Here is a 144179-nt window from a genome sequence, read left to right as displayed (position 1 = left end):
ACTAACATGATGCATATATATGCAAATATATGTATTTGTTTTTTTTTTTGTTTTTTTTTTTTTTTTTTGAGACGGAGTCTTGCTCTGTCACCCAGGCTGGAGTGCAGTGGTGCAATCTCAGCTCACTGCAAGCACCACCTCCCGGGTTCACGCCATTCTCCTGCCTCAGCCTCCCGAGTAGCTGGCACCACAGGCGCCCACTACCACGCCTGGCTAATTGTATTTTTAGTAGAGACGGGGTTTCACCGTGTTAGCCAGGATGGTCTCGATCTCCTGACCTTGTGATGCACCCACCTCGCCCTCCCAAAGTGCTGGGATTACAGGCGTGAGCCACCACGCCTGGCCTGTTCTTGTTTTTGAGACAGAGTCTCACTTCATTGCTCATCCTGGAGTGCAGTGGCACAATCACAACTCACTGCAGCTTCAAACTCCTAGGATCAACCGATCCTCCTGCTTCAGTCTCTTGATTAGCTGGGACCATAGGTGTGTACAACCACACCCAGCTAATTTTTTTTTTCTTCTTCTTCTTTTTTTTTTTTTTACGAGTCCCAGATACTGTTTAATAACCAAGATACAAACTAATTTTGTTGTAACAAGCCTAGGCCAATTTTATCAAACATGTCCTTGGTTAGATATCCAGTTTCATTTAATGTTTTGAAAGCTCATTTGACAGCCAGTCAAGTCCTTCATACAGACCAGTTCCTTGTGTTGCACAAGTGGCTTGAACATACCATGTTCTGTTACGAAGAGACTGAAGCCCTAGTTTATCTGTCATTTCACTGATGGCCATAGCATTTGGCAAATCTTGTTTGTTTGCAAAAAGCAGTAGCACTGCATCTCTCAACTCATCTACCAGAAGCATTTTCTGCAGCTCATCTGCTACTTCCTGAATTCTTTCACGATCATTGCTGTCCACCACAAAAATAAGACCCTGGGTATTCTGGAAGTAATGCTTCCAGAGAGGCCTAATTCTATCTTGACCACCAACATCCCATACTGTGAAACAAATGTTCTTATATTCTACTGTTTCCACGTTAAAACCAATAGTAGGAATGGTGGTGACTATCTCCCCTAACTTCAGTTTATACAGAATGGTTGTCTTGCCAGCAGCAATCAATCCAACCATCAAAATGCACATCTGCTTCTTGCCAAATAGTCGGGAGAAGAGGGAGGAGATGGTGAGGCCCATGGCGGTAGTGGCACTTGTGATGGGCAGAAGCAGAAGGGGTTTGGGGCGACCCCGTGCTTTCTCCTTTCAAGCTCCCAGGCAAACTAAAAGAGAGGGAAGAGAAAGAGCGGAGGAAGAAAGGGGGAGGCAGGCCCGTCTCGCTGGCCGCTGTGCTGATGAAGCTCCGGCACAGGAATAAGCCGGTAGAGGACCTGCTAGGCGACTGGCGCGGCAGCTCCGGCTCTAGCCTTTAGAATCTGGCTGTGCCACGTCACGCGGCGGCCGCGGCGACTCCAGCAGCGGCCCGGCACCCAGCTAATTTTTACATTTTTTGTAGAGATGAGGTCTTGCTTTGTTGCCCAGGCTGGTCTTGAACTCCTTGGATCAAGTGATCCTCCCACATCAGTCTCCTAAATTGCTGGGATTACATGTATGAACCACTGTGCCTGGCCCATATATTAATAATATAATAAAATATATTATGAAAAATGAGATCTAAACCTATCACCTGGAGGTAACCATTAGCAATATGTTGGTTTATCTTCTTCTTGGCCTTTTTGTACTATGTGTGTGTATCCACAGACATACACACCAAAACCTCCTTCCTTATTCAGTTGGCCTCGGCCATAATGACACTCTTCTATACAGAACTCTCATCCTTTACCTTGAATGCCAGGGAAGTATTTCCTTAGCAGTTTCTTCTCTGATTCCATCCACAGAGGCATAATGAAGAGGAATATAGAGACCAAATCCACCTCAGGAGTACAGGAATACTGAAAGCAACGGAGAGAAGATGGAAATTCTGGTCAGCTGATAACTAGGCCAACATCAAATCAAGGTCACCACCACACAAAATACAAGAAAACTAGTAGTGAGAAGCCATTTTCTTTTCCTTTTAAAACTAAAACAACAGAATCATTATAACACGCAATTATGAGCCTTTTGCAGGGTCTTCTCCTTTATTTTTTTATTTTTTATTTTTTATTTTTGACACAGAGTCTTGCTCTGTCACCCAGGCTGGAGTACAGTGGCATGATCTGGGCTCACTGCAATCTCTGCCTCCCGGGTTCAAGGGATTCTCCCTCCTCAGCCTCCCGAGTAGCTAGGACCACAGGCATGTACCACCACACCTGGCTGACTTTCGTATTTTCATTAGAGACAAGGTTTCATCATGTTGGCCAGGCTGCTCTTGAACTCCTGACCTCAAGGGATCCACCCGCCTCAGCCTCCCAAAGTGCTGGAATTATAGGCGTGAGCCACCATACCCAGCCTTCTTTATTTTTGTTTGGAAACTATTTAGTTTATATAAGAATTCTTAGAGGTTATAAGGCTTTCTGGACTAACTGAAGAGAACAAAATGCCCAAGAGACTCCTGAGGTGTACACCAGACACTATTTGATTCCTTGCTACTGTGGCATGTAGTTCCAGGCACTACTAACAGCCACTCATGCCATGGTGGCTCTGGAAAGTCCAGATATACATTGAAGGCCAGAGAGTTGGGTATTGTCCATCCAGGGTATTGTGAGCCTTCAAACCACTTCTGTCACATAGCTGAAAATATATGCCTTTAGGGTCTTCTCTTCTGCACCTCCTAGGCACTTTTCTCAAACCTATCCAAGGATTAGAATTTGACTTTTCTTTTATTTCTTTCTTTTTTTTCTTTTTTTTTGAGACAGAGTCTTCCTCTATCACCCAGGCTGGAGTGCGGTGGCGCGAACTCAGCTCACTGCAACCTCTGTCTCCCAGGTTCATGCGATTCTTGTGCCTCAGCTTCCCGAGTAGCTGGGATTACAGTTGTGCCACCATGCCCAGCTAATTTTTTTTTTTTTTAATTTTTAGTGTAGACAGAGTTTCGCCATGTTGGTCAGACTGGTCTGGTACTCCTGACCTCAGGTGATCCACCTGCCTCGGCCTCCCAAGGTGCTGGGATGACAGGCATGAGCCACCGTATCTGACCTGAATTTGGCTTTTCTATATGAGACCATGTCTTAGCTTAGGCTGCTATAATAACGTACCATGGACTGGGTGGCTTAAATAACAGAAATTTATTTCTTACAGTTCTGGAGGCTGGAAAAATTCAAGAACAAAGTGTTAGTCAGGCTGGGCATGGTGTCTCATGCCTGTAATCCCAAAACTTTGGGAGGTTGAGGCAGGAAGATCACTTGAGGCCGGGAGTTTGAGACTAGCCAGGACAACATCAAGAGACCCCATATCTACAACAACAAAAATGTATTAACCAATTTGGGTCCTAGTGAGGGCCCCCTCTTGGCTTTCAGAAGGTCATCTTCTTGCTGAATTCTCACATGGTAGATGTAGAAAGAGCAGAGAGGGAGAAAGAGAGAGACAGAGAGAGGGAGAGATCTCATATCTTATCCTTTTAAGGGCATTAATCCCAGGATGGGGGCTCCACCCTCATGTTCTCATCTAAACCTAATTACCTGCCAAGGTCCTACCTCCTAATACCATCACATGGCAGGGAAGTGTTTCAGGCTTTAACTTATAAATTTTGAGGGGACACAAATATTTAGTCCGTAACAGATCTCTAAGTAAAATTTCACTGGAAAATTGATTCTATGGCCGGGCGCGGTGGCTCATGCCTGTAATCCCAGCACTTTGGGAGGCCAAGGCAGATGGGTCGCGAGGTCAGGAGATCGAGACCATCCTGGTCAACATGGTGAAACCCCATCTCTACTAAAATGTAAATAATAATAATAATAATAATAATATAAATAAAAATTAGCCAGGTGTGGTGGCGTGAGCCTGTAATCCCAGCTACTCAGGAGGCTGAGACAGGGGAATCGCTTGAACCTGGGAGTCAGAGGTTGTGGTGAGCCAAGATTGCATCACTGCACTCCAGCCTGGTGACAGAGTGAGACGACATCTCAAAAAAAAAAAAATTGGTTCTATGGTTATAATTTAGCCAACAGAATCCACAGTTTCAGGCAATCGTAATATATCGTTTTTACCCAATCAATTTAAAAATGGCTTATATCATTTTGCTCTAGTACTCTGTTTCATTTTACATTGTTATTGGTTTCTTGCACTTTGGATGTGGTAATTCACTGAACTTCCCCTTTTCCAGGACATTATTGTTTCTGTTCAGCATTAGATGCCATCTTGCATTTCATAGTCTCTATCACCTGATGTAAAAATTACCATTGTCAGCTCCTAGTCCAATAACCTCTTTTACTAAGACCAGGCTCACCTTTCTAACCTTTCCTAAGGTATATTGGGGCATTTTAACTAGAATCAATAGTTTCCAGTATCTGTGTCTCACACCTGGGAGGCAATGGATATGGTCAGAGCCATCTCCCCTCTCTGTGCCAAAGAAATTTATGGGACTGATGGCTGGATCCACAGTCTAAATGATCAAAATGAAGAGCGTTTCCAACCCTTTGTTCACTGGATCCATTAGTAAGAGTGCAGTCTCTTCTGCTCTTGAAACCCATGAGAGGCCAGGCATAGTGGCTCAGGACTATAATTTTCTGTCTCATTGAGCTGTCTAATATAGACAGTGGGGTATTAAAGTCTCCCACTATTATTGTGTTGGAGTCTAAGTCTCTTTGTAGGTCTCTAAGAACTTTATGAATCTGGGTGCTCCTGTATTAGGTGCATATATATTTAGGATAGTTAGCTCTTCTCGTTGCATTGATCCCGTTACCATTATGTAATGCCCTTGTTTGTCTTTTTTGATTTTTGTTGGTTTAAAGTCTGTTTTATCAGAGACTAGGATTCCAACTCTTCCTTTTTTTTTCTTTTCATTTGCTTGATAAATATTCCTCCATCCCTTTATTTTGAGCCTATGTGTGTCTTTGCATGTGAGATGGGTCTCCTGAATACAGCACATGGATGGATCTTGACTCTTTATCCAATTTGTCAGTCTGTGTCTTTTAATTGGGGCATTTAGCCCATTTACATTTAAGGTTAATATTGTTATGTGTGAATTTGATCCTGTCATTATGATGCTAGCTGGTTATCTTGCCCATTAGTGGATGCAGTTTCTTCATAGTGTCGATGGTCTTTAAAATTTGGTATGTTTTTGCAGTGGCTGCTACCAGTTTTTCCTTTCCATGTTTAGTGCTTCCTTCAGAAGGTCTTGTAAGGCAGGCCTGTTGGTGACAAAATCTCTCAGCATTTGCTTGTCTGTAAAGTATTTTATTTCTTCTTCACTTAAGAAGCTTAGTTTGGCTGGATATGAAATGCTGGGTTGAAAATTCTTTTCCTTAAGAATGTTGAATATTAGCCAGGTGTGGTGGCTCATGCCTATAATCCCAGCACTTTAGGAGGCCAAGGCAGGTGGATCATCTAAGGTCAGGAGTTCGAGAGCAGCCTGGCCAACATAGAGAAATCCTGTCTCCAGTAAAAATACAAAATTAACTGAGTGTGGTGGTGCATGCCTGTAATCCCAGCTACTCGGGAGGCTGAGGCTGAAGAATCTCTCTTTTTTTTTTTTTTTTTTTGAGACGGAGTCTCGCTCTGTCGCCCAGGCTGGAGTGCAGTGGCGCGATTTCGGCTCACTGCAAGCTCCACCTCCCGGGTTCACGCCATTCTCCTGCCTCATCCTCCCGAGTAGCTGGGACTACAGGCGCCGCCACTAAGCCCGGCTAGTTTTTTGTATTTTTTAGTAGAGACGGGGTTTCACCGTGTTAGCCAGGATGGTCTTGATCTCCTGACCTCGTGATCCGCCCGTCTCGGCCTCCCAAAGTGCTGGGATTACAGGGTTGAGCCACCGCGCCCGGCCTTGAAGAATCTCTTGAACCTGGGAGGCGGAGGTTGCGGTGAGCCAAGATTGCACCATTTCTCTCCAGCCTGGGCATCAAGAGTGAAACTCCATCTCACAAAAAATAAAAAATAAAATAAAATAAAAAAGAATGTTGAATATTGGCCCCCACTCTCTTCTGGCTTACAGGTTTTCTGCTGTTAGTCTGATGGGTTTCCCTTTGTGGATAACCCAACCTTTCTCTCTGGCTGTCATTAACATTTTTTCCTTCATTTCAACGTTGGTGAATCTGATGATTATGTGTCTTGGGGTTGCTCTTCTTGAGGAGTATCTTTGTGGCTTTCTCTGTATTTCCTGAATTTGAATGTTGGCCTGTCTTGCTAGGTTGGGGAAGTTCTCCCGGAGAATACCCTGAAGAGTATTTTCCAACTTTGTTCCATTCCCCCAGTCACTTTCAGGTACACCAGTCAAACGTACGTTTGATCTTTTCACATAGTCCCATACTTCTTGGAGGCTTTGTTCGTTACTTTGCATTCCTTTTTCTCTAATCTTGTCTTCATGCTTTATTTCATTAAGTTGATCTTCAATCTCTGTTATCCCTTCTTCTGCTTGATGATTTGGCTATTGATACTTGTGTATGCTTCACCAAGTTCTCGTGCTGTGTTTTTCAGCTCCATCAGGTAATTTATGTTCTTCTCTAAACTGATTATTCTAGTTAACAATTCGTCTAACCTTTTTTCAGGGTTCTTAGCTTCCTTGCGTTGGGTTAGAACATGCTCCTTTAGCTTGGAGGAGTTTGTTATTACCCACCTTCTGAAGCCTACTTCTGTCAATTCATCAAACTCATTCTCCGTCCAGTTTTGTTCCCTTGCTGGCATGAAGTTGTGATCCTTTGGAGGAGAAGAGGCATTCTGGTTTTTGGTATTTTCAGCATTTTTGCGCTGGTTTTTTCTCATCTTCATGGATTTATCTACCTTTGGTCTTTGATATTGGTGACCTTCAGATGGGGTTTTTGTGTATATGTCCTTTTTGTTGATGTTGATGCTATTCCTATCTGTTTGTTAGTTTTCCTTCTAACAGTCAGGCCCCTCTGCTGCAGGTCTCCTGGAGTTTGCTGGAGGTCCACTCCAGACCCTGTTTGGCTGGATGTCACCAGCAGAGGCTGCAGAACAGCAAAGATTGCTGCCTGTTCCTTCCTCTGGAAGTTTCATCCCAGAGGGGCACCTGCAGGATTCCAGCCGGAGCTCTCCTGTATACGGTGTCAGTTGTCCCCTGCTGGGAGGTGTCTCCCAGTCAGGAGGCATGGGGGTCAAGGACCCACTTGAGGAGGCAGTCTGTCCATTAGCAGAACTCAAGCACTGTGCTGGGAGATCTGCTGCTCTCTTTTTTTCTGCTTTTATGATGTCAAAAGCAAAGACTTTTTTCCACTCTGATTGAACTGAGTTATCTTCCAAAGTTGTAACATGTATACAACTTCAAATCATTATTTAAAAAGTATCAAATATCATGCACCAATGAGTATTTTCAAGTCTGGAAAGATTGTTAGAAATGTAATTGAAGGCTTCCATAGCAGGCTGAACTTGAACATGAAGGACCACCTGGTATCCTAAATTTTCTCCTCCGCCTTACAATTGTGTTGAATACGTTGTCACCTCAGTAAGGTCAGCAACATCAAAGAACTCATCATCAGAGAAGCTTAGTCTCTAGATTTTCTTTTCTTTTCTGTTTTTTTTTCTTTTTTGAGACAGAGTCTCACTCTGTCACCCAAGCTGGAGTGCAGTGGTGTGATCTTGGCTCACTGGAACCTCTGCCTCCTAGGTTCAAGTGATTCTCCTGCCTCAGCCTCCTGAGCAGCTGGGATTACAGGTGCACACCACCACGCCTGGCTAATTTTTGTATTTTTAGTAGAGACGGAGTTTCACCATGTTAGCCAGGATGGTCTCGATCTCCTGACCTCGTGATCCACCCACCTCGGCCTCCCAAAGTGCTAGGATTACAGGCATGAGCCTCCGTGCCCGGCTGTAGTCTCTAGATTTTCATTTGAAAATTGAAACATTTTATAAGCAGTACCATGGTTTGAATGTGTTCCCCAAAATTCATGTGTTAGAAACTTAATCTCCAATGCAATAGTGCTGAGAGGTGGGACATTTAAGAGGGCAGAGCGGCCGGGCGCAGTGGCTCACGCCTATAATCCCAGCACTTTGGGAGGCCGAGACGGGCGGATCACGAGGTCAGGAGATCGAGACCATCCTGGCTAACACGGTGAAACCCCGTCTCTACTAAAAAATACAAAAAACTAGCCGGGCGAGGTGGCGGGCGCCTGTAGTCCCAGCTACTGGGGAGGCTGAGGCAGGAGAATGGCGTGAACCCAGGAGGCGGAGCTTGCAGTGAGCTGAGATCCGGCCACTGCACTCCAGCCTGGGTGACAGAGCGAGACTCCGTCTCAAAAAAAAAAAAAAAAAAAAAAAAGAGGGCAGAGCCCTCATGAACGGATCAATGCCATTATCATAGGATTGAGTTCCTCATGAAAGGATGAGTTTGGCATCCTTCCCTTTTGCTCTCTCATGCTCTCTTCCTTTTCAGCCTTCTTCCATGAAATGAAGCAACACAAAGGTCCTCACATGATGTCAGCACCTTGATATCGGACTTCCCATCCTCCAGAACTATGAGAAATTAATCTCTTGTTTTTTTTCTTTTTTTTTTTTTCCATCAATTGCCCCATCTCAGCAGCAGCAAATGGACAAAGACAAGCAGATAAAACTTTCTATTAAAGTAAAATTATAGGCTGGGCGTGGTAGCTCATGCCTGTAATCCCAGTGCTTTGGGAGGCCGAGGTGGGTGGATCACTTGAGGTCAGGATTTCGAGACCAACCTGATCAACATGGTGAACCCCTGTCTCTACTAAAAATAAAAAAATAAAAAAATAAAAAAAATTAGCCAGGCCTGGTGGTACACATCTGTAATCCTAGCTACTCTGGAGGCCGAGGCAGGAAAACTGCTTGAACCCAGGAGTCAGAAGTTGCAGTGAGCCAAGATCGCGCCACTGCACTCCAGCCTGGGTGACAGAGCAAGACTTCATCTCCAAAAAAAAAAAAAAAAAAAAAAGAAAAGTGAAAGTATAAGTGGCTTCTCATAGAATGATTAGACACTTTGCTTAGATGACTGTGGACCCTTTTTGAGTAAATGTAATCTGTCTGCCAGGTGATGCCCAACACCATGCCTAACCCTACTTCATCTTCAGCACCCAACTTATTTGACATATCACCTGGTAATAAAAATACGATTTTTTTTTTTTTAAAGTTGCCCGGTGCGGTGGCTCACACTTGTAATCCCAGCACTTTGGGAGGCCTAGGTGGGTGGATCACAAGGTCTGGAGTTTGAGACCAGCCTGGCCAACACAGTGAAACCCTGTCTCTACTAAAAATCCAAAAAATTAGCTGCACGTGGTGGCAGGCACCTGTAATCTCAGCTACTCGGGAGGCTGAGGCAGGAGAATTGCTTGAACCTGGGAGGTGGAGGTTGCAGTGAGTCAAAATTGTGCCACTGCACTCCAGCCTGGGCGACAGAACTAGATTCCGTCTTGGAAAGAAAACAAAAAAAAGTCGATATCTTCTGTGGAAGTGGGAATCCATAATGAGATGAGGAAACAGCAAGTGATCAAGTTACATCATAAGGCAGGTGTCAGATCACAAAGGTACATGCTTGGGCAGTTCCAGTAAGAAGCTAAGTTATGGTTGAAAGGCAAGAGACTCCTAGAACCTTAGTAATTTTCCAGGACTACCCCATGTGAACATTTTAAAGGAGTCTATATGCCTACAGAACATCATAAATTCATACCATGGACTTATTTATACCTAGGCCTATTAATTTATACCTAGGACCATTAACTTTATCTTGATAGACTTTTACAAATATTTGATACTTTTGATGTTATAAAAGTAATAAACATTCTTTTAAAATCTTCCCCATATTACAGAAATATGTGAGTTTGAAATGAAAGGTCCCTGTTATCTCCCCACCAGCTATAATCACTAACAAAAGGTTTTTGTATATTTTTCAATATACATACTTATTTTTCTTTCTTTCTTTTTTTTTTTTTTTAATTGAGACAGGGTTTTGCTCTGTCACCCAGGCATCAAGATAATACTTTACTGCAGCCTTGACCTCTTGGGTTCCATCAATCCTTTCACCCCAGCCTCCCATGTTGCTGAGACTACTAATATGGGTGCCACCATGCCTGGCTAATTTTTTATATTTTATTGTGACAGGGTCTTACTGTGTTGCCCAGTCTGGTCTCAAACTCCTAGGCTCAAGCAATCCTCCTGCCTTGGCCTCCCAAAATTCTGGGATTGCAAGCATGAGCCCTCACCCCTAGCTTATCTTTTTTTTTTTTTAAACTAATGTATCTTTTGTCATTTTATAGCTCCCCGCTGCAGCTGATCCCCCACCCTTCCCTTCGATGACCACGTTGGCAGGCTTCAGGGGGACCAGGGAACAAAGCTGGGGAGAATAAGTCACAATTACAAATTATCACAACAATTAGCGCCTGTACTTGGGGAATCTGTAAATTGAGGAGGCCCCAGCTCCTCATTGTGCAGGGGTCTATTTGGCAGTAACCTTGCTCTGGAGATGATGATATTCCTTCAGTCTGAGGGAACTGATGTTGATGAAACTGGTGGCATCGATTGGCTCATAATACCCTGCACGTTCATGCTCACCAGATCCTCGTTGCAGAGACACAGTGGGACTCCCGGCCTAGAATGTACACCTGGACCTTGAAGACGGACACCTGCACTTTCCCTTCCACTCGCTCCTGGGACTTGGCAATGCAGTGGTGGACAAATTTACAATCAAGTGCCAGAAACCGGTATACACCAGCTCAGCAAATTTCAAGCCCAAGCCTTATTTGATTTTGCATACTTCCTGGTCCATGGTGAAGGCCCCGATGTCTAAATGAGCGTGGTAAACGATGGTGCCTGCTGGGGTCTCGTAGATACCTGGGGACTTCATTCCAGTGAAATGGTTCTCCATGATGTCAATACAGCCCACGCCGTGCTTGTCCGCATCTTCACTCATGTACACGAAGAGCTCCAAGGAGGTCTGGTGGGTGCTGCCATCCTTGATGTTGGTCACTTTCACGGGGACTCCTTATTTGAACTCGATCTCGAGAATGTCAGAGGTTCTGGGGGCTTTGGCCGGGTCCTGGGTCTTCATGTAGAGACCTGGAGGCGCTTGGTTCTTGGGGTTCTCCAAGATTCCAGTCTCATTGCTGATGTGCATGAGGTTCTCGTCCGTGCTCCACGGGTTCTTGGGAGTGACTGGGATGGGAATCCCGTGTTGCTTTGCGTATTCCATCAGGTCATTGCGGACCTCGAACCAGTTGTAGAACTTGGGCATCCTCCAGGGAGCAATGACCTTTATCTGGGGGGCCAGCGAGTAGCAGATGAGCTCAAACCGGATCTGATCATTTCTTTCTTGTGACGCCTTGGGACACTTACTTGACCCTCTCCTACTGGGCGATTTCCACTTGTTTTCAGGCGATACAGGGCCTGGTGAGGTGAGAGAGGTGCCCTCACCTCTGAGGTGAGAGAGGACCCAGAGGTGAGAGAGGTACAGTGTGCTGGACTGGATGGCCGGCCAGATGAACTCCTTCACAAACTCCCTGCTGACATCCTCAATGAACACCTTTTTGCCCCCAAACTTCAGTGCCTTCTTCCTGGTTTCCTCGAAGTCTTCCTTCTGGCCAATGTTGGCCAGGTAGGCAAATGACATCATAGCCTTGTTCCTTCAGCAACACGTGGATGCAGGAGGTGTCCAGGCCACCACTGTAGGCCAGAACCCCAGAGCCTTTGCTGGACATAGCGTCTGGAATTGGAGGCACGAGTTCTCGGCATCTGGAATCTGTCTTAACAGTGCAGTGAACCACTCGGGCCTGGGCAGCAGTTGCAGGAGATGGAGCAGGGTTGTTTATCTTTTAAAAATGGGATTTTACAATACATGGGGGCACGTATAAATGTCACTAATATTGATAAAAATATAACTTTTAAGAGGCTTCATACTATTCTAGTTTATGGAAGAATCAACTGTAATTTATTTTAATTTTTATTACATAGCACATATACAAGACTATTTCAACCAAAATGTGCATGTTACTTATTTATTTATTTATTGAGATAGGAGGATCTCACTCTGTCACCCAGGCTGGAGTGCAGTGGCACGATCACACCTCACTGCAGCCTCAACCTCCCTGGGCTCAAGTGATCCTCCTGCCTCAGCCTCCTAAGTAGCTGGAGCTACCGGTGCACACCACCACACCTGGCTAATTTTTGTACTTTTTGTAGAGATGGGTTCTCACCACATTGTACAGGTTGATCTCGAACTCCTGAGCTCAAGTGATCCACCTGCCTCAGCCTCCGAAAGTGCTGGGATTGGCCAGGCGTGTGGTAGCTTACGCCTATAATCCCAGCACTTTGGGAGGCTGAGGCAGGTGGATCACCTGAGGTCAAGAGTTTGAGAGCAACCTGGCCAACATGGCAAAACCCGTCTCTACCAAAAATACAAAAAAAAAAAAAAAAAATTAACTGGGCATGGTGGCAGTCACCTGTAATCCCAGCTACTCGGGAGGCTGAGGCAGGAGAATCGCTGGAACCCAGGAGGCGGAGGTTGCAGTGAACCAAGATTGTGGCGTTGCACTCCAGCCTGGGCGACAGAGTGAGACTCTGTCTCAAAAAAAAAAAAAAAAAAAAAAAAAAAAAGTGCTAGGATTACAGGCATTAGCTACTGTGCCCAGCCCAAAGTGTATATTTTAATGTGTAATAATAAAAAAGTATAAACTGGGTGTGACGGTACATGCCTGTACTCTCAGTTACTTGGGCAGCTGAGATGGGAGGATAGCTTGAGCCCAGGAATTTGAGGCCAAAATAAGCAACATAGTGATACCCACTCTCTAAAAAAGATTTTTTTAAAAAACCCAACAAAACAACAAACACCCATGACCCCTGCTTAGGAAATAGAACACTACCCATACATTTATTTGGAGGCCCCTCCCCCACCAGATAATTATTATTCTAAATTTTATTATTCTCTAGCTTTTCATTATAGTTTGACTATGGCTATATCTCTACTGATATGTGATTCTTACTTTTGCATGGTTTTGAGCTTTATGCAAGGGGAATCATATAGTATGTGGATTCTGCTGTGACTTTTTTTTTTTTAAATGATACGGTGTCTTACTCTGTTGCTCAGGCTGGAAAGCAGTGGCATGATCTGGGGTCACTGCAACCTCTGCCTCCAGGCTCGTGCGATTCTCGTGCCTTAGTCTCCTGAGTAGCTGGGATTACAGGCGTGTGCAACCCTGCCTGGCTAATTTTTTTGGTATTTTTAGTAGAGATGGGGTTTCACCATGTTGGCCAGGCTGGTCTCAAACTCCTGACCTCAAATGATTCACCGGCCTCGGCCTCCCAAAATGCTGGGATTACAGGTGTGAGTCACCGCAACCAACTTTCTGTGACTTTTAAGCATTACTGAGATTTATCTATAGTAATGCATGTGACTGTAGTTTAGTTATTTTTCATTGCTGTATGGTATTTGAGTATTTCAGTAAATCACAATTTATCCATCCTCTTGCTGATAGAAACTTGAATTGTTGCCAGTTATTTTGCTAGTTTAAATTTTACCATAGTGTACATGTTTCTTGGTATACGTGTATAAGATTTCTCCAGGGTATATGCCTAGAAGTGAAACTGAGGGTCATAAGGTATGCTCATTTTCTATGGAGTCTCGCTCTCTCGTCCAGGCTGGGGTGCAATGGTGTGATCTCGGCTCACTGCAACCTCCGCCTCCTGGGTTCAAGTGATTCTCCTGCCTCAGCCTCCCAAGTAGCTGGGATTACAGGTGCCCACCACAACGCCCAGCTAATTTTCTTTTTTTTTTTGTATTTTTAGTAGAAACTGGGTTTCACCATGCTGGCCAGGATGGTCTCAATCTCCTGACCTCGTGATCACCCCACCTCAGCCTCCCAAAGTGCTGGCATTACAGATGTGAGCCACCGTGCCCAGCTGGTATGCTCACTTTCAAGTTTAGTAGATAATGTCAATGTATTTCCATAGTAGTTGTACAAATTTGCACTGCCATCAGAGAATATAAGTCTTCCTATTGTGCCACATCTTAGCCAATACTTTATATTATCAGAGTTTTCGTTTTCACTTTCTTTTCTTTCTTTTTTTTTTTTTGGACGGAATTTAGCTCTTGTTGCCCAGGCTGGAGTGCATTGGCGCGATCTTGGCTCACCACAACGTCCGCCTCCCAGGTTCAAGTGATTCTCCTTACTCAGCCTCCCGAGTAGCTGGGATTACAGGCATGTGCCACTACACCCGGCTAATTTTGTATTTTTAATAGAGACAGGGTTTCTCCATGTTGGTCAGGCTGGTCTCGAACTCCCTACCTCAAGTGATCTGCCCGCCTCAGCCTCCCAAAGTGCTGGGATTACAGGCGTGAGCCACCGTGCAGGGCCTCAGAGTTTTCATTTTCTTCTAATATGTTACTGAGCTTTGATTTATATTTCTCTGATTCCTAAGTTAAACAATTTTCTCATGAGCACAAAATGGACAAAGACAAGCAGATAAAACTTTCTTTTCTTTTCTTTCTTTTTTTTTCTGAGACAGTCTTGCACTGTTGCCCAGGCTGGAGTACAGTGGCGCTATCTAGGCTCACCACAAGCTCCGCCTCCCGGGTTCACACCATCACCACGCCCAGCTAAGTTTTTTGTATTTTTGGTAGAGACAGGGTTTCACCATGTTAGCCAGGATGGTCTCGATCTGACCTCGTGATCTGCCCAACTCGGCCTTCCAAAGTGCTGGGATTACAGGCGTGAGCCACCACGCCTGGTCAAAACTTTCTATTAAAGTAAATTATAACTGGCTTCTCAGAAAGTTTTTTTTTTTTTTTTTTTTTGCCATCTATGTTTCTTTTATTTTTTCTTTCTTTCTTCTTTTTTTTTTTTGAGATGGAGTGTCACTCTGTTGTCCAGGCTGAAGTGCAGTGGTGTGATCTCGGCTCACTGCAACCTCCACCTTCTGGGTTCAAGCTATTCTCCTGCCTCAGCCTCCCAAGTAGCTGGAACTATAGGCACGTGCCACCCCGGCTGGCTGATGTTTTTGTATGTTTAGTAGAGACAGGGTTTCACCATGTAGGCCAGGCTGGTCTCAAACTCCTGACCTCAGGTGATCCGCCTGCCTCAGCCTCCCATAGTGTTGGGATTGCAGGCATAAACCACCATGCCCGGCCTTCTCTTTCTTTTATAATGACCTTATTCAAATTTTTTACCCATTTCTTTTCTTTCTTTGCTTTTTATTTTTTGAGATGGATTCCCACTCCATTGCTCAGGCTGGAGTGCAATGGTGCAATCACAGCTCACTGCAGCCTCAACCTCCCTGGTTCAAGCAATTCTCTCACCTCAGCCTCCCAAGTAGCTGGGGTACAGGTGCGTGCCACTACGCCCAACTAAATATATAAATACACACACACACACACACACACACATACATATGAGATGGGGTTTTGCCATGTTGCCCAGGCTGGGTTTTTCCCGTTTTTTCTATCAGTTGGTCTTTTTTTTTGTTTGTTTGAGACCAAGTCTCACTCTGATGCCCAGGCTAGGGTGCAATGGTGTGATCTTGGCTCACTGCAACTTCTGCCTGCCGGGTTCAAGCAATTCTCGTGCCCCTCCTGAGTAGCTGGGACTACAGGCGTGAGCTGTCATGCCTGGCTCATTTTTTTTTTTTTTTTTTTTTTGTATTTTTAGTAGAGACAGATGTTTCACCATGTTCGCCAGGCTGGTCTCAAACTCCTGACCTCAGGTGATCTGCCCGCCTTGGCCTCCCAAAGTGCTGGGATTACAGGCGTGAGCCACCATGCCCGGCTCGTTTTATATTTTGAATACTAATCCTTTGGAGTTTATTTGAAAATATATCCTTTCAGTTTTTGCCTTGTCCTGTCACTATTTCCATAATGTCTTTTGAAGAAGAGAAAATGTAAATACAGACAAAAATGTAAATTTTAGTATTTACAGCTTGTGAATTTTGTGTATTGTTTAAGAAATCTTTCTCTACCTCCAATGTTAGCAAGATATTCTCCTGCATATTTATTGTTTTACCAGAAAGTAAACACCAATTTTATTAATATAATAGCAACAGAAGGACTTCCAATTTCTCAGAAGGAAAATAACATGAAACCAGCACCACCTGGTAAGTGTTACAAGATTAAATGTCCACATTTGTTGATCTGATAACTTCCTACCACACACCAAAGGTTTTTCAAGGACAACTTCCACCAGAGCTGCTGCAAGAACACATTTTTCACTGGGCATAGCTTCACAGTCAACTCCTCAAGCAGAAGACTGAAATACTGTCTCTTTTTAGAAGATATTGTTTTAGGGTGAACATATCAGTATGGAGAACAGAGCTTTGCTTCTCAAGTTCAAAAGAAACCATGAACGAATCTATCAATTTTTCTCTGACAATAATGTACCAGAGTGCTCTGTGGGGAATTCTTTTCCATCCCTATCACACATCTGGGTGAAGAGAGAGGAAGGAGTGGCAAGGTGTTGGTACACTAGCAGGCACTTCTGGTGATACTCTGGGCTCCGCTCCCTTTCTGCTGCTAGTAGTAGCCGTCTTTTTTGCCGGCTGTAGCAGCTTGATGTGGAGGAGGAAGGGGCCAACCAACAATCACCTCTTGCCACCCACCAATCACCTCTTCTTGAAGTCACATTTTTTGCATTCATAGAAGAGGTCTTAGTGATCCCCAAATTGGCAGTCTTTGGGCAGACATCTCTATCCTTCTCCTGGATGGTGAGCTCCTTACAATAATAGGCATCGGAGACCCCAGGGCCTCCACAGATCACGCAATGCCCCTGGTAAAATCTATACTTACATTCATCACCTATGCACATCAGGGTACAAGGATGCACCTATAGGAGTCACAAATCACACACTTGCCATCACATTTTTCACATAGCAGCCTGCTTGTAGCAAATGATCAAATCCAGATGATATTTATCCATAGCTCCCATGTCTCCCATATATTTAAGTAAATTTATAATTTTGCCTTTTAGATATTAACCTTTTTCTTTTTCCTTTTTTTTTTTTTTGAGATGGAGTCTTGCTCTGTCATCCATGCTGGAGTGGCACAATCTCGGCTAACTGCAACTTCCGCCTCCCGGATTCAAGCAATTCTCCCACCTCAGCCTCCCAAGTAGCTGGGATTACAGGTATGCACCACCATGCCCGGCTAATTTTTGTATTTTTAGTAGAGACAGGGTTTCAACACGTTGGCCAGGCTGGTCTCAAACTCCTGACCTTGTGATCCGCCCACCTCAGCCTCCCAAAGTGCAGGGATTACAGGCGTGAGCCACCACACCTGGCCTTTTTTTTTTTTTTGAGACAGGGTCTCATTCTGTCACCCAGGTTGGAGTGCAGTAGCATGATCTCAGCTCACTGCAACCTCCACCTCTTGGGCTCAGGTGACCCTCCTGCCTCAGCCTCCAGAGTAGGTAGAACTCTAGGCTGGCACCACCATGCCCAGCTAATTTTTGTATTTTTTAGTAGAGATGGAGTCTCGCCATGTTGCCCAGGCTGTTCTCGAACTCCTGGGCTCAATCGATCCTCCCACTTCAATCTCCCAAATTGTTGGGACTGCAGGCTTGAGCCACCACTCCCAGACTTTCCCATCATCATGTGTCAAGAAATCAAGCATTTCCTAAGCACCAGCTGATAACAGCTGCTAGGTAGGCTTATCACACTTCTACAGATTTGGCTAATAAAGAGACAATGAGCCCTAAAAGATTCAGACAATGTGTTACTTATACAGACTGCAAAAACAATCAGCATGGTCTTAGCTCTGTGCAACCCCAGTTCCACAGGAAAATATTGAACCAGAGGGCCAAGCAACAGACAACAGGAGTGGTAGGTCACTATGTTGCTGAAGAGCCAACTCTAGAATGCAACTAAGTGGTCTTATGGACTTCCACTGTACCTTAAAAGAGATTAAGGTGGAAAATCCCATGTTTCATTGGAACGAGAAAATTGAATGAAAAACTGCTCATAGCAGCCTCCCACAATATAGGGCGTCTCTCACAAGGTAAGGAGAGAGAACAGAAATATCCTTGTGACAGCTCTTTAGAAGACTCTATCTTTCCATGTTCTAGGCAAGTTTTGGGTCAGAATGTGGTTGCACGTTGCATATAAGGTCTATGAGGAGATGTGCAAGATGTCTAGGATTCCACAGCAGAGCGATTCCTCTAAACCATTAACTGCTGCATTTCGAACTTTAGCCAATACTTATTCTGACCACTCTGGTCATGATGTACTTCACATCACTTTTTATAATAAAAAGTGTTTCTGCAGTAGGTTTGCCAATATTGTTTAGAATTTTTACAAGTATAAGTCTGATTACCCTGTAATTCTTTTCTAATACTTTCCTTTTCTGGTTTTGTTAACAAGGTTACATGTTAGCCTGATGAAGTGAGGCGTGGACTTTCACCTGTCTTTCCAGACTTTGAAACTTTGAAAGATTTCGTTAAAGATGAGATTAATTAATTAATTAAGAGACGGAATTTTGCTCTTGTTGCCCAGGCTGGACTGCAATGGTGCAATCTTGGTTCACTGCAACCTCTGCCTCCCAGGTTCAAGTGACTGTCCTGCCTCAGCCTATTGAGTAGCTGGGATTACAGACATGCGCCACCAGGCCCAGCTCATTTTGTATTTTTAGTAGAGATGGAGTTTCACTATGTTGGTTAGGCTGGTCTCGAACTCCTGACCTCAGGTGATCCACCTGCCTTGGCCTCCCAAAGTGCTGGGATTAGAGGTGTGAACCACCACGCCCAGCGTGAGAATTATTATTATTTTTTGAATGGCAAAATTCAATAGTAGAATCATATGGTCGCCATGTTTTTCTTTGTTGGAAGATTTTTATTTTTATTTTTATTTTATTTATTTTTTTTGAGACGGAGTCTCGCTCTGTCACCCAGGCTGGAGTGCGGTGGCCGGATCTCAGCTCACTGCAAGCTCCGCCTCCCGGGTTCACGCCATTCTCCCGCCTCAGCCTCCCGAGTAGCTGGGACTACAGGCACCCGCCACCTCGCCCGGCTAGTTTGTTTTTGTATTTTTTTAGTAGAGACGGGGTTTCACCGTGTTAGCCAGGATGGTCTCGATCTCCTGACCTCGTGATCCACCCGTCTCGGCCTCCCAAAGTGCTGGGATTACAGGCTTGAGCCACCGCGCCCGGCCGGAAGATTTTTAATACAGATGAAAATTTTGACTTATGAAACTGTTCACATTTTTTATTACTTATTGAGTCTTTTACAGTATATTGCATTTCTAGTTATTTGCCCACTTCATTCAAGTTTGCAATTTTATCATGGTTTTTTTTTTTTTTTTTAGACAGAGTGTTGCTCTGTTATCCAGGCTGGAATGCAGTGGCATGATCTCGGCTCACTGCAACCTCCGCTTCCTGGGTTCAAGCGATTCTCCTGCCTCAGCCTCCCAAGTTGCTGGGATTACAGATGTGTGCCACCATACCTGGCTAATTTTTGTATTTTTTGTAGAGACTGGGTTTTGCCATGTTGATCAGGCTGGTCTCGAACTCCCGACTTGAAGCCATCTGCCTGCCTCCGCCTCCCAAAGTGCTCAGATTACAGGTGTGAGCCACCGTGCCCAGCCTATCATGAGTTTCTCATATCTTTTTATTACCAGTTATCTGCATATCTACTTAAAAAATTTTTTTAACTTCAATTAATTTTATTTTTGAGACAAAGTCTTCCTCTGTTGCCCAGGCTGCGGTGCAGTACAGTGATCTTGGCTTATAGTAACCTCTGCCTTCTATTCTCAAATGATCCTCCCACCTCCACCTCCTGAATAGCTGAACTACAGGCCTATGCCACCACACTAGGCTAATTTTTCCACATCTTTTGTAGAGATGAAGTATATTGCCCAGGCTGGTCTCAAACTCCTGGACTCAAGCAATCCTCCCACTTTGGCGTCCCCAAAGTAGTGAATTACAGGCGTGAGCCACCACGCCCGACCTTTTTTATTTTTAATGCTTTTCATTCTTTTTCTCTTCTTTCGTGATCAATTTTGCTAAAGTTTATACATTTCATTAAGGTTTTCAATGAGCCAAATTTTGGTTTATTCATCTGCTTTATCATGTGTTTCCTATTTTATTATTTTCTGCTTTATTATTTCCCTCCTTTGCAGTTATGATTTTTTAACCTAAAAATATGGATGCTAGGCTGGGTGCGGTGGCTCAGGCCTGTAATCCCAGCACTTTGGGAGGCCGAGATGGGCGGATCACGAGGTCAGGAGATCGGGACCATCCTGGCTAATACGGTGAAACTCCGTCTCTACTAAAAAATAGAAAAAATTAGCCGGGCGTGGTGGTGGGTGCCTGTAGTCCCAGCTACTCGGGAGGCTGAGGCAGGAGAATGGCGTGAACCTGGGAGGTGGGAGCTTGCAGTGAGCCGAGATCTCGCCACTGCTCTCCAGCCTGGGCGACAGAGCGAGACTCAGTCTCCAAAAACAAGCAAACAAAAACAAAAACAAAAACAAAAACAAACAAAAAAAGGATGCTTAGCTCATTAGTATTCAACCTTTCTTCTCTCATATGAACTTAATGGTCACTGGGCACCCACAATTTCTGATACATGCTATATGATTGTTCACATAGGGAAAAATACCTAATTATAGTGGATCCAAGAGAGATTGAGAGTAGAGGAAATGGAAATAGAAAGTAGAGACTAATTTCAGGCCAGGTGAGGTGGCTCACATCTGTAATCTCAGCACTTTACGAGGCCAAGGTGGGCGAATCACTAGAGGTCAGGAGTTCGAGACCAGCCTGGCCAACATGGTGAAACCCCGTGTCTACTAAAACAAATACCAAAATTAGCCCAATGTGCTGGTATGCACCTGTAATCTCAGCCACCCTGGGAGGCTGAGGCAGGAGGATCTCTTGAACCGGGGAGGCGGAGGTTGCAGTGAGCCGAGATCATGCCACATTGCACTCCAGCCTGGGTGACAGAGCAAGATTCTGTCTCAAAAATAAATAAATAAATAAATAAATAAATAAATAAAGACTAATTTTTGAAGTTTTTATGGAAGGGAGAGTAGAGAAAAGTGGCAGTAGCTGGAGAATAGTGTGTGATCAAGGGAGAATGATCAGCCAAATCCATTAAATATTAATGAGATGCAAACCATTCAAGTCACACATATATTCTTACAGAATTAGCAGACATTCTGCTTAAAATAAATGAGAGACCTTTGTGCGTATTTAAGTTATTGGCCATTTGGTTCCTCACACCATATCGTGATTGCATTTCATCCTCCAACTCCAGTTCAAGGTATAGGCAACAACAGTGTAAATGCAGAGTTAGTGTGAGCATGTGAGTTTTGTATATCTCTTGCTAAAAAAAGTAGCTCAAATTTACTGGCATCTTAGTTAGACAGTCAAAATTGTGTGTGTGTGTGTGTGTGTGTGTGTAAACAATGTGTGCAATGTGTGCTTGTATATTTATGGGTACACAATTTGGGAATGGCATTGAGTAGTAAGAAACCAGGATAGACAGGAATCAGATCACAAAGTCACTTACTAAGAAGGTTAAATTTTATCAAGTATGTGACATTTCTTAGTGTGAGAGATAAGATTCTAGTCTAGACTCTTGATAAGCTCACCAAGGTCTAGTAGCAAGTAAGACTCAACTCATGGTACCTTGTAAAAGGAGTCCCGGAAAGGGAAATAAAGGTTTTCTCAGATGAAGTAAACCTCAGAGAATTTTTTACCAGAAGACCTATTATTAAACAATGGCTAACAGGTGAAAGGGAGTTTTCCAAAGAGAAAGGAAACTATAACCTAAGGATGCTGAGACCCCAGGAAGAAAGAAAGAAAAATAGAATGGTTATGATAGAGGTCAATATAATAAACTAAGCTTCTCTTCGTGCTTTTTAAAGGTGCTATTTGAGAGTTGAAGCCAGATTTATATCATATAACACGGTGCTCAATGTATGTAGAGAAACTGCTTAAAACATTTATATTTATTTAACAGGTAGAGAAAGTCAAGTGATCTAAATGAAAGTGAGGTACTTCACTTGAGGTGCTAAAATGTTGCTTAGTAATAGACTGTGATATGGTACATATGTATACACTAACACCTGGAGCAAGTCCTTAAAAAATAAGACATATTTGGCCGGACGAGGTAGCTCACGCCTGTAATCCCAGCACTTTGCAAAGCTAAGGCAGGAGGATTACTTGAGCCCAGGAGTTAGAGACCAGCATGGGCAACATGTCAAAACCTGGTTTCTACCAAAACAAACAAACAACAACAACAAAACCAATTAGCTGGATGTGGTGGTAGTGCCTGTAGTCCTAGCTACTCAGGAGGCTGAGAGGGGAGGATCACTTGAGCTTGGGAGAAGGTTGAGGCTGCAGTGGTGCCATGATAGTGCCACTGCTCTCCAGCCTGAGTGACGGAGCAAGACTGTCTCAAAAAATAAAAATAAAAAGAGAACTATATTCAAGAACACTTACTGACATACCAAAATGGAATTTTAAAAAAAGTTCAAGTGACTCACCAAAAGGTAAGAGGCAGGGAACAGAAGGACAAAAAGTGGAACAAGCAAACATAAACTAAATAATAAAATGGTACACTTATGCCTTAACATATCAATAATTACTTTCAAAGTAAATAATGTCTAACTATTAACAATTAAGGCTGGGTGCAGTGGCTCACAGCCAGGCGTGGTGGCTCATACCTGTAATCTCAGCACTTTGGGAGGCTGAGGCGGGTGGATCTCCTGAGGTCAGGAGTTTGAGACCAGCCTGGCCAACATGGTGAAACCCCATTTCTACTAAAAATACAAAAATTACCTGGATGTGGTGGCAGGCACCTGTATTCCCAGCTACTTGGGAGGCTGAGGCAGGAGAATCGCTTGAAGCTGGGAGGCAGAGGTTGTGGTCAGCCGAGATTACACCACTTCACTCCAGCCTGGGTGACAAAGCGAGACTCCATCTCAAAAAAAAAAAAAAAAAAAAAAAAAAAAAAAAAAAAAAAGGAATGGCTGGGCACAGTGGCTCACACCTGTAATGCCAGCACTTTGGGAGGCTGAGGTCGGTGGATCACCTGAGGTCAGGAGTTCGAGACCAGCCTGGCCAACATAGTAAAAACCTCATCTCTAGTAAAAACACAAAATTAGCCAGGCATGGTGGTGCATGCCTATAATCTCAGTTACTCAGGAGACTGAGGCGGGAGAATCGCTTGAACCTGGGAGGTGGAGGTTGCAGTGAGCTGAGCTCACGCCACTGCTCTCCAGCCTGGGCGGCAAGAGTGAAACTCCGTCTCAAAACAAACAAACAAACAAAAAGCAAACAAACAAAAAATTAAAACACAGATAAAAACACATGACCCAACTATATGCAATCTACATGAAACTCACTTCAAGAATAATGAATGCAGGTCGAAAATAAAAGAATAGAAAGTGACAGTTATGTAAACATTAAAAAGCAGGAATGGCTAGGCTATATTAATATCACATAAAGTGGAATACAGAGCAAAGAAAATTACTAGGAACTAGGAGTGACATTATGTAATCAGAAAAAGATCAATTAGCCAAAAAGAAATGGTGACCCTGAATGTGTAAGCACCAAACAACACAGTCTCAAAATACATAAAAACTGAGCAGGGTGTGGCCAGGTACAGTGGCTCATGCCTATAATCCCAGCACTTTGGGAGTCCAAGGCTGGTGGATCACCTGAGGTCAGGAGTTCGAGACCAGCCTGGCCAACATGGTGAAACGCTGTATCTACTGAAAATAGAAAAAAAAAATTAGTTGGGAGTGGTGGTGGGCACCTGTAATCGCAGTTACTGAGAAGGCTGAGGCAGGAGAATTGCTTGAACCCAGAGACAGTGGTTGCCGTGAGCCAACGCCATTGCACTCCAGCCTGGGCAACACAGTGAGACTCTGTCTCAAAAACAAAACAAAACAAAACAAAACAAAAACCTGATCTGGCTGAAAGGAGAAATAGATAATTCTGTATGAGTAGTTTATTGAGGTTAGTGGCTTTTTATGGTTATCTTGGACAGATGCTACAAAAAAAAAGAGCAAAACACATTCAAAGCAGAAAGATGGAAATTATAAAGATAAAACCATACATCAATAAAATAGAAAACCAAAAACAACAAAGAAACAAAAAGCTAGTTCTTAAAAAAAAGTAATGAAATTGATAAACTTCTAGCAAGACTGACAAAAATTAAAAAGAGAGAAGACATAAATCACCACTATGAGGAATTAAACTGAAGATATCATTACATATGCTGCAGCTATTAAAAAGATAATTAAGGAAATACTACAAAAACTTTATGTTCACAAATTCAGCAACATGGAAGAAGTGAACAAATTCCTCAAAATTCAAAAGTCACCCAAAACGCAATCAAGATTAAATAGATAATCTGAATAGCCCCATAACAATTAAAGAAATATCTCCAGACTTGGACAGTTTTACTGGAGACTTGCACCAAACATTTAAATAAAAATTAACGTCATTCTGAGCTTAGATACAAAAATCCTCAATAAAATATTAGCAAATAAAATTCAACAATGTGTAAGAGTTATACACTGTGACCAAGTGGGATTTATTCAGGCATGCAAGGTTTGTTCAACTTTTGGAAACTAATCAATGTAATTCGCTGTATCAATAGGGTAAAGAAGAAAACCTTAAGATGATATAAATTGATGCAGAAAAAGCATTTGATAAAATGTACCCACCCACTCATGACAAAAATTAAAAAATCAATCTCTCAGCATATTAGGATAGAGGGGAATATCATCTTTATTTTCTTTAAGAGACAGAGTCTTGCAGCCAAGCTTAGGGTGCAGTGGTTCGATCACAGCTCACTGCAGCCTTGATCAACTGAGCTAAGTGATCCTCCTGCCTCAGTTTCCCAAGTAGCTGGAACCACAGGCATGCACCACCATGCTCAGCTAATTTTTTCCCCCCCCCGAAATGGAGTTTAGCTCTTTCACCCAGGCTGGAGTGCAGTGGCATGATCTCGGCTCACTTCAACTTCTATCCCCTGGGTTCAAGTGATTCTCCTGCCTAAGCCTCTCGGGTAGCTGGGATTATAGGTGTCCACCACCATGACTGGCTAATTTTTGTATTTTTAGTAGAGATGGGGTTTCACCATGTTGCCCAGGCTGGTCTCAAACTCCTGACCTCAGGTGATCCACCCACCTTGGTCTCCCAAAGTGTTGGGATTACAGGCTTGAGTCACCGCACCCAGCCCCATGCTTAGCTAACTTTAGAGACGGAGTCTCCCTGTGTTGCCCAGGCTGGTCTCTAACTCCTGACCTCAAGCAATCCTCCCACTTCAGCCTCCCAAAGTGCTGAGGTTACAGGTATGTGGGGAAGAGATGGGGGGTTCACCATGTTGGTAGAGATGGGGATTCACCATGTTGCCCAGGCTGATCTTGAGCTCCTGAGCTCAGGCAATCCACCTGCCTCAGCCTTCCAAATTGCTGGGATTACAGTTATGAGCCACCGCGCCCGGCAGAATTCTTAATGTATTGCTAATTTTGGTCCACATTCTTACTTGTTGCAATTAGTTTTTGGAGGAAAAAAAATCGTGTGTCAGGCCCACTGCTTTATATGAACACTTAACTACCCCATCATACACTCCTACAGGCTGTGGGCCCTGTACAGTGAACCACACAAAAAATCAGCTTCTTTTTTGAAGAAAGGGCCACATGGAATATATCTTTCCTATCTTGTTAAAGAGGCACTTCAAGGCGTTAGGGCTTATAGAGAAGAACCTTTGTACTTTGACGAAGACGAACGTGAATGAGTATGGCAGGTTCAAGGCATAAGACAGGTCTTAAGATATAATTGTCCTTACTTCATCAGTTACCCTAGTATGTTTGCAGATTTGTCTTTTTTTCACTCATAAATTCTACTTTTATATTAAAAGAATCTATAATCTGAGACTGAACTCACTTTTTAAGTTATCTATATTTTGATCTTTTTAATTATACATATATATTTGCAAAAGTAGAGTTGTCAAATGTATCCCTTTTTTATTTTATGTCTTTGGAATTCAGGTGATATTTAAAAAGGTCTTTCCATCTCTCAGATTTTAAATGCAAAATATTATATAGTATCACTACGTAACCAAATCCTCAGTAGACTACACCTTATATTACTCATTCACACAAAGGCTTAAAAGGGCACTGATTGTCAACAAGGGATGATTTTGCCACCCAGGAGACATTTGGTTATCTCTGGAGACAATTTTGATCAACACGACTGGGGATGTGCTGACATCTAGTGGGTAGAGGCCAGTAATACTGCTAAACCTCCTACAATGCACAGGGTAGCCCCTTCCCCCGACCCCAACGAAGAATTATCCAGCCAAAAATGTCATATATGGATGAGGTTGCGAAGATCTACCATGAACCATTTCTCCTCTGTGACTGTTCAGATCCCCACTGTTTCAGGATATGTTTATCACAGAACATTGAAAAGATTGAGGGAGGTGGAAAAGAAAAAAAAAAGCAGGAACTGGATAAAGAAATTTTGGTAAATTGGAGAAAACCCTTTTACTTCATTTGTAGTGTCCTTAATTCAGTACCTCTAATTCTGCTCCCAAAACTGAAATTTAACAAACACCATTTTATAGAATACATCAGAAAAACGAAAAGAAAAATTCCTGACAAACATTGTCATACTTCCTAAGAGACAAAAGCATGAAGAAACTGATTATTATGTAAATGCCTTTATTTGAATTACTACATTGCTACCAGATTACATCACTTTTCAGAGTTAGAGTAACATAATACCTTGGAAACTATAGCAAACAGCTTGACAAAGCAAGAGTACATTAATTCCTACATATATACGTTTATTTTTAGTGACCACAGTTCTTTGTTTTAGGTGTAAAATTAAAAAATATATTGTACACTTAGCATACTCGGCCTACTAAATCCCGTCTAAGTTCTGAGCACATTCTCTCCTCAAAAGTATCATATTCAACAGCATTTTAAATTTAGAGAGAGAGAGTTTGATGATACAGGCTTTAAAACAAATAAGCATGTATTGAACCAAGTGATTTAAGACAAAATATTTCAGTTGTTTACAGCTTGGGTATGAGAGGGAAGATGCAAATTTAAGGTACATTTTTCTTCTAGCTACGATGTATGTTTTACTTACTTGAAGACCCCTTAAAAAAAGTAGCAAAATCAGCAGTCTTGTTTAATGTAATCAAAATATTCTTAAATGTACAAAAAAGGATCCTGTAGAAAGAATACTGTAAAAAGATACTGATCTTAAGAATAAAAGAATAAGAAAAGCTTCTATTACATTCTGCACAGCCAGTTACTTCGGCAGATTTTCAGTACTACAAAGATAAGCAAAGGATACTCATATCCAAATACCCTCTGACCATAGTTCTTGAATAAGAACTAGCATACTGGATGGAAAGCAAAATTACTGTCTAATAATATTCATATCCCATCATCTAAGCGAGTCCCCAGAGAGGGACATTCTAAGAGGGCAAAAGATAACAGAGCGAGAAATAACATACAGCAATGGGAAATGTCAAGGGCAGCATTCTAGGAAGAGAGAGTAAAATGTTTTGGCTATGAGCACATTTCAGGCGTGCCTGACAAATCCAACTCTGACTATGGGAAAGAGGAGTTGTTTTTATTAAACCCTTTCCCCTGAGGGCTCTCATGATGAGCTAGTCCTGTTAATCAAAATGAAAAGTCCTTTGAACGGCCAAGAGTTCCTTAAGTCATAAGCACTTCACCTGGAAATAGCTGACCTGCGAATCATGCACCTGGGAGCAAGGCTGATTTATTCAGATTGGTTATTTTACACTCTCTTCATTCCCCTGCCCATCAAACATGCAAACACAGTCATGACCATCTTGGGCTTTACTTCCACAAGGTCTTCAGGGAGAGCATATACTCTGGCTCCAATTCTTCTAGCCATTGACACTGCATACCTATTTTAGGGGGAAAAAAGTTAGGATGAAATTCTTGTCAGTTAAGGACACCACGTAAGACATCTATTTCCTCATATATGATTATCATGCTGGGATGTAAAAATTCCATATTGATAGTTTCTTCTGATTTTGATTTTTTTTTTTTTTTTGAGACGGAGTCTCACTCTGTCGGCCAGGCTGGAGTGCAGTGGCCGGATCTCAGCTCACTGCAAGCTCCGCCTCCCGGGTTTACGCCATTCTCCTGCCTCAGCCTCCCCAGTAGCTGGGACTACAGGCGTCCACCACCTCGCCCAGCTAGTTTTTTGTATTTTTAGTAGAGACGGGGTTTCACCGTATTAGCCAGGATGGTCTCAATCTCCTGACCTTGTGATCCGCCCGTCTCGGCCTCCCAAAGTGCTGGGATTACAGGCTTGAGCCACCGCGCCCGGCTGATTTTGGTTTTGATTTAACTTTGAAGTTATAGTAGGTTTTTAAGCTCTATTATTTGGGGCCAATAATATTTATTCACTCTTTTTCTCCAATGTGAGGTGAGAATTAAGCTTGAAGCACCAACTTTATATATATGTATATAAAATTACCTAGGCTGTCTATACAATCCATGTTAATATTCTCATTGCACACTCATGTGATCTTAGAGATATGAGGTGGAAAATCATGCTAGATGCAAAACCCAAGTTGTTAGGCAGATGCAATGAATACTTCCAAATATTCATGAGAGGGGAGACAGTCTACATGGCACATGGACAGAGTGGCTGGACCAAAAACTAGAAAAGGTAGACAAAGGAAGGGACAGAAGAACTGAGATGTCCAGGTAGGGGAATTTTCAGGAACACATCTCAACTAATCCATGAAGCATTTCTAGGTGTGTTGGAACCAGAATCTTTAAAGATAATTAAATCATCGAGTTTCTAGAAAAAGAGATTTCAAGAGTTCTTGATATATTGTGGGTATTAGACCTTTATCATATCTGCTAGAAACATTTTTCAAGGAAAAAATAATGTGCCTAACTCCAAAGTATTGCAAGAATGCTTCTTAGCTGTTCCATAATGCAGGACTGTGGATGGATTTTCAATGTCTAACTAGCAAAGTTTTCATGGGTCACCCATGAAGCCAGATCACACTCTACGTCTTTGGTGAAGAAGGAAATAGGCTGGTGGAAAAGACCTTCTGAATATTGTTGAAATGCAAGAAACTATAGTCTTCTGTGGAGGGCTAGCAAGCATTCTGTTAATATGGGAACTGACGAAGATAAATTCAACAAATGTAGTAAGAATGATCTATGTATAGTAAAAGAGACATAAGTTGGATAATGTGTTTTTTAAAAAAGAATGAGACAGGTGAACACCTTAAGCTCATATTTTCCTTGTTGTAAAGTTTTACCTGATTTGCATTAAAATACATGCTACATTATTTCTGTAATCCACTGAAGCAACAACTGACTAAGCACCTAGTAGGCCAAGTACAAGGCTAGGCTCTTATAATTTTTAAAAATTTAATCTTTATAAAATCTCTAAGGTAAGAATTATTGCCCCCAGTTTACTGATGAGGAATCTGAGGCTCCAAGAGGTTTCTCCCAAGGTGACACCACTCTTACATGGCAGAACCTGAATTAGAATTCAGATCTGTCCAGCTGCAAAGCTGTGTTCTTTTCATGCTATTAGCAGTCTCCCTTACTTGGCATTATTGTGCTTGTCATCTTCTGTTAGATTGCCACTCTTCACAAGGTCATAGTTTATACAGCCTGGCTGGATGGCATCAATTAAATCCACAACTGCCAAACTGGAGCTGATCGTCTTGTCCTAGTGTGAAAGGAGAACAAATCTGAGAATTTTGATACATACAAATTAACATGTGCTTACTTATATCAAGTGTCCAAAACAAAGCCCAGTGAATTCATAAAGAATCGTGCCATTAGTCCAACAATAATTCTCACTCACAAAGAAGCCAAAGGTTGCCTTCCCAAATGATAGATGTTATCTCGCAAACATAATATTTAATAGTCAAATATGGATTCTGACCTTAAAACTCTGAATGGAAGTTGATTTTCCAGCTTCACTCAACGTTCTGTTTACCCAGTTCACAATGATGTCATCATTGGCTTTCTGACCATCTCCAAGATCTTCCAGGACATTGAGGGTGTATCTAAGAGAAGCAGCAGAAGAAAACGTCACAATCTACTTTATGAAGAAAAATGCAAACATCAGAAAGATGCTTTATCTTCCACTTTTAATATTCCTTAGATTTCAAGGACTAAAGATTTCATGGAAAGAGATTCACACTATGTGAAAAAAATATTTTAAGCTGTAGTGGCTTGCTACTGTTCTACCCTTTGTAGTGGTGAGAGAGGAGCAGATTGACAGTGCTTTAATGAGCAGGTCCAACGGCCTACTGCAGGCACATTTTGTACTATTCCAATAGTGGTAATGGCATAAAATAAGCTGTGCTTTGGCTGGTGCCCAGTCATAATGAATGCTTTTCAGCATTATGGTGATCTTCATCAGCATTACAGAGAGAGATCTTTATTTTCAAATGAGCACGAGGATGTTCATAATTTTGTTCTGACAATTTTTTAATTCACTGACACAAAATGAGGTTGAAATCTATGTGTCAGGCTTCCTATGTTTTAGAAAAGGGACTAGCCATAGTTCTGCTGCCTAACTTGCAAGGAAGCATCTCCCACTTAACATCCAACATATATTCATTAATTAAACTCATTTTGGAGTATAAATACAACATATTTCAAAAGTGTAGTCATTGACATGTTCACTTATTAAACACAGTAAGGACTAAATCACAGACCTCTGTGATAGTAAAGACTAAACAGCTAAAATTGTGTACTATACCTTCTCATCAGCTGCCAGACTAAAGCTAAAGTCAGGGTTTGGTTCCCATCATTCAGGTCTTGCCCTCCAATGCCAACCAGGGAGAATTTAGCAGGATGCTTCCCTAATTCAACAGCATAGTTGCAGTTTTCTAGCTGCAAAGGCACAAGAGTAAATGGTTAAAGACTTCCATTTGTTTAATCTGCATACGTGTGTGTGTGTCTTGTATAATGCTAGGTATCAGCACACAAAAACAAATAAGACACAGTTTTTGTACTCAAGAAGCTCAGCGTCAAGAGTTTTAGAAACAAAGGAATGAATCGAGAATAAAACTACTCTAACAAAGATACACAGCAACTTAATTATCTACCTTTTTCATGTTGGCTCCCAGTTTCGGGTATGGAGGTTTATTAACCTTACTCCAGTCAACAGGAACTTTAATTCGTTCATATAACTGTAAGATTACCAGGGCATCTTGCAGGTCACTAATGATTTAAAAATAATGTAATCAGTGTTTTCAGGAAGCTGGGACTTGACTTTCCTTAAAAACAATAACACTACATTGTCAAACAAGATATATAAAACCATAAATAATACCTAAGACTCATATTGTCTATCAATCTGTTCTGAAAATAGAGCTAAGACCATTCAATTCATTTATAAGTATTTATTGAGAGCTTACTGTGAGCAAGGCACTGTTCTAGAGGCTGGGCCCACAGGACGAAAATTCCTGTCCTTGCATTAGAGTCAGAGAGATAGACAATAAACAAGTACATGGATAAACAAACAATACGGGGTGTTGTTTGTTTTGTTGACAATAAACAATTTTACGGGTATATGTAAGTGCTATGAAGAAAAAAAGGAACTAGGGTTAGGGGTTACAGAGTAGCAGGTGGTAGTCAGGAAATCTTTGAATCAGTGACTGGAATACAGTAAGGGTATAAGCCATTATATGCGAGCAAAGAACGTTCTAGGCTGAGAGAAGAGTGAGCCAAAGTCCCCGAGTTGTTGTGGATGGTCTACTTAAAGGATTCCCTGGTCTCTGTTTCTTTCTTTTTTACCTTTCTTTTTTTTTTTTCCCCCTCTTAGAAATAGGATCTCACTTTGTTGCCCAGGCTGCAGTACAGTAGCACAACCATAGCTCACTGAAGCCTCAAACTCCTGGGCTCAAGTAATCAGCCTCAGCCTCCCGAACGGCTATCTGTCTCAAAATATAAAGTATTTGCTCCCTAGGGTACTATAAAGACATTTATATATTCTATCACTTACAGTTAATGATCATGTAAATAAATAATTAAAGCTTCTGTGTATTGGGAAAATGATGGAAATCACCACTCGACATTTTCCAATATAAATAATAGCTACAAATTAATATCTAGAAAATCTTTAGAGCTGTCATTATTTAACATCCATTCATGACATTCATAATTGTTTACAATAGCAGTAGGCAGGCTTACGCATAGAGATGGTTTACATGGGGATTGACACCAAGAGAGTTCATCCAGTTACGGAAGGTTCTTTCTTCACGAGTTTCTCCTGTTAAGAATATTCACAAAATTTACTGAACACTTTATGTATGTGCATACAGTGCCAATCCACATATTAGATTATTTTCTCTCTCTATTCAGATCTAGAAGTTTTCAATAACACGAGTTTCCAAGCATTCTCCTAAGTACATACATTCTCTCTAGATACAGGCTTATTTTTCAAATTTGAACTTATTTTAAAATTAAAGAATACAACCTTATTCTAACCAGTTAAGCAATTTAGAGGTTTATGAACTTTTTATAGTCTCCTCAAATCTTTCTCCAATATTTCCTCAAATCTGCATCCCTCAAAGTAACTGATGTTATCAGTTTAGTTACTGGTTTTATAGAAATATCGGTGGACACTCAATGAATTACTATTTGCTTTATTTATTTATTTATTTATTTATTTATTTATGAGATGGAGGTTTGCTCTTGTTGCCCAAGCTGGAGTGCAGTGGTGCGATCTCAGCTCACTACAACCTCTGCCTTCCAGGTTCAAGCGATTCCCCTGCTTCAGCCCCCCGAGTATCTGAGATTACAGGCGCGCACCACAACGCCCGGCTGATTTTTTGTATTTTTAGTGGAAACGCGGTTTCACCATGTTAGCCAGGCTGGTCTCAAACTCCTGACCTTAGGTGATCTGGCTGCCTCGGCCTCTCAAAGTGCTGGGATTACAGGCGTGAGCCACCATGCCCGGCCACATTTCTTAATTTTTATAGACTATACTTCATGCATATATAATCTGGAAAAGGTAAACTCTGCCTTTCCAAAACTTAAAATTTAGTATATATTATCATTTGGTTTTTGAGGAGGTAAGGGTGAAAGGAGTTGGGGTTAGTTCCAGTTACACTGACTGTGGATGAATGAAACATAAATATATACTAAATTTACAGGTCAAACTGAATGCATATGTGTACTTTTTCCTGATGAGAGGATTAAAAAGTGGTCTAACCCTAAAGATTAAAACTAAAGACTGATTTACTAAGTGGCTTTACATTAAGTGACTCGACTACTTTTTTTTTTCTTTTTTTTTGAGACAGAGTCTTACTTTGTTGCCCAGGCTGGAGTGCAATAGCATGATCTCGGCTCACTGTAACCTCCGTCTCCCAGGTTCGAGTGATTCTCCTGCCTCAGCCTCCCGAGTAGCTGGGATTACAGGCACGTGCCACCACGCCCAGCTAATTTTTTAATTTTTAGTAGAGGCGGGGTTTCACCACGTTGGCCAGGCTGGTCTCAAACTACTGACCTCAGGTGATCTGCCTGCCTCGGCCTCCCAAAGTGCTGGGATTACAGGTGTGAGCCACCGCACCTGGCCTTGACTACTTTACTTAAAAAGTTCACTTGTATCATCCTTTTCTGCCAGTTTTTACTCAGCACCGGCATCTGCTTCTTGCAGATATAAAAAAACTTATTAAGTCTAGATTGTAAAATCATTACGGCCTATGTATTTCTACTCTATAGTCCCACATATTCGAATTTGAGAAGTTTTTAGTTACCTTCTAATAGAGTCCAGTCAATATCCTGGTTCTCTGGCTTAGTTAGTGCTGGGTATTTATTAAACAGGTTAGCCACGAAAGCTAAGTTGAGTTTGGGGTTTCCACTGACAACATCAGCAGGGGTAACAAACTGTCTGCAACCTAATTTATCTGCTTGTTGAAGCATACTCTCGGCTCTCTTCAAATCATCTGTTTCCTGTTGAAACAAAATAGGAAGACTTTGTCAAAGGCCATACTAAAAATGTAGAAAATGTCCCCACAATCATAGTCTGGGTATACAGTTCTGCTTTCTTTTAGCCAACATATGGTACTTATTATAAAATTGTTTTGAATGCAAAAAAAAAAAAAAAAAAAAGTTAGCGCTGTTAGAGGTGCAGTACTTTTAATACACACTAGATGGCGCCAGATCACATGCCAAACTACAGAGTACATTTAAATTGCATTAAGAAAGAAGTTATGTAAAAGCTTGGGGGAAACTCCCAGATTTTGTTTGAAAATCTGTAGAGAAAACATATACATTCACCATCTTCACTTTCTCCAGTTCCACTTTTCCTTTTTTCCTTCTCAATAGGAAAACAGCTTCAATTCTCCTTTTAAGCCATCTCAAGTTAAATATTCAGATAGTTTCAGTAGAATTTTTTTCAAATGTACTTATCTACAATGAATCTCTACTAATTATTAAATGTGAAAGGGTATTAACTGTAGTCCTACTTAAGTCTCATTTAGAAAACAGTGTTCATTTTCTGTAAATTGTGGGTTCATTCTCCTCAACCTGGCTTATTTTGTTTTGCTGATTTACTACTTTCTGCTTTGGAGTTTCTCCTTTTCTCTACTGGCTCTCAGCTGAACTTCACTGAGGCTTCTGGGTACTGTGCATTAGGTCAATGAGCTTCATGACAGAGTCGACTCCTTGGAACTCAGGAACCTCTGGGGCTGTGTTATGCAGCAGAAGGAACTGGAAAGGAGGGCACTGTTGGAGAGCCAGCTAGAGAGAGAGGAAGTTGTGCTGAGCTGTGGAAGTCGGCTCCCCTGGCTGAGGGAGAAGATAGATACCTTCATTCAGTGCATGTTCAAATCCCAAGGGAAATGCTTGTGAACTGTTGCTTGAATTGAGGAGAAGCAGAGAATCTATTTTTACTGATTTCTTTTGAGCATAGGGAGAATGGTGGAAGGCAAGACCAAGGATTAATCTCAGGGAACTGAAGGATTAAAAAAGGACGAAGGGAAGGGATTTTTTCCATTACAAAGATCAAGAGAAAAAAGTTAAACTGAAATTGAAAAAAGGTGAAACTGTTCAGAGTTAAAATTAGGCCTTGGTTGGATGTGGTGGCTCACGCTTGTAATCCCAGTACTTAGGGAGGCCGAGGCAGGAGGATTGATTGAGCCCAAGAGTTTGAAACTAGCCTGGCCAACATGGCGAAACCTCGATTCTTGAAAAAAAAAAAAAAGGCCCTAAAGAAGGTGTAAAGCGGAAAAAGGTGAAGGACACTGAAAACCATGAGAATAGCATGAGCAAAGGCACCTGGGTGGTGCTGGGAAGGAAGGTTGGGGTGGGGAATACAGACTTTTGGGGAAATAACACTGGATAGATTTTAGAGCAAGATTTGTATGGTGAGTGCCAAGCAGAACATTTCAGACTGAATTCTAGAGTCAACAGAAGAATCCTTGTCGGATTCTGAAGAGGGAAGAGACAAAAGAGTGTTTTAAGATCAATTGGATTGACTAGAGAAGGGGTGTATCAGAATCAGTTAGTATACTGATGCCATTTACCCTGGTATCAGATCACATGGCTAGCCATCCCAGACAGCTCCCTTCTTGGACAAGATGGCCCCTCATTCCTACCAAGAGTGACCTGAGCTGAAGAGTTTTGCATTTAACATACAGACAGAAATATAAGCACACAAGTCAGTTACAAATTCAGTTCTGGTAAGGGCAGCATAAAAATGGTTTAGCCAATGTAATCCACTCCATCCTATGGCATAATAGGATAGATATATGGATTTTGTTAATTAGTAGCATGCATTCCATATCTAATAGGTACAAAAACCACAGATTCCTAGAAACTTGGGACTAAATAGTCCAGTCTAACTCCTTACTTTATGGATGAACAAAGTGAAATCCAATTTTGAGAAGGAACTTGCCCAAGGTCACTAAACAAATTAGTGACATAACCAGGGAACATGGTCTCTGAGAGTGATTCCTTAAATTAGATTTCATAGATTGGGAGTTTGTAAAACATAATCACATTACTCTCAACACAGGAATATGAATATATGTATATATGAATATACAGTCACTAAATCTATTACTGTGGTTGTAATCCAAATACTTGGAAAAGGTTAGCTTCTAGTTGCTTATTTCCCCATACTTGTTTTGAATATTTTATGCCATTCACATAAATCAATACCACAACAACGATGGAATTCACTAACAATCAAAATAAATAAAAGCTAGTTTTCTGGCCTCTGAATTACATGTACAGTAATACATTTTAAAATAATGCTTAAAATTGCCAACTACACTTCATACAATTATAAAAATTATTGTATTTATAAGAAATTGACAATAATTTTGGAAGATTGTAGAATTCAAAAGAGCACTTATACTTACATTGAAACCTGACATGTTAATATCTATCCGTGGTTCACCTTCCTTTTGTCCTTTTGGTGCGATTTGATTGAGAAGATGGAAATAGGCTTTGGAATCCTACAAAGAATTGAAAATGTCAGTGAGATCACAGTGACAAGGAATGAATGTATCCTATTGTCCCATGTTTGGAAGCCTATTTGCATTGGACTTTTTGAGAATATATGGCACAAATCTCTCTGCCTTCTAATTTAACAGGTGTCTTCCCCAGAAAAGTCCATCTATCTGGCCTTATATCTGTCTTGCATTTGGATGAACTGGATTTTGACATGACTTCACAATTATTAAAGTCATCGATACAATAATGCTAATAAACATATAACCAGTTCTGTACCTTCACTGAATTACTGAAGTCAATAAGCTTGATAGACAAAACAAGCATTTAAAAAAGTAGAAGAGCAGAAATCCAGGAAGCATAGAAGAAAGAGAAAATAAACAGGTTATACCATTACAAAGCATAATGAATATACCACACCTATGAAGAAGTGATTAGCTATGTTATAGATGTATTAAATTGTAAATTTAAATGACAAAAGCATTAAATGATAAACATTTTAGTTGCTAAAATAACACTGAACCCTCTATGATCTGAATGTACTTAAAAAAACAAACGTCTCTTTTCGTTTTAAACCCCTGGACTAAATCACTTGAATGTTGTTTTCTTAGAATCCCAACACTGAAAACAATGGGGTTTGCTCACAGTCAACATGAATTCAGGTTGTGTGGACAACTCCACAAAACACAGCTTGAAAACCATTGTACTCGCACAAACGCTTATTAAGAGCCTTCACACACGTGCCAAGTAAATTCCTGCATCTTTGGAATGCTAGAGGACAGGAATTTAAGTGAAGGTTCCTTAATCCTGCCATATGTGAAGACCACCTTCCAGGTATGATATTAATAGTTTCCTGTTACTGGGCTTTGAAGGTCCAGACAGGCTATGAAGAAGTGTTTCTCATAGTCTGTGTGCATACTAACACCTGAGGAAGTTGCTTAATATGTGAATTACTGAATCCAATTCCTGAGCTACCAAATATAAATGTCTGGGAGCTGCCCAGAAAGGTGCCTTTTAAATCAGCTACCCAAGTGAGTTTGAAACTTGGTGCCATAAATGATTCTAAGAATGGGGGAAAATCAGGTGATTGAAAGCTATTTCAGAGCAATTCTTAAATAGCCAACTCTGATCCTATCATTCGGGGGGGCATAGCATTTACCTCTTAAGGAATAGTGTACTACAGCTGTGAAAGTGCTTTCGCTTCCAATTACTTGCTAAAGCTACATAAACAATTTATAATCTAAACCTATGGTCTTGAGAAGAACAAGTAAAGAGCAGACCCAGCAAAATCTGTATTTAGTACCCTGAAAACGGCTTTACAGGTGAAAATTTGAACTTGAATACAGATAAACTGGAAGTTGGTTTCCGCATTACCAAACAATTATTTCCTTTTTAAAAATATTCACGGCCGGGCGCGGTGGCTCACGCCTGTAATCCCAGCACTTTGGGAGGTCGAGGCGAGCGGATCACGATGTCAGGAGATCCAGACCATCCTGGCTAACATGGTGAATCCCCGTCTCTACTAAAAATACAAAAAAAATTAGCCAGTCGTGGTCGTGGGTGCCTGTAGTGCCAGCTACTCAGGAGGCTGAGGCAGGAGAATGGCGTGAACCTGGGAGGCGGAGCTTGCAGTGAGCCAAGATGGCGCCACTGCACTCCAGCTTCGGCGATAGAGCGAGACTCCGTCTCAAAAACAAAAAAACAAAAAAACAAAAAAAAAATCAATCAGACTTGGTGGTGTGGACCTGTAGTCCCAGCTACTTGGGAGGCTGAGGTAGGAAGATCGCTTGAGCGTGGGAGGTCAAGGCTTCAGTGAGCCATGTTAGCACCACTGCACTACAGCCTGGGTGACGAAGTGAGACCCTGTAACAACAACAACAACAAAAAACCTGGCCAAACATATTGTATAATTAAAAGAGAGGGCAGGGTCAGTTGGTCTTATAATTTTGGGGCTATTCTTAATTTTCATGGATGAAATCAGTAGTACAGGCAACTCACTGCTTCCTCTCATCACTGAACAAAATCATATGATCGCCTATGCATAGTACTGTTTTCACAGCCTTGCTGGTCAGTAACGTCTGATGAAGATCCTTAAGTTTTTTCCCTGTGTACCAACATCTGGATGTCAGACAGAATTAAGGCAGTTAAGGAGAACTCCACACAATGTTTGCTATGGTAATATTGGCCCTCTCTGCATGAGAAGCCAAAGGCAACATGTAATAAATGTCTTCCTCCATTGTTAGTTTTCCCCCACTGCTCATGATAAACAGTGAGTAAAAAAAAAATTCAATTCAATGCAAGAAATATGAGGGTCTTGTATGTGCCACATACTATGTTATAGGTTGGCTTTAGTAGGAGGGCCCTGGAGCAGGGGCTGAGGTAGGATACACAGACATAAATAAGAGCTCATCACTATCCTCGAGGAACTCACAACTAAAGGTAGGATAAAATGAGAGGAGAAGCCAAATAAAAATGGTTAAGAGGAAATCGTGAGGCCCTTCCTCTCTCTTCTAGGTGTGTTTACTAACAGGTACACTGAGGCCTGGGAAAGGCAGTTAAGAATGGAATAGTCATGTCCTATTCTTTAATACTCCATGTTTAACAATCGGCAGAATATAACAAATTAGCATTATAATGATAAATTAGCATAATATTTTTACCTTTTTCCACAAAATAAAACATAGGTGCTAATGCTCCTTATCTGGCTCTACTTCTCTTCTAAAATCTACCTTCAGGGCCAAGAGGCAACAAGGCTTGGTGATACAGTGTTAGGATTTTCCCTCTGTTAAGCTGGGATGAAATCTTCCAGCTATTATATCCCCCCAAAATGTTGTGGCTCTTTGAACAGTTACCTTGATGTCAGCACTAAAGTTGTTAATTTTTTGCCAGCCCGAGTTTTCCAAATGAAAGTTTGCCCATCTAAGCAGAAGCTCTTCTGGAGACAATTTCATAAGTTCCTCCAAAGTCTCACCATCTCGGAGCAAAGCAGCCAAGGCTAGAAGAAAAAAAAAAATCCCACAGTCATTATATGACATAATAATGGTCATGCCAAGTTCATTCAGTCTTTTGACACTGTTAAGTAATAGAGGTGCAAAAACTACTATGACATAGCTCCTGGTTTCAAGATACTCAAAATCTACTCAAAAAGATAAATATATAATATATATAATAACATAATACTACAATTTATTCTTTTCTCTGTTATTCTTCACATTCCAAATACCAAATGAGGTTATGGCCTTTAAGCTTAATGGAAGCTTCACATTATGTCATATGTTTGTATAAATTGTTCTTATTTAACACTTCTAAAGTCAAGGATTTGGGGAAAAATGTTTAAAATTTGGGGATCTTTTACTTAGCCTTGTGATTAAAGTCAAAGATTCTGAGAAAGATATTTAACATTTGGGAATCTTTTACTTAACCTGTTGATTAAAGTAGTCTAGAAACACTGTGGTATTTGTATTTAAGTATAATTAATCAATTAATTCTTGAAGGCTCAAGCCTATTTTAACAGGAATATAATTCAACCTTATATTTTCTTTTTCTTTCCTTTCTTTTGAAAGAGTCTTGGACTACTGACCAGGCTGGAGTGCAGTGGCATGATTTTGGCTCACTGCAACCTCTGCCTCCCGGGTTCAAGCGATTCTACTGCCTCAGCTTCCCGACTAGCTGGGACTACAGGCGCACGCCACCATGCCCAGCTAATTTTTCTATTTTAAATAGAGACGGGATTCCATCATGTTGGCCAGTGTGGTCTCCAACTCCTGGCCTCAAGTGATCCACCCGTCTCAGCCTCCCAAGGTGCTGGGATTACAGGCGTGGTCCAACACACCCGGTTGCAACCTTACATTTTTTTTGTCGTTGTTTTTCGTTTCTCTCTCTCTCTTTCTTTCTTTCTTTCTTTCTTTCTTTCTTTCTTTTTCTTTCTTTCTTTCTTTCTTTCTTTCTTTCTTTCTTTCTTTCTTTCTTTCTTTCTTTCTTTCTTTCTTTCTTTTTCTTTCTCTCTCTCTCTCTCTCTCTTTCTTTCTTTCTTTCTTTCTTTCTTTCTTTCTTTCTTTCTTTCTTTCTTTCTTTCTTTTTTAGACAAAGAGTCTCACTCTTTCACCCAGGCTGGAGTACAATGGCACAATCTCAGCTCACTGCAACCTCCGCCTCCCGAGTTCAAGCAATTCTCCTGCCTCAGCTTCCCGAGTAGCTGGGACTACAGGTGCGTGCCACCACACCTGGCTAATTTTTTGTATTTTTAGTAGAAACGGGGTTTCACCATGTTAGCCAGGCTGTGATTGTGCCACTGCACTCCAGCCTGGGTGACAGAGTGAGACCCTGTCTCCAAAAAAGAAGATGGTGCAAAATGGTGGGGCTGAGGGTGGTAATGGGGTAGAAGTTGTGTAGGCAGAACAGAAAAAAATAATCAAGTTTGAGGACTTCAGGAAAGCTCCTTAATCTCTCTGTGCTTTTGTGTCATTATTGCAAAATGAACTGTAAAGTGCCAGACAAATGTGAATTACTAGTAAAGAAGAGAGTCATGTAATTAGACTATTTTCCTGAATAACTCTATAGCATTACCTTATGTTCATTCTAGTTATCACCATTTAATCACCTCCATTAAGTGAGAGCATGAAAGTCTGCATGACTAGAAAAAAATAACCAATAAACAACTTCCAGAATGACTGCGTTCCATTACCTTCATTCCTGCTTAATTCAATGTCAGCAAACAAACCGATCTTAATGATCTGCCAAAGCAGTCCCAAAACCAGATGAGGTTTCCCAGCCCTCAAATCTTCTGCACCAATGTTCACAACATGACACCCAATGGCAGAAGCAGAGTTCAGTGCCAAGTTCAAGTTTTCCTGCAAGACAGCCAAATTACACACTTGCTTCTTGACCTTTCCATTTTTTAGCAGTCTACTTTCTCCCTTCACTGAAAATAACATTCAATGAGGAAATTAATACCTGTATTAATTTCATCCATATAGGTGTCACAAAAAACAAATTCTAGATTTTTGTGTTAGAAAGCCTAGCTAAGACAGATTTCAGCCTTATTGCTATTGCCTTTTGCAGAACCTCAGGAGAAGTTAACTTTGTATTTTTATTTGGTACCTTTTGAAGTATGCTGGCACTAAAGGAAAAGGCTGAGTACCACAGTAAATATATCCATGTGAGTAAAGTGTTATCATCCCAAAAATGCCCAAATGGGTGAGAGACAATCAGTACTGCATATGCCCAAAAGAGTTTTAGAAGTTATCAATGTCCACATCCCAAGAGATGCTCTTCCCTGAGGGAATTTTGCTAATAATCTAATATTCACTTGATAGGAAAAAAAATGCTCCATTCCTTAATCACACCAAGTATATAAGAGCTTATATACTTCTGCTTATCTCTGTAGTGCTTGAACACATTATGAAATGAAAAGAACATGGGGCTTTGAAATTAGAATGGGATTTGAACCTCAGTTCCAACATTACTCTCAGGCAAGCTCAGAAACCTTTCTGAGTCCCAGTTCTGTCTGTATAATTTGGATAACAATCCCACACTCAACAGTTTTTACAAGGATTTATTGGGAGCCTACAGAGTGTGGAAGCTGAAGTCTGTAGAACAGGTCCTCAAACAGTAATTTCATGTTAAAGGGAGGGGAGAACAATGCATACCTGAATGATGAAGGGTGTAAGTTTCTTCTTGTTGATTGCTCTTTCATCAATGGTATCAGGAACTGAAAGGTTAATCATTTTACTGAAACAAAAATAAAAAGTTGATTTTAAAAAAGAAGAGTTGATTTACTTTTATAAAGTGGCTGTAAACATTTACAAGTATGTTAAAGCTTACTATAAAACCTTTCATGTACTCTAAAAAATGCAACTAGATGAGTTTTATCATGTTGATCATAATAAACTACACATATGGAAAATAAAAATTAAAAAAAAAAAAAAGACCAAGGCCTGATGTGGTGGCTCATCTCTATAATTCCAGCCCCAGCACTTTGGGAGGCTGAGGCAGGAGGACTGCTTGAGGCCAGGAGTTCCAGACCAGCTTGGGCAATATAGTGAGACTCTGTCTCTACAAAAAAGATAAAAAAATTAGCCGGGCATGGTGGCATGTGCCTGTAGTACTAGTTACTCAGGAGGCTGAGGAAAGAGGATAGCTTGAGCCCAGGAGTTCAAAGTTACAGTGAGCTACGATCACACCATTGCACTCCAGCCTGGGCAACAGAGCTAGACCCTGTCTTAAAAAAAAAAAAAAAAAAAAAAAAACCCTGGCCAGGCATGGTGGCTCATGCCTGTAATTCCAGCACTTTGGGAGGCCAAGGCAGGTGGATCACCTGAGGTCAGGAGTTGGAAACCAGCCTGGCCAACACGGGAAAACCCTGTCTCTACTAAAAATACAAAAATTAGCACAGCGTGGTGGCACACACCTGTAGTCCCAGCTAGTTGGGAGGCTGACACAGAAGAATCACTTGAACCTGGGAGGTGGAGGTTGAAGTGAGCAGAGATTATGCCACTGCACTTCACCCTGGGCAATACAGCAAGATGCTGTTTAAAAAAAAAAAAAAAAACCAAAAAGACCAAAATATGTGTATAGCAGATGGGTATCTCTGAGCAGAGGATTGTAACATGCTTTCTCTTTTATTTATTTTTAAATTTTTCTCATTCTTTTATGAAAATAACTTGGGATATTGAAAACAAAACTTGGGCCAGGTACAGTGTGGCTCACGCCTGTAACCCTAGCACTTTGGGAGGCCAAGGAGGGCAGATTGCTTGAGCTCAAGAGTTCAAGTCTAGCCTGAGCAAGATGGTGAAACCCCATCTCTACAAAAAATTTAAAAAAAAAAAAAATTAGCCAGGCATAGTGGTGTGTGCTTGTAGTCCTAGCTACTTTGGAGACTGAAGTGGGAGGACTGATTGAGCCAAAGAGGTCATGGCGGCAGCAGTGAGCCATGACTGAATCACTGCACTCCAGCCTGGGTGACAGAGCAAGACCCTGTCTCAAAAAAAAAAAAAAAAAAAAAAAAGTGGAGGGAGAACTTTATTGAATATATTTTAAATATATAAAATCCTGCATTGAAAATGAGTCCTTTCCACAAAACAGTACAATTAGTTGAGCATGAGATTCTTTCATTCACCAAATGTTTACTGAGTGCCTCAACAATAAGCCAGACACTATATTTGGTGCTGGTAGTACAGTGGAGAGAGAAAGATTAGGTAGGCTATAGTCTGTGACTCATTAGGAAAAAACTCATTTGGTAAAATCTAGATTTAGACTTTAACATTTTATTTTTTATTTTATTACTTTTTAGAGACAGGGTCTAACTCTGTCGCCTGGGCTGCAGTACAGAGGCCCAAATCATAGCTCAAATCACTGCAGCCTCGAACTCCTGGGCTCAAGGGATCCTCCAACCTCAGCCTCCAAGTACCTGGGATTACAAGTGTGAGCCACTATGCCTGGTTCTAACATATTAGATGTTCATAATACTGCCCTAATATACATAAAGAAAGCCATGCTTCTTTCCATGCAAAATTTAAATCTTAAATAGTTCAATATGATTATCTCTTATTATTTTTATATTATTTATTTTTTGAGTTCTGCAGGGTGAGTTCCCCAGAGAGAGAAACTGGCAGTCTTCTCTCTGTATTAAAACACAAGGGAGGCCGGACACAGTGGTTCATGCCTGTAATCCCAGCACTTTGGTAGGCTGAGGCGGGAGGATCACTTGAAGTCAGGAGTTCGAGACCAGTCTGGCCAACATGGTGAAACCCTGTCTCTACTAAAAATACAAAAATTAGCTGGGTGTGGTGGTGAGCACCTGTAGTCCTATCTACTCAGGAGGCTGAGGCACAAGAATCGCTTGAACCTGGGAGGTGGAGGCTGCAGTGAGCTGAGGTCACGCCACTGCACCCCAGCCTGGGCGACAGAGCAAGGCTCCATCTCAGAAACAAAAACAAAAACAAAACACACACATGGGAGATTATGTCTTCACTGCCTATAAATGGAACACAAAGGAAATGTATATATGTATTTTTATTTCTTAGACAGACAGGGTCACCCAGGCTGGAGTTCAGTGGTGCAAATCCTGACTCACTGCCGCCTTGTACTCCTGGGCTCAAGTGATCCTCCTGCCTCAGCCTCTCAAGTAGCTGGGACTAAGGGCATGCAACCCCATACTGGGTTAATTTTTAAATTTTTTGTAGAGACAGGGGTCTTGTTTTGTTGCCCAGACTGGACCTAACTCCTGGCCTTCAGCAATCTTGCTGCCTCAGCCTCCCAAAGGGCTGGGCATAAGCCACCATGCCCAACCTATCTTACATTTTTAAAATCAGCTTTTCAAACAAACAAAATGACCCTATTGCAAAAAGAAGAATTGTATATACTATAATATATACTGTCAGCCGGGCGCAGTGGCTCATGTCTGTAATCCCAGCACTTTGGAAGGTTGAGGCGGGCAGATCACCTGAGGTCTGGAGTTCGAGACCAGCCTGACCAACATGGAGAAACCCCATTTCTACTAAAAAAAAAAAAAAAAAAAAAAAGCCGGGCATGGTGGTGCATGCCTGTAGTCCCAGCCACTCAGGAGGATGAGGCAAGAGAATGGCTTGAACCTGGAGGCGGAGGTTGCAGTGAGGCGAAATCGCACCATTGCACTCCAGCCTAGGCAACGAGAGCGAAACTCCGTCTCTCTCTCACACACACACTATATATATATATATATATATAGTCATCTGAAATATGTCAACTGTACTACCCTAAGCACTTTGTATGTAGTAATTTACTTAATGCTCACAACAGCCCTGTGAGATAAGTATAATAATGGGGAGATGATAATAGACGGAAACTGAAATGCAAAGGGGTTGAGTATCATGAGTGGCAGTCGTACTCTGAAGTGTCATACTCTGAAGAGTGGCAGGACTGAATAGAAAGAACTGAGGCAGACTGATTATGGAGCATGCTATTAACTACTGTGTGACACTGCCTCTATAAACTGGAACATCGACTGACAGTGTTGATAATCTTGTGTTATGTCTGCCAAGATGCTGTTGGCTGTGGGGCAGCAGCAGTGGCAAAAGCATTTTTTAGAAATAGGTCATTGGAGAGTGAGAACTGAAGAGTAGCCTCTTTTTTTCTTTTGGAAGCTGTGGTACTTCAGAATAAACAGACACTGACATACTTAAGTTCAACAAAGTTGTAATGTTCTGCTGGCTTGGTGTTGAGAAGAAAATAGGTAGCTTCCCTATAAAGAGGTTGTCGATCTATGGCTGAATTTTAGATTCATGGACAGACCTAGAGATTAAATCAAAAAGGCAGAAACTGGGTAATTTTCCATTCTAATTATTTCTTGAGGTGAATCTGTCAAGCATGCAGAAACAAATATATCAATTATATGGATGGCTATTTTTGGATATCTGGATATAAAACAAGCTAACATCTTACCAAAGCACAATTCCATCACCAACAGCTTTGAACAGGTCATCGGTGTTAGGGTTCATTGGTATAACATGTCTACAATCAGGATCATTTTCCAAAGCTTTGTTTATCCAGTTAACAAAAGCATATTTTTCTTCCTCTAAAATTATGTTAAATAACAAGACATTAGTTCATACTCTAGGTTATTAACTATTTGACTCCAAAGCCTAAAATAGTTGTGCAGTAGCGCTGAAAGTTAATGTGTCAGAAACATGTGGTAATTCTGTGTGGAAACCCAGACACTTGGATGCAACACAGTGGTTATTAGGTATTACAAAATTAAGAAAAAAAATAGAACACATTAACCGGTACTCAGAAAAGTTACAAAATTCCTTAAAAATTACACTTATATTATTGTATAATGCACTGTAATAAAGCCTATCATTACATGGATTGTATCCTGTCTCTTGCAAGCTAACAAAGCCATACAATAAATACTTATAATGCCTTTATGACAAGTATTAGTCTCAAGCCTAAATACATGTCATAAAGGACTTCTACTTTATTCTTAATTAGAAGGTAATGTTTTCCTAGAGCCCTTTCTTGACATTACAGCAACCATCCCACTTAGCACATTGTGTTAACCTATTGCATATGAAATGATTACCTGAGTAAGAATGCTGTGTTCCTTCGCTGGACAACTCTGAAGTTCCGCCCAGAGCACAAATACCTTCTTTCCTGTTGATTGCTTTGCGGAAGGTCTTGGCAATATCACTACTTTTTACCTCTTGAAAAATCTATTAATTAAAGTAATTTTGTTGATTCACAATTAATTTCAAATTACATACAATAAGCATATTTATATTCTTTTATATCTTGATCACTTACGTTTTTCCCATAGCTGATGTTAAAAGATATAAAAAATTGGGCTTGAGTTTTTGAAATGCTAAACAAGTACTACGATACTGCTGCTGAAAATGAAGCACCAGAATGTCAATTGCACACACTTGTCAAAAACATTAAGTGCTACATGCATTGAATCCACTTTAACCAAAAACTAATGTGGTTCAAAGGCACAGGTAAATCTGCTAATTTTCCACAAACAAGGAAGGCTTTATTCTTTTCCTGGAGAGAAAACATTGAAGAATCCCCCTTCTTTAATAAAAATTATTTTTTTTCTGGCCGGGCGCGGTGGCTCAAGCCTGTAATCCCAGCACTTTGGGAGGCCGAGACGGGCGGATCACGAGGTCAGGAGATCGAGACCATCCTGGCGAACACAGTGAAACCCCGTCTCTACTAAAAAAATACAAAAAACTAGCCGGGCGAGGTGGTGGGCGCCTGTAGTCCCAGCTACTCGGGAGGCTGAGGCAGGAGAATGGCGTGAACCTGGGAGGCGGAGCTTGCAGTGAGCTGAGATCCAGCCACAGCACTCCAGCCTGGGCGACAGAGCGAGACTCCATCTCAACAACAACAACAACAAAAATTATTTTTAAAAAATTTTTTTGTTATACTTTAAGTTCTAGGGTACATGTGCACAACGTGCAGGTTTGTTACATATGTATACATGTGCCATATTGGTGTGCTGCACCCATTAACTCGTCATTTACATTAGATATATCTCCTAACACTATCCCTCCCCCTCCCCCCACCCAATAAAAATTGTTGATGCAAAGAAAGATAAAATTTTATGATCTAACCGAAAAACTATTTTACAGTATAATGGGGTAGCTTATTAAGAATTCATTAAATCAAAAGTTACAGAATAATATGGTTAAAAAAAGTGTTAAGCTGGTAGTAATAGATGACTATCAAGAATAAATACCAAAAAGAAGCTTTTCAGTGATTGTCTTATTGGGGCATTTAAGAAGTCCAGCTTCTCTTCACAGTAAGGAACATTCTAATTATACAAAAGCAAGTTATAACAAAGTAAGTTTCACATCCTAGTACTGTGTAACCATCTGATTGGACATTCTAAAGTTCTGTCTATATTTTTCTGAGGTATTGGAATTTACCTAATTCCAAATGTGTTCCTGATCCACCAATGCGCATGGCTAAATTAGTCAAAGCCAGTAAAACAGGAGCAAGATGTAGAAGCTGTATACAACTTTCTTTAAATGGTGTTTAGAACCCCATTTAAGTGGATTCATTGAAAGAAAACTTAAGACTTAATGGAAAAGTTGCTGAACAAATGCAATTCAAAGACCTTTAACATTCGTGACAAATATGTATTCACACACACATCTCAGGAGGATGCAGCCTATGTCTGCAGTTCACAGAACAGGGTTATAATATACATAACAGTTCAGGTTGTATGTGTCAGAGCAGGCACGAGCAGAAGCAGAAATCCAGCCCAAGCTATACTAACCAAGCCTTGTGTCTTGCACAGGACTGTGTCAGGCCGAAAGGAGTGCTTTGTTGTATTTCATCTTTCCAGGAAGGCACCTTTTTGTAATTAATCCATCTAGAGAAAGTGACTTTTAGTAACTGGTAGAAAAGTTGCTGTATGTGTTGTCAGTAGCCCTATTACTTAGTCATCTTTTCCTGTTGCCTTTCTTAAATCCTAACTTTCTTTGGACTTACAAATACAATTCTGTTTGAGAGAATAGTTAGTAAGCAGTTAAATTTTACAAAATCAAGCTTACTATTTCCATAGCTGCGATTCTGTGCTAGCTATACCGGTAATTTTGGAGGTAGAATTTTAGAATAAATGTCTGTGTGTGTCTATGTTTGTATATGTATGCAGACACACACATACGCACTACTCTAAATACTACACACAACCAATGAAATCACCCTTCCTGCTCTATGGCCATTATACTGACTTCTAAGTATCAACAGTGAGGAGCTGATGCACACACTTCAGGCAGTTTTCAAATTATTAAAATATTTTTATTTACAATGTGATGTTTTGGTTCAACTGTACGTTAACTGTGATGCATTTTGATCCCATAGCTCTCCTTTTGATAACAATGCACCTGCTCTGTGAAAAGACAATAGTCACTAGTCTACTTCTTTCTGTACTCTACTTCATTTAGTGAAACATTGTCTAATAAGTTAAAATCTGAAAGGTGTGCATTTCTTCATGCCTAACATACCAAAGTCCCTGCAATGACAAAAGTGTTACAGCTTCAGAATGAGATATGTAAAGTTATTTTTCCTATTACAAGTGCTTCTGCTTCGAGGATCTTTTACTTCTAAAACTTAGGTTGTTTCAATTATCGTGATTTCAGCTAAAAAATAAATCCAAATTTGTTTATGTCACAGAAAAAAGGATTAATTCGTATTTTAAAAAGAGAACGTCTGGGAATTCGAATTAATAACTAGAACTAGCAAAGTAGGCTGGGCACGGTGGCTCACATCTGTAATCCCAGCACTTTGGGAGGCCGAGGTGGGTGGATCACTTGAGGCCAGGAGGAGTTCAAGACCAGCCTGGCCAACTTGATGAAACCCCATCTCTACTAAAAATACAAAAATTAGGTGGGCATGGTGGTGCATGCCTGTAACCCCAGCTACTCAGGAGGCTGATGCATAGAATCACTTGAACCCAAGAGGCAGAGTTTGCAGTGAGCCAAGATGGTGCCACTGTACTTCAGCCTGGGCAAGAGAGCAAGACTCTGTCTCAAAAGAAAAAAAAAAAGGAAAATAAATTAAAAAAATATATACATATATAGAATGTCTCTGCTATATATCCTAATGCAATTACTTATGTAGCTCTAGTAAAACTCCTTATGCTTGGCAATGAAATGCAAAGTTGTAATTAAGTTTGCTAATTTTCAAAGGTCTTGCAAAAGTTACATGACCTTCATTTTCTAAATTGTTTCAAATAAATTATTCCAGCTAAGCTTAAACTTTTAGTTTCATAGTATTTTCTTCTATTCCTTGGATTTTAAAGAAGTAAAAATGGGCTGGGTGCAGTGGCTCATGCCTGTAATCCCAGCACTTTGGGAGGCTGAGGTGGGCGGATGACTTGAGGTCAGGAGTTTGAGACTAGCCTGACCAACATGGAGAAACCCCGTCTCTACTAAAAACACAAAATTAGCTGGTCGTGGTGGCGCATGCCTGTAATCCCAGCTACTCTGGAGGCTGATGCAGAAGAATCCCTTGAACCCAGGAGGCAGAGGTTGCAGTGAGCCGAGATCACGTCATTATACTCTAGCCTGGGCAACAAGAGTGAAACTCCATCTCAAAAAAAAAAAAAAAAAAAAAAAGTAGAAAAGATAAGAAAGAACTGAGATTTGTATGTCTGTGACATTGATTCACTACAAAAGAATTTGCATTTGACTTTCTACTTTCGTAAAGAAATCGCTTAAGTGGATGATAAAACTATTTGAGTACAAGCTTTGGCTTAACAAGAAATCTCTGAAATCAGAGATAGCACAAGGCTGACTACTGTGCTGGAGTCTTCTCAATGAATCTTTTCAAAGCTGCCCGTTGTGATACTAATGAGCTCACTGTTTTGTGCTGTTTTCTCTCCACAAGGAAAGACTTGCTTTATCATCTGTGAGCTAACTCCTGCTGTACTTTTCTCAAGAAGCAATATCCACTCTTGATCTATACATCCTTTTCAGTGTCCTTTATGGAATATACATGTTTTTTATTCCTTTTATTAAGTTTCACCGCCTTTCTCTCAAAGACGCTCAGCAACTGGCTAACTTCTTTTGACCCCAGAGTCAGCTCAACACAGGACAAGTGGCCAAACCAAAACAATCCAGAGGCATATGACTGAAGAAAGAAAGATTTCAGAAAGAATTGCAAAAAAAAAAAAAAATTGACTGGCTTCCAGTGTTTGGGGCTTATTTCCAAAATGTTTCCAAAGAGGCAGGTTTGAATTTTTCCATTATTTTGGAATGTCTTGTGGGCCTAAACTTAGTAATATTTGAAAAACATAACTTCTTTAAAAAAAAAAAAAAGGAGTAACTACCCCAACAACTAACACATACAGCATTTACTATATGTCCAAGACTGTTCTGGGCAGCTTACTTCTCTGCTGAAAGTGCCATACTAGTTTAACAATCAAAGAAAAAAGTCCTATTATCTTGTAAGCATAAAAATCCAGTATTTTTGGTTTTGAAGTGCTAAGAATTTTAAAAAGCAGGGTATTAAATTTAATTTTCACCTTTAAAGTTTACATACATATAATTTTGGGACTGTTTTTTGCCATACACACGCACACACGCGCGCGCGCGCACACACACACACACACACACACACTTCTCTGAAATTAACATAAACTGTTTTTGTTTGTAGTTTGGTTTGCAATTAACATCCCTTAAGCAACAATTCAAAGAAAAAGCAAAAACCTAACAAGCAAGAACATGTTTATTTCTATTTCCTTATGCTAATATCTGACAGGAATAACATGATTTCTATTTCTTGGATAACTAAGCTCTACCCATATTTTGTTTGACAATTTGTAAGATGTTTCACTGATGACAAAGCAGATGGGTGTGGACAGACATTTGGTTAATACAGTCATAGTAGTAGCATCTGAAACTTCAGGCAGATTACTTTACTGTCCTTGATATTTCAAATTTCTTGAATAGCGGGGAGGTAGTGGAAAAAGCCACTAGTCCTCTGTGTAATATTGGGCAAAAAGGAAAAATCACTTCCTTTTTCAGAAATCCAAGTTTGCTTGTTTCTTTTCATTTGAAAAGTGTAGGAATGTAAATATAATGATTCCTTCCAATTCTAAAATGTATATTCTAACCTAAAATGTCCTCACGAATGTTGTTTTCTTAAAGCCCTGGTGTTGCCAAAATTATTGTGCATGTTCTTTACTTTCAAAGAATATACCAAGGCAATCACACCTCCTCCCTTAAAAGCCACAAATAGCTGTGTAGAAACTACATTTCAAAATCTACAAATTAACAATTTGCCCAAGATCATTTTCAAAGACATTTTCACAATTTTGTCCTTAATAATAATGACACACTGCAAATCCTATTGATTTTGATCTGTTCTTTCTAATATATTAAAAAATTCTGAGCAATAAATTTTATCAAAAACAGCCAATCATAGTTAACTGCTGCTCTGAGCTACTTTAAATTCACAATTAACCATGCAGTTAAAAGGGTAGCAAGTGATACACCAGAAAACATGCAAGTGCTCAAATTGCAAATAAACTGCAACTTACTATTGAACACAGAATTCAAAACAAAAGGCTTTGGCCATAACTGGAGACAAAAAAATGGTGGGAGAAAATCAGTATTTCAAAAGAAAATGGCAGGAACTATATCATTATAATTATGACACAAGTCTGCTTCTTTTTGTTTTTTTCTTTTGAGACGGAGTCTCGCTCTGTTACCAGGCTGGAGTGCAGTGATCTCGGCTCACTGCAACCTCCAACTTCCTGGTTCAAGCGATTCTCCTGCCCCAGCCTCCCAAGTAGCTGGAATTACAGGCACGCACCACCACACCCAGCTAATTTTTGTATTTTTAGTAGAGACCGGGTTTCACCATGTTGGCCAGCATGGTCTCCATCTTCTGACCTCGTGAGCCGCCCGTCTTGGCCTCCCAAAGTGCTGGGATTACAGGCATGAGCCACCGTGCCCGGCCGACAAGTGTGCATTTTAAAAACAATCACAAAACGCTGTCAGCTGAGTAGGCATCATTACTTGGTCAATTTGCTTCTTGAACTACTACGGTGTCCTAAAGGTGTTAATTCTAATTGAAAAAACATTTCAAAATTTCACTTGCTATGGTGAGCCACAGTTACTGATAGGAGTATGTTATCGTTTCAGTTGCCTTGGGGAAAAATAAACCATGACAAAGGAGGATAGGAGTGCTAGGATATTTGTGATAAATATTAGGCACTGATAACTAGTTTGTGATATACTGAAAGGAATTCCTAGTAAGATCTAGTCAAACTCAGCCTTAAATTAATAATAAATACACCAGTAAAGTCATAAAGGGTATCCTTAATTGAGGGAAGAAGCAACAGCTATTCTTTTATTTTTTTAATTAATTAATTAATTTAGAGACAGGGTCTTGCTCTGTCACCCAGACTGGAGGGCAGTGGTGCTATCATAGCTCACTGCAGCCTCAAACTACTGGGCTAAAGCAATCCTCCTGCCTCAGCCTCCTGAGTAGCTAGGACTATAGGCTCGAGCTACCATGCTGGGCTAATTTAAAAAACGTTTTTGTACAGATGGGGTCTCCCTAAGTTGCCCAAGCTGACAAAGTCTCCCTAACTTGCCCAAGTTGATCTTGAATGCCTGGCCTCAAGAGACCCTCCTGCCTCAGCCTACCAAAGTGCTGGAGTTACAGGTGTGAGCCACCACACCCAGTCAGCTATTTTTAACATGTATCTCAAATACATTGTCAATAAATACAGACTGAAAATGGCATAAGTCTAAAAAATCTAGTCCTCACTTGCTAGCAGCCAATAGTGGTAGGCATTGAAGAACCATGTGCCAAGTATACATTTTCCAGGCACTGAGTAGAGAACACCAAAGTAAGTTCTGGGAGTGGAGTGGGGGGTGAAAGAATTAAAAACTCAGCCCCTAACCTTGAAGAATATTTGATGAAACTAGAGAAGAAAACAAAAATTTTAAATGCCTCTTCCAATGGACTAAAAAGATATGCTTCAAACTTTTAATTATCAAAATTATCATCCTAGAGAAAATGGTTCAGTTAAACACCCCTACCACAAGAGTGGAAAACAACTTTTTAATAAGAAAGTTCAGCTCAGGAAGCTTCCGAGACTGTGAGTCAGGGTGTATCATTAAAATTTTGGAGCACACTGTTCACCATGGGAGAGACAATACTTCAAAGATGTCACTTATCACCTTGATAACGGCCCTTTAATGATGCCATGAAAGAAGACTGTTCACATTATACAACTTATCACCTTAACACTTTACCATGTTATATCTTTGTTCCTGCAGTGCTCTTTTTCTCGATTCATTTGTTAAGATATTCTAGCAGCTAAAAGAAGTAAATTTAGTGGGCAGGATGACAGAAATTTATTAGTTATAACAGTACTAATATGATATATTTAGGAACTTAACATAATAGTACTTAATACTATAACATCCCACTAGATGAAGGAATATCTATTACTTCTAATAATTGGGAATTTTCACATACTTACGTAAACAAATTCGTCAAAACTTATTTTCCCATCTTTATTCCTGTCACCATCCAGCATGAGTTTCTGAATAATTTCTCTCACTTTATATCCTGGTAATGGCATATTAGCTTCCTTGAAGAGCTCATGAAGTTCATAGTCACAAATGAATCCATTGCTGTTGAGATCTTTGTAAAAAAGGAGAGCAAGCAAAAAAGGAAAAAATTGAGAGACATAATTTATTAAGAGTATTTCCCTTCATTTGAGGCTCAGTTCATAAGCTCACTTAAAATATTTTCTTATTGTGGGGAACATAAGATTGTTTGAAAGGGAAATGGGCATTTTAGTGGAAAAAGCAAGGTTTTATATAATGTATCCTGTGATTTAAGCAATGTGTATGTAGATTTACTTAAAAAGAACATCCCTAAGTTCAAGAAAGCATAGTTGGTTAATACAATTATTATTAACTTGGAGCTAATAGGATTTAAAAAAAAGAACTAATAGATCGTAAACCTACAAAACACTTCCATAGTGTAGAACAATTTCTACTGTAACTATAGGAATTTTGTGTATCTTATTCTTCCATTGCTCTAAAAGAACTTTTAGGAACTTAATGCTGATTCTGTTTCAAAGCACATCTGAAATTAAGCAATCATGTTCAGTGCCAATTATTTTGAGTTAATGTAAATAAACATTAATTCAAGACAAATACAGAGTTCATAAAAATAAATGCACTATTGACGAAATCAGATGTTTAACATGACTCTATAAATAACCTTTTAATTTTTGTACTACTGAAGTTTCTCAGAGTATATCTTAAAGTGCTGATTAAATGAATGATGTTTATTCTGAAGCTTTTAAAAATAGAAAAAAAACCTGATCAATGACCAAAAGTTAATTTATTGAGAAAAAGGCTAATGTCCTGAGGGTTGTAACCACTTAAGTATATATTTTTCTGTGAATACAGTTTGATGTTCACAAGTAATTTCAAATATCTTCTGTTCAATAATGACTTATTCCTTAGGTCCCGCTGATTTTCATATGTAAATTTAATTATAATAGAAGGAAACAACCTGAATAGAGAAATGACTCAAGATGACCTTAGCGCGTTTAAGAAAATGTATTGTGGCCGGGCACAGTGGCTCACGCCTGTAATCCCAGCACTTTGGGAGGCAGAGATGGGTGGATCACCTGAGGTCAGGAGTTCGAGACCAGCCTGGCCAACATGGTGAAATCCCCTCTCTACTACAAATACAAAAAATTAGCCAGGCATAGTGGCAGGTGCCTGTAATTTCAGCTAATCGGGAGGCTGAGGCAGGAGAATCGCTTGAACCTGGGAGGTGGAGGTTGCAGTGAGCCAAGATAGCACGAGTGCACTCCAGCCTGGGCAACAAAGTGAGACTACATCTCAAAAAAAATATTAAAATAAAAAATAAAAAAATAAAGCAGGCTAAGCACGATGACTCACGCCTGTAATCCCAGCCTTTGGGAGGCGGAGGCAGGCAGATCACTTGAGCTCAGGAGTTCGAGACCAGCCTGGCCCACATGGCAAAACCCCATCTTTACTAAAAATACAAAAATTAGCTGGGCATCGTGGCAGGCGCTTATAGTCCCTCCTACTCGGGAGGCTGTGGCAGGAGAATCGCCTGAACCTGGATTGCGTCAATGCACTGCAGCCTGGGTGACAGAGCAAGACTCTGTGTCAAAAAAAAAAAAAAAAAAAAAAAAAAAAAAAAAAAAAAAAGGGTAGGGAGTTAGACTGGGGCTATTTTGCCCCCAGGAGACATTTTTGATTCCCATAACTGGAGAAGGGAGTTGGGCTGGGAGAGGAAGCACCTGGCATACAGTGGAAAGAGGCTGGGGATGCTTCTAAATATCTTACAATGGATATGACCCCTCCCCGGTATGTACAACACAAGAATTAATGCAGCTCAAAATGTCAGTTGTGCTGAAGTTGAGTAACCCTGGGTTATAGAGATATTGGGGGGCAGGGATGGTTGTGGTGCTACTACTTAGACAGAATGGGTAAGGAAGGCCACTTCGATGAGGTTATATTTGAATGAAGACTTCTATGAGGTAAGGGAAGCAAATCATGTGGCTATCTGGGGCAAGAGATTTCGGGAAGAGGAAATAGCAAATGCAAAGTCAGTGGTGCTGCAGTGTGTCTGGTGTGTTTCGGAAAAAGTAAAGATCCAAAAGTAAAGATCCAATATGACTTGGGTAGAGTGAACAAGGGGGAAAATGAGATACAAGGTCAGGGAGCTAGCTGATCATGCAAGTTCTGCTAGGCCAATGTATTCCATGGAATACACTGAAATTTCTTTCTAAGTGTGATCTATGTGTAATTCACATTATCCAATTTTTGGTCAATTACTAAAATTGCAATTTGCAAGAATGCTCTGGGGGATTAAAAATTAAATTAAATTAAAATATTTAGCATACTGTATGGAACCATCTTGCCAATATTTTGAATGCTGATGAAATTCTGTTTAGTTTTAATGCAGTCTATTTTAAGTATTAAAGTTTCTTAAACATTGATTACTACATTTTAAATCTATGAATTAAAACATCTGTACTTTTATTTTTACTTTTATATTTCTTTGAGACAGGGTCTCTGTTGCCCAAGCTGGAGTGGCACGAGCATGGCTCACTGCAGCCTCAACCTCCTGGGCTCAAGCAATCCTCCTGCCTCAGCTCCCCGGCATGGCTGGGACCAAAGGTGGGCACAATTATGCCTGGTTAATTAAAATATCTGTACTTTTAAAACATCAATAACAAACCACTCAATACTTAGTGTGAAAATCACTTAGATTTCCTTCGAGGTAAAGCACTTAATTTCCCTAGGGCGTATATTCACTTTCTTTGCTTTGGATTTATAAAAGGTCATACATCAAACTCTTTATTTCTACATGTAAAGTGTTTCTATGTAGAAATCAATCCATCAATAATGTCTGCAGTTGCTAAAAAGAACAAAGTAATCCCCATGGCACTGTGGTAAAATTTTAGTGGCTCTTGTTTTATGAATGTCTTGGGTTTAAATACACCTGCTCCCATGCATATATCAACTTGTTTTTCCTATTTCCTTTCTAAAATTACAGTGGAGCTCAGTACTAGAGAGTAACTGTGGCATAGTGAAAGAAACACAGCATGCATGCTTGAAGAGACACACAGTGGGAATAATGTGACACAGTGTCTTATCTCAACTTGGCTATTAATTTGCACAAGTTACCTCTTCAGGCCTTAGTTTTCTCATCTGTAAAAGGCGGGCTTTGGACCACATATCTCTAAAGTTCCTTTTTGGTTCTATCACACTGATTATAAATCAGAATACACAAGACTTCATAACTCTCCCCCCACACAAACACTTTCAAAACCTGGAGATAGAATAGTAATGCGTATTAAATACAGATACAGTGATAACATTCTGATCACTACTATACCTTATTACCTAAGTATAACATTCTATCGTTTTTATGATATCTTTGGAGGAAGAGATAGCTTATTCCTTTTAACTATCAAAATGTTGTCCACTTTAGTGGGTTCTTTTTTTCTTTTAAGCTATTTTATTTCTTTATTTTGAGACTAAGTCTCACTCTGTCACCCAGGTTGGAGTGCAGTGGCATGATCTTGGCTCACTACAACCTCCGCCTTCTGAGTTCAAGCGATTCTCCTGCCTCAGTCTCCTGAGTAGCTGGGTTACAGGCATGTGCCACCATGCCTGGCCAACTTCTGTATTTTTAGTAGAGATGGGGTTTCATCATGTTGGCCAGGCTGGTCTTGAACTCCTGGCCTCAAGTGATCCTCCCACCTTGGCCTCCTAAAGTGGTAGGATTATAGGCATGAGTCACCAAGCCCAGCCAATTTTTTTATTTAAAAAAGTATCTTTAGAGACAGGGTTTCATTCTGTTGCCCAGGCTGGAGTACAGTGGCACAATCATAGCTCACTGTAGCCTTGAAATCCTGGGCTCAAGCAATCCTCCCACCTCAGCCTCCTGAGTAGCTGACACTACAGGCTTTCACCACTATGCCCAGCTAACTTTTTGTTTTTTGTATTTTTTGTAGAGATAGGGTCTCACTATATTGACCAGGCTAATCTCAAACTCCTGGCCTCAAATGATCCTCCCACCTCGGCCTCCCAAAGTGTTGGGATTACAGGTATGAGCCACTGTGCTTTGACTCTAGTTTAGACTGGAGTATATAACAGCTATATAACAGGTATTGTTCTTTTTGTATTCTCAGTGTTATAATAGAAGTGGAAGGTAGAGATGTTTTTAATTCAATGTGGGAGAACTACAGTGGATTCAAAGCTATATGAAACTGACTAAGGCCCAGAAAGTCTATCCGGCTGTCTATTTGTATTAGGTTAGAATACAGGTCTGGTGGCTGGGACTGGTGGCTCATGCCTGTAATCCCAGTGCTTTGGGAGGCCGAAGCAGGAGGATCAGTTGAACCCAGGATTTCGAGGCTGCAGTGAGCTATGACGGCATCATTGCACTTTAGCCTGGGCACAAGTGAGACACTGTCTCAAAAGCAAAAACAAAAAACTCCAGAAGTTTGGGTCACAGGGAGAATTACTATTTGCATGAATCCTTCCTGAAATAACCTCCCTTGAGCATTAATTAGAAGACAGTTCACTGAAGTGATTAAAAGATGCCAGGAAGTAGCCACCCTAAAACATAACTAACATAAAATAACCACATTTGGAAATTTCATTTTGAAGTAAGGGTAGTAGTAACAGATGCTTTTAGAAAGGGACAGGAAAATTTTAAAGGAAATTGGAGGAATAAGAATTTGTTATTACATGACAAACTTCCTTATTAGGCTGCAAATCTCCTGATAAAGATTCTTTTAAATCTTTGTATCTCCCACTCCAATATGTAGCACAATTTTTTGTATATAATAAGCAATGGAAAAAAAAATTATTTTTGTAGAATCACTGATTCTCAGGAATTGACCAAGGAAAGAATGCTCTAATCCTAGATGAGCATTTTAAAAACAAAACTAAACAACAATGACAAAAATACAGAAATAGCACTCAAAGACTGAATGGCAATTCATCGAGAAACCAAAACTTGACAGAAATATCCCTTAAATAACATTCAATCTCATTCCCTTTGTTCTAATCCTGTCCCTACCCAGCAGCCTTCAGATCTGTAATTTGGTTTTCTAAGTGAGCACACCCATCAAGGAGGGCCCAAGTGGACAACCAGTGATAGCTCTCTGGTCAGGATCTCTTTTGTTCCAAATGTAGAAACCTGCTTTGGCTTTAATGAGAAAGGAGATGCACACTTGTTTAAGTATGAGTCACCCTCCAGAGCAAACTGAGTACCTACCCTGTGGGTAGACACCCCCTGGGCTAGATGCCAAAGATACAGAAATGAATCAAATGGAACCCCTGGGTCTTACTTGAAACTGTGGCTACAAAGTCCTTGTAAAAATTTTGAGTCACGTTGAATACATATCCTTACTCTTTCCTGGGATGAGAAGAATGTGTGTTCTCTTCTAAAAATTTTACCTATTCTGCCATTTTCCCATATTTTAGCCCCCAGTGTCAGTCCCACTTACACTACCTCCCATGATCAAAGGCATTTTAGTGTTAGTACGAGTCAATTTTATCAAGCCTTTCTTAGAGCTCTTAAATCATATATTTTGAAGAAAACAATTTCAATTTAAACAAGAAGGCAGAGGGAGCCTAAAAAGGCAGCTAGCAATTAATTTTACAAAACCTCCCAGCTGGTAAAGTACTTGAGAGACAAAATAGCATGCAATTATTCTTAAAGAGTTTTATGCTAATTTTATTTCCAACCCTCAGTCAAAAAACCAAAAACATCCTTAAACAATATCAAAGATCTAATGTGGTTTGGAAGGCCAGAAAAAAGGTAGTACAATGGGATTTTAGAAAGCTTCCATCTCATGAGGTGCTCACAACTTTTAGTCTACTTCTAAGACTAACTTGTTGCAATTTTAAAAAATAAACATATATGCTGATGACTATTCAATCTAATTTTCTACATCGGAGAAAAGTAGTTTCGTTTTACAAACTGGCTAAATGATAGTCTTTGAGTCATGTTTTCCTCATGCGTAAAATAAAATAACTGAGGTACCTGAATGATTCCCAAATAGTCCAAAATGAATTTTGGATACCTTTTTGTTATTCAAAAGCAAAATGAGAATAAGAATAATGTGGCAAGGTTTTTCAAAAAGACAATTTAATTTTTTTAAAATCACAAGACTATGTCCTTATTTGTGGTTAAAATGTCCACTTTAAAAACAAAGCATTGGAATTATAATGTTGCTGTTCAGTATGTTTGATGGTGAACTTCTCCTATTCTGAGTTTTGACATAAACATGAGAATTTAATAGTAAACTGACCCAAAATACACATACCTAGATTGGAAGTCGTTTTAACAACTAGATATTAAAATCATAACCACCAGGCATGATGGCAGTCCTTTATTTTCTCATTCATGCTGCCAATATTCTGCAACTCCTTTTTGGCTCACTTGCCATTTTCTCATTAACTATACATTGGTATGGAGTGGGAAAGGCTCTGTGTTTTGAAGACTCTTCTGTTCCAGCATCATAGTTTCCAACCAGCTGATAAAGTAGACATAAATTACCATACTGCCTCTATTATGCAGAGCAGTTTCAATGCCAGCACGTCTCAACCTTTTGGTTTAGAAAATATGGTCAGTATGGGTGGACATTAAGGAGAAGCTGGATAAAGGAAACTCTACCTTATCACTGAACACAATTCTGGCAGAAAGTAAAGGGTTAAATTTGAGTAAATTGACAAAGTGTTATTTTTTTAAAAGAAGAAAATTATGATACTTAAAAAAATCACTAAGCAGCACTCAATGCTGCACCAGAGAGGCCCATTTTTCATATTGACCACTGAATTCATCAGGAGAAAAACCAACTGTTACAAGGAGTGTTTTCTCTCTCTCTCTCTCTCTCTCTGATGATACATGGAGGTTCACATCTGCATTTTGTTTTAAAGGAAACCTCATTATTCTCTTTTACCAAGTATTATTTTAAATACCATTTAACTCCCCCACCGCCCTCCCCTAAGTAAACCTTAAAGTAAATAAACTTATTACACAGCCATGTTCCTGCAGAAGTTTGAATCACACCAAGAATGCATATCCTTAAAAGGAAATGTTTTCCCTCCCCTTGCATCCTGTTATTTAAGCTATTTTAAGTACTTGTCTGGAGAAAGCTAAGCCAGAATCCAAGTGGTTTTGATTTTAGCTGCTGTTTTACACTGCCCATGTCCAGGTGGTACGTGCTGCAATCTATCACTTCAAAAGCGTCTTTTGGGGTGCTATTTTGTCTTATAAATTTGACAGTAATAAAGACTGGGATTTTCTTTGACGCTCAGGTTGTGTGTGTGTGTGTGTGTGTGTGTGTTGCTTTAAACATCCTTGAATCTGTCTAAATCTGGTGTCTTTCTTTATGAAGAGGTTACATATTGTGTGCCCTAATCTGCAACACACATGCGACCTCTCTATTAGCCCACTCAGGACAGTGCTCATTAGGACTTAAAGAAGAAAGCCTATCAAGTGCAGATGCATATCCTTTTGGCAAAGTTGGATTTAAAAGTTCAATTTGGTTTGACCAACATATTCTACAAATTTTCTGCACTAAAGAAATGACAAAAGGAATCTATTTATCTAACAATAATGGGTTTACATACATACATACACAATCCTGAATGCCCATGAAAACTCACAAAATACTGATTTAAAAGACTCGGTCAAAAGACTTGGGCAGAAGAATTTAAACTATATTCCATCCTAAGATCTAAGCAGTAAAATCAAGCTTTCATTAGGCATTAAAACCTTAGAAAAGGCAGCTGCTAAACATCTCCAGATGCTTAGTTAAACATGAGGTTTGCCTCTCACAGCTTATATCTTTTGAGGTAGCTCACTGCAGCAAATATAAGAGGCAGTTTAATGAGTTCCAGCTAAGGGTAGACTGGAGGTTGCTGCGTTAGAGTTCACTGTACTAGTGGATTTCCAAAGATGGAGGTCAAGTACAGCAGAAGGCTGGACAAGTTTAGAGGGTGAGACCAGCTAATCAAAAATGTTTATCAGCCCTTTTCTGACTCAAAATTTCCAGCAGTTTGGCCATCATTTTTCCCCTGCTGCAACTCTCATTTTAAAAATACATCTGTGTTCTCACACACACGTGTGCTCTTGCTTTTACCCATGCACCCACACATGTGTACTCCTCACTAGCTTCCACACCTTGGAAACATGGTTTTCCGACTATCCCAAGACCTCCACTTCTAATAATCCATATATAATTAACCAGATGGCACAATGAAAGAGCACTGATTAGTTTCATTTTTTTTAGATGGGCTATAGTTTTGTTTTTGTTTTAAGGCATAATTAAACAAATATGCACTGGTGTAGTTTTATTGAATACTAAAAGTAAATTAAACTAAAGCACTTTTTTTTTGTGGCATCATCCTGATGTGTGTGTGTATGTGTTTTTTTTTTTTTTTTTTTTTTTTTGAGACGGAGTCTTGCTCTGTCACCCAGGCTGAAGTGCAGTGGCACAATCTTGGCTCACTGCAAGCTCTGCCTCCCAGGTTCATGCCATTCTCCTGCCTCCGCCTCCCGAGTAGCTAGGACTACAGGCGCCCGCCACCATGCCCGGTTCATTTTTTGGTATTTTTAGTAGAGACGGGGTTTCACCATGTTAGCCAGGATGGTCTCGATCTCCTGACCTCGTGATCCGCCCGCCTTGGCCTCCCAAAGTGCTGGGATTACAGGAGCGCCCGGCCGAGTGTTTTTTATATACTAGAGAATATCAAGTAATTTGAAACAACTCAACTTCCCGGGATGAGAGGAGTCTGGTATAGCTACAACCACCACAACCAATTTTTTTCTTGCTTAGTTTGGTGGGAAACCTCAAAGGAATACACCCATACTATTCCTAGTCATTTAAGAAACCCCATTATTCTTTTATTTCAAAAGTGCTGAATTCATGTTTAAAAAACCTCAGTAGTGAGTGCTCAGGAGGGAAAAAAGGCAAGGCAAGGTAAGTGTTTGCAGTACTAAAGCAACTCTGCAAAGATTTACATTACATGAATTTTTCTTTATGACAAGTAATCATCCAAATGACCACTAGCTTCCATAGCAAGATTAAAGGCTTAGAATGTAAAAGACAGTTTCTAGATGGTAAAATATTAATACCTAAGTGTTTTGAAAGATGTTATTTATTCTTCTTTAGAAAAAGTTATGTATTCCAGCATTTAAATTAAAATGGAAACATCATGAAGTACAAAAATTGATAACTAACGTTTCTGCTACTGGGAAGCACGGGAAACAATTGTTGAGAAAATTAAAATAATTATATGAGCTTGGAGATTAAAACTAAGCAGGTGCAGAAAGTGAGTGAAAAGAGAACTTTAAATTCTAATACTCAATTTATTGCTAGTAAAGAGAGTTTCAAAGCACTATTAATTGATTGAACAAAACCTATGATTAGCAGTAATTACAGAGATTTTCTCCACACACTATGATTTTGCTGAATTTCTAAGGAGATAATCAAGGCTATTATTGTTAATAGATGGGGAAAATCATCTAATGATTTCCATATTTTGTCGCAATCGAACTGAGACAAAGTAGTCTTTCCTATTCTCTGCCAACCCACCCCCACAAAAAGGAAAAACTGTCCTTCACAGGATAATAAGTTATAGAGCTTGTTTTTAAAATAAAATGTCCCTGAATTAGGAAAAAAATTTCTGTAACACCTTTGACAGTTGCCTCAGGGTTCTGTAACTAACAACAACTTAAAACTACAAAGATTTTTTTAAAGAAAATCGAAAGACTGCTGGGTCCTTAAATGAGTTTCTAAAAGATGGAGTACACACAAGCATTATTATGCTGAAAAATACATATAAATTTTATATGCTACAATTTAATGGCAAAAACCTTTCATAATAAATTCCACTGTAATGAAAATCTTCACAACAAAGGCCCTCTGAATGTATAGTTGATAATGACAAAAATCCCAGTACATCAAAAGGCTACATGTATATAGTTCCTTGGGTTTTAATCAGTGAAATATTTACTGAGAGCCTAACGTGTGCAACACTATGCTAGATACTGAGTGGACACTACAAAAGAAGAATATTCACAACAGGCAGGAATTCTGGATTCCAGAATTCTTTACAGCATATATAGTAATAAGAGCCTGAGTATGTTAGGAACATATGCCTGGCAGGGGCGTTGGCAAACTGTACGCCTATCTTAAACTCTACTTAAACAATAGCTCCACAATGACCTTTTCTTGCAGTCAAACTTCTCATTGATTCCTTACTTAATACAATTTAACTGCTTCCACTATGAAGATGATTGGTCAATCCTCTTTATGTCATTAAGCTTTTAAGGGACAATGAAGTTCTTTTACTTGTAAAATGTATTCCAAGTCTCATCAGGTAAATAATATCTGAATTATCTTTAATTTTTAAGGAATATTGCACATAATTATTTCCAAGATGCTGCATGTGAGGACAAGACCTGTATTCAGCTTTTACTTGAGGAGATGAGTACTTAATAGGGCATGGTGTCTACTCCGAAATTCTATTCATAAAGAACAAATTAAGCTGCTGCTAATGTTGAAAGATGAATATAAATTTTAAAAAAGGTTCAACAAATGCACTCCTAAAACAATTATAAGACTATTTTGACAGAATGAGAGACATTAAAAAAAAAAAAACTCTTGCAGCCAAGAATTCACTTGCTGTTATATATTAAACTATGTAGCATTTTTCTTACAGTAAGTGGTATCCATGGCAAGTTAATTAACTGCTATTTTTATACACACACACACGCAATCATGTTAGATTCAGGACTATTCAGTTTTTTCTAGTTAAAATTTTGATGGGATTATGAATGGTCACTCTGGCTGGGGTCACTATTCTTCCCAAGGTACACTGCTACTACTGAATGATTTCATAGAAAATGTTGATCATAAATATATGGGAACAGAAGTGGATATTTCCTCATTTTTCACTAATGGGATTTTCAACACAGGTCTAATGGCAAATTCTGATTTATATAACAAATCATTATATGAGCTAATTCTGTACCTTTTAGTCAAGGAGATACCAAATAATAATAATCTACCTCTCTAAGCACATGCTGATTCATGTATTTACATCAGTAGTCTGTTCTTACCCTGTTTTCTCATTACTGTCTATAGACTTGACCTGAGCACTAAAATTTGGAATGTAAATATTCTATATTTATATTCCATAGCTGCTCAATTGTAAGGCATGTTATATGATGATAAAGGATAAATCAAATGGCATGCTATGCCTTCTCATCTTATACTGAAGCTATAATTTAACATGGCGAGGTAGAACGATCTGCATTATCCAAAGGCTCAGAAAACCCATAAAAAAGGCAATAACGCCAAACTAATTAGGGAAGGGTAAAACATCATCTAATGTTTTCGAGGGTCACATATCTCTTTGAGAATATGGTGAAAGTTTCAAACCTCTTCAGAAAGATACGAGATACAAAATATAATAACTAAAATTTGGCATGGAAATTTCAGGAACCATACATAACAGTCACCCGTTAAGGATTGGAACTGTGGTCTAAAAAATTTGACCATATTAAATACTATATAAAATTGGAAATAATATCAGCTACCACTCTTGACCAAATAAATAAATAAATAAATAAATAAATAAAACAATTTTAAGTATAGCTTCCAAAACTTTATCTCATCTATTTTAACTATGTTGCTGTAATGTTTTTGATTAACCATTCACGTGATATTTTTAGAGAAATAACTTTGGGACCAAATAAATATTGCTTCCCTATAGTTTTACTACAAAAAATACTCACCAACTTTTGCAAAGGCCTCTTTGAGTTCATCAAGTTCATCTTTGGAAATCTGAGTGGTAGCCATCTCATCCATTTAAAGATCTAAAGAAAAACCGAAAATGTTTCAGATTTAAAATAATTGTGATAAATATAAGCACTCTTGCTAAGTTCTCATCTTAGGGATAATTTAAACAGAATTTCAAACTACTAAAACAATCTGAATAGGTTACCATGTCCCTATGTACAGCTTTAATAAAGAAAACAAACAAGTGAGAAGTCATCACTTACCAAAATTTATTGAGAAAAAATATTTCTGAATTTTCCTTCTAAGGACAAAATCTTAAATTACATTCAAAAAGTTTAAGGAAGGGCCAAAGTACCCAGCAGTGACAGGAAAAAGCTACATAATAGAAATTCTTGGTTATACGAGCCAAAGCTAAAGGTCAAAATTATGTGACCAATGATTCACGGAAAATACCATTTTCCTATTAAGCCACTTTAGAATCATTCACTGTGAAAACAGTGATTTTCAAAGAGCACACTGACACCTATCAATCACTCTCATTAAAGGAGAAATAAAGAGGAAACAAAGCAAATTATAGTTGGTTTTGATATAAAAATGCACATGTGTGCTAATATACACATTCTTATGCATGTAAATTATTATATTATCTGAGTATACACCCTTTCCAATTTGGCCTTATTGATCTATTTAACTAATAGAACAAAGGTTGGCAAACTACATATGGCCTGTGGGCCAAAACTGGATCACCAGTTGTTTTTGTATGACCTCAAGCTGGATATGGTTATGAAAGGAAATTTTTTGCAGTCAATTTTGATGATGGGGCACATTAACTTTGAACCCAATTAAGTGAAATGTTATCCCAGAAAAAAAAGAATTCTGTTCTTCTCATCAGAATTGTGTTACCAAAAAATTATACTCAATTATTATATTTTGAATTTTGTCAATAAAAACTTTTAGAAATAATATATTATATCCTTGATATTAATATCATAATATTCTTGATTTTACCTCTTGGCACACAATATTTATGATCTGAACCTATATGGAAAAACCTTGCTGATTCTGGCAATAAAGAGAGGAGGTCTGTATCACAATAGATAATTTCCAAATACAAACCTATTATAACAATAATTTTGGATGAAGAAAAATGAAAATGATTACATGTTGCTTTCTCCTTTTTTGCTTTGGGTTTTTTCTCTCTTCTGATTTATTTTTTTGGTAGACCTTATTTTTCTTTATTTCTTTTTCTTTTTTGTAAAGACAGGGTCTTGCCACCTTGCCCAAGCTGGTGTCTAAGTCCTGAGCTCAAGGGATCCTCCCACCTCGGTCTCCCAAAATGCTGGGATTACAGGTGTGAGCCACCGTGCCCGGCCAATAGACGTTATTATTAGAGTAGTTTTAGTTTCACAGCAAAATCAAGCAGAAGTTACAGAGAGTTCCCATATACAGCCACATGTTGCTTAAAGACAGAGATGTGTCGTGAGAAATGCATTGTTAGGTGATTTTGCCATTGTGCAAGCATCACAGAGTGCACTTACACAAACCTAGATGGTATAGCTTACTACACACATAGGCTATACGGTATGGCCTATTGCTCTTAGGCTACAAAAGGCACAGCAGGTTACTGTAGTAAACACTCTAGGCAATTGTAACACAATGGTATCCGTATATCTAAACATAGAAAACATACAGTAAGAATATAGTATAATCTTATGGGACTACTATCAGATATTTGATCAGTCATTGACCAAAACATCCTGTACCTGAGTGGTACATTTGTTACAACTGATGAACTTACATCATTACCACCCTAAGACTCTGGTGAATATTAGGGTTCACTCTTAGTGTTGTACAATCTGTGGGTTTGGACAAATATATAATGACATATATCCACCATTACAGTATTACATAGAGTAGTTCCACTGCCCTAAAGATGTTGCCTTTCCAAAAAAAGTAAACTATGGGTTAAATTTCACAAACTATACAAAATACATTTTGAGATCTTATATTTATCCCTTTTAGACATTTTGTTAAAAGGCAACAAATTACTCACCAACTCAAGTTTTGGCCAAGAAGTGTAATGCTCGGTATAAAGAGGTAGGGGCTGGAAGTGGCAGGGAGGGATTCATAAGAGAGCTGGGCCACATCTATCTTTTTCACAGAATTGTTGCTATTTCTAGAATTTATCAGAGCCCCTGGCACATAGTAAGGCACTCAATAAAACAGAACTTTAATAAAATTAATCCCTTCAACAACTATACACCAAGTACTATTAATACATTATACAAATTCATTTGCATATTAATATCCTGAACCCTCACAATAGTCCCAGGAGCTACATATTCTAATCTCCTTTTTTTCTTATTAGAAAACCTGGACTCTCAGGACTGGAATTCACACTCAGGTTTCTCAAATCCTGGAGAAGTTTTAAAATGACCATATGATGCTATTAGCTAAGTTTTTACCATAATGTAACAGACACATGTAGTGACTGGTGTTTTAAAAATTAAATAAAACCATCAGCCGGACGCAGTGGCTCACGCCTGTAATCCCAGCACTTTGGGAGGTGGAGGCAGGTGGGTTGCTTGAGGTCAGGAGTTCGAGACCAGTCTGACCAACATGGTGAAACCCCGTCTCTACTGAAAATACAAAAAGTAGCCGGATGCCTGTAATCCCAGCTACTCGGGAGGCGGAGTGAGGCAGGAGAATTGCTTGAACCTGGGAGATAGAGGTTGCAGTGAGCCGAGATCGCACCACTGCACTCCAGCCTGGGTGATAGAGTGAGACTGTTTCAAATAAAATAAAATAATATAAAATAAATAACACTAGACTCTTAAAAAAAGATATAAAACAAAGCTCGCCTATTCATTTTTTTTACCTATGATATCAAGATGCCACTAAAGATGGATAACTTCTCAGTAGACAGGTTGGATGAAAATACCTTTCAGAGTAATCACAGGATCTATGAGGAAAAGCAAGTTCGTAAGTTAGTAATGAAGTTAGGCTTTGTGGTTTTTGTTGTTGTTGTTGTTTGTTTGTTTGTTGAGACAGGGTCTTACTCTGTCGCCCAGACTGGAGTGCAGTGGTGCGATCACAGCTCACTGCCACCTTGACTTCCCAGGCTCCTCCCTCTCAGGTGATCCTCCCTCCTCAGCTTCCCAAGTAGCTCAGACTATAGGCGTGGGCCACCATGCCTGGCTAATTTTTGTATTTTTTGTAGAGATGGGGTTTCACCATTTTGCCCAGGCTGATCTTGAATTCCTGGCTTCAAGCAATCCACCCACCTCAGCCTCCCAAAGTGCTGGTATTACAAGTATGAGCCACCACGCTCAGACCTGAAGTTAGGCATTTTAAAGATCAAGAATAAAAAGAACTGCAATCCCAGCACTGCGGGAGGATTGCTTGAGGTCAAGAGTTCGAGACCAGCTTGGGAAACACAGTGAGACCTTATCTCCAAAAAAAATTTTTTTAAAAAAATTCATAAGTTAAATGCAAACGAATAGTAGTAACTCTAAAAATATTCTGTTTCACTAATATGTTCAACACTCCCCATTACAAAAATACGACATAGGATTTATTCCAATTTTCTTCACACCTTTCAAACAATCATGTTTTCAATAAAAAATTATTACACATCTTCATGAATTATACCATGGAGAATAACGGCACAGAAAGTTTAAAAGTAAGACCATCTCAGAAATCTAAAACACGTGGCCTCTCTCCTGTACCTCTAAAGGTCCTTTTCAGTTTGGGCAGATTGTGAGCCAGTAATAATTTAAAGTATGTGGGTAAAAAACAACTAAAAGAAACCCATACAACTGAGCTTATTCTCACACTACCATATCACTTCTATGCAAAAGAAAATTAGGGCGGGGTGCAGTGGCTCATGTCTGTAATCCCAGCACTTTTGGAGGCCAAGGCGGGCAGATCACTTGAGCCCAGGAGTTCGAGACCAGCCTGGCCAATATGGTGAAACCCCGTCTCTACCAAAAATACAAAAATTATCCAGGAGTGGTGGTGCGTGCCTGTGATCCCAGCTACTCTGGAGGTTGAGGTGGGAGAATCACTTGAGACTGAGAGGTCGAGGCTGCAGTGAGCCATCAGTGCATCACTGCAAAAAAAAAAAAAAAGAAAAAAAAGAAAAAAAAGAAAAAAGAAAAAGAAATTAGATAAGATTTCTGGACATAAACCACTCCTGCCCCCCGCCCCGCTTATCCCTGCTGACCAGTTGGGCTCTGATTAAATCCTGTAGACATCTCTTTCTTCCCAACATGCCCTCCCCCCATTTCTCAAACAATTTTACCAATATTTTAGGCATCTGCTATATGCCTAGTTCTTGCCCTCAAGGAATTTACAATCTGCTGAAGCAAACACGAATAATTACAATATGACACAGAGTGAATTAGTGACTGCAATAAAAGGGAAAAATATCCTTTTTTTTAGAAGAAAAAAGTCTCTAGAGACTTTAAGTATTATTAATTTCTCCTCAGAGTGGCCAGAAACGCAGTTCTTTTCTTCTTCCTATAAAATTAGCAAGTGCTGGCTCATGCCTGTAATCCCAGCAATTTGGGAGGTGGAGGCGGCAGATTGCTTGAGCTCAGGAGTTCAAGATCAGCCTGGGCAACATGGTGAAACTTGGCCTCTACCAAAAATACAAAAAGTTAACTGGGCATCGTGGGTGGTGGTGCATGCCTCTAGTCTCAGCTACTTGGGAAACTGAGGTGGGAGGACCGATTGAGCCCGGGAGGTAGAGGCTGCACTGAGCTATGAGCACGTCACTGCACTCCAGGATGGATGACAGAGCAAGACCTTGTCTCAATAAAAAAAGTAAAAAATAAAAATGAATTAAGAAATGCTTAGATCTCATAGAAATGATTTTAGGGCACCAGTTTACTCCAAAAATTAATCCAGTGCATTATAAATATATATATATTTTAAAATTTTCAAGTTTCTTCTTTCTTTTTTTTTTTTTTTTTGAGACGGAATCTTGCTCTGTCACCCAGGCTGGAGTGCAGTGGCCGGATCTCAGCTCACTGAAAGCTCCGCCTCCCGGGTTCACGCCATTCTCCTGCCTCAGCCTCCCGAGTAGCTGGGACTACAGGTGCCCGCCACCTCGCCCAGCTAGTTTTTTTTTTTTGTTGTTGTATTTTTTAGTAGAGACGGAGTTTCACCGTGTTAGCCAGGATGGTCTCGATTTCCTGACCTCGTGATCCGCCCGTCTCGGCCTCCCAAAGTGCTGGGATTACAGGCCTGAGCCACCGCGCCCGGACCTAAGTTTCTTATTTCTAATTGCCTTTAAAAAAGCCTAAAGTGACTTTGCATATACAACTCAGATTTTCCATCTATTGGAGACATTAAAGAGACACACTTCAGTAAGAACAAAAAGAAGAAACTGGAACATGCACATATCCTCAAAACCGTATTTCCAGACAAGATTGTTTTGGGATAACAGAACAGTTTAATGCAGGACTTTCCAATTTAAATAAAATCCATATTCATTTATTGACAGTTATTTGAAAGGAAATAAAGAAATGCTACTCTGAAGTACCTGGGCCAAGACTAAAAAATATAAAGCCAAATTTAAAAAGCTCACAATATATGCTCTAGTAGATAAGAATTACAATTGTAAAATTTGCTATTTGAAGCTTAAAATAAAGTTGTTTAATGTAGATTTCTTTATGCCACTATGAATTAAAAAATGGTCTGTCCTTAACACTACTCACAGATACTTGATGGTGTCTTTAAGGAAATCAAGCAGTAAAGTACTATCTTGGGAGAAAACATCACATTAAGTAACTTGGGAATGACTAAAGATATTAAAAAATTAAAATCTTACAAATTAAAATAACAGAAGCTCTATTCCTCTTCATGGGGCATTCATTGCACTATAGGACTTTTTTCTCTTAAAGCTACTATAACATCCCGGATGGGTTCACAAAACAAAACACAAGATTTGGTATCAATACTGCCCTGTAGACACTTCATGTAATCTCAAGTACCAGTACACCAAGCTGTTGTACCTTGCCCAAGGAGGTAGTATGTTCTAACAGAAGAAAGACTGTGGGACGTGAAATTAGAAGGCATCGATTATTGCTCTGGTTCTGCTATTCCCTAGTAATGTGTCCATGAGCAAGTTTAATTAATCTGTCTCAGCCTAAGTTTCCTCATTTGAAAATAGTGATAATAATACCTACTTCCTCCAGGGCCTAATGAAGATTACAGATGGTATATATGACAGCACACTGTGACTATGAAGTATTACACAGCAACTTCAAATCCTTCATGAAAGAAAATAGGCAATAAATGAATGCCTGGGTTAATTTTGAAGAGCTGTATAAATAAATATAAGGCATTAGTTATACTAATAGCCTTTTACATGGGATAAATGAAAAGTTATCTCATCTCCCTATAATTACTGACTACAGAGTATAATAGGTCTCTCTCATATATAAAAATTACAAGCCTTTGGTCAAAGTAATTTAAGAAGGATGGGCCTAAAGGAAAACCTGTCACTTTTTAATCCATGACTCAATTTGGCTCCTCCATAAGGCCAGTTTCTAAACACAATTTGAAGAGCAGACAGGAGATATACAAACAACCAACAATTTTTCTTTAAATAATTTAGGATCACTTTTCAAAACAGCTAACAGCTTGTCAATATTGTCACATTCCTCCTAATTTGCAAATTGTTTCACGAGTACTGGAAAAAGGTGAAGAGAAAGTATTACTTGCTGAATAAAAGTTTAACTCCAATTTCACAATATGTGATTTACAGGCAAAAGGAAAAAAACACTGATTTTCAAATATGTCCTCTTTCCCAGTCTGTCTTCTCACAAAAATGGACTTTATGTATTTGTTTTTTTTTTGGTTTTTTTTTGAGACAGAGTTTCACTCTGTCACCCAGGCAGTGGTGCAGTCTCAGCTTAGTGCAGCCTCAATCTTCTAGGCTCAAGCAATCCTCCTGCCTCAGCCTCCTGAGTAGCTGAGACTACAGATGTGTGCCACCACGCAAAAGTGGACTTTATTTACATGATGAGAGAGAGGGAGAGAGAAAGAGAACGGACGCTCAAAGAAATAGAAATATATTTTTCCTCCATTTAAACTCAGCAGTTTTAATACTTATCAAAAATAAAACGTCCTGGAGTCTCTACACTTTTCTGAATTTGTTCATCTGCAAAGCACTTTAATCTGTCCCAAATTCTGTTTCCTCCCTAGCTCCTATGCCTGCCATTTCTGTAAAGGAAAAGGGAAAGCTGTAGAAAAAGCCAGCCCTCCTTCACTAAACATATAAGACACAGGAAAACAGATTTTCCAATAAGGGAATAAAACAAAAGCAAACAAAACCTTGTTTGTTTGTTTTTTCGTAAAAGGATATAGTGTACAACTGGGTATGAATTCAGGGCGTCACCCATACAAGAATCTTATGCCTATGAAGTCATCCCTAATTACAGAGTTTGACTAACAATACTGCAATTATGAAACCACTCCACCAGCTCATTTAACTATACATAAACCGTGAACACAGATCTTTGCTGAGAAAGGTGTACCTACAACTACCTGAAACTATTACTCAAATTCTGAAAGGTATTTGAAGGGGGAGGGGGTTGCCTATTTTATCTCCTAAAGCACTCACTCACTTTACGAATGCAGCTGACTGAATAATCTACTTATTCATCTGTGTCATTCAGTACCATGAGGTCCAGGAGAAAGGGAATGCACGTGGGAAACTCATCTGGGGGTAACCAACTTTGATCATAAACTTGATTTTTTTTTTCTTGAAATTGAAAGGTAGACAAAAGATAAAAACAGGATATTCACCATAGACTTCATCCCAGCCACTAGTATGGTAAATAGAATTGGAAAAGAGAAGCTCATCACTTAAATCAGAGATTGGGCAACACATACTTGAGCTCCTAAAATGAACAAGAAAGCAACAAAGAGGGGACAAAACATGGAAGAAATACATTATTTCACTATCAATGAAAATAAACCAAGTTAGCCACCACTATGTGTGAACAATTCAAGAATGATCAGAAAAGGGGTGTTGTCACCTTCCTCCATCCAAAACAGGCAGTGTTTTTGAACACCCACACTTTGCATACCTACCTTTACCAATAGAAACTGCCACCCTGCCAACTCCCTAGTTAGGTAAGTGAACAGCTCAGCACTAGTCTCTAGCTTGGATGGGTGTGCAATACTGTGGGCTAAAACTCACCTATTCATACTATGATTACTAAAGCTCCAGTCTCATGTTTCCTAATGACTTTAGAAGATTCCCAACTTGAATGTCTACCACACTCACCCACTTATTCATTTATATTCATCAAGCGTTAACTTAAGGCTTAGTATGTACCAGGCACTGTGTTGGGTGCTCCAGATAGAGACAATTAGGATCCAAATTCCCTTCTTTCTGGAAGAGCTTACTGTCTAGTGGGGGAAACAGATGGAAAAACAAAAATACAACATTAGTGCTATCATGCCATCATAGTCATATATACTAAGTGGTAGGTGTCAGGAAAGTTTTTTCCGAGGTGACGTTTGAACTCTGCCTTTGAGCGCAAGTAGGATTTTCTCAGACATCCCCAGTAAGGGCATTCTCAGAGAGACATCACTCGTAAGGGTATTGTGCCTAGGGTTAGTGACAGACACACTTGCAGCAGCAGATCAGGGTCCAATTTGGAAGTGGCCAATGGAGAAGGAAAGTCAGCGAGAAAGATTCAAGTTAGGAAAGTCTAAGTGTCTCCAATCTAACTTACTGCCACATTATTTTCCCTGTTTTTCCTAACTCTTTCTCCTGCCAAATCAGGTCTCATTTTCAACTTTCCCACTTTCCTCTGTCTCCAGACTGCAGTTTGACCATAAAAAACAAAGGGAGGATCAGTCAACCTCCAATCCCTCTGGATTCTTGCCTTGCAATCTCTGAGATTCTTTCATTGTATCTGTTTATCACCTCATGTCTGGCCTACTCCAAAAGCTTTTTATCAGATCTGCCTGCTGTTCTGTCTTCCTCCAGTGCAATCTTTACACTGCTAACCTCCTGAAGAGTAGACCTTATAAACATTCCATACAAAAGAAAGTCCCTTTTTAGTACAGCATTCAAGCCCCTATACTTTTCTGACTTGACTTCTTGCTAATGTCTGCCCATCTTTCCAATGTTACTTCCCATTATATGGACTACACCCTTGAACCCAACACTCTCAAGAGACCTTATTCCCCAAACAAGCCATGTATTTTCCCACTTCTTCCACTCCCTGGAGAGACCACTGGGTCTCTCCAGTGGAATGCTCTTCACCCATCTATCTAGACACTTCAAAAGCATATTTCAGGAAGTATCTTCAGATTGTCCGCACCCAAGATAAAATTTATCTTCCCAGTACTCTCACGGAACTGTGTTTCTTCTATTACAGCTGGTCCTGGATTCTCCTCTATCAGTACCTTTTGTTTTATCCTGGTCTCTTCTGCTTTTTCTGTCTCCCATTAAAAACTTCCTGTCTCTCTATCTGCTTCTCAAGGTTAGAATACCTTCCTCTATTTTTCCTCTCTCTCTATCCAAATTCTACTCACCCTTCAAGCAAGGTTCAGAAGCCTCATCCTCTCCCAAAGCATGTTTCCCAATGACTCCATCTCCCACTGATCTTTCACTTCAACTCCCATAGAATTTAGAATCTTGCCACAAAATTTAGAAATTTAAGTATAGACTTCTCTCTATAGTTACATAAGTAGATATGAGGACAGTCTAGCTGGGACTTCCATTGTCCTACTTGGTTCAGTTTATCTACCTTCTTTACACATTCTTAAACTTGGTCAAAGAGAACAATCTTCCTCAGTAAAACAGAACCCTTCTTTCACGAATAGCACACAAAAACTTGTGTAATTCTTTGCTCTGCAAGTCTCATTTCAAGATTGTTTGTTTCTGGAGAACAGTCTAAACTTCACCTTTTACCCCCACTGCTGGATGTTGGTTACATAGGCATGGCTTAAAAAATACACCAACTGAGGCTGAGGGTGGTGGCTCATGCCTATAATCCCAGTGCTTTGGGAGGCAGAAGTGGGAGAGTTGCTTGAGGTCAGGAGTTCGGGACCAACCTGTACAACATAGCAAGACTCCTTCTCTAAAAAAAAAAAAAAAAAGAAAAAAAATGTTAAATCAGCTGGCATGGTGGCCTGAGCCTGTAGTCCTAGCTACTAGGAAGGCTGGGGCAGAAGGATCACTTAAACCCAGGAGTTTGAGGCTGCAGTGAGCTATGGTTGCCTGCCTCTAAAAAAAAAAAAAAAAATTAATACATAAAAAATAAAAAATAAATAAAATACTCCAACCAATTGCAATGTTTAGAAGGTAGTGAAAATTCCCAGTATTCCCAATACCCAGTGATCACGGCAATGAGAATTTGAAAGTTGAGAGGTCCGTAGAGTTCCATAACTTCATTCCCTAAATTGTATTAGGGAATAAACAAGTGCCTGGAATAGTCGTTGACTGTGCCCAGGACACAAAGTTGTGAAGCACAATTAAAAAGATGTATTTCTCGGCCAGGCGCAGTGACTCATGCCCGTAATCTCAGCACTTTGCGAGGCCGAGGCAGGCAGATCACAAGGTCAGAGATCAAGACCATCCTGGCCAACATGGTGAAGCCCCGTCTCTACTAAAAATACAAAAATTAGCCGAGCGTGGCTGCACGCTCCTGTAGTCCCAGCTACTCAGGGGGCTGAGGCAGGAGAATTGCTTGAACCCAGGAGGTGGAGGCTGCAGTGAGCCGAGATCGGACCACTGCACTCCAGCCTGGGCGACACAGCGAGACTCCGCCTCAAAAAAAAAAAAATGTGTTTCTCCAAGCATAGCTGGAAAAAAAAAAAAAAAAAAAGAAAGCAAAAGAACGTGTTGGAAGAAAGGTAATTAACTATTTTTTCCCTCTTTCCTTTTTTTTGTTTTTCTTTTTGAGATAGAGGTTTGCTGAGTTGTCCAGGCTGCAGTGCAGTGGCATGATTGCTGCAGTGCAGTGGCATGATCACTGCAGCCTCCAACTCCTGGCCTCAAGTGATCCTCCTGCTTTAGCACCTCCCATCCCCAGTAGCTAGGACCACAAGCATGCACCACCATACTTGGCTAATTTTTAAATTTTATTTATTTATTTGTTTATTTATTTTTGTAGGGACAGGATTTCACTATGTTGCCAAGCTGGTCTAAAACTCCAGGGCTCAAGTGATCCTCCTGCCTCAGCCTCCTAAAGTGCTGGTGTTACAGGCTTGAGCTGCAGTGCACAGCCAATTAACTACTCTTCCCAGAAAAACAAAAATAAAGAGACTACGCATTGCTTTGCAGAGAGAAGGTACAATGCCCAGTATAGCCTTTGGAAAATAACTTAAAAAGCTACTAACAAATATGACCATGATATCGAGAAATAAGAACAGTTGCCAGAAAATGCAGATAGTAACCCCCTCCAGCTAATACTAACTTGTTTTCATTACTTAAAAGGATAAGGGATTCACTTAAGCCTTGAACTAAAATAACCAAAACTTTAATTGTATAAAACATACAGAATATAGACAATTAGTTCAGTAAAGACTATACAGAGTTCTGAAAGTTATTTATTTAAAACATTGGTGTTAAATTGGCACTGATCATAAAACAGGCAACATTCTGAAAAAAAGCACACAAATGCTTACTTTTTCCTGACACATTCACTCCTATATATGACAGGCTTCTGCTTCTCTGTATTAATACTGCTTAATTTCAGCCTCCTGAATGCTAAGTATTGTGAATGACCCCTCCCATTATATCAGTGCCAATAACTTAGTCTTAATATAAAACAAACACTCAAGTTATCTATGTGATTTACTTTTCATTTTAATATTTTTTTCCTTCAAGATTTTTCTCAAGAACAAGCGGCTTGGAATTTTGCTTGGAATTTTGCTTGACTCATTTTAGAAAACTTTCAAGGAATCTTGGTAAAGGACTAATTGTAAACGCGTAAGAGGCTATATACATAATTTTTATTTAATGACTTGTTGCTCTGAAAGTCAAAATAAGGGAGTCAAAACCTAAATGCTCTCACATGTGTCATAGGTTCCTAGTCCTTAAAGTTTAGGAAAGGTTGAAGCAGAAGGAAAAGTGGTAGAGTGTTTTACAGTGCATTGATTCTAGCACATCAGCATTATTAAAAATTGCTGCTGCTTCTTTTTTTTAGATAGAATCTCACCGTGTCACCCAGGCTGGAGTGCAGTGTCATGATAACTGAAGCCTACAACTCCTGGGCTCAAGAAGTCTTCCCACATTAGCCCCCTGAGTAACTGGGATTTGAGGCATGCACTACCACACCCAGCTAATTTTTGTATTTTTTGGAGAGATGGGGTTTTGCCATGTTGTCCAGGTTGGTCTTGATCTCCTGGGCTCAAGTGATTTGTCCGCTTTGGCCTCCAAAAGTGCTGAGGTTACAGGTATGAGCCACCATGCCCAGCCAAAAATTGCTTCTTATAGTCAATGTGGCGAGCAAACATCTATGAAAGAAATAATCACCACGTATAGCAGACTTTACTTCGGAAAGTTTTTTTTCAGGTCTAGCTCTTCTGTTCATTCTACTTAATATTTCAGCTGCAAATGGTACAACTAAACAGAGGACATCATTAGGTACCCCAAATAAAATTGACAGTATTTTCTCATGAGGCATTATTATATACACTGATTAGATTGTATAGTATCAGGAACTACAGAATAAAGTAACTGGCTCATGGAACATAAATTTGGATATATTTAGCAACTGTGCTTCTACAATTCACATAGAAGGCAATGAAAATAAAAGATCATAGAACAAAACCGTATCATGTCAGATAACATAATATAAAATTTCAGGGATACTTGTAAAGTAACATGAAAAACCTTACTACTATTTCCATGACAAAATATGCTTCAAATTCCAAATCAATTGAGAAATGAACTTTAGAGGCTCTGTGACTGAAGGCTAATTCTACCCTTTATCCGACTCCAAGTAGCTGCCTACCTATAACTATAATTTGGCCTTGGATATATCTAAAACCTTTAAGGAGACTTAAACATCAGTCTACTCTTTAATGTGAAGAGATGGCTCTGTTCTGCACGTACACTGCTCCAATAACCCCTGTGGATGCATAAGAAACATATAAAGGTTTATTAAGAAGGGTGCGGAAGAGAGATGAGAGCAGAAGAGTTATTTGCAAAGTCATGCATGGGGTTAGACTAAGCCATTTTAGCCCTCTTCTACCACTGTAATACCCACAACCAATTAAGCCATCTTCAATTTTCTGTTTGTATTATATTATATTACATTATATTACTATTATTAGCTTTGAGACAGAGTCTTGCTCTGTCGCCCAGGCTGGAGTGCAATGGCATGATCTCGGCTCACAGCAACCTCCACCTCTTGGGTTCAATTGATTCTCCTGCCTCAGCCTCTCAGGTAGCTGGGATTACAGGCCCCCACCACCATGCCTGGCTAGTTTTTGTAGTTTTACTAGAGACGGGATTTCACCATGTTGATCAGGCTGGTCTCGAAGTCTTGACCTCAGGTGATCCACCCGCCTCAGCTTCCTTAAGTGCTGGGAATACAGGCGTGAGCCACTGCGCCCAGGCTTTTTATATTATTATTATTATTTTGGGACAGAGTCTTGCTCTGTCGCCCAGGCTGGAGTGCAGTGGCTCTATCTCAGCTCACTGCAACCTCCACCTCCCGGGTTCAAGCGATTCTCCTGCCTCAGCTTTCGCAGTAGCTAGCATTACAAGCATGCACCACCGCATCTGGCTAATTTTTGTACTTTTAGGAAAGACAGGGTTTCACCATGTGGGTCAGGCTTGTCACGAACTACTGACCTCAAGTGATCTGCCCACCTAGGCCTTCCCAAACGTTGGGATTACAGGCATGAACCACTGCGCCCAGTCTTGTATTATTTTAAAGGCGATGCATCATAGGGTCATAGTTGCTAACCAGTTCCTCCCCTTCCCCATATTCCTATAGCCCTTTTCAGCTTTCAGTGTGATTACATCTATTTCTTTCTCTATCTCCTCCATGAGCCTGTGAGCTCCTTGAAAGCACGGTTGGTATCTTATTTGACTTTGTATCTTGGTTCACAACAAGCACCTACCAAATGTTTGTTCAATAAATAAACTTCCATGGAGGTGAGTAGGGAAAGTGCGCAGACCTACACATCATGCAGGCTATATAGTCCTCTCACGTGGTTTTAAAAACACATACTCTATTGGAGAAAGCTATGAACAAAATAGTCAAGATCAATAACGTCCTCACATTCTTCACATCCAATTGGCCTGTTATCATGCCTTAACTACCCTTGTTCAATACTTCAAGATACTACAAGACTCTTCAAGATGTTTGTGACCTGTCCTTTGAATTTAGCTGAAAATCAGACAGAAATAAATCTTTTCAGAAGCAGTTTTCACTTTCAATCATTTCGGCATTCAAGCAGCACATTTAACCTTTACAGTCATACACATCATGCGTACATCATGTTTTGACAAGCCTGCAATTTATAGATAAAAGTTAACATTTAGAAGTAAATATAAGGAGTTAAAGACCAGCCTGGCCAATATGGTGAAACCTCGTCTCTACTAAAAATAAAAAAATTAGCTGGGCGTGGTGGTGGGCGCCTGTAATCCCAGCTACATGGGAGGCTGAGGCAGGAGAACTGCTGGAACTTGGGAGGTAGAGGTTGCAGTGAGCCAAGATCAAGTCACTGCACTCCAGCCTGGGCAACAGAGTGAGACTCCATCAGAAGGAAAAGAAAGAGAGAGAGAAAGAGAGAGTGAGAGAGAGGGAGAGAGAGAAAGGAAGTAAAGAAATACAAATTGCCCAAAACTAAAGGTCTACTAACATTTTTATTGTCAATATTTTCAATATATACAAGAAAAAATAGCACAAAAAACACCCATAAACCCATCACAGATTCTACATTTATCCAGATTTCTCCACATTTGCTTGGTTCATCTATTCTCTCTTCCTGTCCTTTCTTCTCCCTCCCTCCTTCCCTATCTGTCTCTCTTCCCTGAATTACTTTAAAGCAAATCTCAGAAATCCTGTGATTTCATCCCTACATAGCTATTAAGAAATGAGTTCTTTTTTCTGGAAATACCTCTATTCTGTGCTATAATTGATGATTAGCTAGATTCTAATTGATTTTTTGTTTTGTTTTGTTTTCAGTCCAATATCTATGAGTCACTTAACCCCCAAAGGGTGCCCAATCCTGTGTCATTTCCTGGAGGAATATCAAATACCTCCATTTTAGGTAAAAGTTTCCTTTCCTTTTTTTATGCTTAATAAACAAAGATAAGATCTGAAAGCAATGGCTATTTAAAAATAAATTAATACATAGCTTTTTCTAATAATAGAAATATTCAATTCAATGTGGTCAGATTAAAGACATCATTTAAATGTTTCTCAGGCAAGAATTTTGCAGCTATTTAATGCAAGTCTTAATTATGGTCTAAAAGCCCCTTTTCCTGGGATGAAGAATACTATTTCAAACCCAAAGGCACAACAAAAAAACAGCTCTCCCTCCCCTAGCTTCAGAAAGCTAAGGTACATTAACTAACTTCTTAGATTGAAATAGCCCACTTTTCTTTTAAAAGGTCTAATGTCTTCCATACCTCCTAAGTAAACTTTTACATCTACCCCAAAAATCTGAATAATTTATGGTAAAATAAATCTGCTGCTAATGAAATTCATTAATGTTCATGCCTAAGAAGTATTTCCAGTTTCCTTTCTTATGAAAATTAACATATGTTGGAGTGAAGCCAAGGGCAACTTTCAGGGATATGTGTGTGGGGTGTGTGCGTGTGTGAAAGACAGAGAGAGAGAGAGAGAAGAGAGAGAGAGGGAGAGAGAGAGAGACACTAGGCAAGATCAGACTAGTTATCATGCTTCCTTTCAATTTAAAATAAAAATGCCATAAAATATTGTGACCTACAACTCAAATCACTATATACACTACGCAGAAAGCTATCGGCAAGTCACTGAAAATGCCTCCTACAGTGTTATATACCTTGCTTATATGTTAGCAAATACAGCACTTGTTAATTGAAAAAACTGGTTTGTTTTGTTTCATACTTCACTTTTTACTTCATATGCGTATACTAAGTACAACCAGTCCAAGAGGTGATTCAACTCAGAGTGAGGATTGACTATATAACTAGCTATACTTCCCTTTGCTGGAAATATGGGGAAATTAAACTTATATGACAACCATTTGATGGAAAATCCTGATGTATCCGAGCACCAGAAATCACTATTGCTACCAAGTACCAATACCATCAAAATTTAATCACCAGTGATTTTTATTATTTTGCAAATTATAAACATTAAGACAACTGTTTGATTTAACCCACTTAGGAAGAGTAGAATACTAATTTAATCATGACATGTTCTGTCATGACAGCCACCTCAATCTCCATTTTACGTAATTTTGAAAAACCATTTAACTGGGATCAAAGGCATTTGAAATTCCTCCCCACCACAAATATAGACAATAATTTCTATTATTTAGTGTTTTAGATACTTAACTTGATAAATAGAGCTATATAATTAGGACTTCAAAACCCATTTTTAAAAAGTATAAACTCCCTAAACAATCTCTAAATAAAGACAAATACAGAATACACACAGAACAGGTTAGAATCTAAACTTCAAAATTTTCTCTTAACAAAAATTTTATTCTAGTTGAGTAAATAATATTTTTTAAAGTGACTCCAAATGCTTAACTACACAAATAAGCAACAGGAATTTCAAGCTTTTTAAAGTAAATTTCTGCTTAATCATTTAGTATTTAAATTTAGATTTAGTAATCTGAAAGTTAGAGCCTGTCAAAATAGTATTAAAATAGTTACCCGCTGAGAGCAAACTTGGTTCTTTCCTTTCTCGCAGCACTGATAGACAGAACCTTCTCCCACGCCCAGAAAAGCAATCTGGAAACCCAACATTCTTCTTACAATTGCAACTTTAGAGAGCAAGTCACAACACTTCCTGCTAGAAAAAGAGAACACCCTGACAAAAGAATGATACAATACTTACGAATCCCCTTCCTGTCAGCCTGGCAGTATTTTGCCGAGAATTTAATAAATTCTAACTTAAACGCAGCATTTAAAGAGAAAAGTTTTCTTTCTTCTTCTTCTTTTTTTTCCAAAATCATACAAGGACTCAGGGGAATTTAAAGTTAGTTCAGGTCAAATAGCTACAACCCATATACCTATTTAGAGTTTGAACAGTAGCCAAGTAACCTGCTTATTTTAGAACACATGGAACAGCTTCTCCCCAGTGCCCAAGTCACTCGTCCATAGTCAAGAACATTACTTGCGAAGGCAAATTAACTCTCAGGCCACTCACTTACAGTCTCTATTATTCATTTTCATCCATATACAACATTTACACCCCATATGCTAAGGTGGTGTAGCATTTATTTCAAGTATATACATTTTGATTTATGTCAAAAATGTAAGCTCTTCTGTGCAGGAACTATATTTTCTGCTGGCATAGCACACAGGAACTAAATCAACACTTGCTGAACTGAACACTTTTCTAACTGAGAGCCGTAGTAAAGAGGTCTAGAGCCAGATTGGGTTCAAATCCTGGCTCCACACTTTATCAACCATGCAAATTGCTTAAAACTCTTCTGCCTCTATTTTCTCATCCCGGGATGAAGATAAGAGCAACTCCATCATATCACAGTTCACTATTTTATACATGGTTGTAAGGCTTAAATGATTTAATATGTGTCATAAATTTAGATCAGAGTCTGGCGCATGGTAAGTACTAGATATGTGATAACTGCTCTCATTATTGAAATTTGCCTTTAACTGGTCTAGCAATCTAATCAGTGAGTTGCTAAATTAAGCAACTGGTTAGTTGTGAGTGCCTTTTATGAGAGAGAACAATCAGTTGGAGCACTGGGCTAGGCTGAGGAGGCCATTTCTGTACTGACATAGGGCAAGTTAATAATTTGAAAGGAAATGCAGCACAATGAAAGCATCAGGGTCTTAGGAGTCTGACAGACCTGTAAGTCTGTGTGACCCTGAACAAATTACTTAGCTTCTCTGAGCCCCGGGTTCATATCTATAACAATGGAGCTATTCCACATATTTCACAAGGTCCACATGATGACCTAATGGGAAGATATAAATATGTAAGAGTGTTTGAGTCCAGCAAGGTACTCAGTAAGTGGCAGATATTATTATCATCTGTCTCGGATAAAGCATGCATAATGCCATCTGCGGCTCTATTCTACCTCATGAGAATGAAAGAAAGACAATAGATACTCTAGTCCTTCATAAATAATATACAATAAAGTATTTTATAATAGCATACTGAACTCTCAGCATAAGGAGGTGACTCACAGTGTGATCACCTGTGAAAAGGAGCCCTCACTGGATCGTCCCCATTATGAGGCAGACAGTGTTCCCCTGTCTTCATCACTAACCACCATCAGCAGACACTGGGTCACATTTTGTGTCCTTCATGGAAGTGCTTTAATTTATTTCACCAATCACAAAACCTTCATGAAATATCAAAAGGCAACACAATGCAGAAGAGAAGGAATATAATGGCAGGAGTCAGAGGACATGTTTTTCCATCTGTCCTTGTTGCTGACTCACTATGTGAATGAAGCTTCTTCAACTTTTCTGAGTATCAAATTCTCCATTTCTAAGCATAGAACTATCTGCCTGTGTCCTATCAGGGAATAGTAGGTAACTACCAAGCATTTTGAGCTACTTTGAAGAGTATGTGTTATCATTCATTTTTCAGACAGAGAAAACCGGGGCACAGGCAACTGCCTCAAGTAAGAAGACAGTATCAGTTTAGACCAGAAATATTGGGTTTTCCCCAGCCTTACCTTTTCTTCAGCCACACCTGTTGCCTCAAACCACTGAGATGGGTCTGTCCCAAATGCTACGTAACCACCCTTTTCAGATATGTAGCAGTATCACTGAGGAAACTAATGTTTTAAATATGTAATTCTTCATTTTAGAAAACAGCTTTCTCTCGTTTCAAGTTTTACAGGTCATTATAACAGTGCTACTTAAAAACTGTTTCTCTGACTTTTCCTTTCCTGGTCATCTGGAATATTTATGCTCTCCAGCTTTCCAAACTCCAAGGCTAATCTTCGATCAGTGTGATCTGTCAACACTGAGTTACTAATTCTAAAGTCACTTCACCTTAATATAATAGCATCTATTTCTACTGCAAAACATTGTAGTTAAAGTTCTAGGAGTCGATATGCCCTTCAAAAGAGCATATCTTCTACTTAGTAAATGCTAGGTGTAGGACATAGAGACAGTTTTGGTTTTTTTTTTTTTTTTTGAAACGGAGTCTTAGTGGCGGGATCGCGGCTCACTGCAAGCTCCGCCTCCTGGGTTCATGTCATTCTCCTGCCTCAGCCTCCGGAGTAGCTGGCACTACAGGTGCCCACCACCACGCCCAGCTAATTTTTTTGTATTTTTAGTAGAGATGGGGTTTCACCGTGTTAACCAGAATGGTCTCGATCTCCTGACCTCGTGATCTGCCTGCCTCAGTCTCCCAAAGTGCTGGGATTGCCCCGCCAGTTTTTTGTTTCTTTTCTTTTCTTTTTTTTTTTTGAGATGGAGTCTCGCTCTGTCACCCGGGTTGGAGTGCAGTGGTACGATCTCAGCTCACTGCAACCGCCGCCTCCTGGGTTCTAGCTATTCTCCTGTCTCAGTCTCCCGAGTACCTGGGATTACAGGCACCTGCCACCATGCCCAGCTAACTTTTGCATTTTTAGTAGAGACGGGTTTCACCATGTTGGCCACGCTGGTCCAGAACTCCTGACCTCAGGTGATCCACCCATCTTGGCCTCCCAAAGTGCTGGGATTACAGGTGTGAACAATCGCACCCAGGCTAAAAGACAGTTCTACCACATCACTAATTTAACAAGTTTTAGCATGTGACCCATTTTGTAAACTTCTATCTCACTCACCATCTGAGGTGTGTGTGGGTGTGTGCGTGAAGGGGGCGGTGGGGAGCGTGTCTGTGTATGTGCACGTATGTGAACAGGATCTCGGTTTTTACTATGGGTAATGAATACTGGTTTGGGAATGCAAGATGGTGGCAAGGGTTCTGTAATAAATTCTACATTCCCATCAACAGCCGCAGAATGAAAACAGCTTTTAAATTGCATCCCAAATTCATCAAAATGAATGCTAAGGAAAGCCGATGGAAACCAAATTCTCACTCTCATTCTCTCTAGATGTTACAAACAGAAACCATAAAGTTAAGAGTTCAGGCTGGGCTTTAAGAGTTCAGGCCGGGCCGGGTACGGTGGCTCAGGCCTGTAATCCCAGCACTTTGGGAGGCTGAGATGGGCGGATCACCTGAGGTCAGGAGTTTGAGACCAGCCTGGCCAACATGGTGAAACCCCGTCTCTACCAAAAATACAAAAAAGCCAGATGTGGTGTCGTGTGCTTGTAGTCCCAGCTACTCGAGAGGCTGAGGCAGGAGAACAGCTTGAACCCCAGAGGCAGAGATTGCAGTGAGCAGAGATTGCACCACTGCACTCCAGCCTGGGCCACAGAATGAGCCTCTATCTCAAAAAACAAACAGAAAGTTAAGAGTTCTCACACATGGACTTGTGGACACACTCCCACCCCAGGGTGGAGAAAAGAGGCACACCCCAAAAAGTTATAGGAGTTTCACATAAGTATCAGTGGAATATGTAGCTGTAACACAACAGCCAGGCATAGTATTTTTAAAAGTCTCTTAAAACTTTCATGCAGACGTCCTGCTCTCCACCACACCCAGTACTAGGTATACTTTCCATGTGTGACACGTACATTGGAGGCCTCTCCCCCTGTGCTTAATGACACACCTCAACAACACTCATCTATTTTCCTTTCATGAAACAGTTTTTTTTCCATCTTCATGACTTATAAAAACAAAGCGAACAAACAAACATAGTGAGTGAAGCATAGAAGCAAAGGGATCTAACATATAAAACAGGCAACAAGTTTACATTCAAGAAACTACTACTGTAATTTTGGGACAATATTGGAAAGTTTAGGAAATTCATACCAGGCACAGCGTTAGGTATATAAACTTGTTGCATGGATGTGTCAGTTTTAATAATCAAGTCATTTATGTAACTTTTTTTTCATATTTTGGGAAAAATAAGTTAGAATATATCTTAATTTCAATATTCTGGCCAGGCGTGGTGGCTTGTGCTTGTAATCCCAGCACCTTGGGAGGCAGAGGTGGGTGGATCACTTTAGCCCAGGAGTTCGAGAGCAGCCTGGGCAACATGGCAAAACCCTGTCTTTACAAAAATAATACAAAAAAATTAGCTGGGCTTGGTGGCTGTCACCTGTAGTCCCAGCTACTTGGCAGGCTGAGGTAGGAGGATAGCTTGAGCCCTGTAGGTGAGCTGTGATCTTGCCATTGCACTCCAGCCTGGGCGACAGAGCAAGACTGTCGCAAAAGAAAATATAAAATCCAATATTCCAAGGGCTGTCTCCCTGATAGTATTTACTAGCTCTTTATTTGTGTAACTAAGTAATCAAAATTTTAAAATAAATAAAGAAAAGGTCAAAATACATCGAACTACACATGGGGAAAGGAATGAATTTAAATGTCATACATGTTCAGTTCATAGCTAATAAAAACATACAAAGGAATAACTCACATGCTCTACAATTTTCTATACTGAGGGTCTCTCTCTCACTTAAGAAAGAAAAGAAAGGAGAGGAGAATAGGAGAAAAGTGGAGGGCTGGGGCAAAGGGATAAGGGGATAAACAACAACAACCAAAAACCCAACTCAGTAGTTCCTAAACTTCTTGGCCTCAGGATCTGAGGATCCCAAAGAGCTTGGTGACACATGGGTTAGATCTATCAGTGTATCTGTCACATCAAAAATTGCAACTACGAAACTTTTAAGATATTTATTTGTTTAAAAATAAGAATAAGCCCACTACATGTTAACATAAGCTTTTTAATGAAAAATAACTATATTTTCAAAAAAAGTGTAGTGAGAAGAGTGGCATTGTTTACATTGCTACAAATCGCTTTAATATTTAACCTAGTACAAGAAAGCTGGGTTTTCATATCTGCTTCTGCATTCAATCTTTTGCAATGCCAGTTTTGGTTCCAGTGTATGAAGAACATCTGGCATCCTACAGATAAACTGTTGTAAAAAAAAAAAAGAAATATTTTAAGAGGCTTTCTAGATACTTACAGATATTCTTCAATACTACACCAAAACTCGAGAAGTGGTAGTTTCTCAAAGGTTGGTTGCAATGTAGAGTCTGATACAATATCAATGATTTTTTCAAAATCTATTGGTCTGTCTTGCACTCAGAATGGGCCTTTTACCCATGCTTGATTTTGTAACATTATGCATTAGTCATTTGGAAAAATATTGTTTCATTAAGTTATGCGGGTCTTCCAAATGCTGACACACTTCATTATACAAACTAACAAATCATTTTCATTAATTATACTGTCGATTTCATTAGAAAAGCCTAAGTATTGATCGGATAAAATGGTGACTAATGCAAGTTCTCAAAATTTTGAATTTTGCTTGAAAGTTCTAATTTTAGCATTGGCAACAAATACTCTCAGTTGTTTCCCTTGCAGTGATAGGCACACTTGGTTCATTTTTTTAAAAAATAAAGTATCTGTTAGATACTTGGGTTTGAATAATCAGTTAATTTAATCTTTCAAAGTAAAAATGGTTGTCCTTTTTTTTTTTTTTTTTTTGAGACGGAGTCTTGCTCTGTCGCCCAGGCTGGAGTGCAGTGGTGCGCTCTCGGCTCACTGCAAGCTCCGCCTCCCGGGTTTACGCCATTCTCCTGCCTCAGCCTCCTGGGTAGCTGGGACTACAGGCGCCTGCCACCACGCCAGGCTAATTTTTTGTATTTTTAGTGGAGACGGGGTTTCACCATGTTAGCCAGGATGGCCTCTATCTCCTGACCTCTGATCCGCCCGCCTCGGCCTCCCAAAAGGCTAGGATTACAGGTGTGAGCCACCGCACCCAGCCTGGTTTTCTATTTCTTAAAAGGCAGCTAGTTTAGCTCACAACTCAGACAGCTGCACAAGTACTTTCCCTCAAGACAATCATCATATATCCATATGCAGCAGAAATACTTTATGGGTACGTCTCATCTCATCACACACAGTATTAAAAAAGATGCATACCTGAGAATTGAGATTTAATAAAATTATTTTTTCCTGCGTCATCAAGTACATTTGTAAATGAAACGTATAAGATTTTTTTCTAAAGGTGATGGTATGGTGCTGAGGAACACAATGGCTATTACTACAGTGTGGGGCCACTATCTTGATTCAACAGCTTTACCCACTACTGCTTTTGCATCATCAGTGCAAATGTTAACATAGTGAAAAAGCAAATAACAATTTAGTTTTATCATGAAAGTAATTTTAACTCCCATGGGCCCATGCGCCACACTTTTTGAAAACTGATGCTTTATTCAGTAATATTTATGAAGGAGCCATCTAATTTTAGAGACAGCAAACCTATAAAGTATGCAGGTTTTAACAAGAATTTTCAAACTGAAAATAAAATTAACAAAATTACATATCTAGGTTTTAACCTGAGTTCTGTACTTTTGAACTGTTAAAAGAAAAAACACCTCTTTAATATCAATTCAGGTGAGACAAAAATCTACAGCTTATCTACTTCAAAGCACATTTTGCTCAATCAGGTTCATGTCTAAAAGGCATGACCTTATCATGACAATCATAACATAACATGTACAGTGTTGTTTAGAAACTTTTTTTTTTGGAAATGGAGTCTCACTCTGTCCCCCAGGCTGGAGTGCAGTGGTGCAATCTTGGCTCACTGCAACCTCCCATTCCTGGGTTCAAGCAATTCTCCTGCCTCAGCCTCCCAAGTAGCTGGGATTACAGGCGCCTGCCACCACACCTGGCTAACTCTTTTTTTTTTTTTGGTATTTTTAGTAGAGACGGGGTTTCACTATGTTGGCCAGGCTAGTCTCGAACGCCTCGGCCTCCCAAAGTGCTGGCATTACAGGCGTGAGCCACAGCGCCCAGCCTGTTTAGAAAATTTTAATAAATTTTTTAAAAGATTAAGAAAGGAAATATATGTTACAAGATGAGTTAACATCCTACTCATACACAGCAAATTAGATTTTTCTTGGCCGGGTGCGGTGGCTCACGCCTGTAATCCCAGCACTTTGGGTGGCTGAGGAGGGCAAATCGTGAGGTCAGGAGTTTGAGACCAGCCTGGCCAACAAGGTGAAACTCCGTCTCTACCAAAAATACAAAAAAAAAAAATTAGCTGGGCATGGTGGCAGGCGCCTGTAATCCCAGCTACTTGGGCGGCTGAGGCAGGAGAATCTCTTGAACCCGGGAGGCGGAGCTTGCAGTGAGCTGAGATTGCGCCATCACACTCCAGCCCAGGCCACAGTGCAAGACTCCATCTCAAAAAACAAACAAACCAACCAACAAACAAAAAAAATTTTTTTTTTTTTTTTTGAGACGGAGTCTCGCTCTGTCACCCAGGCTGGAGTGCAGTGGCCGGATCTCAGCTCACTGCAAGCTCCGCCTCCCGGGTTCACGCCATTCTCCTGCCTCAGCCTCCCGAGTAGCTGGGACTACAGGCGCCTGCCACCTCGCCCGGCTAAGTTTTTGTATTTTTAGTAGAGACGGGGTTTCACTGTGTTACCCAGGATGGTCTCGATCTCCTGACCTCGTTATCCGCCCGTCTCGGCCTCCCAAAGTGCTGGGATTACAGGCTTGAGCCACCGCGCCCGGCCCAAAAAAAATTTTTTTTAAATTTCTTCCTGCTTATATAAAGGACTTGGGATTTTGGAGAGCAAAATTAAATTTCCTGGCTCATATTTATTCAATAGATAAACGCTGATTAAGCATCTATTCTGTAAAAGGCACTATACTAGTTGGCATCAGGAAATATGAGGATTTCTGCAACATGCTTTTCATATCCTCAAGGGACTCATAGTGGCTGTGTCTATATATATAATCAATTCCCTAAAATGGGTATAATGCTTCCACTATGACCTTTCTAAGGGGTATTTATGTTATTACAAAGTACAACTTGAGCCAATTGAACTGGAAGTCACTATAATGCAATTTTAAGAAAAAAAGAAAGGGAAATGGTGTATGAAAGAAAATAAAAAAAGGAAACAAAAAATAAGAAATGAGACTTTCCCTAGTTTCCCTCTATATAAGGAAATGAACAAGAGATGTGAGCAAATATGGGCATGACCACATCATTTTTCCACCACAACCCATCATCTTATTTCACTTCAGGACAGGAACCATCATGTCATCTCCTTTGAGTCAGCTCTTGTACTACTCACATAGGCAAAAATAACTGAGCAATATTCATTTTCCACAAGGAGCATTAAATACATTTAAGTATTCTATAATTTTTCAAATGACAGAAGATAGTTTTACAAATGCCATGATTTTACATTAATTTCCAGGGCTACTAGGTCCTTTCACCACCTCCCCCAATGCAAATTAAGCCCACCCTCAAGAAGAAATCCACAAGTTAAACTAGTAACATTCCTCAAGAGGCCTAAGTATAACACTGATAAATGAAAACTGAAAATGATCATTGCAGAATAAAATATTTACTTTACTTATCAGCTTCTAGCTTCTTGACCTAGATTCCAAACAAAATGTCAATTTTTTTCGTATTCAAGCTGTAGATAGTATGTGCAAAAGTTCTCAAAACTCATTCAGTGAAGATCTTTAAAAGTTGAATGATATTTAATGATAGCATTAAATAATTTTAAATTGTTCTACCATTTTAATATGTAATAAGCTCTATGAGGGCAGTGATTTTTTGTCTGTTTTGTCCAGCAATCTATTTTCAGCTTATAGAACAGTGCCTGGCATACAGTAGGCACTCAACAAATATTTATTAAATGGATGTATGTGGAAGACATTGCATCCTAAAGGAATTAACTCAGTGTCATATATTATAGTGGTTTATTTCATAGTCAAGAATAAACTTTCAGCATTTGTCTTTTTAATGCAAAGCAGATAAATAAGGATAAAAGGTATCTACTCTTGTTCCATTGGCTAACTGTATAAGATACGATCATTCCTGAAAGCTAATCTGGCCAAACACATGGTGGGTTACATTTTCTAACAGCACCAAATCCATGCTCAGATTTGGCAATTGAAACGAATTTCTAAATTCTGCACCTTTAGAAAATAAATTCATTTGAGAGAAAAGAAGTGGAGTGGAAAGTATAAAGAACTCTCAATGTATCAAGTTTTTCCTCAAAGTTGCCACACACACCCTCCCCCAAAAAGAAAGAAAAATATCTCACTGTCAAGAGTCAAAACATCACTGCTTTAGCTTTCCAAACTTTAAACAACTACTTTTTGACCTCACAAGGAATAACAAAACCTTCAAAAGAAAGAACCGCTTTAGCATTTCCTGCCAGCCTGCCCTAGTCTAAAGATTAACCTTGTCAGTTTTTAGGAAGACATATAAAATCCCCTTTAAATGACTAATTCAGATGAAGTAGTAACATGAAGCCATAGCTTTTAAGACGCTGGCTTCTACTTGTTACCAGATGTTGCCATCACTTCAAAGTGTTAAATACATCCATGAAGAATTTCTGATATATTTGCGTGTGAAATATTTTCTGACTTCCACTGTTATTGTGGAGTCACATTCATGGAGAAAAATTGTTGACTTGCTGTTTAATAAAACGACCTTAAGATTCCATTGTTCACTTTGAGAGCCACTCTATGTCAGTATAATTCTTCCATGTAATTCCTGCAAGCACATATATATATACTTTCAAAACACAATACAAATTAATTCCATTTCATTGGGAGTTTGCCATGAATGGCCTGCTTTATACTTCTTTTGAATTTGGGGTGGGAGGGAAACTTTCACAAATAGTTCAGTTGAAAAATCCAAATTTTTGCATGTGTATACTTTTGGTATTTCTTTTTCAGACAAGTAGACTGTCCTGAGCTTTACATAATATAGGTTAGAGTTCCTTTGCCAGGTGTAATTCATCTATTCCACTATACTTTCTGTTTCTGACCACCACTATTCTCTGATTAATTTCTTTGGCTATGTTGCCATCAAGGTTTTATTCGCTTTTTTTCTTTCTTTCTTTCTTTCTTTCTTTCTTTCTTTCTTTCTTTCTTTTCTTTTTTTTTTTTTTAAAGACAGAATCTCCCTCTGTCACCCAGGCTGAGTGCCGTGGTGCAATCACAGCTTACTGCAGCCTCAACCTCCCCCAGGCTCAGGTGATCCTATCACCTCGGCCTCCTGAATACCTGGGACCACAGGTGCATACCACCACACTCGGCTAATCTTTTTGTGTTTTTAGTAGAGACTGGCTTTCGCCATGTTGGACAGGCTGATCTCAAACTCCTGCCCTCAAGTGATCCGCCCGCGTCGGCCTCCTAAAGTGTTGGGATTCAGGCGTGAGCCACTGCGCTTGGCCCATTAGCTTAATTTTCAAAAAAAATGTTTACATCTCCAGAAAGAGTTTAATTCAGCAACAATGGTTGCTATTTTCTACACATAATGGTCATTGTTAAGTCTGGCCCAACACAGAATCCTGAACACAATGTAGATTTATCCTTAAGATTGGCTGCAAAAATACCATGGTCTCATAAAGTATTAATAGTGATATGTCCTTACCATTCCAATGTATGGGAGCTTCACTACAAACTTTATTTTATTTCTACTGAGATGCCTCAATTGTATGACTTTGAGGAGGAAATCGAATCCATAAACACAACACTATGCTGGCTCAGATTACTACAGACTGGATTGTAACTGACCAATCTTGCTTGTTTGGTGTTTTATTTGGCAATCTGTTACCTGGTACAGCTAAAGTCTCATCATAATGAATTCTGCCACAAGTCAAAAGCTTTTGTGGTCTTCACTTCCTAAAAATCATACTGTTAGCAAAAAGTCACCTATACATGAGTAACCAACCTCTTCCCTCTCCCAGATTATTACCTCAGAAATTGGCTAAAGCAATTAGCAGAGTTCTTTTGATGAGGCAAACTGTCCTGGCTCACTAGCTGAGAATTCACTGCTGGAGAGAATGAGTTTTTAAAAGTCTTTCACTAGACAAAATAAATTTTAAAATACAGATAAATTAGATGTGAAGAAACAAATCTGGATATGTGTTTACAATGAGTACCATTATATTGTATCTTCTTTAAATCACACTGTCTAAATTATAGTTTTGCATTACCTAAGCAGGGTTAGGAGTAAGTGGGAAGTAACACATCACTAATATGAGTGATGGTAAACTTCACTGTAATGATAATGCTATGAGCCAGATGCTATAACTTAGGGAATTTTTCATTATAGAAGTAGTTCTGGCCGGGCGCAGTGGTTCACGCCTGTAATCCCAGCACTTTGCGAGGCCGAGGCGGGTGGATCACAAGGTCAGGAGATCGAGATCATCCTGGCTAACACGGTGAAACCCTGTCTCTACTAAAAATACACACACACAAAAAAAATTAGCTGGGCGTGGTGGCGGGCGCCTGTAGTCCTAGCTACCCAGGAGGCTGAGGCAGGAGAATGGCGTGAACCCGAGAGGCGGAGCTTGCAGTGAGCCGAGATCGCGCCACTGCACTCCAGCCTGGGCCACACAGTGAGACTCTGTCTCAAGAAAAAAAAAAAAAAGTAATTCTGCTACTGTACTTAGGGTAGTACATTTGGACTCTGATTTTCGATTTCCTGCTAAGTCTAAACACTCAATCCCACATTCATAATGTTATAGACCAACAGTTATACACTTTATTAAACAAAAAAGAGCCAATTTAAATATAAATAGGATGGAAAATATAACTGGAACGTTGTGTTTTGCGCCTACCACCCTGAATCAGTAAGCAGACAGAAAAGTGGAAAAGCTTTATCTTCAGAAAGCAAGACAGAAAGAAAGCATGATCTCATTCAATTTTCCCTCACCCAAAACCAACAAAGTGACATGTTCTCTTCAGTTCTTCTTCAGTCCTAATCAGTTTGATAGCCTCCCTCTTTTTTTAAATACCTGAAAGTAAATTTCTGAGTGTTCTTTTAAATTAAGAAGTTTATCAGATGCTTTTTGTAATTTAAGATTTTATTTTGCAGAATCAACGACCAAAGCATGAGAATACACAAATGTTTTCATTTAAAAACTTTTGACTTACTATTAATGAATTATATCCCAAACTCCATTACCCTAAATTTCAACTATTTAGTAGCATATTCCATTTTGCTCTATGGGGAGATGAATTTGTTTGGGATAATAGAAAAGGTAAACCATACTTTCCTTAAGGCAAAACAATAGGTTTAGGAATCTTATTAACAGCCTTATAAATCTAATGGTTGGTCTTAAAAATTCCAGAAGTAAACCTTCAAAAATTTTTAAATTCAAAAACCTATTAGTGATTTAGAACTTGACAGTTACATACCTAAATCAAAATGTGTCATTACTTTGAAAAACTTCAATTTTGTCCATTAAAAAAGTCATTCATGTTATGGCTGAAAGGAAACTGCTGGCTGGGCATGGTGGTTCACACCTACAATACTAGGACTTTGGGAGGCTGAGGCAGGAGGATTGCTTGAGATCAGGAGTTTGAGACCAGCCTGGGCAACTTAGTGGGACCCTATCTCCACACAAAAAATTTAAAAAATAAAAAAAGAAACTGCTAATTAATATTCATTCAATAATTTCAAAATCATAAAAATACATATTTCTTCAGAAAATAAGAACTAGCGTTAGACTTTGTAAGGAACTAAATTGTTTTCCTTAACAGAATTACCATTTTTAACTTTATTAACATTACATATGCAATTTCAAAAGTCTAATTCATTAATTCAATTCCTCTCAAAATCCTAGAACAGTTTTTGTATAGACAAGCTTCTTCTAAAAATTAACATAGAAAGGAACAAGCCTTAGAACATCTAAAACTGCTGAAAAATAAGGTGAGTAGAGTCTAGGATGTTGACGCTGCAGTGAGCCGTGATTGTGCCACTGCACTCCAGCCTGGGCAACAGAGCAAGACCCTGTCTCAAAAAATGAAAGAAAATAGGTGAAAGACAGGAACAGACATTTCACTGAAGAGGGTAAACAGATGGAAAATAAGTGCATAAAAATGTTAAACATCATTAGCTATTATGAAACTGAAAATGAAACTATAATGAGCTATCACTCAGAATGGCTAAAATAAAAAACAGTGACACCACCAAAGGCTATCAAGGATGTGGAAAAACTGGATCACTCATACATTGCTGGTGGAAGCACAAAATGGTACAGTCACTCTGGGCAAACACTTTGGCAATTTCTTTTTTTTTTTTTTTTTTTTTTGAGACGGAGTCTCGCGCTGTGTCACCCAGGCTGGAGTGCAGTGGCGCGATCTCGGCTCACTGCAAGCTCCGCCTCCCAGGTTCACGCCATTCTCCTGCCTCAGCCTCCGAGTAGCTGGGACTACAGGCGCCCGCCACCACGCCCGGCTAGTTTTTTGTATTTTTAGTAGAGACGGGGTTTCACCATGTTAGCCAGGATGGTCTCGATCTCCTGACCTCGTGATCCACCCGCCTCGGCCTCCCAAAGTGCTGGGATTACAGGCTTGAGCCACCGCGCCCGGCCTGGCAATTTCTTATAAAATTAAACATGCAACTCTCATACAACTCAGCAATTGCACTCTTCTGGCATTAACCCCAGAGAAATGAAAACTGAAGTTCACACTAACACCTGTATACAAACACTTGCGAAAACTACAAAACTGGAAATGGCCCAGATATCCTTCAATAGGTGAATGGTTAAATAAACTTTGGTACATACACACCATGGAGTACTATTCAACAATGAAAAGGAACGAGGTATTGACATACACAACATCAACTTAGGTTGAATCTCTAGAAAATTATGCTCAGAGAAAAGTTAATCTCCAAAGGCTACATATTATATATCACTCCATTTATATATTATTTTTAAATGACAAAATTATAGACATGGAGAAGAGATTAGTGGTTTCCTGGGGTCAAAAATGGAGGTCAGGGGAGGAAGGAGGTGTGTGTTGTTATCAAAGGGCAATAAAAGGGATTCTACTGGTAATGAAACTCATTTGCATCTTGTCTGTATCAGTGTCGACACTGTGGTTTTGCTATTGTACTACGGTTTTTTAAGAGTTTACCACTGGAACAAACTGGGTAAAGGCACACAAGATCTCTATGTGCCATTTCTTACAAGTAGGTGTGAATCTACAATTATCTCAAAATAAAAAGTTAAATTAAAAAATCTAATTCAGAATTAAACACAGAATATAGTATAATTAAATTAATAGGGAAAATAAAGAACATTTACTTGTATTAATTCTATATCCTGCTTTAAACATTATTCCTGCTTTATCTTTTTTTTTTTTTTTTTTTTTGTGCAGTGGCACGATCTCTGCTGTCTGCAAGCTCTGCATCCCAGATTCATGCCATTCTCCTGCCTCAGCCTCCCGAGTAGCTGGGACTACAGGTGCCTGCCACCAAGCCCGGCTAATTTTTTGTATTTTTAGTAGAGACGGGGTTTCACCATGTTAGCCAGGATGGTCTCGATTTCCTGATCTCATGATCCACCCGCCTCAGCCTCCCAAAGTGCTGGGATTACAGGTGTGAACCACCGCGCCCGGCCTTATCTTTTCAAAACTTTTTTGACATAACTTCTGACACAATATTCTTAGCATATATAGTCAGTGCATGACTCCACTAGAGTGTTTGATCTGAGTGAAAGTTATTTTTTTCTGTTCAATACCAAAATAAAAAGGAGCTGTCATAAAGGAAAATTTCAGGGCTGAAACACATCAATGTGTGATGATTTAGGTATCTTTTATTAGAAATACTTTTTACTTGTTCAAGTGACACTTCTCCCAAATATTCACACGGATACTCCTTGATTTCCTTCATATCTTACCTGAAATATCTCCCTCTCAGTAACGCCTTGTGACCACATATTTTGAAATGGCAATACCCTTCTTCCCACTTCCTATTCCATTAGTCTTACTTTTTCTCCATAACACATTAGCATCTAATATATAAAATCATTGTTTATTTTCTGTCTCTCCCCTAGTAGGATGTAAGCTTCATACGGATGGTGATTTTTTTTCTGTTTCATTGACAGCTATAATCCCCAGTGCCTAGAATATTATCTGACATATAAAAGCTGCTCGGTAAGTACCTGAATAAGTGTAAGTACCTGAATAAGTGAATGAATAGATTAATGAAACAGACATTTTTTTCTAGGCAAGGAGTAATACAGAGAGGAAAGACTGACTCTGAGAATGATAAAATCCAGTTTAGAAGAAATCAGGAGTGGGCCGGGCATGGTGGTTTACTCCTGTAATCCCAACACTTTTAGAGGCCGAGGCGGGAGGATAACTTTAGGTCAGGAGTTCGAGACCAGCCTGGCCAACATGTCAAAACCCCATCTGTACAAAAAATACAAAAATTATCCAGACGTGGTGGCACACACCTGTAATCCCAGCTACTCGGGGGGCTGAGGCATGAGAACTGCTTGAGCCCGGGAGGCAGAGGTTGCAGTGAGCCAAGATCATGGAACTACTCTCCAGCCTGGGCAACAGAGCGAGATTCCGTCTCAATTAAAAAAATAATCAAGAGTGATAAACCCTACAGTGTATATTCAATATACTGGAATTAGAATTTTCAAAAACTTTTGTATATATTACATACAATATAGGAAACTCTTTACAATCAGTGTTTAGGACTGGAATTTTGTCAGCATATGACTACTTTGGGTTGAAGATGACCTAGAAAATTAGCTTACCACTGTAAAGCTATTGCTAATGCATTTCCACTAGCTAAGGAAGAGCTTGTCAGACTCAAAGCAAGTTGCTTTAGTTATAGGTGATATGAGTTTCAGAGAGTTCATGGTAACTTTATTGAGATAGCATTTGTCATTTTGTTAATCTCTGAAAGAAATTAAGTGTAGATACAAACTGATTCAGGGAAGAGGCACTGCTACTAAACAAAGTTGACCCTGGACGTGTAGTTTAAATATATAGTGAGAAGAATGATGGATCAGTTCCATTACTACAATCTGGGTCTCCAGTGATGGCGACCTGATCCTCCACCATTGTCCTGGACCACTCTAAGGTAAGGCAAGCCAAAATCCAACTTCAGTTGCCTCCTTTGCAAAAATCAGTAGGTGGATTAGACTCAGCTCTTCAAACGATGGCACGCTGTTTTATTTATGTTAGTGTGCCAGGCACATTGTTAATAATTAGCAAAGGCCTACTAAATATGTAAGAAGTTCTAAATGGGACTCCAGAAAGTTGCACCTTTTTTTTTGACTGAACTCCAGCCCACCTTTCTCAGCGAAGCCTAGCCTTTCCTAAAGGATCTGCAAGGTTCTGCCTGCCCATAAGAGTAAGGAGACTGGATCCAAAAATTTCTCTGTGAGTTGAATCCAGAAAATAATGACGGAGTAAAGTTCTATGAGGCATTAGCTATTTTGACCTGGTGAATCTGGGGTCAAGGGTGCTTAAAAGAATAATCTGAAATTGCAGGCAATTATTTTATTCGTTTTTCTGAGACAGGGTGTCTCTCACCCACGCTGAAGTACAGTGGCACGATCACCGGATCAAGCAACCCTCCCACCTCAGCCTTCCGAGTAGCTGTGACTATAGGCGCATGCCACCATGCCTGGCTAATTTTGTTTTATTTTTAGTAGAGATGAGGTCTCGCTGTGTTGCCCAGGCTAGTGTCAAACTCCTGAGCTCAAGCGATTCTCCTGCCTCGGCCTCCCAAAGTGCTGGGATTATAGGCATGAGCCATCATTTCTGGCCTGGTGATTCTTCTAATCATCTTTTTACATTCCTTCATTCTCATATTCACCCCAAAAGGTCAAAAGATAAAGACTCCCTCAAACTTACTGTCAAAATCCCTAAACGTAAAACACTAATGTCTTCTAAAAAATATCAAGTGTTAGAGGCTAATTTACTTATCATTATGGCCCTTTATGAGTTTTGAATTGTGTTCTATGTGGATATATTTCATACTTGAATAGTAAATTTAAAAGTAAATATATTAGCTGTGCTCAATAATGCTTTTGGGTTGATTGAAACCATTGCATTTCAAAGCATTTATCATGTACTTCTGCACTCCTTAATACTGTTTGCCTTTGCTCCTTAGTGTTCAAAAAATGTGATTAAGCAAAAATGTCTATTGTTTTTTGCTAAATGTCTATTATACAGTAAGTTTTAGAAAAGATGATTATACAGCATTTACAGGCTTTCTATTATTCCAGTATAAATACTCCTAAGGAAAATGTTATTGAGAACAAAAGTCGATGATAAGCCAATAAGCATCAGGAAACAAGAAAAAAATAGCTAAACTTAGATGGAAAAATCAGTACTGCTCAATCAAAGCAAGGATTTATATTAAGAGCACAGTAGTAATAAATGAAATGTTATCTTGTCAGCATCACCTCTAACTCATTAGCTGACTCATGGGTAGACACTTAATGTTTGCATGTCCCATTATTTATGATAGCCATAATATAGAAACAACCCCAAATGCCCATCGATGGACAAATGGATAAACAAAATATGGTATACAATGAAATATTATCCAGCCATAAAAAGGAATAGAGTACTGATACTTGCTACAAGGTGTGTGAACCTTGAAAATCTTATGCTAAGTGAAAGAAACTAGTCACAAAATACCACCTATTATATGACTCCATTTATATGTAATATCCAGAACAGGGAACTCAATGGAGACAGGAAATAGTTTAGTGGTTGCTTAGGGCTGCAGGAGTAGAGTGCTGTGGAAGGTGTTAGCTAAAGTGTATGGGGTTTCTTTCTGAGGTGATGAAAATGTTTGAAAATTAGTGATGGTTGCATGTATCTGTGAATATACTAAAATCTATAAAAATAGATGGTATGACATTATACTCAATAAAGCAGGCATAAAAGTCAAAATATTAATAGGTCCCAATTTCCTCTTTGACTCTACAGTTTAGCAGTTCTCACAATGAAAACTCTATCGATAACATTCACTCATAATCATTCACTGAAAATAGCTAAAACCTAAAGAAAAAAAAAACCTAAGAAAGCCATTTGTTTAGTCTTCTTATAGGCTCACATCATTATGTATTTTATGCAATGTAATTCATAAATCACTGATTTCCTGATTAGGTTTTCCCAATTCAATCGTTATCAGCAAGGAGCATTAATGGCCATGCATGTTTCACTCTTTCAAATATAAATATCAAGACCCGTTGTGTGCCAGGTGAACTGTGAAAGGAACTAGGAGAATGGGGTTTTTTCTCAGGGCTTATTTCCTTTCTCCCTAAAAGTACAGCTCTTTCCCATGGTACATGGCAGAAATTTATTGCTGCTCTTGAAGAAAACCATATACAGCAGTCATAGCACATTGCTTTGATCCTCTTCCACCAAATGAAACAGCTCTCAGATTTGAAATCCTACGTATTCCTGCTCAATTTAAATTCTGTGACAATGGGCCAGGCAAGGTGGCTCATGCCTCTAATACCAACACTTTGTGAGGTCAAGGTGGGCTGATTGCTTGAGGCCAGGAGTTCGAGACCAACCTGGTCAACACGGCGAAAACCCACCTCTACTAAAAAATACAAAAATTAGCTAAGCATGGTGGTATGCACCTGTGATCCCAGCTACTTAAGAGGCTGAGGTGGGAGAATTGCTTGAACCTGGGACGCCGAGGTTGCAGTGAGCCGAAATCATGTCACTGCACTCCAGTTTGGGCAACAGAGCGAGACTCCATCTCAAAAAACAAAACAAAAAAAGTCTGTCGCCAGAAGTTCAAGGCAGGAAATTAAGGTGTCGGCTATACCTGTAGTTGCTTGCTATTATCCACGAGTCAAATAAAACTTAACAGAATACTGTACTACAGAAAGTATAAGAGCTGCATGTGCAAGTAATGGTGAATAGATGTTTTTGGGGACTTCTGCATACATGAATATTTCCACAGCTGCAGAACCAACTACTGCAGAAGTACTTGCTGTGCGCAACATCTACAATTTAGTAAAGCTGGAAAGAATTTTATTTTTGTAAAAACTAAATGGGGTGTGGCTCATTTTCTTGCCAAAGGGCTATTTTATTCCAAGACACTGGTGTCTGCTGACCTTCATTTGTAGGCTGAGCAATGTTCTATTTAAGTAACATTAACTCATAGTGGGCTCTTTTTTGGTATGCAATAATTATTGCAAAGAAATAACAATGTTTAAATGAGATTTGTTCTTAGTTTAGATTTGATTATATTGGGTTATAAGTGAATGTCTTTGTTCACACAAGGCTTATATTTAGAAATTATTTTATGCTGAGAAAAAAGGCTGTATTTAAATTCATTTTCTTTTTCTTTTTTTTTTTCTTTCTTTTTTTTTTGAGACAGAGTCTCACTCTTGTCGCCCAGGCTGGAGTGCAATGGCGCAATCTCGGCTCACTGCAACCTCTGCCTCCTGGGTTCAAGCAATTCTCTCAGCTCAGCCTCCCAAACAGCTGGGATTACTTGCGCTTGCCACTGCACCCAGCTAATTTTTGTATTTTTAGTAGAGATGGGGTTTCACCATGTTGGCCAGGCTGGTCTCGAACTCCTGACCGCAGGTGATCCACCTGCCTTGCTCAGCCCCCACAAAGTGCTGGGATTACTGGCATGAGCCACTGCGCACGGCCTAAATTTATTTTCTACATTTATGAATATTTTTAGGTTTCATGAGAACCAAGATTACTTTTGTGTCTTTTTGTTCTACTAGACTGTAGGAGTATCTTATCCATCTTTGTAGCCCTAGCACCTAACAGTCTGCATTAAACTTATGGTAGTTGAATGAATGATGAAACCATTCCACAAATAGACTAATTAAGCAATTGTGCAGGTTAGTATTTTTGGTCAACTATTACTTCATCTGTAGTTTGTACCATCTTAATATATACTTAAGAACTTTAGGCACGTTTAAAAGTTTCCTTGAGTTTTACATCTATTTACCAATGGTCTATAAGCTTTCTTTTATACAACACTTACAGTTTCAAGATACTTATTAACCTTCCCTTCATCTTTACACAAATCTCTGGTTAGAGAATTTTTCCCCTTCTGCTAGCACCTACTAGATATATTCTAGTTTGCTTTTTAAAATTTATTTTCCATTTTTATTCTTTTTAAAATAGAGACAAGGTCTTAATATCTTACCCAGGTTGGTTCTGAACTCCTGGGCTCAAGCAATCCTCCTGCCTCAGCCTCCCAAAGTGCTGAAATTACAGGTGTGAGCCACCATGCCCAGTCTCTAGTTTGCTTTTTATCTGAGTGTCAACTAAAGCTGTAACACCTTGTTTGAGGATAAAATACTGAATGCATGGGTTGGCTTATATTTTTAAACATCTAAATCTATCAATATTACTTTTCTGTTAGTTACACTTAATGATAATTTGGCTCTATTTGCTTTTTAATTACCACAGGACAAAATATAAAATTGTAATTATTCATACCCACTTGTAAAAATGATTCAACTGTAGCTTTACAATGGAGACCCACAAACTGCTCAAAATATTTTCTCGATGTGTCAATAGCCTTCATCATTTCCTGGTTTTGCTTTTGAAAATTTCCGCTAGCCGGGCGCGGTGGCTCAAGCCTGTAATCCCAGCACTTTGGGAGGCCGAGGCGGGCGGATCACAAGGTCAGGAGATCGAGACCACAGTGAAACCCCGTCTCTACTAAAAATACAAAAAATTAGCCGGGCGCAGTGGCGGGCGCCTGTAGTCCCAGCTACTCAGGAGGCTGAGGCAGGAGAATGGCGGGAACCCGGGAGGCGGAGCTTGCAGTGAGCCGAGATCGCGCCACTGCACTCCAGCCTGGGCAACAGCGTGAGACTCCGTCTCAAAAAAAAAAAAAAAAAAAAAAAAAAAAAAAAAAAAAAAAAAGAAAATTTCCGCTAGATAAAATAATGGGCATCATAAATATGTTTTAGATTCACCCATTTTTAAAGGCTATGTGTCATCATGAAAACATATTGGTTTACTTTATAACCCTCTGCCATCCTCAGCATTTTACGTTTTCAATAATATATTTTCTCTTTGCCCCTACTTTTTTCTTCCTCCTCTACAAGTCAGGTATCAACACTACCTATTACCTTTCATTCTGATTTAAGCTATATTCATTAGTGGCCTTGAGTTTATAATGGTGTCTGTAATTTACTGAGCCATGTTTCCAATTTTCCTTTGAAGGTGAGTTCTTTTCCTCTATTCCTTCCTTCCTTCCTTCCTTCCTTCCTTCCTTCCTTCTTTCCTTCCTTTTCTTTTCCTTTTTCTTTTTCTTCTTCTTTTTTTTTTTTCCCAGAGTCTTGCTCTGTCACCAGGCTGCAGTGAAGTGGCACGATCTTGGCTCACTGCAGCTTCTACCTTCCAGGCTGGAGGGATTCTTGTGCCTCAGCCTCCCAAGTAGCTGGGAACATAGGCATGGGCCACCACACCTGGCTAATTTTTGTATATTTAGTAGAGACAGGGTTTTGCTATGTTGGCCAGGCTGGTTTCGAACTCCTGAGCTGACGTGATTTGCCCGTCTTGGCCTCCCAAAGTGTTGGGATTACAGGACTGAGCCACTGTGCCCGGCCTTGGCTAGTTCGCCACATATCCTCACAAAAGAATAAATTAAATGGCTGGGTGCGGTGGCTCACGCCTGTAATCCCAACACTTTGGGAGACCAAGGTGGGTGATCACGAGGTCAGGAGATTGAGACAATCCTGGCTAACATGGTGAAACCCTGTCTCTACTAAAAATACAAAAAATTAGCAGGGCGTGGTGGTGGGCACCTGTAGTCCCAGCTACTCGGGAGGCTGAGGCAGGAGAATCGTGTGAACCTGGGAGTCGGAGGTTGCAATGAGCTGAGATCACGCCACTGCACTCCAGACTGGACAACAGAGTGAGACTCCCTTTCAAAAAAGAAAGAATAAATTAAATGATAAACAGGTTTCTGAGCTAAGTGAAGAAGCTTCTTCAACCTGAAACATGGTTAGAATCCTTCACATTCACAATGAAAAACAATAAAAAGGAGTGTTTTTCTTTTTTTGGGGGGGGGGACGGAGTCTGGCTCTGTCGCCCCGGCTGGAGTGCAGTGGCCGGATCTCAGCTCACTGCAAGCTCCGCCTCCCGGGTTTACACCATTCTCCTGCCTCAGCCTCCCGAGTAGCTGGGACTACAGGCGCCCGCCACCTCGCCCGGCTAGTTTTTTGCATTTTTTAGTAGAGACGGGGTTTCACCGTGTTAGCCAGGATGGTCTCGATCTCCTGACCTCGTGATCCGCCCATCTCGGCCTCCCAAAGTGCTGGGATTACAGGCTTGAGCCACCGCGCCCGGCCAAAAGGAGTGTTTTTCTAACACCATTAAAGAAAACACAAAAACCCCCATTAATTTCTAAAATCTTGCCAGACTGGGCAACATGGGGAAATCCCATCTCTACTAAAAAACAAACTACAAAAATAGGTTAACCAGGCATGGTAGTACATGCCTGTAATTCCAGCTACTCGGGAGGCTGAGGCACAAGGATCGCTTGAACCCCGGTAAGTGAAGGTTGCAGTGAGCTGAGATCGCACAGTTGCACTCCAACCTGGGCGACAAAGCAAGACTCTGTCAAAAAAAAAAAAAAAAAAAAAAAAGGGAAGGTGCTCAAATTAGAGAAAAAGAGGTAGATATAGATACCTGACAAAAATCATCTAAGGCAACATTAATCAACCTGTAATTGAAAATACTTATGGAGCACCTAATATATGCTAGTTGCTTTATAAGTGTTCTCATATAATTATAAGAACAAAGTCAAAAGTGAGTGGATTATCTTCATTTTCTACATGGGGAAATTGAGGTTCAAAAGAGTTAAGAAATCTCCTCAATGCCACAGAGATATAAAATGGGAGAGCTGGCCCGGGTGTGGTGGCTCATGCCTATAATCTCAGCACTTTGGGAGGCCGAGGCAGGTGGATCACGAGGTCAGGAGTTCAAGACCAGCCTGGCCAAGATGGTGAAACCTCATCTCTACTAAAAATACAAAAATTAGCCGGGCGTGGTTGCAGGAGCCTGTAATCCCAGCTACTCATGAGGCTGAGGCAAAAGAATTGCTTGAACCTGGGGGATGGAGGTTGCAGTGAGCCGTGATAGTGCTACTGCACTCCACCCAGGGCGACAGAGTGAGGCTCTGTCTCAAAATAAATAAATAAATAAATAATAAAATGCGAGAGCTATTGGAACCCATACTTTATGCTAAAATCCATTCTGACTATGCAACATAGCATGTACATGATCCCCCTGAAAAGAAAAGAAAGGTAGTGAGAAAGTGTTGTTAGGTCAGAGGAACATTCCAAGTCACTTCTGGGTCATAATGGAATTACCAGACCAACAAAGTCCTTGGTGAGTGAGGCTAGTGAACTGGAGGAAAGAGAAAAACACCAGGGAAGGGTCTGTGAAATGGCAAGGGTTAAGTTTCAGGAGGGATATGTAATGGACAATGAGCCATTTAAATACACAAAATATTTGTGAATTCAAGTGCTTGTAATGTAAGGAATCTCTATATACTGAAAACAGGCACAAATTAAGTGTCGACATCAGAATTTTTACTACTATTGGACCTATGTTTAGTTATATTATTTAAGCAACCTGAATGAAATGTAAAACTCTTAGTTTAACTGTAGTTTATTGAGTAATATCAAAGTACCTGAAGAAACTAATAGCCTGAGATAAAAGGGCATATCAGCAAATAGTCATTTAGCCAACAACAGGATTAAATGTTTCTTTAGGATACTGAATGCTCATGGGCACAAATAAGCTTTGTATACTTGAACTGAGTTTTATAATAATATGAAACATAAAGGCTTCTTAAAAACAAACATGTCTCCCTTCCCCCATTAACAGTTCCGTTTCAAAAAACAGAACTTCCTATGATTGTACACGGCACAGGATTCTACCTCATCCTGCTTTGCACCTGCTAACTAGATCAGAGAAAACAAAAATACTTCCAAGACATATACTTTACCTAAACAAGTTCCAGTTTAGGGTCACATATAATACAATACACTATATAAAGAATGGCCTTTTCTTTTCTTTCTTTTTTGAAACAGAGTCTTGCTCTGTTGTCCAGGCTGGAGTGCAGTAGTGCAATCTTGGCTCACTGCAACCTCCACCTCCTGGGTTCAAGTGATTCTCCTGCCTCAGCCTCCCGAGTAGCTGGGATTACAGGCATGCGCCACCATGCTCAGCTAATTCTTTTGTATTTTTAGTACAAACGGAGTTTTGCCATATTGGCCAGGCTGGTCTCGAACTCCTGACCTCAAGTGATCTGCCTGCCTTGGCCTCCCAAAGTGTTGGGATTACAGAACTGAGCCACCACACCCAGCCTTCTTTTTTTAAATGCCACTGAAATCAAGGCTATCTTTTTGTTTAAGCCAATATTTAAATTTCAGAGACTATCAAAGGAATTCATCTTTAAAACAATCTTGGTGACTTCTCTTCTAAGAAATAATGACAGAGTGCAAAATCATGTTCGATCAAGAATGCTTACTGAAGCATTATTTATAAGATATGGAAACAAATGTCCAACAACTTGGAATTAGTGAAATAAATTATGAAATAGTCATTATATAAAATATAGTGCAGTGATTTTAAACATTTTTTTTTGATTTTAACCATTTTTTAAAATATTTGATCACTTGGAAACATGTTTATAATGTAATAAATGAAAAGAATGGGATAGTGTTATTCCAATTTTTAAAGATGTCTCTTTCTACACATAAAATAAACATAAAAATATGAGCATTTTAAATTATACTTACCTTGAATTTTTCTAATCCAAAGCAAAGTAATTGAAAACATCTTTAAAGTACACACTACGTAAGACACTTTCCCAGTAGATTAATTCATACGTATTGAATATTATAGCAATAGGATGTGCCCTAGGGACAATTTCGTATCATTTTCACCTCTGAGCAAATTCTTTGCACCCTATAATGGTAATTCTTCCTGATGTGAAACACAAGCCCCAAAATGTTAAAATGAACAATAAGAAATGGCAAAAATGGGAACATTCAAGCAAGTTAAGAAATACAGGAAAAAAGCTTGAAAATTACATTCATCTATGAATGAAAGCATTATTTTCAGTGTCAACAGCAGAATATCAATCTGAGTGCAACACCATGTAATTAGAGCTTATAATGCGGAACACAATAATATGAATATTCAAAACTATTATATGACCCTAACAAATTTTATTTTACAGAAAGTAAAAACTTTATATTATATTTATATATCACATAAAACTTTATATAATATACATATGCACACATAAGTGTATATATACTCGTGTGTGTATGAATATCACAGCTTAAGGGAATCAGACTTGCATTTTCAATGAACTGGACAGAGTATGAATGGGCGACAGAGTGAAAATCTGACTCAAAAAACAAAAACAGGAAGAAAAGAAAAGAAAATCCAAGTTAATAGCTTTGAGGGTGTTAATTTTTCAACTTAACTTCCCGCATTTTCTGGTTTCTTTTTTTTTTTTTTTCTTTTGAGACGGGGTCTCACTCGGTCACCCAGGCTTGGAGTGCAATGGCGCGATTTCCGCTCACTGCAACCTCTGCCTCCCAGGGTCAAGCAATCCTCCCACCTCAGCCTCTCGGGTAGCTGGGACTACAAGCCCATTCCACCGTGCTTGGCTAATTTTTTGTATTTTAGTAGACGGGGTTTCACCACTTTGGCTAGGCTGGTCTCCTGGCCTGAAGTGATCCACCCACCTCGGCCTCCCAAACTGTTGGGATGACAGCTGTGAGCCACCGTGCCAGGCCATTTTCTGTGTTATTCATGGCATGCTACTTAAATGTATAGATTCTCTCTTCCACTATGCAGTTTCCCATACCTGCATGTTGTCCTCCTTTTGACTGCAATTATGAGGAGGAAAAATTTGATTTTTTATGAGGTTTTTTTACATGAAACCTCCCATTTTGGGCAATCACAAAACTAAAAATGAGGTATGGTAAGCCAATGGACTCTGTAACAATTACCATTGAAGACCAAAATTCTACTCAGTAGTTAGTTAAAAAGGGGAAAAACACCACCCAATTAATGGCTTTAACGGGCCATTTTGCACAATATTTGAGGTAAGAAATAGAAGAAAGTATCACATGGGCTGAGCGCGGTAGCTCATGCCTGTAATCCCAGCACTTTGGGAGGCCAAGGCGGACAGATCACAAGGTCAGGATTTCTAGACCAGCCTGACCAACATAGTGAAAGCTTGTTTCTACTAAAAATACGAAAGTTAGCCGGGTGTGGTGGTACGCGCCTGTAATCCCAGGTACTCAGGAGACTGAGGCACGAGAATCACTTGAACCCGGGAGGCAGAGGCTGCAGTAAGCCGAGATCACGCCATTGCATTCCAGCCTGGGCAACAGAGCGAGACTCCATCTCAAAAAAAGAAGAAGAAGAAGAAGAAGAAGAAGAAGAAGAAGAAGAAGAAGAAGAAGAAGAAGAAGAAGAAGAAGAAAGTATCACATGTACGTTTTTATTCTGTTGTTATCAACCTATTCTCTTATTTTTCATTATAATATGTCTGGCTTTATTTTTCCTTTGCTTGTAAAAATTGGATGGCTGGAGAACTTTTACAGACAAAGAAAAATGTGGCAAGACTTACGCGATGAGAACCCTGCCATTTCTATAAACTCTTGTTAAAGCTTTAGTGTTTCTATGATATACTGCTGCAGTACTTTGAATTTATATAGCACCTGTCTACTTAAAAGCCAAAGCTTCACGTTTCTCACTTATCCTTTCACCATGCCTGTGAAATACGTAGATTGAAATCACATGGCTTAAAAATAAAGTGAAACCCAGATATGACCACAGAAAATTTCAATGATTTACTTAAGATAATCTATCTGTCCAGACTGCAAAGGACTAAAAGACCCTAAATTCTATGCTCAATGCTTTTCCAATAAACAACACCACCACCCTTATTATCAAATACATTTCTAAACTTTTAAGAAAATGTAAGGTTTCTCATATTATAAAATCAGTAGGCTTAATGCACCAAAAATCGCTGTCAAGGAATTATATAAATGGCACCTCTTTATTTTAAAGAACTAACATTAGTCATGGAATAACCCACTGATGATCAGTTTCCTGAATAGTCATCAATTTGCCAACAAAGTATTTAGCTTGGATCAATGCAATTGCGTCAAAGTTTGAAAAGTCAACTGATAACTGAAATAAGCCAGATTATGAATATTTGAAAAAATAAAACCCAGCAAACCAAAAAGCTTGAGCAATCCTCTCTTTTTATAAACAAAAGCATGCATGGTGTCTGGCACATGTATGTACTCAATTAGTTATCAATATAATAATTCTAAATGACTTTCTGAAGGTCAAATTATGAGTCAATGGCAGAGCCCTATCTAGAATCTAGTTCCTCTGAGGGCAAGTTCAATGAAATTAGTATTTTCATTTTCATATACTAACAATGCTTCTTCATCCCTAAAACAGTTTATACTTACTAATATTTATCTTTCAAGTGTCAAGACTAAGGCAAAATTTGGTATTATTACATTTATCATGAATCTTTTGAAATTGTCTCACCTCCATAACTAAAATAAATTGGCCCAAGTATGATCAGATCTTCTCCTAAGACTGACATTTCACGATTAGACTGTTTCCATAACTTTAACCAAAGCACTCTCATAACTAAAATCAGCTAGTCATGACCACTGGTATATAAAAGAGCTTCCAACATTGTAATGTATCAAAAAAGCTTTGAAACCTCCAACACACTGAATATACATTGTGTGGTATATCACTGTCTAGAATAATACAGACTCAAAACATGATCCAGCTGACTTCTTCTAAATGAGTTGTATTATTTTCACAGATCAAAAATTTTGCCTTCTGGATCACTCTTCACCAAAAGAAAAATTGTCATATGACCAAAGACAACATAATTCTAAAAACAGATACCCCATGTTGTCATGTATCAAGAGATATTCATTTTCAAATTTTATTTTATACCAGCTACTTTCGGAATCTGTACCAAACAGCAAAAAAGAAACAGTTCGGCTTATACATTCCACATAGATTATGCTAGACCAAACACAATAGCAAAGTCATGAATTTATCATATGTGCTAAGAACACTGTCAGTACATTTCATGAAAATCCAAGTAGAAATAATGCCTAAAACATAATATGGGATAATGGCAAATGGACTTTCTTCTTGTACCCTCTCAGTGTCACCAAAAAGAACCACTTTGGTGCTCAAGCACCATGGCCAAGCTGCCCTTTTCTTTTCAGTAACAGGTTTCTGTTCGCCTGGGAGAAAAATCTCAGTGGGTTTCTGGTAGTGCCCTGGATACTGACATTCTGCCAGTATAAATAGTCACAGTCAAAGTCTAATGTGCGTGTAATCACTTGTAGAAGAGGCTTAATTTCACCCAAATTATTACTCACTAGTTACAATTAATCCTTCTACCCAAAATGCCATAAGCCTAGTCATTTTTATCAATTGAATCTAAATGGTTACATCAGACTAGAGACTTTGGACTTCAATGTTGATCGTCTGTATTAAGTCAAGGCAAAGCGTCATTTACTTATTAATAGCTCCCCACCTCAGGTAAAGTAAGGGGTTGCTATCTGCTGGATCTAGCAGTAAAAATTAAGAATTTTACTCCCAGCCCCCTAATTTTAATAAAAATTTGGGCTCATTAGATCATACCACCAAAAAAGGAAGTCAGCAATATTGGGGGTGGTGTTCAATGAGTAGGCATCCCAAGACAATGAAAAGCTGTGGAATACAGCCTAGCAATGATTCTGTTTGGACATGATTTCAAAATACTTAAAAAAGAACTTATCCTCCTACCACTTTAACCTAGTTGAGTGGTAATAACTAGCTTTTTTTGAGGTTAAACATTTATTATTTCAATCTAAAATTATATTATCACCTCACTTCCACTAGAGGGGTCTATCTACCAGTGTAGTTAACTCTAGTAACTCAGGTGCACCTTAAATCCATTTCCAGCTAATCTGTGCCACAAAGCTAGCCTTGGGATCAGAACTATGTGCTTTAAGGTTGTTCTAGTTTTCGGGCTCAGAAACGGATGAACAGCAAGAAAATGGAGTGCTGCAGTCATTCAGAGGCTGCTGCAGGAGACAAAGGGTTTTTGGCAAAAGAATACAAAGTCAGAATCTCTTAAATATCTTCTGCCCTGGTTGTTTCCAAGGCTGAATACGCATCAACCAGGTCCGTCCGTCCGTCCTTCCTTCCTTCCTTCCTTCCTTCCTTCCTTCCTTCCTTCCTTCCTTCCTTCCTTCCTTCCTCCCTCCCTTCCTCTCTCTCTTTCTTTCTTTTTTCTTTCCAGATAAGCAAAGCTTTTAAACTCCTGACCTCAGAGGCTCCTCTTCTATACTCTGTAATATATAATCTGAATAGCCAAATTGCCACGTTTTCCCAGCAGCAACCTTAACTTGGGTCACTTGGGCGGGTGTAGGTCAATATGGGAAAGTCGTTTCAGTGTCCTCTCATTATTCTACCAAACCACTGACAGGCAAAAACCCAACCAACTCGATGTATCAAATTTACTGTCCACTGTTTTTGTGCATGATTTCTAATCTAATTAATTCAAAACCACAAATAACTGGTTAATTTTAGTCAAGAGGTTATCTACCACCTTTAAGTAGATGTCTAAAATAGGGAACAGTCTAATTAAAATATAGGCCAGACCAAGGAAGATGAACAGAGCCTTACTTTTTAACACCATCTTGTGGGATATAGCTTCAAATCTAGCATTCAGGGACAAAATGGGGCATGAGTAAAAGGATGACTTCCCTAGAAAATAATTAGTAAGATGTCTTTTAAATTTAGAAAAACCATGAGATTGAAGAACAGAGGAGATATATGTCCCAACTCACATATATTTCAATCCCTTATTTTAAAAACAGCTCCTGTTTTTGTTTTGGATAAAAGCTGAGCACCAAATTCCCTTTCTGGTCCCTCATCCAAAATCCTAGTAGAATTCCTTGATTAGAAGCTAGTTCACACTTCTCCCCACCTTTTTTTTCAAACGCAGAGGTGGTTTTTGGAATATGGGCCTCAACCATCACATTCCAGCTTTAAAGTAAAAAGACGTCATGTGACCATCACATCAGAAACTTGGGGCACGTGATTCCAATTGGTATGTGTGGGGCTCCAGCCACTTAGCTGGAATTCACCATAAACTGCATCTCGAGGATCAAGTTTAGGCTCCCCAGTCCATTGTGACATCCAGCAAAGTGGAGTAAGTGCTTGCTCTTCAACAGTTTTTACTTTTCCCTACATTTTCTACCTACTGTTAGCCAGGCTCCCTTCCCTCCTCCCCATCCCTCTTAACAGGCCGGGCGCCCCCAGCATCCCGTCTGTCTGATGCTAAATGGTGAGGCTCTCCAACCCACTTAGTTCCAAGCTCAACCTTTTGCAAAAGCTCAACCTTCTGCACCAATGGGGATATCGTGCTGCTCAGGTGAAAGGCAAGGAGCATCGCATAAAGCTAGAGTCAGATGCCATTAACCCCCACTCCACCTCCCGGGCTGGGATCATCTTACGTCCCGGAGCCCGGCGGTCGGAACCGCCAGCACACTGGAGTAGCGACGGCGGCAGCAACTTTGGGACTGGCGAGAAGCCAGGGCGGGGGTGGTCGGCGTCCCCGGGCTTCTCATTAGAGCGCTTAAGTACTGCGGGTGGAGAAAAGTAAACACAGGCAAGTGCAGCTGTGCGGGGAAAGGCGGGGGAGGGGGCATATTACCTCCCTCCCGTCGCCCGTTCGGCTCTCCCTCTCCAAGAGTCGGAGAGGTCCGGGACTGCCGCCGCCCCGACCGCGCGCCTGGGGCCGCAGAGCCAAAGGAGCTGAAAAAAGGACAGGGGATGTGGGGACAGGGGAGAGCGGAAAGGTACTGCCCTACTGGCCCAGAGATGTTCTCCTACTGAAAGGAAAAAAAAGTGCTTACTCATAGGGAGAGGAGGTGCGATCGCGACGCCCTCACTAAGGACGAGGGAAGCAAGCAGAAGGCAGGCAACCCAAACCTCGTTCCTTCCTTCAGCCACGGCCCCCCCTCTCCAGAGCCCCAGGGTCAGCTTAAGCCAGCCAGGTCACCCGAGGCTGGCCTGTGGGGGCTGGAGGAGTAGCAGGCTGCTGGCTCCGGGATTTCCTGAGTCCGGGCGGGAGGGGAGGGGGGATGGCAGTAGCTGGAGAAGGACGACAGAGGGAAGTTGTGCGCTGCTTTTCCACTTCGGGGCCGCAACCGCGGAGGGGAATCAGGGCAAGGGTTGGCGTCTAGCACTCCAGCCCAAGACTGGCAACAAGTTAAGAGTAACTAGTAAGAAAGCACCACTTAATACAGTGAAGAGCAGAAAACGTGTTTGCGGCGAGTGCTGGTAGGGAAACTCCCCGTCACTCCCACACCCATTTTGGTTGCGACCGATCGCCCAGGCACCCGAGGGCTCCGGCTGAAATTTCTCCGACCTCCCTCTCCCCCAACCCCCGCCCCGCAGTGCGAGGCACGTTCCTGCTGAGCTTAATCGAGATGCTCTCCCCAGGACCACTCCTGCCCACGCCCCGGAAACCCGCTCCCCTAGTGCCCGCCGGCGCCTACAAAGCACTTACGTAAAGTCGCAGAGTCCTGGGTCTGGCCGGACTGCCTCCGACCAACGCACTCAGACAACTTCTGCACCTCGGAATCTTTGCGGCTCTGGTTCTAAAGCCAGCGCTCCCTCCCCTCCTGCCAGCCCCCTCCGCCCCTCGGCCGCCGCCATTGGCTCGGGTGGTGCTAGCAGTCGGCCTGGGAACCAGGAAGGGGATTGGGCCACGAGCCTGTCACATCAACTGGGTGGGGATCCAGGAAAATAGGCACGGGGATGGGCACCCAGGAGGGATAGGGACTGCAACTCTGCAGCAGGGAGAGGAGAATGGTCCCCAGCGCCTGAGTCTCCCCTTCCTACTTGGGCTAAGAAGAAGTTAGAAGTCCAACGTGCCTGGCTCGGAGTACGTATTCACAAAATCTTATGGGATTAATAAAAATATGAAAAAGTTGGGAACGAGAATTTGAATGCCACCTATATAAGTCTATGGGGGAGGGGTACAGTTTCTCCCAGAATCGTGAGAAGAATAACGGCATGTTGGGGAACATTCCTAATTACATCTACAACAATCAGTCCAGGTGTCAAAGGGCACAGAGGGAAACATCAGCAATCATTCCTTTCCTTAAGAAGTCAAAGGAGAAGAATATGGGCAGGGCAGGGCTCAAGCCTTTGGCCTCATGCTAAGTAAATTGTTAGCCCACATCACCTGTCTGGTATGTTTGTCCATGTGGAGAGGGGTGAGAGGAGGTGGTTGGAAGTACCTTGGTTCCACTGTTTTGACCAGAAATGGGTATCAATTCTCATCAGTCTCCTTTCACCAGAGAAAACCTGGAGACATGTTACTGCTCCCCAGACTGCCATTTCTTCTCCTTCTCTGCCCAGGAGATGGCTTCTACGTCATAGCTGACCTCTTTCATTAATACACGTGGAGGTTATCTGCATTCCAAACCTATGGCTCATGGTAGATCCAAAATCAACTCAGAGAGCCAGAGTTTGAGGGATTCTGCAGGGGCAGGTCACGAGACTGACTTGTGGGATAGCTGTAGAAGGAAAAAGTGTAAGCCCTTTCCTGTTTCAGTTGTAACCATTTTGTTCAGGAAATGTGTGCTTGGAAAGTTCTGTCAACATTTAAAATTAGTTCAATTAAGTCACATTTTACATATACCAGGAAAAAATGCTGAAACGCTTTAAAATTGAATGTTCTTGAAAAGGAACCCCTATTTCGTCTGCCATTATGAATTTCCTTAGAGAAATTAATCTGTAGTGAGTGCCAAGGCTTCTTAAAAGGGAAGAACTTGGGGAGTTCGTATATTGCCTAAAGGCTAGACTAGCAGAGGACTTGGCACTAGGAAAAAGCCTTGTTAAATATTAATTAATGATTAACGAACTGGAAGAACTTATGAAAGGCACAGGAAGGTGAAAAAGAAATGAGAGGGCAATCATGCTTTCACAAACATTGAATTTCTGTTATGGGAGATTTTCTACTGGTTCAGGTTTGGGTCAGGACAAAAATACTGATTTCAACATGTTGGCGTCGGATTGAACATGGAGTCAGTGTGTTGCCACACACATTTACAGTAAGCTCCCAAATGAGATTTCTAGCATTCAGTAATTGGCCCAAGGTTTGGTGTGACTTCTGGAATTCTTCACAAAAAATTTTTAGATACAGGAAATAGGCTCCTTCAGTTTTCTACCTTTTATAGTGTCTGTCAGTCACCGCTGAAGAGCTTCCACCTGCTCTTAAACTTAAAATTACAGACTGAGCAATAGCATGAAGGGACTCTGTAAGCTAAATTTTCCAGTGCAGATATATTTGTCTCAATTACGTTGTATTCAATTTTAGTTTATTTTTCAAATTCTAGAATTTAAAGTAAAAATATTAAGAATCCTATGTATATGCTATTTACGGTTCCTGTTTTTTATTCAAAAAAGCTTACATAGGGCCGAGTGGGGTAGCTCACGCCTGTAATCCAGCACTTTGGGAGGCTGTGCGGTGGAAGGATTGCATGAGATCAGGAGTTCAAGACCAGCCTGGACAACAGAGCAAGACCTCATCTCTACAAAAAAAATTAATAAATTTTTTAAAAAGCTTAATAGAATCTATACTTTGATAAAAGTGTTCATTCACCACTACCACTGAGGATGTCGGAATTCAGTCAAGAAATGTCATTTTAATCGAAATGCAATAGTCCATAGTTTCAAAGCTGCAGAGTACCTAGCTGATGGCATTAGTTCTCATTGCGTCAGTAACTTTCCAACAGATAAAACACTCCCTAAACACAGAAGCACCTATTTGGATGCTAGTTGAGATTCCTGTTTAACAAGCTCTACTGTATAATCCAGGTAGAACTCCATCTTAATGAGTACTATTAAGATAGCCAGCCAGTTTGATGTAACTAAGCTACCTTTGTGTAGCCCAGAATCTAAAGGACCTTTTCAAAGTTTAGCATTTTGCTGGAAGAAAGGAGCCCAGGCTCAAAGCTCTTAAACAGCATTTCTTTATAATCTTTCACACAATCAATTTACCTCACAGAGGATCATTCACAAGTAACCCAAAGTTGATCGTTTTCTTATCTATATCAAAAAACCTGCACAGATGTTTGTCGGGTTCCCTCCACCTGCTTATAGGCTTTAATTCATTTTGACAGTGACTTGCGTAGTTCTTGACACATAGGAGTTCAGTAAATGTTTGTTGAACTAATGGTTATTTTATGAGTCTATTCTTGTTAAACAACAGCAACAAAAAGCTATTAATATATATAGGACTCTCACAGACCTTGTGAATCAATAACCTAAGAGTTTTTACCTTTTCTTCTATTTCCAATTTTCAATCCTAATGCCTTTGTAATAAATCACTTAAAGTCAATATCGCAAAATTTTGAAAACCATTTATTCTTCCTGTCCTCCGTTGATATCATAGAAAGGCTCCAATATCCCTCTTAGGTTTTTTGTCTATCCAAACTACCTTTCTTTCCTCCTTTGATATGCACATCCCCCTTTTTCTTGCTGTTTTTCCTATTGTTCTGCCCAACACCAATACTCTCCCCAGTCTAGTTCACAAAGTATTATGTGTACATAGTCTAAATTTTTCCCTGAAATTTTCCTAAAGTTGTCAGTTTCCTCTTTTATCCATTTTTAATTTTTAATTCTTAACATGTCATTGCTGGCTTGAACTTATTTTTTTTCTTTTGAGACAGAGTTTCACTCTTGTCACCCAGGCTGGAGTACAATGGCGCAGTCTCAGCTCATTGCAACCTCTGCCTCCCAGGTTCAAGCGATTCTCCTGCCTCAGCCTCCCAGGTAGCTGGTACTATAGGCACCTGCCACCACACCTGGCTAATTTTTGTTTTGTCAATAGAGATGGGGTTTCACCATGTTGGCCAGGCTCCTCTCAAACTCCTGACCTCAGGTGATCCACCTACCTCGGCCTCCCAAAGTGCTGGGATTATAGACGTGAGCCACCGTGCCCGACCACTGGCTTGAACTTTTTATCCATTTTTTATTTTATTTTACTTTATTTTTTTCTTCTTTTTCCTCGTCCTGCCCAGGATAATTTTTATCAATTTTTTTAAAACCTCCTTTCTGTAGTCTATTAAAATATGATTTTGCTGCACAAACTTTATATGTCAGGAATAACTTAAAGAATCTTGATCAATTCAATACTAAATCATTTTTCTAACCCACCTAATTGTTTTCTCAGTCTCTAAATGTACAATTGTGTACTAATTTGTTTTAATTAATTGTATTTTATTTTGTCAGATTATTTTCAAGGAATTATCCTTTTTTTAAATCATCTTTTTAATTCATGGATAATTCTATTCCATGTTGTGATATTTTAGGTTCTTGGATTGATCCTAATCCCTCTTTTTATTCAGTATGCTGTGAGATGACATTTTTATTAAAATTAAGTATGATTTTAAAGGTTTCTCTTATATTTAAAATATTTGGCATAGAGGAAATCTTGAAAGACCTGGACAATTCTTAATTTTTTTTTGACCCATAGGATACAGATTTGAACAGTTATTACCACTGTTTATTAGTGAATTGTTTTTATGTTTCCAGCTCAAAATGCACACATATATAGCACATGAATATTAATAGTAAATAGGCAATTGTCAAATATTTTTCAAACCTAAAGGTTAGTATGAATCTGAATGTTTGCTAATACAGGCCGACTATCTTACACGCACATTCACATAAAGAAATTACTCTGACATGTCCAAGGTTATTTCAGATATTCACTTGTAAAAAAAGAATAATTATCAGTATCTGAGAATAAGAAAAAACAAAATAAGACAAAAAATCAGTTGAAGTATCTTTAATAAGATTAGGACATATTTAATCAGTATGGACTTTATAATATATAGATTTAATAAAGGTCATTATCATCACTGGAAATGCTCAAAATTAAAGTGTCCCCCCCCCCGATTTTCTGGCTGTTAAATATCTAATTAATCAATCAGATAACTATTATAAGCAACATAGAAAAAGTATGGTCTCAAACCACAATGAATTAATAGTCTAATATTCAAATTCAAGATCAATATTCAATTCAAGATCAAAATACACATAACTGAAAGAGAAAACAATTCAAGATAGAATATATAAGAAGTACCGTATGTAGGCTGAAAAGAATGAGAGTAATAGGGCTAAAGCCGTTATAGAAGGCATCCTTTGTGCAATGGAACTTGAGCTAGGCTTGAAAAAGATGGGTAAGACTTGATATAGGTAAGTAGAAATGAAAACCATTTTTATTCCTAGGAAGTGGTAAAAGAAGAACTTCACACAAATTAAATTTAACATAGTTTAATTGAGCAATGAATAATGGGGCAGCCACCCCAAACCAGACTAGGTGCAGAGACACTCTGGTGCTGCCACATGTTCAGAGAGAATTTATGGACAGAAAAAAGTGACATACAGAAAATGGAAGTGGGGTACAGCAACAGCTGGATTGGTTATAGCTTGGCATTTGCTTTATTTGAACTCAGTTTGAACAGTTGGCTGCCTTTGATTGGCCAAAACTCAGTAATTTTTACAAGTAAGGGTTACAGTGTGTTTACACATCTATTTAGGTTACAGTTCACTATGTATGGCAATGCTTTTTTTTTTTTTTTGGCAGAGTCTCGCTCTGTCACCCAGGTTGGAGTGCAGTGGCACGATCATGGCTCGCTGAAGCCTCAATTTCCCAGGCTCAGGTTATTCTCCCACCTCAGTCTCCCAAGCAGCTGGAACTACAGGCTTGTGCCACCACACCCGACCAATTTCTTTTTTTTTTTTGTAGAGATGGAGTTTTGCCATGCTGTCCAGGCTGGACTTGAATGCCTGGGCTCAAGTGATCCACATGCCTGGGCCTCCCAAACTACTGGGATTACCGGCCTGAGCCACCGCACCCAACCAAGCTAAACCTTATTTAAATAGGACAGCTTTAGGTGAGTTTCTGAGTTTGGGCTTTCTTTCCAGGCTTCTACTTCCTTATCTGGAAAAGAAAAACTGAGGATTTGCCTGCCACAAAGGTGCAGTGATAACATCAATGGGAAGGAAGATTGCTTGGGATCTCATTAATGTAATCTTTTTAAAAGATAAAATATATTTGTTATACTTACTTTAGTGATTAAAAAGACTTGTGGGCGGGGCTCATGCCTGTAATCCCAGCACTTTCAGAAGCTGAGGTGGGTAGATCTCTTGAGCCCAGGAATTTGAGACCAGCCTGGGCAACATCACAAAACCCAGTCTCTACAAAAAAATACAAAAATTCGCCGTACATGGTGGTGGTACATGCTTGTAGTTCCAGCTACTTGGGAGGCTGAAGTTGGAGGATCACTTGAGGCTGGGAGGTTGAGGCTGCAGTGAGCTATGATATCACCACTGAACTCCAGCCCGGACAACAGAGTAAGACCCTGTTGAAAGAAGGAAAGAAAAGAAGGAAGGAAGGCAGGGAGGAAGGAAGGGAGGGAGGGAGGGAGGGAGGGAGGAAGGAAGGAAAGAAGGGAGGGAGGGAGGGAAGGAGGGAAGCAGAAGGAAGAAAGGAAAGAAAGAAAAGAAAAGAGAGAGGGGAACATCACACACCAGGGCCTGTAGTGGGGTCGAGGGAGAGGGGAGGGATAGCATTAGGAGATATACCTAATGTAAATGTAGAGTTAGCAGGTGCAGCACACCAACATGGCACATGTATACATATGTAACAAACCTGCACGTTGTGCACATGTACCCTGGAACTTAAAGTATAATAAATAAAGTAAAGAAAGAAAAAGAAAGAAAAGAGAGAAAGAGAGAGAAAAAGAAGGAGAGAGGGAGGGAGAGAGGGAAGGAGGGAAATAAAATAAAAGAAAAGATTTGTGAATCTTTCTTGTCTTACATTAATTAAACTGCAAGTTACAGAAAGTCTTGCTTTTAGTTATAGTAATTTTTTTTTTTTTTTTTTGAGATGGAGTCTTGCTCTGTCACCCAGACTGGAGTGCAATGATGCAATCTCGGCTCACTGCAACCTTCCAACTCCTGGGTACAATCCATTCTTGGGCCTCCTGAGTAGATGGGATTACAGGTGCGCCACCACGCCGGGTTAACTTTTTGTATTTTAGTAGAGACTGGGTTTCATCATGTTGGCCAGTCTGGTCTCAAACTCCTGATATCAGGTGATCCACCCATCTCCCAAAGTGCTGGCATTACAGGCATGAGTCACCTTGCCTGGCCAGGTTACAGTAATTTTGACAGTTACTTTAGTTAGAGCCATAATAATCCCTCCCTCAATGAGATTTACAAAATTAATTGGCACATATCACATTTTGCTTTTAAGGAAGTATTATTAATAACATGCCTGTAACTTACAGAGAATTTAAGGTAGGTGAGTGCACTAGCTCAGATATACAACTTGATGTTATCATTTTGTGTGTCTGGGCTATAAAGCATTCTTTTCAGTGAAATATTCAACCTCAACCTTTATTAGAATGTAATTTGAAATATTGGAGGCTTCCTATTAAAAAAGTCTTTTAAACATATACAAACAACCCTTCAGAATAAATTGTAGCACACATTTCAAAATTTATAAGGATTATCCATAATCTTCCACAGTAGTAGCCAGACTTCTAAAGAAACAGTCATGTCCAATCTATTGCGTTTAATTGATTTCTGAATATGTAAGGCCAAATTTTGGTGAATTTACGAGTGTGTGCCTGCATTATGTGTGTGTGTGTGAGAGAGAGAGAAAGAGAGAGAATATAATCAGATTTTTAAATGCTATAACTGTTTATTCTACCAAGAATGCTTATAGTTAAATATTTGGGTCTGTGTCTACTAAGTATGCAAAATAATGACTTTATAAAGAGATTGACAGTGTGACACCATGGTTGAACCTTGAAAACATTATGCTAAGTGAAAGAGGCCAATAACAAAAGACCGCATATTGTATGGTTCCATTTATATAAAATGTACAAAAAGGGAAAATCCATAGAGACAGAAAGTAGATTAGTGGTTGCCTAGGACTGGGGGTATGGGCAATTGGAGGGAAATGAGGAGTGACTGCTAGTGAGGTTCCTTTTTGGGGTAATGAAAATATTCGAAAATAGACTGTAGTGATGGTTGCATAACTATTATGAATAAATTTAAAACTATTGAATTGTACATTTTAATTGGTGAACTATATGATATGCAAGTTAGATCTGTTACTTTAGGCAAGTTAAAATTAACAGAATTTAACTGAGCAAGAAAATCAAAAACGATTAGAGAATTAGCTAGCCCCCAGAATCAGAACAGATTCAGAGATTCTGGAGCTCCCCCATGGTCAGAGAAGATTTATGGACAGAAACAGGAAAATAACATACAGAATACAGAAGCGCGTACAGAAACAGCTGGGCCTCTGCCTTATTTGAGAAGGGTTTGAACAGCTGGCTGCCTGCGAGTGGTTGTTGAAGTATGGCGGCTGTGATTGGCTGAGACTCAGCTATTGTTATAGAAGCCTACTCCTAAATTAGGTTTTCAGTTTGCTTACCTACCAAGTTAGGTTGCAGTTTATACTTAAGAATTCGAGTATACAAGTACAAAGACTTTCTCAGGCAAAATTTTAGTTTGATTTAACGTATCTCTATATAGCTGCTATTCAAAAAGAGAAGATTGACAGATTTAGGCTGAGAACCATACTAATGAGGATATGATATGAAAGGATCTGTAATTGCAGAGAAGAAACTAAACTCATGCAATCAAAAGGGCCTTGGGAGATAAATTCATCCACTTCTTGGTTAGCATGATCCCATTTTTGTCACTGTCACTGAAAGAAGAACGTAGTGCTTTAACTTACTACAAAGGAGATGTAAATTAAACATTACAAAAAAACATTTAAACAAATCAAATAAGCCAGAAACAGAACCTAGGCAGTAAAAGGTGCTTTTTTTGATACTTTTAAAAAGGTTTGAATTACCATATGACTAAATTGGTCGAGGTATTTAAATCATGCCACAGTTTTCATAAATACTTGCAGTTATAAAGATAATTGCACATTTGGTTTAAGTAACCAAGAAGTTCTTTAGGAAGTGCCACAGAAGGTTTGAAGATAAGAAGTTTCATTCTGAATCAACACACATCTCTTCGGTAATTCAGAACCAATAATGTTTTCACTGGTTTGTTTCTTTATCAATACCATGGATTCACCTGAACAAGGGTGAAAATAGAATGTAAAGTTTTTCATTCAGGGAGGCATTTCCTTTCATAAACTGAGCAACATTATCATAGCTTAAATCCCATTTGGTGGTTGGAATAGAGTAGGCCTAAAACTGCTTAATTAAGGCTTTATAAAAAGTTTTAAATATTTGGGAGTCCTTTGGAAAGGACGCCACTTGAGATCATATGCCTAAGATTATGCTAAGTCAGAAGTTAGCAAACTTTGCCTGTAAAGGGCCAGAGTGTAAATATTTTTGCATACGAGCCATACAGTGTCTGTTGCAACTACTCAACTCTGCTGTTGTATTGTGGAAGCAACCATAAAAAATAAATAAACAAGCTGGGCAGGTGGCTTATGCCTGTAATCCCAGCACTGTGGGAGGTCGAGGTGGATGGATCACCTGAGGTCAGGATTTCAAGATCAGCCTGGCCAACATGGCGATATCCCTCCTCTACTAAAAATACAAAAATTAGCAGGGCATGGTGGTGCATGCCTGTAATCCCAGCTACTCAGGAGGCTGAGACAGGAGAATCGCTTGAACCCGGTAGGCAGAGGTTGCAGTGAGCCGAAATCATGCCATTGCACTCCACCCTGGGCAACAGAGCAAGACTCCATCTCAAAAACAAACAAACAAACAAACAAACAAACAACCGAGTGTGGTGGTTCACGCCTGTATTCCCAGCACTTTGGGAGGCTGAGGGAGGCAGATCACTTGAGGCCAGGAGTTTGAGGCCAGCCTGGCTAACATGGTGAAACCCCGTCTCTACTACACATACAAAAAATTAGCCGGACCTGGTGTCTTGCACCTGTAGTCCCAGCTATTCTGGAGGCTACGACACAAGAATCATTTAAACCCAGGAGGTGGAGGTTGCAGTGAGCCTAGATTGCAGCACTGAACTCAAGCCTGGGCGACAGAGCAAGGCTCTGTCTCAAAAACAAATAAATATAAAATTAAAATTAAAATTAAAAAAATTAGCCAGGCATGGTGGCACGTTCCTGTAGTCCCAGCTACTTGGAAGGCTGAGGCACGAGAATCACTTGAACCGGGAGGTGGAGGTTGCAGTGAGCTGAGACTGCGCCACTGCACACCAGCCTGGGCAACAGAGCCAGACTCCCTCTCAAAATAAATAAAAAATAAATAAGGCCCGGCACAGTGGCTCATGCCTGTAATCCCAGCACTTTGGGAGGCCGAGGTGGGCAGATCACGAGGTCAGGAGATGGAGATAATCCTGGCCAACATGGTGAAACCCATCTCTACTAAAAATCCAAAAAAATTAGCTAGGCATGGTGGCACGTGCCTGTAATCCCAACTACTCAGGAGGCCGAGGCAGGAGAATCGCTTGAACTCTGGAGGTGGAGGTTGCAGTGAGGTGAGCTGAGATCACACCACTGCACTCCAGCCTGGCGCCAGAGCAAGACTCTGTCTCAGAAACAAACAAACGAACAAACAGGCATGGTGGTGTGCCAGTAAAACTTACAAGAACAGACAACAACAGTTTGGGTCGTCAGGCTGTAGTCTGTGGACCCCTGTCTGGATTACTATGCTTGCTCCAATATTATCTTGGCATCTGGATGGAGCCATGTTCTCAAAGAGGTATTTAGGAGTTGGTTTATAACTGATGATACGAAACAGATTGAAATTAGCACTCTTTCATTATTACAATCTTAGGTCTTCACAATGTTTCATACCAAGCAACTGATGGGATGGCTGTCTACTCTCTTCTTTTTCGCCTTTCAAATTTGAAATCACAATGGCCAAATTTGCGGGTGGGAGGGAGTGAGGAGGAATAAAATGGCAACTACTATAGCTACTACTTACTGAGCTTCTTCTAGGCCTTGTACTAGAAACTTTATATACATGATCTCTTTAATGCTAATAACTAACTCATTAACGAAAGCATTATTTTTCCCATTTTCATATGAGAAAACTAAGATTTAAGGAATAAGTAACTTTTGCCCAAGATCATTTTGCTAGTAATGCAGGAGCTGAGATGTGTGAGTGTGTGGGATGATTCCATCTCTTGTCTGACGCTACAGTTTGTGATTAGAACCAAAGGATTTTACAGGAAGCATTCACTGTACTTTTATCTAAATAAAATAAGGCAAAGAAACACTATTAATGATTGCACCTTTCTTCTCACTTCCTTGAAAAAATGGTTAGCTCGCTGGTGATAAATCTCTGAGATAAGCACATATGTTTTATTACATGCTATGGTCTGAATGTTTATGTCCCCCAAAATTCATATGCTGAAACCTAATTACCTAGAGGATAGTATTAGAAGATATTGTATTAGAGTATATGGTATGAGAAAATAGTAGAAGATGGTATTAAAAGGCAGGCTTAATATATCCAAATTTCGCTTTTTTTTTTTTTTTTTTGAGATGGAGCTTTGCTCTGTTGTCCACGCTGGGGTTGAGGGGCACGATCTCAGCTCACTGCAACCTCCACCTCCCAGGTTCAAGCGATTCTCCTGCTTCAGCCTCCAGAGTAGCTGGGATTATAGGCACGCACCACCACGTCTGGCTAATTTTTGTATTTTTGGTAGAGATAGAGTTTCACCATGTTGTCCAGGCTGGTCTCGAAATCCTGACCTCAGGTGATCCACCCACCTCGGCCTCTCAGTGTTGGAATTACAGGCATGAGCCACCATGCCTGGACTAATGATTTTTGTATTTTTAGCAGAGACAGGGTTTCACCATGTCTCCCAGGCTGGTCTCGAACTCCTGGCCTCAAGTGATCCGCCTTCCTCAGCCTCCCAAAGTGCTGGGATTACAGATGTGAGCCACTGTGACTGGCCAATTTATCCAATTTTTTAAAGAAAACACATGATTATAGCCCAACTTATTCTACCTGATAAACTCTGAATTATGGGTCACATAAACCATTTCAGAGGGGGTAATTTTAAACCAATTAAATGTATTCTAAATTTAATGTGCTATAAAAAGAAAAACACCCAAAGCATATGGCTGACAGTTCATTCAATTTTACTTAATTTAGGCTCTTTTGAAGCATCAAATTTTAAAAGTAAAATAATTTGATAATTAAAACCATGGGATATTTGTATTAGAGGGAATATTATAGACCACTCCCCTCACAGTACAGATGAGTAAAACTGAGCCCTGCAACAGCAAATTGACTTGCCCTAATCTTTTTTTTTTCAAGTCCTTTTATAAAGTCACTTTAGCAGGTGGCCTTTTGAGGATTATAATTTTCTTTTTATATATTTCCGTTTTAAATGTGGCTTTGCAAATGTGCTACATAATGATGCACTTCAGAGACATTTCCATAACGGATGTCATGTAGTAGGGTGGAGTCCCTTTCAGCTGTTAGTTTTCTACAGAAGTGACGTCAACAATAGGGTACTGGCTCAGTAGGTTATAAGTGTGTTTCAAAGTCTTGCACCTACGCAGAAGTATAGGGCCAGTACTGGACTGACCAAGTTCAGGAACCTTGTCAACCAAAGGAAATGAAAAATCCAAGCTTTAAGGATCTGATCCAAGATAAGGGGGTGATGAGGATGCAAGGTAAGACAAAATCTGAATAGCACCTCAGCAGAGAGATGATTTGTTAGTTTTGAGACAGTACCTCAGACAGATCACAGAATGCAAAGATTCTTTATTTGAGCTGCTCCTTGAACCTGCTCCCTAATTAATAACTCTGATTCTAAGAGACATGAAAGTCATTGTATTATTCCTTGGGAGGCTGGAGTAAATTGTTCACATCTTTAGGAACAATTCAATGTCTGCAAAGAGGTCCCTTGTCAGGTAATTCTGCCACACAATGGAAAGGCTTTGTTTACTTTGTTTCCTTAAGTCTCCTTTCTCCCTTACCTAATCTTTGAGTATACATGATCCTTTTTTTTCTGTTAAAGGAATAGATCCTTTCTTTTCTCTTCATCAAAGCTGATAAATAAATTGCAGCTTTTTAAAAAGCTTTCCAATTTCTTTTTTACCTTCATCAAAGCAGGTACTGCTCATTAAAATGGCATAATCTCTCTGGATTAGTGTGAATTTCAGCTTTTACAGAAGAGAAATCCCACAAATGAGAGAAGCATAGGTAACAGATTGCAAAGGGTTGGCAATACTTCCTTTAAATCTGAATGTAAATACCAGCCTCTCCTAGCCCCCAGCAACATATGCTTATGTATTGGAGCTCCCCAGATGCACAGAATGGATGTGCAAGATGAGAACCAGTTGTCAAGGATTCTTTCGTCTTTTGAATTTGTCTTGCAGTATTTAAAATAGTAATATGTATTTTTTTAACCAGAAATGATTCAGAACATTAAGATCTTTCCTGTGCCTTGTTTTCCATTTTGAATTAAATATATTATTTTTCAAAAATGAATCAATACCTTCATTAACATTTATATCAACCTTTTTTTTTTTTTTGTGGAGGAAGGAAAATGCTCTGAAGATTTGGAACAGCTCAGCCTCCAAAGTGCAGGTCAGAAAATTGGGCTAAGTGAATGCTTATCAGTAGTACTGTAATTTGTTCCAAATGCCTTATAGCATTTTATAAATAATTAGAAATACGAGTTTCATTTCTAAAAGGGAAACTGATACATAATTTATAACTGTATGAAAGTGTAAAGTATTATATAAATTCAAGAAATACACAGTTTTTAAATTATTTAAAATTATATAAAGTGAAAGTGCTATGCTCATAGCTAATTTCTATATTTTCACTTATTCCTATTATAAACCATTAAATTAATTGTAATGTTTTGGTACTCCATGGAAACTATTTGCTTAAACAGTAACATCTACAAACTTAAAACCAACATCTTAAATCTCAGTGCAAGGTACAATTCTTTTCCAGGATCCCTAAAATAGGTAATTTCAATTACTGCCCTGAAGGCTTTATAGAAATACCAGGAGACCAGTAGGTGGCTCACGCCTGTAATCCCAACACTTTGGGAGGTGGAGGGGAAAGATTGCTTGAAGCCTGGCATTCAAAACCAGCCTGGGCAGGAAAAAGAGACCCCTGTCACTATAAACAATTTAAAAAATTAGCAGGGCATGGTGGTGCACACCTGTAGTCCCAGTTACTCGGGAGACTGAGGCAGGAGGATCCCTCAAGCCTAGAAATTGGAGGCTACAGTGAGCTGTCATTGAGCCACTGCACTCCAGCCTGGGTGACAGAGCAAGACTCTCCCTCCCTCCCTCCCTCCTTCCCTTCCTTCCTTCCTTCCTTCCTTCCTTCCTTCCTTCCTTCCTTCCTTCCTTCCTTCTCTCTCTCTTTCTCTTTCTTTCTTTCTTTCTTTCTCTTTCTTTCTTTCTTTCTTTCTTTCTTTCTTTCTTTCTTTCTTTCTTTCTTTCTTTCTTTCTTTCTTTCTTTCCTTTTCTTTCTCTCTTCTCTCTCTTCCTTCATCCCTCCTTCCCTCCCTTCCTTCCTTCCTTCCTTCCTTTTGTCCTTCCTTCCTTCCTTTTTTTTTTTGTGAGACAGAGTCTCGCTCTGAAGCTCAGGCTGGAGAGCAGTGATGCGATCTCGACTCACTGCCACCTCTGCCTCCCAGCTTCAAATGATTCTCGTGCCTCAGCCTCCCCAGTAGCCAGGATTACAGGCTTGCGCCACCACACCTGGCTAATTTTTTGTATTTTTAGTAGAGACAGGGTTTCACCATGTTGGCCAGGCTAGTCTTAAACTCCTGGCCTCCAGTGATCCACCCACCTCAGCTTTCCAAAGTGTTAGGATTACAGGCATGAGCTACCATGCCCGGCCTGAGACTCCTACTTAAAAAAAGAAAAGAAATATCACGAAATGACTGTTGGTTTGTACTGCTCAACAATTCAATCTTAATTGCAAAACACTTCCTTTTATTTTGTAACACTACTCAACACATTTATAGATCATTTAACAAGATTTAATTTCATAGGTAATGAGTTTTCAAGGTATATGCAGATTTTGGCAATGTTTTCTGGAATAAGAAAACATGGAACTCTCCAAACACAATATAGTTATGATCCAACATGAAAGCTGTCTTTTTTATTTGGTACTCTTCTGCATATTTGCTTCAGACAGCTGTTCTCTAATCATTGGTTGGGTCCTAGTATATTGTCTGGAAAGCAAGATGATAAATATTCATGACTTATGATGTTTTAAAGTAATTACAAGTAAAAAATGATTGCATTGATAATCAATTTTAATTCCTTTTTGTTTTGTTTTGTTTTACCCCGTCCAAATTATTGGGTCATAAGTTTTTAAAAGCTTAAGTTGTTATTGTACCTATTCCAGGATCTTCTCAGAAAGGCAGGAAAAAAGAAATTATTTCTTTTTCTGAAATCAAATGCAAATGACCAGATATTGAAACATTAACATGCAAATTAGTGAAACATTCCACAGATTTTCTGCAGCTGCTCTTCACCCCCTCCCTCAACTCCCACATTCCCTTATATATTCTAGCCACACCAGAGATTTCATTATTTCCCAAATTTGCCTGTATACCCATATAATCCAGCTTGGGAGAGTGGAATTGAAAACATATGTGTTTAGGAGAGAGTCAGAATTTGGTTTAAATGTCTCTATCTCTTACTATCTGTGTGGCTTTGGAAAAGTCACTTCATCTCTGTGTGCCTTGGTATCCTCATGGGAAAATTCAGATAATTGGCACCTCAACATAGTGCTAGGGATATAGCACATGCTCAATAAATTGTTATTGAATGAAGGATGAAATATAACATATAAACCACCTAATACAGTGCCTGACACATAGTATTGGTAAACAGTAACTCATCATTTACCCTCTGTTCCTCTCTGAGGCCTGCTCTCACATTCCTTTTTAATCTAGCAGATACCTAACTATTCTTCAAGTCCCACATCAAATGGCATATCCTTGGAGATGATTTATCTAACCCTTCCAGGCAAAGCTAATGCGTCTAGGTCTGCATTCTCATAACATCTTTTCCCCCCCATCATCCAGGACCTGTTGTGCCCCTCAAAGAAAGAGAGGCCACCATAAGGCCAATCTGAGTTCCCAAAGAGATCTCTCTCTCTCCCCATTAAGAAAGTTGCACAGGTGAGGCCAAGCGTAACTATGGATAGCTAAGAGTCTCGTGACTTTTTTTTTTTTTTTTTTTTTTTTTTAAGAGACAGTGTAGGCCAGGCTGGAGTGCCATGGCATGATCACAGCTCGCTACAGTCTTGACCTCCTGGGCTGAAGCCATCCTCTCTCCTTGGCCTCACAAAGTGGTGGCTTGAGCCACTGAGCTCAGTCTCATAACATCTTATACCTAGTGTTCATAGCATTTTGTTGCCATTGCCATTGTTGATATGTCTATTTCCCCAACTAGACTACAATAACCTCCTTAAGGGCAGTGACCCTATCATACTGGTCTTTGTATCTGTAGTTTCTAAGTCCCAGGTATACAATAGAGCAAATAAATGTTTGAAGAAAGATGAAGAGACTGAATTGTCTGCCAGAGTTTTTACCAGTATGTAGGACTTGACTATGCTTTGTAATTCACATATCTATCTTCCCCACTAGACCATGAAATCTTTATCCTTTTTTGTTTTTAGGCAAGGTATCGCTCTGTCACCCAGGCTGGAGTGCGCTGGCTCAATCACAGCTCACTGCAGCCTTGACCTCCTAAGCTCAAGCGATCCTCCCACCTTAGCCTCCTGAGTAGCTGGGACTACAGGTGTGCACCACACACCGACTAATTTTTTTTTTTTTTTTTTTTTTTTTTTTGTAGAGACAGGGTCTCACCGTATTGACCAGGCTGGTCTCCAACTCCTAGGCTCAAGTGATCCTTACACACCTGCCTCCCAAAGTGCTGGGATTATGGGTATGAGTCACTGTGCCCTGTTAGACCATGAAATCTTTAAGGAAAGGCCCTTTTCCATGTATCTCCAGGACCGACACAATGCCTGGCTCAATAAATGTCTACGGAATTGATAATAGGCAAAAATCTGTCTTCAGGGCTCTTTCACCCATTCTCTTCTGTTATTTAAGTAACCCTCCTCCTCACACTTCACAAGATCCTTACAATATCTGCCTTTCCATGTGTGCTGTTAGTCTCTCCTTTCTTTTGCTAACTTCCAAAGGATAGGTTTAAATAAAATAGACTCATCTTTGCTAAAGTGTTCTTAGCTAACTCCTTGCTAGTTCTTTCATTCAGTGCCTTAACCCAGCTACAATGTACGTTGTATACAGTGGCTACCCAGTTGTCAGCTGGCATATCTAGCCCTGGGCAGAGATTTGATTAGTTAGATATAGTGCATCAACCTATGAAATCTCTCAATTTTGAACCTATCCTTTTAATATGAAGAATGAAATTCACCAAATGTAATTTCCCTCTTTCAGTTTGAGAATGCTCAAGTCATGACCTCCTATGGACCTGGGAGAAAACCTTGGCTCTGCCTTCCTCCCAGGTTCCCTGAAGTGACCCCCAGTTTGTTTTGTTTGCCTAGCAACCAAGAAGGGGCCATTTGCCATGCTGATTTTAATATGAAGACATTTGGGTTCTAGTTGGGTATTCAGCTAGAACATAGTGTACTAGAATTATCTATGTCCCGTGATCTCTCTATCAAGCATTACCAATACAAAATTAATATGGAGGCCTGACTAAGATTCTTTAGCATTTTCTTATACAAAGTTGGTCTTTGGTAGGGTGGGTGAAGTAATCCAGCATATGTCATATTCTTTTTCAGTCTTTTCATTATCAAAATTAACCCCTATCCAATCATCTAACCTTTAAGGAAGAAATTACATTGCTCATATGATTGCAAATTTAAATTCATGCAGGACAGCCCTTCCTATATATTTTTTAAAATATTAGTGGTGTTAGTTATGTTGATCAACTGGTATACCAGTTTGTACAAGGAGAAATGTTTTGGGCTAATAGTTCTAAATTAGAATATAGTTAGACTAAGGATTGTTAGTAAAATTTTCTTTTTACTTTACCCTGATACTTGGTTTATCTCCCTTCAGACATCTGTTCCTAGAGACTGTTGTCTTTTCTCCATATCCCTCTCTTCCAATTAGAGAGACAGATAAGCAGTTGTCTTGAGAATATAAGGTCACTGGCATTCCATAAATGGATTCCAGTGCCTGCTACAGAAATAAGTGGTGAGTGTTCTCTGTCACTTGCAAACTATAAATTAATTAAGTTGACAACTTTTCCTTTTTTATGTTATGTTTTCAGAGGGGCTTTTGAAATACCTTTTATTGCATTTTCTGATTATTAGAGTTACATATGGTCATTGTAGAGAATTGATAGCACAGATAATCACTAAAAAGAAGAATAAAAACCTTAACACTCATAGATAACAGCTGTTAGCATTTTGATTTATTTATTTACAGCTTTTTTATATGCATATAAAAATATTTTAAAAGAAAATTGGGATCATATTATGTATAAATGCCATATCTTGCTTTTCAAAGCATCCTTGTATCTGAAACATTTTAAGCACCATTAAGTGCTTGAAAAAACCATTTTAAATTGCTATGTAACATTGTCATGTGCATATACCATGGATTATTTCTTTAAACATTCTTTTTTCATCTTTAGATTGATTCCAATTTTTCCATCTTAAAAATAATTCTTGGCCGGGCATGGTGGCTCATGCCTGTAATCCCAGCAGTTTGGGAGGCCGAGGTGGGTGGATCACCTGAGGTCAGGAGTTCAAGACCAGCCTGGCCAACATGATGAGACATGGTGAAACCCCGTCTCTACTACAAGTACAAAAAACTAGCTGAGCCTGGTGGTAGGTGCCTGTAATCTCAGCTACTCGGGAGGCTGAGGCAGCAGAATTGCTGGGAGGCAGAGGTTGCAGTGAGCCGAGATTGCGCCATTGCACTCCAGTCTGGGTGACAGAGTGAGACTCAAGTCTCAAAGTCTCTAATAATAATAATAATAATTCTGTTCTTACTCCTTTTTCTAAATCTCCGATTAGACTAGAGACTTAGAAAGGAATTAACTAAGTATGTGATTTTTTTTCAAAAAACTTTCATAGTAAGAATTTTTAAACTGTTTTAAAGAAAGTTTGAGGCTTGGCTTACTGGCTCATACCTGTAATCTTTGCACTGGGAGGCTGAGGCAGGGAAGATTCACTTGAGCCCAGGAGTTTGAGACCAGGCTGGGCAAAAAAGTGAGTCCCCCAACTCTACAATAAATAAATAAATAAATAAATAAGCTGGACATGGTGGCCCTTTGTAGTCCCAGCCACTCAGGAGGCTGAGGTGGGAGAATCCCTTGAGCCTTAGAGGCTGAGTCTGCAGTGAGCTGTGATTGTGCCACTGCACTCCAGCCTGGGCGACAGAGTGGGACCTTGTTTAAAAAAACAAAAAACAAAAAACTAAAACTTTACACCAATTTGCCCATCTATTATACTAGCAGTGTTTGTGAGTGCCTATCCATTTCACTGGAATTTCTCTCCCTTAGAAGTTCTTAATTTGACTGACAAAAATGGTATATATCACTGGTGTTTTAAAATGCTGAATGTTAAAAAATATGTATACCATTAAGTTCTTAAACTTGTCCCATATGTATTTATCTCTGTTCTTGTTCTTTATCCATGTTCCCTTTTGACTTTTGTGAGCTTTTTTATATTTCAAATCTATCAACCCTTCTTAATGTTTGTTGCAAATATTTTCCCAGTTTGTGGCTTGTGTTTTAGGTTTTCTTGTTTAGTAATGGCTTTTGAGCTTCAACATTTTCCATTTTTGTGTAGTCTAAATCTATTGATTTTTCCACATGTGATTTGTTCCATTGCTTATGTGCTTAAAAATTCCATTGTTTTTCAGTAGAGTTTTTGGTTAGTTTTACTTAGCCAGACTTATAATTTTGAAGGCAATGGATTTGTTCTACACAACTGTAAATATAGCTGTAATTGTACTTTGTTCATTTTAAATATTTTATAGGCAGATTTGGACGTGCTAGTTATAAAAGTAGGAGCAGCTGTAATTCCTTTTAAACAGGACCGTGTGTGGAAAGAGCAACTCTTAAGAAGTCTTTTGAAAAAAGACTTGAAATGTTGACATTTTATTGCAGTGAACAACATTCCACATTATTCATTTCACATTGTGTAAGAGCCCTATAACTCAAGGCAACACAACACTCAAATTGAATAATACCCCAGCATTTTCACTTTCAGAATTATTTGACTGGAGCTTTGTTTCAAACTAGTTAAAATAGCATTTCTCAAAGGGTGGTCTTTGGACTCCCTGCATCAGAATCACATGGATACTTGTTAAAATGGAGATTCTTGAGTCCCTCCTCCGGACATCCTAAATCAGATCTCTTGGGGTTGAGGTCCCTGAATCCACATTTTAACAAGCGTCCCAGGTAATTTTGGTGCCCTCTAATATTTGAGAATTTCTAGGTGAAAGAGAAGCACCCATGGAGGCAAAGGACAAAACACAAGCATGTGAGGACTTGAGTTCAAAGACAGATCTGGGCCAGGTGCATTGGCTCACACCTGTAATCCCAGCACTTTGAGAGGCCGAGGCAGGAAGATTGCTTGACCCTGGGAAGTTGAGGCTTTGAGCTCTGATCTCACCACTACACTCCAGCATGGGCGACAGAGTGAGACCCTGTCTTAGAGAAGAAACCCCAAAAAACAAAACAAAACAAAAAACAGTGTATCAGTTAATAGGAAAAGAAATAGTCAGAATATAACAGGGTTTAAGTCTAAGGGTACTGGATTTTAAGTATTAAAATCTGAAAAAGGAGCTCTGCTAACCTCATGTCTGAGAACGACTCACAATTCTTCAAGTTCCTTATCCTTCAAATGAGGATAAGGAACTCATTTGTAATTGTGGTGGCTCTCACCTGTAATTGTGATGTCTTTCACCTGTAATCGCAGCACTTTGAGAGGCTGAGGTGGGTGGATCACTTGAGCCTGGGAGTTGGAGACCAGTCTTGAGCCTGGGAGTTGGAGACCAGTCTGGGCAACATAGGGAGAACCCATCTCTACCAAAAATTTAAAAAATTAGCCAGGCATGGTGGTGCACCTGGGACCTGTGGTCCCAGCTACTCAGGAGGCTGAGGTGGGAGGATCACTTGAGCCCTGGAGGTTGAGTGATGGTCACTGCACTCCAACCTGGGCAACAGAGTGAGACCCTGATTCGAAAAAAGAAAAGGAAAAAGAAAATACATGTACCAGAAGTTTCTTTTTGTAAGGTCTAATTCTGTGCCAAGGAATCATATAGTGTTTTTCTTAATTTGGGAAAGGAATCCTCTGTAAAAAGCCATTTCTGTGGACCTCAATGCTCTGTATTGCAAATTAAGACTTTCTAGAGTTCAGATTCTGTTTTTAGACTGTGATCATTAACTTTCTTTTACATATCTGATTAGACTTAATGAGTTAGCTAAGTTCATGACGTGTAAGGTCCCAACAACAATTTTTAAAAAGATATACATGCACCCAGGTATACACGATTGTAAGGTCCAGGTAAAAGAACAAATTTAACAGTGCTTCATCAGTTTTATTATTATTAATAATAGAATTGGATGAAGTGCTAGTAGTGGTCAGCATCTGGAAGATGTGGCTCCAGGAACCAGTGAGTCAGTGTTGACAAGTGTAGAGTTTAAGGTCAAGTAATACGGTCCCTGAAATGATTTGAAGTAGCGGGATGGCAAAGGGAGGGAGAAAGCAGGAAATCAATTGAAGAGCTATTAAAGTCAGAAGGAGCACAAGTTATTGACAGGATCTACATCAAAAGTGGAACAAAAGGTCTCAGTCTGAGTGATGTGATGTGATATGAACTGAGTGATGTGAAGAGCCACCAAGTTGCTTTGCCTTTCCCCTCCCCCATTTAGAATCTGGATTGAGTTGGCACACGAGGTGAGGGCACACCTGTAAGAGGTGACTACATAAAACTAGTTCCTAGAATTAGGGAATTGAGAGATATGGGGGTTGAGAGGTGGTGGAGAGAGTCCAGGCATGTATTTTTCTGTTGTCACACCTTCAGGAAAGGGGAAATACGCGTTCCGAGCAATGTAATTTCCCTTCTGACCTCCATCCTCTTTAGGATTTCAGTTGTCTTTATTTATTACAAAATTACTATATTCCAGTGTTATCAAATCTCAGAGGGTAACAAATAAATTATATAGCAGTAAATATAGAGATGCATAGTTATTTGAACCCTTCTGAGTCAAGCTCCATTCATTAAGTGTACTGGAAAAGATGTGGGATTCAAGTCTGTCAGGAACCCCTTAAATTATTCCTGAGTTGGAATTCTTTTTCAATTTCCCACTATCTGTGTGATCTTGAATATAATGTATATGAGCCACATTTTTTGAAATCTGGAAAATGGAGATAAACATTTTTATTTAGTTATTTGAAGATTAAATAAGATACAATAGAAAAAGAACCTGGTACAATGACTGGTACATAGTAAGGACCAGTATCCTTTTAAAGTTGATTAATCAAATTTCAAAAGTCTTAATCCGATTTTCCAGTAGAGTGCCTAAACTCATTACTTTAGCCTTATTCTGTGGGATCCTCAATTCTTCCTCACTAGTTTTAGCATTTTTTGCTTGACCTCACCATCTATCTCTTCATTCTCTTTGTATTTCATGTTTTCTCCTTCCCTCCCACCTGTATTTTTAAGGAAGAGCATTGCCTTTGATCTGGAATCTAGGACCACCTCTCTCTAGATTCAAAATTATGTCCTTAGCCTCTTGAATACTAAATATATTCTCTTGGTCTTCTTCTCAGCGGAATCTCTAAATTAGCCTCCAACTTTTTTCACGTGGCCCCTTCCTCATTATTCTTACTATGCACTGTTCTTCCCATGGTTGTATCCAAGGTTTTTTTCACATCTCTGTTCCCCATTCCAGAGTAACATTTCTAGCCCTCCAGTGTTTGTCATCCTCTCTCTGGCTACATTCAAGTCATCCTACAGATATGCAAAACTACACTGACCTAAAATCCAACTAATAATGAATAAAAGACCTGCTTTTAGGCCAGGCACGATGGCTCAAGCCTGTAATCCCTGCACTTTGGGAGGCCGAGGCGGGCGGATCACGAAGTCAGGAGATCGAGACCATCCTGGCTAACACGGTGAAACCCCGTCTCTACTAAAAATAGAAAAAATTAGCTGGGCGTGGTGGCGGGCGCCTGTGGTCCCAGCTACTAGGGAGGCTGAGGCAGGAGAATGGTGTGAACCCGGGAGGCGGAGCTTGCAGTGAGCTGAGACCGCGCCACTGCACTCCAGCCTGGGCAACAGAGCAAGACTCTGTCTCAAAAAAAAAAAAAAAAAAAAAAAAAAAAAGACCTGCTTTAAGACTCTGGAATACACTGCACTTAGAGTTAACACTCACTTCTTACCACTATTATTTAATTTTATTTAATATAATTAAACCTCTGTATCTACCGACAGGGGCCCAAGAAGTTTAGATTTTGTCTGTGGGGAAAATGCCAAAACCTTTCTCCTCTTTCTCTCTGCGTCCAAGTAGTCCTGGATAACAGAAGTCTAAAGGCTTTTATTTCAAGTTAATGAAAGGGAAGAAATTCTTTTTTGAGTTATTTGCTTGGAAGCCCCATACATCTGGGTATGCCTCTGATCATTGTACAAAAAAATATATAAAAACAAAAAATCAGTTCACACATTCATCCATTCAACAATATCTATCTATCTATCTATCTATCCACCTATTTATCTATCTATCCATTTTTGAGATAGGGTCACGCTCTGTCGTTCAGGCTGGAGTGCAGTGACACCAATCATGGCTCACTGCAGCCTCGAACTCCTGAGCTCAAACCATCCTCTCACCTCAGCCACCCAAGTAGCTGGGACTACTGGCGCAGGCTACCACGCCCAGCTAATTTTTTTTCTTTTCTTTCTTTTTTTTTTGTGGAGACACATTCTCACTGTGTTGCCCAGGCTGGTCTCAAATTCCCAACTTGGCCTCCCCAAATGCTGGTATTACAGGCATCAGCCACTGCACCCGGCCAAATTCAACAAATATTTATCAAGAACCTATGATACTTCCCCCACAAAAAAAGACCAAACCAAAATAAAGCAAAAACAAAAACTATGATGTGATGTGACTGGGCACGGTGTCTCATGCCTGTAATCCTAGCACTTTGGAAGGTCGAGGCGGCAGGATCGCTTGAGCCCAGGAGTTTGAGACAAGAGTGAGCAACAGAGGGAGACTGTCTGTATTAACAACAAACAAACAAACAAAAAACTAAACTGAAAGAAACTATGGTGTATAATATAAAATTCTGCATGAGCAGATTAAGATGAGCAGACTACATGGTTGAATAGGGGAGATGAACCATGTACACAACTATAATACAAAGCAAAAAGGAATAAGTGACACATGGTGGTACAAATGAAATAGAATATATCTTTACAGAAGAGAGAGATTTCTCCAAGCTGAAACCTTATGTAATTAATTTCCTTCAGTGACTGACCAAATAATATGTTGGTTTCATGAAGCAAGCCTCAGCTACCAGATGTTAAAATATTTGAATTCTACAGCAGCAGCTAGACAACATCCAAAAAAAATTTAAACACAATATAAGGATGAAATGAAATTCAATTGTTTCAACAATGAGCATAGTGTAATTGGATGAGGGCCGCCTGTGGGCATCAAAAGGCCCTGACAACTGCAGTGATCCATTTGTAAAGCCTTCTTTCTTTTCCTCAGGTTGTAGAAATAAAACAGTCCTCAAGAGTAAAGTGGAGAATTTCCAATTTCGTCCTTTAATAAACGGGTTGTTGGCATTGAATAGAATGAAAATAATAATACGTCTTTTCCAACCAAAGCATAATGACCCTTGTGGCCTTTCTCTCCACTCTGTGCCCTGTACTTTAGATGGTAAGCAGCAATTTGAGTGGCAACATTGAAAAAGATGTTAACCCTCTGTTGCTCAGCAAGTACTAAGCAGATACAGAGCCTACATTGTGCTCACTGTGCCAGGACTAATAGCAAAGCGGTGTTCCTGAATTTTTCCCCTTCCCCCAAGCTCACTGAAACATAAACTCTGGCATTAATACATAAATACAATGCTCTGATTGAGAAGGTAGTGCATCCACAGATAACTGGAAAACTTACAATCCTAGAACTTTGTCTTACACTGATGTTGACATCACATAGGAACTTAGAATCTAATTTCTGTAAATGAATTTTGCAAAACCTTTACAAAAATCATGGAACAGTTAGGTTTCAAATTTTTTTTTTGTACAGTCGGGGAAGAAAGAGTGTTTTTTCCCCCTACACACAGCAGTGTAAAAATGCTTTGCTTTTTAAAGGATGTTAAATTATAAAACCCAACTCTGAATTTTAAATGCCACAGATGTGAGGGTATAACACCTTATTAGAGTTGCCAGATTTAGCAAATAAAATGACAGTATGCCCAGTTAAATCTGAATTTGAGATAAACAATAAATAATTTTTTTTTTAGTGTAAGTATGCCTCATGCCATATCTAGCAACCTTAACCTTAGACAACATTGTTTGATTATGCAATATTCCAGTTGACTCGTTAATTTTTAGGAGGCAGGTTTGCTTTTTATTCCCTGGGTTTTCATCTTTTCCCCTTCCTGCATGTCTCCTCAGCATATGATATTTCTTTGAATGAATGGAAAGATCTTCTGTGAAGAAGACCATTCAGTTCATAAATGAATTATTTTAAAGTCCTGCACCCGTCTGCAAAAAAAAAAAAAAAAAAAAAAGACCAAAAAGCCCCTTTTTGGTCTTCTTTTTGTGCTGTTACAATTGCTCTTCACTTGTTGATCTGGGTTTAATCATTCAGATAAGTGCTTCAACTTCAAGTGCCTCAACTTTCTGCTGTTCTGAATAAGAAGGCTCAGTATAAATGGGTGGAGGAGGGAGGGAGTCTATGGCACTGAGTCACATCAATTTGAAAAATAAATATGTAGACCTCATGTAGACTTTTCCTATAATTAAAGACTCTCACTTCCCAAAATATATAAATCAGGTGCTTTACCTGTTCTGATCATTTCAATGAACATTCAATTCACACGTCCATCAGAGGGTTCACAAATGCATGAAAGGTTCATAATTCAGGCCGGGCACCATGACTTATGCCTGTAATCCCAGCATTTTGGGAGGCTGAGATGGGAGGATCGCTTGAGGCCAGGAATTCAAGACTGGCCTGGGCAACAGAGTGAGACCTCATCTCAACAAAAAAATAGATACATCTTCTTCGCATTTTTTTTTCCAGACATGGTCTTGCTCTGTTGCCCAGGCTGGAGTGCAGTGGCATGAACATAGCTTACTGCAGCCTCAAATTCCAGGGCTCAAGTGATCCTCCCACCTCAGCCTCCAGCATAGCTGAGACTACAGGCACATTCCAGCACACCCAGGTGTGCAACCAAAACTTGTAGGAAATATTACTGATTTTTAGTATTTGCTTTATTGTGTCATAAGAAAACCTTTTTACAAAACTCGAGACAGCTTCCTATTAAAGTTATAATTCCATTGTGGCAGATATATGTGATGATGAAATAACTTTTAAAATCATTATTATATTTTAAAAATTATTGTTTTTGAAACATTTCTTATACTTTCTTCAACCTCTTTATTAAAAATATGATTTTTACACCCTCTTCTTTTGAAGTCATTTGCAGAAGAACATGTAACAATAAGTCCCTGAACTGTCTCTAGAAATGCATAAAAACTCTATTTAGGCCGGGTGCGGTGGCTCACGTCTATAGTTCCAGGACTTTGGGAGGCTAAAGCAGGAGGGTTGCTTGAGGCCAGGAGTTCAAGACCAGCCTAGGCAACATAGTAAGACTTTGTCTCTACAAAAATGAAATAAAATAAAAGGCATGATGACGCATGCCTGTGGTCCCAGCTACTTGGGAAGCAAGGTGGGAGGCTAAGGTGAGAGGATCAGTTGAGCCCAGGAGGTCGAGGTTGCAGTGAGCAGTGATTGTACCATTGCCTTTCACCTTGGGCAACAGAGCAAGACCCTGTCTCATAAAAAGAACTCTATTTAGGCACTTTCATATATAACATCTGCCCTCTCAGGAATCTTTTTAATGGAAAAACATTGATGTCCTTCTGTTTATGATGATTATTTTATCTTTTGTTTAACCTTCAAAAACCTGCAAAAGTTTAAAAAGATGTCATGTCTGGTATCTCAGGATACTAGAAATTGAAAGAAACTTTCTCAATTTGGCCAAAGTTGTCCATGAAAACTTTGTAGTCTATATCACATTAATGGTTTAAAAAAGTGAATGCTTTTCGATAGAAAAGAGGATATGAAATGTTACCAAGGCACAGAAATGATAAATACTCAAAGTGATGGATACCTCACATACCCTGACTTGATCATTACACATTTTATGCATGTAAGAAGCACTGACAATTTCCCCATAAATATGTCAAATATTATGTATCAATAAAGGGAAAAAAAGTGAAAGGCTGCTCTTAAGATCAGGAATAAGATGAGGTTTGCTTTCCCCAATTCTATTCAACATTGTACTAGAAGTTCTACTCAGTGTAATAAGGCAAGAAATAAAAGGCATCCAAATTGGAAGGAAAGCAGTTAAAGCTCTCCTTAATCACACATAACATGATCTTCTACAGAGAAGAATCTACAAAAAAACTACCAGATATAATAAGTCTGTCACTCAGGCTGGAGTGCAGTGGTGCTATCTTGGCTCATTGCAACCTCTGCCTCCCAGGTTCAAGCGATTCTCTTGCCTCAGCCTCCTGAATAACTGGGACTATAGGTGTACACCATCACACCCAGCTAATTTTGTATTTTTAGTAGAGACGGAGTTTCACCATGTTGTCCAGGCTGGTCTCGAACTCCTGACTTCAAGTGATCCGCCCACCTCGGCCTCTGAAAGTGCTGGGATTCTAGGCATGAGCCACCACGCCCAGCTACTTCTGTTATCATTTTAAAAGCAAGAAAGTTCCATTAAACAGAAACCTTTATATACTTTTTTTTTTTTTTTTTTTTTTTTTTGCAGCCTTGCTGAGAATGAGCTCCCGTATGGTTGGTATGCACGGAGATGTACTGCCTGATAAACTTATTTTATACTTTTGGGCACAACCAATTAAAACTTGTGGTGGTCTCTTATTTTTTCTTTCTTTTCTTTTTTGGTAAAGACAGGGTGTTGCCACGTTGCCCAGGCTGAACTCGAACTCCTGGGCTCAAGTGATTCTCTTACATCGGCCTCCCAAAGTGCTGGGATTACAGGCATGAGCCATCACGTCCGGTCTCAGTCTGTTTCTTGAAGTTAGAAGTACACTAAAGCATAAAGCTGGAGACCTAGTTGTACTCCAGCTGTGTCAACATTTAGTTTCACGATATGGGGCAAGCCATTTCACCTCTCTGGTCTTGAGTTTCCTCATTTAGGAAAGTAGGTGGTTAATAGAGGATCACTCCTGTTCCACTTCTAAGACTTATTATTTAAGACATATAGAGAGTTTAACATCAACTTTATTATCACTTGAGACACCACTTCAGTGCTGCAACTTGAGCATTGAAGAACAGAGCAAAATGCTTCATAAAAGGAGATAAGAGTGGATATTTTGGTCTGACTTACTCAGATAATTGCCTTAGTTATAAATTGGCATTGTAGATCTATCTAAAGTGTATGTTAATAATATCAAAAAATAATAAAATAAAATCCCCAAATTTTCTGCTTTCCCAAATAAATTCATTAAGTGTAAAGAAAGAACTCATTTTTAAGATCTTCTGATTTACACATTCGAAGCATTGAAAGGGTGGATTCCAGACTGATAACCATAAGGGTCTTTAAAGTGGCATTTTTAGGCAGGGCATGGTGGCTCATGCCTGTAATCCCAGCATGTTGGGAGACCAACGTGGGTGGCTCTCCTAAGCTCAGGAATTTGAGATCAGCCTGGGCAACATGGAGAAACCTCGTTTCTGCCAAAAATACAAAAAAAAAAAAAATAGCCTGGCATGGTTGCATACTTCTGGTCCCAGCTACTCAAGAGGCTGAAGTGGGAGGATTGCTTGAGCCGGGGAGGCAGAGGTTACAATGAGTTGAGATTGCACCATTGCACTCCAGCCTGGGTGACAGAGTGAAATTCCATCTCAATAAATAAACAAATAAAGTAGCATTTTAAAAAAGTATCTGCAGTTTTATTCTTATGCTAAAAGTCTAGGCCCTGTTTTGAAGGCACATACCCCACACATTTATACTCAAACAAGCGGATAGCCAAGTTGTCAGTGTGTGTGTGTCTTACCAATAATGTTATATGTATTTCCCTATAATTGTTTCTTTAGTGTGTTGAGGTGTTATAGCATAAAATCATTAATCTTGAACTTTGAGTATCTTTATATTTTTTGAAAATAACAAAAAGTGATGTCGTATGCCCTGTTCCATATAGAATGTGAACCTTAGAATAGGTACTGTGCTACACAATTATCATTCCTTTTTTCCCCATTCTCTCTATCAGTTAGTGTGATCTATTCACCTACTCATATCCAGAAATAAAATTTGTTTTGTTTTGTTTTCTTTTCTTTTCTTTTTTCTGAGACAGAGTCTTCCTCTCTCACGCAGACTGGGGTGCAGTGCATGACCTTGGCTCACTACAACCTCCATCTCCTGAGTTCAAGTGATTCTTTTTTTTTTTTTTTTTTTTTTTTTGAGACGGAGTCTCACGCTGTTGCCCAGGCTGGAGTGCAGTGGCGCGATCTCGGCTCACTGCAAGCTCCGCCTCCTGGGTTCACGCCATTCTCCTGCCTCAGCCTCCTGAGTAGCTAGGACTACAGGCGCCCGCCACCGCGCCCGGCTAATTTTTTGTATTTTTAGTAGAGACGGGGTTTCACTGTGGTCTCGATCTCCTGACCTTGTGATCCGCCCGCCTCGGCCTCCCAAAGTGCTGGGATTACAGGCTTGAGCCACCGCTCCCGGCCGAGTTCAAGTGATTCTTGTACCTCAGCCTCCTGAGTAGCTGGGACAACAGGCACCCACCACTACGCCTGGATAATTTTTATATTTTCAGTAGAGATGGGGTTTTACCGTGTTGGCCAGGCTGGACTTGAACTCTTGACCTCAGGCGATTCGCCTGCCTCAGCCTCCCAAAGTGCTGGAATTACAGACGTGAGCCACCGTGCCCAGCCTAAAATTTGTTGATATTTAGTTTGTTACAGAAGTAGGAGGATTGAAATTAAAAAAATTTTATTTA

At 39.8% G+C, this 144179-nt stretch overlaps 2 protein-coding genes, 1 long non-coding RNA gene, 1 other non-coding gene and 2 pseudogenes across 8 annotated transcripts in view; 1 reads left to right on the top strand and 5 right to left on the bottom strand.

Annotated features, from left to right (window-relative positions):
* Nucleotides 1–547: 547 nt before the first annotated feature.
* LOC709254 (ADP-ribosylation factor 4) lies at nt 548–1393 on the bottom strand. Its single transcript, XM_015128057.3, has one exon. It carries the CDS (start codon nt 1187–1189, stop codon nt 647–649), a length of 543 nt encoding a protein of 180 aa, XP_014983543.2. The 5' UTR covers nt 1190–1393; the 3' UTR covers nt 548–646.
* A 9097-nt stretch (nt 1394–10490) lies between these two features.
* Nucleotides 10491–11793, bottom strand: LOC709151 (argininosuccinate synthase-like; annotated as a pseudogene).
* Nucleotides 11794–15848: 4055 nt separating this feature from the next.
* On the bottom strand, nt 15849–19154 carry LOC144338500 (PHD finger-like domain-containing protein 5A pseudogene; annotated as a pseudogene).
* Nucleotides 19155–26684: 7530 nt separating this feature from the next.
* On the bottom strand, nt 26685–114549 carry PLS3 (plastin 3). Of its 5 annotated transcripts, none has more exons than XM_077987875.1 (17): nt 114463–114549; nt 68692–68775; nt 65810–65890; nt 53964–54127; nt 46539–46668; nt 45899–46031; nt 42127–42208; nt 41163–41328; nt 39331–39473; nt 36388–36483; nt 33778–33973; nt 32210–32288; nt 31123–31237; nt 30774–30907; nt 29949–30072; nt 29605–29729; nt 26685–27930 (listed from the first exon to the last, which is right to left on the bottom strand). In XM_077987875.1, exons 3-17 carry the CDS (start codon nt 65880–65882, stop codon nt 27798–27800), a joined length of 1893 nt encoding a protein of 630 aa, XP_077844001.1. In that variant the 5' UTR covers nt 65883–65890; nt 68692–68775; nt 114463–114549; the 3' UTR covers nt 26685–27797. The 5 variants fall into 5 exon arrangements, with proteins under 5 accessions (XP_077844001.1, XP_077844002.1, XP_077844003.1 ...); XM_077987876.1 differs by lacking the exon at nt 114463–114549 and adding an exon at nt 82675–82866; XM_077987877.1 differs by lacking the exons at nt 68692–68775; nt 114463–114549 and adding an exon at nt 113807–114105.
* An 11930-nt stretch (nt 114550–126479) lies between these two features.
* The window catches only part of LOC144338499 (uncharacterized), a 19170-nt gene continuing 1470 nt past the window's right edge, over nt 126480–144179 (top strand). Inside the window, exons 1-2 of the long non-coding RNA XR_013412719.1 lie at nt 126480–126612; nt 127483–127531. This is a non-coding gene — a long non-coding RNA (uncharacterized LOC144338499). The remainder of the gene's footprint in view (nt 126613–127482; nt 127532–144179) is intronic.
* Nucleotides 130009–130139, bottom strand: LOC114675220 (small nucleolar RNA SNORA64/SNORA10 family). Its single transcript, XR_003726309.1, has one exon. It is a non-coding gene; the product is annotated as a small nucleolar RNA SNORA64/SNORA10 family (small nucleolar RNA).

The sequence above is a fragment of the Macaca mulatta genome, chromosome X (genome assembly GCF_049350105.2).
Source record: "Macaca mulatta isolate MMU2019108-1 chromosome X, T2T-MMU8v2.0, whole genome shotgun sequence".
Classification (NCBI taxonomy): Eukaryota; Metazoa; Chordata; class Mammalia; order Primates; family Cercopithecidae; genus Macaca; species Macaca mulatta.
Note: the sequence above shows the minus strand (reverse complement) of the source record. Positions and strands in the feature narration are given on the sequence as shown.

Coding starts and splice junctions, on each gene's coding strand:
- PLS3 (XM_077987875.1), bottom strand. CDS start 65,882: ATGGATGAGATGGCTACCACTCAGATTTCCAAAGATGAACTTGATGAA. Junction 33,974..36,387: donor TTAACATGTCAGGTTTCAAT/GTAAGTATAAGT, acceptor TTGTTTCAACAG/GAAACAGATGATTTGAAGAG. Junction 29,730..29,948: donor CTTCCATTCAGAGTTTTAAG/GTCAGAATCCAT, acceptor CTTTCACACTAG/GACAAGACGATCAGCTCCAG.
- LOC709254 (XM_015128057.3), bottom strand. CDS start 1,189: ATGGGCCTCACCATCTCCTCCCTCTTCTCCCGACTATTTGGCAAGAAG.